This window comes from Arvicola amphibius, chromosome 5 (assembly GCF_903992535.2).
Source record: "Arvicola amphibius chromosome 5, mArvAmp1.2, whole genome shotgun sequence".
NCBI classification, from domain to species: Eukaryota; Metazoa; Chordata; class Mammalia; order Rodentia; family Cricetidae; genus Arvicola; species Arvicola amphibius.
The window spans coordinates 87,322,613-87,450,775 of NC_052051.1; the positions used below are offsets into that span (position 1 = coordinate 87,322,613).

The window sequence follows — 128,163 nt, forward strand, 5'->3', positions numbered from 1 at the left end:
TTATTTTATATAAACAACAGAAATCTTTTTGTATTAGTTGGAATTTTATTTTAATTTAAAAGATAGAAAAATACATTTAAATTGGCTTAACTAAAAGGGCATATCCATTGAATAATCTAACTAAAATAATCCCTTGGAAATTCTGATGAATGTGTGTTGATTTAAGAGTGCAGGCAACATCACTAGGACCCAGGTCCTTGGGTCTTCCTCCTTCCTTTCCTATGCTTCCTTTGCAGATGCTAGTGGCCTCAAGTTCCTGACTTCACCCATCCTTACCAGTAGAAGCTTTCTAAGATATGTGTTGACCTGTATCAAATACAGTAATAGCAGAAGCAGAGAAATCTTCAGAAAATTCTAGGAGTGTCTGATTGAAGCAGTCAGTCTTAGGGCTGGGAATATAACTCATTTGGGAAATTGCTAGACTGGTGTCTTAGCTTCTCTTCCTGTTGCTGTGATGAAACACTCTGACAGAAGAGACTTAAAGGAGGAAAGTTTCTGTGATTCACAGCTCAACGGTGCAGGCCATCAGCTCAAGGGAGTCAGGGCAGCAGGAGCATGAAGCAGCTAGGCATATCATATTTACAATCAAGAACCAGTGAGCAAATGAAAGCCTATGCTATTCAGTTCCTTGCACTACATAGTTCACTACTGAACTACTCAGCCAATAGAAATGGGGCTACTCATTATCAGCAGATCTTCCCGTCTCAATTACTGTAACCAAGATTAGTCTCCACAGGCATCCCCCAGATGACTTTAGAAGTCAACACTACTACTCATTACACCTCACATGCAGAAAGACCTGAGACCCATCCCTAACACACAAAAACCAGGCACATAGCTCACTCCTATAACCTCAGTGTAGTAGTAGATTTATTTGTATTTTTGTTCTGAGACCACCAATGGAATTAAACCTTGATTCAGAGGGTGGAGTCCATGGTCAGCTAGCCAGAATGAACTATAGAATTTTCTGGCCAACTCAGAGGAAGCTAAAGAGACTCAGAGAGGAATAAGGAGGGGGCTAGAAAGCTTCAGGCTTTTCCATCTGAGAAGGTAGAAAGAAGGGCGGGGATCTTTTTCTCCATTGCTTTGTGGATATATCAGCTTATTAATATCTGACCACCAAACTTTGTTATAAAACAGTAAAAGAATCTGCACTATCTGGCATCCAATGCATTGGCCAAAGTGGCTGCAGTGTTGCCACCAGCTTTCCCCCATCACTCCAGACCCTCCTCTGGCCATGCTCTCTGCTCAGGTGCAGTGACAGCTAGTCATGGTTTCCTTATACTCCCTGGGCAGCCGTCCTCCACTGCTCACAGTAAGTATCTTGGTCCCCTCCTACTCTATCGCAGCCAAGGGCTTTTCCTACCCATTTCCCTACATCCACTTTTTATGCAGTCCACGCCCCCTCCAAGCATGGCATGTGAGCAGCTACAATGGCCCCCAACCTGGGCATGCAATTAGCTTGGCTTGAGCACCTTGCCATGCCCATCCTCCCCACCTGTACAACCAAATATCATCTCTGGTCACTCGCCTAAACAACTGCCCATCATTACTACAGCTGACTTACACCCCCACACATGTAGCTCCACCTATGCTGTCATCAATAGAGTTGGTGAGACACCTGGGAATTCTTTTTTATGGTTTATTTTTTTATATTTTAAACTTTCCATCTCATCCCCTCCTCCTCCCTCTTCCCTCCCCTCCCCTTCACCCATACCCCCCCTCCCTCCCTCTCCAGGCCAAGGAGCTATCGGGGTTCCCTACTCTATGTTAAGACCAAGGTCCTCCCAACTCCCCCCAGGTCCAGGAAGGTGATCATCCAAGCTGAGAAGGCTTCCACAGAGCCCGTCCATGCAGAAGAATCAAAGCCCAGCGCCTTTGTACTTGGCTTCTCAGTCAGCCTCCACCGTTGGCCACATTCAGAGAGTCCGGTTTGGTCTCATGTTCCCTCAGTCCCATTCCAACTGGAGTTGGTGATCTCCCGTTAGTTCTGTCCCACTGTCTCCATGGGTGAACGCACCCCTCACGGTCCTGACTTTCTCATGTTCTCTCTCCTTCTGCTCCTCATCAGGACCTTGGGAGCTCAGTCCGGTGCTCCAATGTGGGGCTCAGTCATTTTCTTCATCTATCGCCAGGTGGAGGTTCTATGGTGATATGCAAGAAATTCATCAGTATGGCTATAGGAACTGGCCTTTTCAGGCTCCCTCTCCTCAGCTGCCCAAGAAACTAGCTGGGGGCATCTCCCTGGAAACCCGGGAACCCCTCTAGAGTCAAGTCTCTTGACAACCCTCAGATGGCTCCCTAAATTAAGATATATGCTTCCCTGCTCCCATATCCACCCTTCCTGTATCCCAAGCATCCCATTCCTCCGAGCTCCCCCCATTCTCCCCTTCACACTTTTCTCTCCCCATCTTCCCTTGGCCCTGTCTCGCCCCACTCTCAAGTTCCCAATTTTTGCCCGGCAATCGTGTCTACTTCCAATATCCAGGAGGATTACTATGTTTTTCTTTGGGTTCACCTTCTTATTATCTTCTCAAGGATCCCGAATTATAGGCTCGATGTCCTTTAATTTAAAGGCTAGAAACCGATTATGAGTGAGTACATCCCATGTTCATCTTTTTGGGTCTGGGTTACCTCACTCAGAATAGTGTTTTCTATTTCCATCCATTTGCATGCAAAATTCAAGATGGCATTGTTTTTTACCGCTGAGTAGTATTCTAACATGTATATATTCCACAGTTTCTTCATCCATTCTTCCACTGAAGGGCATCTAGGTTGTTTTCATGACCTGGCTATTACAAATAATGCTGCTATGAACATAGTTGAGCAAATGCTTTTGTAGTAGGATTGGGCATCTCTTGGGTAGATTCCCAAGAGAGGAATTGCTGGGTCCTGGGGTAGGTTGATCCCGAATTTCCTGAGAAACCGCCACACTGCTTTCCATAGTGGTTGCACAAGTGTGCATTCCCACCAGCAATGGATGAGTGTACCCCTTACCCCACAACCTCTCCAGCAAAGGTTATCATTGGTGTTTTGGATTTTAGCCAATGGGACAGGTGTAAGATGGTATCTCAAAGTTGTTTTGATTTGCATTTCCCTGATAGCTAAAGAGGTTGAGCATGACCTTAAGTGTCTTTTGGCCATTTGAACTTCTTCTGTTGAGAATTCTCTGTTCAGTTCAGCGCCCCATTTTTTTAATTGGGCTAATTAGCATTTTAAAGTCTAGTCTCTTGAGTTCCTTATATATTTTAGAGATCAGACCTTTGTCAGTTGCAGGGTTGGTGAAGATCTTTTCCCAGTCAGTAGGCTGCCTTTGTGTCTTAGTGACAGTGTCCTTTGCTTTACAGAAGCTGCTCAGCTTCAGGAGGTCCCATTTATTCAATGTTGCCCTTAATGTCTGTGCAGCTGGGGTTATACGTAGGAAACGGTCTCCTGTGCCCATTTGTTGTAGAGTACTTCCCACTTTCTCCTCTATCAAGCTCAGTGTGTTCAGATTAATATTGAGGTCTTTAATCAATTTGGACTTGAGTTTTGTGCATGGTGATAGGTATGGATCTACTTTCATTCTTCTACAGGTTGACATCCAGTTATGCCAGCACCATTTGTTGAAGATGCCCTCTTTCTTCCATTGTGTACTTTTGGCTCCTTTATCAAAAATCAGGTGTTCATAGGTTTGTGGTTTAAGATCCGGGTCTTCTATACGATTCCATTGGTCGACTTCTCTGTTTTTATGCCAATACCAAGCTGTTTTCAATACTGTAGCTCTGTAATAGAGTTTGAAGTCAGGGATGGTAATGCCTCCAGAAGTACCTTTATTGTATAAGATTGTTTTGGCTATCCTGGGTTTCTTGTTTTTCCATATAAAGTTGATTGTTGTCCTTTCAATATCTGTGAAGAATTTTGATGGGACCTTGATTGGGATTGCATTGAATCTATAGATTGCTTTTGGTAGAATTGCCATTTTTACTATGTTGATACTCCCAATCCACAAGCAAGGGAGATCCTTCCATTTTCTGGTATCCTCTTCAATTTCTTTCTTCAAAGACTTAAAGTTCTTGTCAAATAAATCCTTCACTTCCTTGGTTAGAGATACTCCCAGATATCTTATGCTATTTGTGGCTATTGTGAAAGGTGATACTTCTCTGATTTCCCTCTCTGCTTCCTTATCCTTTGTGTATAGGAGGGCGACTGATTTTTTTGGAGTTGATCTTGTAACCTGCCACGTTACTGAAGGAGTTTATCAGCTGTAGGAGTTCTTTGGTGGAGTTTTTGGGGTCGCTTATGTATACTATCATATCATCTGCAAATAATGAAAGTTTAACTTCTTCCTTTCCAAATCGAATCCCCTTGATTCCCTTATGTTGTCTTATTGCTATTGCTAGAACTTCAAGCACTATATTGAAGAGATAAGGAGAGAGTGGACAGCCTTGTCGTGTTCCTGAATTTAGTGGGATGGCCTTGAGTTTCTCTCCGTTTAATTTGATGTTAGCTGTCGGCTTGCTGTAAATAGCCTTTATTATATTTAGGAATGACCCTTGTATCCCTAATCTCTCCAAGACCTTTATCATAAAGGGGTGCTGAATTTTGTCAAATGCTTTTTCAGCATCTAATGAGATGACCATATGGTTTTTTTTTCCTTCAGTTTATTTATATGATGGATTACATTGATAGATTTTCGTATGTTGAACGAGCCCTGCATCTCTGGGATGAAGCCTACTTGATCGTAGAGGATAATTTTTCTAATGTGTTCTTGGATTCGGTTTGCCAGTATTTTATTGAGAATTTTTGCGTCAATGTTCATGAGTGAGATTGGCCTGTAATTCTCTTTCTTGGTTGAGTCTTTGTGTGGTTTAGGTATCAGGGTAACTGTAGCTTCATAGAAGGAATTTGGCAGTGACTCTTGTGTTTCTATATTATGAAATACCTTAAGGAGTATAGGTATTAGGTCTTCTTGGAAGTTCTGGTAGAATTCCGCATTGAACCATCTGGTCTTGGGCTCTTTTTGGTAGGGAGGTTTCTGATAACAGTTTCCAATTCTTTCGCGACTAACAGGACTATTTAGAGCATTTACCTGGTCCTGGTTTAACTTTGGTATATGGTATTTATCTAAAAAACTGTCCATTTCTTTTACATTTTCCAATTTTGTGGCATACAGGCTTTTGTAGTAAGATCTAATGATTCTCTGAATTTCCTCTGTGTCTGTGGTTTATATCCCCCTTTTCTTTTCATTTCTGATCTTATTAATTTGCGTTTTTTCTCCCTCTGCCGTTTGATTAGTTTGGCTAAGGGTTTGTCAATCTTGTTGATTTTCTCCAAGAACCAGCTTTTTGTTTCATTGATTCTTTGGATTGTTTTCTGTGTTTCTATTTTGTTGATTTTTGCCCTCAGTTTGATTATTTCCAGTCTTCTACTCCTCCTAGGTGAGTCTGCTTCTTTTTTTTCCAGAGCTTTCAGGTGTGCTGTTCAGTCACCAATGAGTGCTTTCTCCATTTTCTTTAAGTGGCACTTAGTGCTATGAACTTTCCTCTTAGCACTGCTTTCATTGTGTCCCATAGGTTTGAGTATGTTGTGTCTTTGTTTCATTAAATTCAAGAAAGACTTTAATTTCTTTCTTTATTTCTTCCTTGATCCAGGTGTGGTTCAGTAGTTGACTGTTCAGTTTCCATGAGTTTGTGGGCTTTCTGGGGGTACCTGGGAATTCTTAATGGAGAAATTAGGTTTTAAAAAAAGTCTTCTCCATGTTAAAATGAGGAACAATATTATATTACAGGGTTTAGAAGAGATGTCTCAGTGTTAAGAGCACTGGCTGCTCTTCCACAGGACCCAGGTTCAATTCTCACCACCCACATGGCAGCTCACAACTGTAACTTTCAATTTACAGGGGATCCAACAGCCTCACACAAATATACATGTAGCCCAAAACACCAATGTACATAAATAACAATATTATAGTACAGGAAGTTAGGTCTCTTTATGGGTTCTACAATGGGTGCTTTGGAAATGGAAAAATTAAATGAAGGGATAACCAACTTGGCTGGGATTGACTATCAATCATTATCAGCTTGGTAATTCATATTTTATCCTTAAAAAAGTGGTTTGATAACTGTACCAATATGAAAATTTAATAATATACAAACTTCGGAAAGACTTACTACTGATAAGATACAAGCATTAGCATGACTTACTACTGATAAGATACAAGCCTTAGAAAGACTTACTAATAAAAACAAGTACTCAGACATAGAGGAATTTAGACAAGAATTTACTATAGCACTGCTTGATGAAATTGAAGAGGGGTGGCCCAAGGGTATTAGACAAACAACCTTAGTTTATCCAGTTCCTATGCAAGAACAATCACCAGATGATAGACAACACCAAATGTTATGGAAGTAGTGAAATGGAATCCTATAGAAATATAAGATTTGATTAGATTTAGAAAGTAGTCATTTCATATGGTATACATTCACCCTATGTGAAGGAGTTGTTAAATTTATGGGCAAATCAGAACAGAATATCGCTCAAGACTGGAAAGATATAGAGATATTGAAAGCTGATCTTCAGTTACAATGGAGAACAGAATGGAACAAGGAAACTGGATTAGGGTCATGGAACAATTAAATTAGAACTAGAGGTATTCAGTTCTAATATTCAGCTTCTTGGAAATTCCCCAAGATCAACATCTCAGTAAAGGCTAATATGCTGAGTTGCAAAGACAGTTTGGATTTGATGATCACACCTTGGCCCAATGCCATCTAACAGCTTTGAATGCTTGGGACAAGGTTGAAATATCAGGAAACAGATTTGAGTCATTTATCAAAATTATGCAAGGCCCCAAAGAAGCCTTCGTTGACTTCAGTTGTAAATAGCACAGTATTAGATGCAGGAGTCCGATAAATATTAATTGAATCTTTAGCTTTTTAAAATGATAATTCAGAATGCAAAAGGGTGATTAAGCCTTTAAAGGCAAGATCAGCACCAATAGTTGAATGAGTTAAAAATATGGTGGATATTGGACCACACACTTATGATGCTGCTTTGACAAGAGACATAATTTCTAACAATTTCAAAAAAAAACCCTAAAGGTCAGATGATTTAATTGTGATAAACCAGGTCATCTGAAAATGGATTGTAGGCAAGGCATTTTTAGGAGCAATACTTTTTCTAGATATTATCCAAAACACAAGCCCCCTAGCCTTCTGGACTATGCAGAAGATATGGCAAAGGCCAGCATTGAAGTAATGAATACAGATCAAAAAGGGTCAGGCAAGGCAACCCTTTGCCATCAGGAAATGCCTTGGACCCAATATTGATGGAGGAGAGTTATCTGTCTGTGTTCCTTTCATTGGTTAATTAATAAAGAAAACTGCCTTGGCCTTTAAGAGACAGAAAATTAGGTAGGTGGAGTAGACAGAACAGAATTGTGGGAACAAGGAAGTAGAGTTGGGGAGATTGCTTCAGGGCAGTCGCCATAGTGAGGTCTCCATGCTTCTCCTCTCCGAGATGGACACAGGTTTAAGATCTCTCCTGGTAAGCCACACCTCGTGGTGCTACACAGATTACTAAATATGGGTTAAAGAAAGATGTCAGAATTAACCAATAAGAGGCTACAGATAATGGGCCAGGCAGTGTTTTAAAAGAATACAGTTTCCGTGTAATTATTTCGGGTGTAAAGTTAGCCGGCGGCCGGGTGGCGGGACACAGCCCCGCCGCTTCACACTACACAATATCAAATTTTGTTCAATCATACCTTGAAAAAAACCCACAAAATTTTCAGAAGAGATCATAAAACAATTATTTTGGCAAAACTTCTATAAATGATCAAGACTAAAGTTAAACATACCAAAAAATGGCGTTATAATTGAAGTATGGATAGACATAGGCACAGATATAACAATAATTTTACCAAGATCTTGCCATCCAGATAGACCTCTTCAAGAGGTAAATATTCAGCTTCTAGGAATTGGAACTTTATCTCAAGTAAAACAAAGTTCGACAAGTGTTGACTGTATAGGGCCAGAAGGACAGGTAGAGAAATTAAAGGTATTATGTGGCTACCATGGTAATAAATTTATGGGGACATGATTTGTTACAGTAATGGAAACCGCAGATTAACATTCCTCCAATCTCAGAAACAAACCATTAAATAAAGAATGCTTCTGAGAGAAGTATTAAAAGGAATCATCAAGAATAGTCACCAATTATCCAGGTTTTACATAAGCAGGGCACAAAAACTGGTGATCTTTCAGTTACTAACAGCCCTACCTTTGAAATGGTCAACTAAAAAAACCTGTCTGGGTGGAACAATGGCCTTTGACATCAGAAAAATTATAAGATGGTACTGGAACAGCTAAATGCTCAACATATTGAAGAATTGACCAGTCTCTGGAATTCTCCAATTTGTCATTAAAAAGAAATCTGGAAAATAAAATCATGGTAACAGATCTAAGCTATTAACAAGGTCATTCAGCCAATGGCCTCTTTACAACCCAGAATTCCCTTGCCTTCTTTATTACCACAGTGAAGGTCTATTATAATGAAAATGTATGATATTTATGCTGTGGAAATGCTGAAGCATGCATAAGCAGCACGTATATGGCGATTCTGTTGAACTTATCCATATTGGGTTTTATGGTCTAAGTTGATGAGAACCAGGTCTCTTCCTCAAGAGGGCACCAGATCTCATTACAGATGGTTGTGAGCCTAAACTTCCTGCTTGGCTATTGGCCAATCAGCATTTGATTAAACCAATACAAGTGACAAATGTTTACAGTGTACAAGAGATTTATCCTACAGTATTCCTCCTAGCTTCTTCTCTTTTTCTTTTTTTTCCCTAGTCTGAAAACTTTCTTTCAGGAGCCTTAAAGCAATGAAAAAGAAACATACAAGTATTATCTATCATTGATCAAAAACACATTCTTAGGGTAAATGATAAGGAGCTGAGCCATTGTCATGGAAACACAAGGTTCCAAGGCTACAAAAGTAAGACCATGACCAGACAGGAAGCTCTGTGTTCAGTGACAAACTTTGAGACATGTCTATTGTCATCACACTGTCATATTGGCTGAGGCTGCTTGTTCATTCCTGGATGACCAGACCCCCGAAATAACCACACAGAAAACTGTATTTTTAATCAATTACTTGACCAATCACTTAAGTGTATTGCTAGCTAGCTCTTACATCTAGAATTAACCCATTTCCAGTATTTTATATTATACCATGAGGTTCATGGCCTACTGGCAAGGTTCCAGCTGGCAGCGCATGTCTTTCCCCTCTGGTGGCTACATGACATCTCTCTGACTCCACCTTCTTTCTCCCAACATTCAGTTTAGTTTTCCCCGCCTAGCTCTGTTCTGTCCTGCACAGGCCTAAAACAGCTTCTTTATTAGCAGCACATATACAGAAGGACCTCTCCCACCATTTCCCCATTTCTGTTTAAATAAAAAGGAAGGTTTTAACTTTAACATAGTAAAATTACATATAATAAAACAGGTATCAAGCAAGAATTACAGTTACAATATTTATATCTATTTTTATCATAACAAAGAAAAACTGTAATTATAAATATAATCTATTCTTCAACTCATCAAAGACTCCAGAAGGATATAATATTACCTAAGTACACAGAAAGGGCATTGTAAGCTAACTTCCAAACTCTAGAATTGACAGAGACATCTTGCTACCTAGACAGCCACCCCAAAGTTCTGTGACATTTAGCATCTATCTTCAGCCTACAGGCCCATAGTATCTGGCAGACATTTCCATGAAGCAGGAAATTTCAAAGACAGTTCTGACTATATTGGCAGTTCGTCAGTCGCTTTTTTTTCTGTGTCCTGCAGAAAGACTCTTTCATGAAGCAGGAACTTCAAAGAACCATCTCACCTTTAGGCAAGTTCAGCAGTCATTTTTCTGTGGGTCCTACATGTCCAGTTAATACAGCATACCATCAAACAGTCCAAGCAAGAGGGATTTCTTGCCCAAATAACTAACAAACTCCATAGGGAGCTTCTTCAATACCCATCTTCCTCTTGAAGTAATTGGTGTTGCTAGGGGCAAATATGTCTCATTGTCATGAAAAGTCCTTAGTTCTTAAAACATTTTAAATGCCATATTCTGAAAGATTTGATGAATACCTATCTAACTGGAATATATATTTATATATCTAGGAAACCTAACTCACATATCTACAAGCTTGACTATTATAGATGATTATCTATTAACCAATTATTTCTTAATTATACATTATATTTTTAAATGAGCTGCACAAACACAATACCTTAGTCAAGAGCAGAAATATATATATACAAAATTGACCTTAAATTTGTATCCATAAACCAAGATTTATACCAATGCAAATCTCTATTGCATATCCCCCTTTAAATGTAAATAAACATTTATAAACAATATTTGGGAATATGGGTGTAGTTCTCTCCAAACTGCTTCTTGCTTTTTGTTGAGCGAAGAAATTTTTTGTGGGGTGGGGGTTCACAGTGACCTTTCAGGAGGCCTTGGTCTATCAAACCACATTAGTCTGAAAGGATTCCATGGTTTCTCATCCTCTGCGAAACAAAAGAAAAACCTCTTTTCCCAAAGCACATATCCTTAGACCTAAATTTTGAAGTCAAGAAACCTTTAAAACATTTATGTTGGTTTAGCTTAGCAGTCCCTAAAATCAAATGTCTCTCTGCAGTCAAAAAATTCAAAAAACACACAATAATAGACACAATCCAGACTCTGTGTATATTCCATCTATATGTAGCTTATTTGTTTTTACTCTATTACTTCTTAATATTTATTTTATTATCTACTCTCTAATCTATGACTGTCCATACTCTGTCTCTTTAAAGACTTGTTTTTTATGAACTGTTTACTTTTTTTATAACTCTATACTCTTTTTCTTCTGTCTCCCAAGCCTACATACATTTATGCAATACTGTGATTCATTTAGAGGTCATTTTCATCTGCATCTGTCTTTATTGCATATCTGTAATCCTTTTCTGACCAGGACTGCTTTTTTTAAATGCTAAGCAGGCCTGGCTAGGGCCAACACAGCCCTGCCTGCTTGCTCCTCCAAGTACTGCATGGTAGAGGCATGTTCAATGCCTCTGCATGCCATGCATACTGCCCTAGTTCCAAGTATGCAGTGGATCTATGTTGAGCAGTTTGTAACATGCTGCTCACAGACCCCATTTAAATGCACCATAGCCAGACCTCCTAAAAGAGTCAGAGCCGTTTGTGCTGGTGAACCAGGAAGCTGCCATTTTGAAACCACATGGTTCTTTTTTTTCTGCTACTGCTGAATCAGGAAGACCTCTCTTAAAGGAGCTGTGGCACACTGCCCAGAAACAGAGCATGAAGCTGTATTAAACTGTTTTCTTTTTTTGTGACTAGAATTCCTTTCCAAGCTTTCTCAGGTTTTACATTGATTTAGTTAGCACATGTTGGAGCCAATCTGTTGTAGGGGCTACTTGTTTGTAGCTCAGCCCCAAAATAACCAAACAGAAACTATTTTATTAACTATTAATGTCAACTTGTTGTAGGATTGGCATTCTCTTCTTAGGGTGCTTTGTGTTGCAACCTTGGACATCTGCACCTCTGACCTTGTATATAGCCATAGGGTTTTAAACTTATGATCTATTTACAAAAAGCCTTTAGCCTAGTTTGAAGTTTCTCTGAGGTAAAAGTGAGCTAATTGTGTGCAGTTAGTGATCAGACGAAACAAAGCAGACTTTTAACTGTCTACAGTCATCATTGGACAAATAGATCTAGTTATGAAGCATGTCCTAGTATATTTTCTATATATCAAAATTATATAGCTAAATGAAAAGTCATCTTCCTGACCACCCACCAATATGTGCCCATAATATTGTGATGTAATCATGAGATTATATATACACATCACATGGGATTACACACTACAATTCGGGTATTGGGGAGACACCAAGCTGGCTTTAGCAAATGTGACCAACAGATTCCAGAGTCAATGGTCCTGCAGGCATTGCCTAGACAGGATTAACCTCCATCAGAATCACTTGGTGGCTTGACATCTGAATTATCAATTGCCGTATGCTGTGTATTTCCATGGCCTCTAATACTTCATAAAAAGAAAGAGGTAATAACAACCCCCAGAGATGGATTGTCCATGCTCTGTTAACAACATTTTTAATGTTAATGAGAAAGGAACAACAACTGTGGAGAGACATTGGATAGTAGAAAAAGTGAATTAAATCAGTATGTATACTTCAAAGATGTGTTGACCTCAGAATGTAAACTAAGATATGTGTTACATTTGGAAAGAAGTTTGCTTTTGTTCCACGGGGGAAGAAAAACTATGTAAACAACAAGATTGATAAAGATTAGATTCTTATAGAATTAGGAGAGTTGATCAAACAGCATGGCATTCAGTCCAAATTAACTCATAAGGCTAGAAAGTATCTTTCATTTGGTCAGATATAACCTGCCAAAAAGGGAAACTCCCAATGTTAGGGTTGGGGCAGGGTTTTGTTTTTGTCTTTCTAGGAGAAAAGAAGCATCCAACTAAAGAATCTGAAAATCCTTGGACATAAAAGACATCTAAAGAAGAAGGATAAAACATTCACAGAAAATGTTTCAAAAGAGTAAATTTGCTTAATGGTATAGCACATTTCCAACAGAAAAAAATTATGAATCTTCCCAAATGTTTGTTTCTGCTATTCTCAATAGGTATATAAGGTAAATGGTCTTTCTGTAATCCTAACTCAATAAAAAATTAAAACTATCTTTGCATTTGGGGCATGACTCTCTCCTTCTCTAAACCCAAGCACATTTGTTAAAGTAAAACCCTGATGTGGGAGAGTCTTCTGTTTGAGTTGATTTCATTGGCTAATAAAGAAACTGCCTGGCCCATTTGATAGACCGCCCCTTAGGTGGGTGGAGTAGACAGAACAGGAAGAGGAAGTGAGGTAGAAGGCTCAGATGCCACACCTCTCCTAAGTTAGTCAGACTGCCATGCCTCTCCAGAGAGAGAAGCCAGACGCGATGAAGCTCCAGCCCAAGATGGACGTACGCTAGAATCTACCTGGTAAGGCACCACTTTGTGGTGCTATACAGATTATTAGATATGGGTTAGTCAAGATGTGAGTAAGAGGCTGGAAGTAATGGGCCAGGCAGTATTTAAAAGAATACAATTTGTGTGTTGTTATTTTGAGGCATAAGCTAGCCGGGCGGCCAGGAGCTGGGCGGCAGGAACGCAGCCCGCAGTTCCAATCACTACAGAATGGCGCCCAGACGTGGATAACTGAATCCACAGAAAGCCTGAGAAAGCTTGGGAAAGACTAGAGTAAAGCATGTTTTCTTGATAACAGCAATTTCTCGGGTCTGAGCAAGCGCTCTCATCTAAGAGAGGCTTCCTGACTCAGCTTCAGCTGCAAAACCCTGCAGCTCATTAAGAGGTCCTGCCACAAAACACTTAAATGGTGTTGATGAAAGCTTTTCAGTTTTTCAGCCATAGCAGGAAAAAAGCTGTGCTGTTTTAAAATGCCGGCTTTCTGGGTCATCCTACCAGGGCAAACTCTGACTCTTTCAGCAGGGCGGTCCTGACTATGGAGCTTTTGAGTGTTGTTTAACACTGTTCCAGCTTGCTTGCTGGCAGGGGACCTTGAACCGCCAAAGAGTTGTGGTACCTCTGCCATGAGTCTGGAAAGCTAGGGAATGGGCTGGATCTAGCCGCCAAAGTCCCGGCTTTCGTCCTACTGATATTGTTTGATAAAGTAAAGACTCATGTAGTCAGAAAAGAGATATACAGTAAAGAAAAATTCAAAGTCGAAGAAAATGTCTAAGTGGTTTACACTGTGTTAAAAATATATGCAGGCTAAAGGTTAAAGTTCTTAAAAGTAAAAAACAAAAAAAAAAAAAAGAAAAAGAGGAAGTAGTTTGTTGTTGGTGGTACACACCTTTAATCCCAACACTTGGGAGGCAGAGGTAGATTGACCTCTGTGACTTCAAGGTGTGGCAGCACACACCTTTAATCCCAATGCCTGGGAGGCAGAGACAGACAGATCTCTGTGAGTTCTAGGTGTGGTTAGCATACGCCTTTAATCCCAGCACTTGGGATTGCAAAGGCCAGTGGATTTCTGAGAGTTCAAGGACAGCCTGGTCTACAGAGTTATTCCAGGACAAAGATATACAGAGAACTTGTTAAAAAATAAAAGTAAAAATAAATGAAATAGAGGTTAAAATAAAGCCGTACAAAGATGGAAAATATACAAAGAATCTTGATGCTGTATACTATTATGCTCTCTTTGAATTGTTTGAATGCTGAGGAAGGAGCAACAGCTGCTAAAAGATATTTGTTTACAAATGCTGCTAAACTATTCCAGAATAGATATTTTGAAAATACCTTGACTTTACAATTTGGATCTAAGGACATGATGCTTTGGAAAGGAGTTTCTTTTATTTTTACAGAAAATGAGACCCGTTGGATTGCTTCTATCCCAATATGGTATGATAGACCACGCCCTCCTGAAAGGTTGCTGTGAACACCTTCAGAAATTACTTCAACCCAACTGATGACTGAGATGGAACCTGGCACACAGGTTACACCATGAAAGATCTGATTAACAGCGTCCCCATTCAGCAGGAAGCAGTTTGGAGAGAAATAACTACGTCCATATTCCCAAATATTGTTTATAAATGTTCTTTTACATTTAAAGGGGGAGATGATATAGATATGAATAATTTACATTGGTATAAATTTTGCCTTATTGATAGAAATTTAAGGTCTATTTTGTTATATGTATATGTATTTCTAATAACGATTAAGGTATTGTGATTGTGTAGTTCATTTAAAAATGTAATGTATAATTAGGAAATATATGTTGCTAATGAATAATCATTGATAATAGTTAAGCTTGTAGTCATGTTAGTTAGATTTTCTAGATATATAGAGATATATTTCAGTTAGATAGGCATACTTCATATCTTCCAAAGACTACAGAATATTGCATTTTAAATGTCTTAATAACTTAGGGTTTTTCATGACAATGAGACATGTCTGCTCCTGGCAGCACCAATCTACTTCAAGAGGAAGATGGGCATCGAAGAGGCTCCTTATTGAGTTTGATAGCCATTTGGGCAAGAAACTGCTCTTGCCTGGACTATTGCATAAACTGGACACAGAGAACCCTCAGAGAGAGGACTGCTGAACTTGCCTAGAGGTGAGATGATCTCTTTGGGTTCCTGATTCATGAAAGAGTCTGCGAGACATTCTGCAGGACACAGCAGATAGTGACTGAACTGTCTTTGAAATTTCCTGCTTCATGGGAAACTCTGCTGGATACTGTGGGCCTATAGGCCGAAGATAGATGCCCCAACAATACAAAAGAACTTTGGGTGACTGTCCAGGCAGCGAGATGTCTCTGTCATTTCTAGAGTTTTGTAAGTTGCTTAGTTCTTATTTACTTAGGTAATATTATATCCTTCTGGAGTCTTTGATGGAGTTGAAGAATGGATAGATAGTTAAAGTTTTCCTTTGTTATGATAAAAGATAAAATGGATATAATATTGTAACTAATTCTTACTTGATAACTATTTTGTTATATGTAGTTTTACTATGTTAAAGTTAAAGCCTTTCTTTTATTGTTTAAACAGAAAAAGGGGAAATGATGTGGGAGAGTCTTCTGTTTGAGTTGATTTCATTGGCTAATAAAGAAACTGCCTGGCCCATTTGATAGACCGCCCCTTAGGTGGGTGGAGTAGACAGAACAGGAAGAGGAAGTGAGGTAGAAGGCTCAGATGCCACACCTCTCCTAAGTTAGTCAGACTGCCATGCCTCTCCAGAGAGAGAAGCCAGACGCAATGAAGCTCCAGCCCAAGATGGACGTACGCTAGAATCTACCTGGTAAGGCACCACTTTGTGGTGCTATACAGATTATTAGATATGGGTTAGTCAAGATGTGAGTAAGAGGCTGGAAGTAATGGGCCAGGCAGTATTTAAAAGAATACAATTTGTGTGTTGTTATTTTGAGGCATAAGCTAGCCGGGCGGCCAGGAGCTGGGCGGCAGGAACGCAGCCCGCAGTTCCAATCACTACAAAACCCAAAGTCTCTGTCTCATGTCAGAAGAGCCACCTGATATGGGCCAAAAGAAAACCAAAATTAAAGGACTATTCTATTGTCAGTAATCTCATAATTCCCTGGTTTTATTTTGACTCTTTAAAACTTTTCTTAAGTTATAAATATTATCTCAAAATTTATAAGATATATATATATATATATATATATATAAACTTTCTATCATGATATTAATGGTCACATAGAGTACTAATTCTAGAAATCAACTTTGAAAGACCCCTCTATGCCTAAAAGACCCCTGTGCCCACATACTATGTTAAACTCTGCTGAAATTTAGCTGAGCCATAGAAAGAAAGTCCTCCCGGCTCAGCCAATGCTAAAACAGGATATCTATGGTTGCAGACTTGCTGACTAGGCTGAGCAGAGGGAATACTCCACCCCCAAGACATTCCATTGAAACTGTCAACTTGCTGCAGGATATATATGGGTTGCAGACTCGCTGACTAGGCTGAGGAGAGGGAATACCCCCCCCCCCCCCCCAAGACATTCTATTGAAACTGTCAACTTGCTGCAGGATGCTTTATCTAGCTTTGTGGTTTTTCGAGGAAATTCAAGAACAGATATGGGATCGTCCCCAGGATAAGCTAAGCCCGCCAATTTAAGAGCCAATGAAATGTTTGTGCTTTACTGCCCCCCTTATGTAATCATTTTTCCCTATAAATATGGCTGTTTGAATCTGCCCAGGGTGCTCAGTTGGTGAAAGCCTGCTGATTACCCACAGGCACCTGTGTGATTAAGAGCATTGCCTGCTCTTCCAAAGGTCCTGAGTTCAATTTCCAGCAACCACATGGTAGCTCACAACCATCTGTAATGGGGTCTGGGTGACCTCTTGGCCTGCAGGGCATACACACAGACAGAATACTGTATACATAATAAATAAATAAATATTAAAAAAAAAAGGGAACCTCTTGCTGATTGCAATCTATTGGGCCTAGATTATTAAGTCTGGGGGAAATCTCTCACTCCACCCTTGAAATCAAGGGTCTTTCAACTTCATCTTGCTTCCTATAGGTAATTTCAATTGCAAAAAAATACCGCACTGTGTACACCACTGCAGGTTTTCCCCACTATAACCTTGACATGTTAACTGATGCAGGACAGTATGCTGGCTTAGCAGCACAGATTGTTTATGACCCTGCTGTTTATGCTCAGATAGCTACTGTGGTCATTAAAGCTTGGAAAGCTTTACCTAATAAAGGAGCAGGGGAACAGCTTTCTAAGGTCCTTCAAGGATCCTCAGAACCTTATCCTGAGTTTATTGACCACCTGCTACATCTGGGAAGTCGCATTTTTGGAGATATGGACTCAGCTATGCCTGTCATAAAGCAATTGGCCTATGAAAATGCTAACAAATACTGTCAAGAGGCTATACACCTCCATAGAAAGAGGAGTTTAAATGACTATGTCCAGTTATGCAGGGACATTGATGGCACTTACATGATGGGACAGGTTTCTGCCCTTAGGGAGAGTCAAGGTGAAGCTAGGTCAAGGAATTGTTTTCAATGCAGACTATCAGGACACACCAAAAGGAACTGCCCTCCAGGTAAAGCAAACATTAATCAGTCCAGGGGAAATCCAGGTGTTTGCCCAAAATGTCAAAAGGGGGCTCATTGAGCTAATGACTGTCACTCTAAAACTGACATTCAAGAAATCTCATCCCCATGTCAGGAAACATAAGGAGGGGCCTGCCCCAGGCCCCCAAAACACAAGTGTACGGGGCCATGAGTGGACCAGCTGTTCCCATCAGATTCATTCCTCAAAGAAATGCCTCACTGTCTATGACCTTGTCCAAGGAGCCCAGGAAGTGCAGGACTGGACCTCTGTACCTCCGCCCAGGCAGTATTGACCCTACTAATGGTGTGCAGGCCTTGGGGACTGGAGTATATGGACCTATTCCAGAGGGTTCAGTAGGTATAGTCTTGAGTAGAAGTAGTTTAGCACTTAAAGGAATTAAAATTTTACCAGGAATTATAGACTGTGATTATACTGAAGAAATTAAACTCATGATTGAAGCTAGGGTAGGAGTCCTTGTCATTCCTCAAGGCTCGACTAGTGTTTTTGCCCATGTTTTGTTCTACTAATCCTTTCTTTAAACAAGAACGAGGGTACAAGGGGTTTGGCTCCACGGGATTCCCTGGCACTTTTTGGGTTTCTAGTTGAGAACAGCCCCACACTTACCTTAACAATTAATGAGAAAAGGTTCCAAGGCCTATACAGGGGCTAATAGTTCTGTGATTGCTTTAAAAAAAAAAGAGTGGACCACATTACAGGAGGTAGGGATGGCCAGTTCTCCAGAGTGCAGTACCCAATATTTAGATTGGAAGGATGAAGAAGGCCATAAGGGCATTTAAAACCATTTGTCCTGGAACACCTTCCTCTCAATTTGTGGGGAAGAGATGTTTTGAAAGCTATGGGAGCAGTTCTGACCATTGAACCTGTGCTGCACATGTTAACAAACCAGGGCTTTGTTCCTGGTCAGGGGTTGGGAAAAGATCTGCAAGGAGATATGCAAATTTTAGCAGACAATAAAATAATACAACAGTTACCTGAACAGCGTGAAGGATTAGGAAATTTTTCTTAGGGGTCATTACAGAGCAGCCAGAAAGCATTCTCATAAAATGGAAAACTGAAAAACCTGTATGGATAGAGCAATGGCCCCTAAGTAAAGAAAATTACAGGCTGCTCATACCCTGGTCCAGGAACAGCTAGAAGCAGGACACATAGTACCATCCACTTCTCTCTGAAATACTCTTATCTTTGTTATTAAGAAAATGTCTGGTAAGTGGAGGCTGCTGCAAGATCTTAGAGCAGTAAATGAGTGTATGAAATAATGGGGGCAACTCAACCTGGGCTGCCTCAGTACTGTGGGTATTCCTGCAGGATACCATCTTTAGTTATTGACCTGAAGGATTGGTTTTTACCATTCCTTACATCCAAAAGATTCTGGATGATTTTCAAAAATTGCTTGGAGACCTCAATTGGGTCCGACCCAGTTTGGGAATTCCTATGGGAGTCTTAAAACCACTTTTTGACATTCTGCATGGGAATCCAGATCCAACCTCCTTCTGTAAGGCAAGGCAAGGCAATGTATTACTTTATTGAAGAAAAGCTTGCATCTGCTCATCATATTCATTATATTGACTATAGTCAGCCTCTGCTGTTGATAATTTTTCCCTCTCAGCATAGTCCTACTGGAGTTTTTTGGCAGCAAGGACCCATCCTATAGGTACATGAACATGTGTCACCTGTAAAAATTATCTCATATCCATCAGCTGTGCTACATGTTATTCAGAAAGGGTATAAATTTAGTTTGCAACCTTGGAATGTTACCTGATAAGGTTATTACACCATATACCCAGGCAGAAATAACTTGGCTGCAAAACTTTGCTGAAGATTGGACCTTGTTTTTATGTACTAATCCCTGCAAGTTTGATAATCATTATCCTTCTGATAAGTTGGTCACCTTTTTCAAAAATCATCCAGTATGCTTCCCTAAAGTTATTTCTTTGCAGCCTCTGGCAGGGGCATTGAATGTGTTTACTGATGGGTCTTCCACCAGGAGAGCTGTACTGGCCTCCCCTCCTGATTTTGGTATTCAGCCTGTTGTTGCTAAATCTGCTCAGGTGCCTGAATTGATCACTGTACAAATGGCCCTAGAGAAATATGTTGATATTCCATTTATCAAGGAAGGACAAGCTATAATGGATCATGCACATGTGCACTCAAAGCCTATTTGCATAAAACAAAAAGGGGAAAATATGGTTCCACCCCCAGAAACCATTTATCTTGTATTATATACATTTTAAATTTTTTGACTGTTGATGCTCAATCTCATACTGCTGCTGACCAGCATGGCAAGCCAGTTTTCTTCCGGGATGCCTCATGTCAAATGGAAGAATCTAGCAGACTGCACTTGGTGTGGTCCAAATCCCGTACTGGTGTGGGGAAGAGGGGCTGTTTGTGTTTTCCTGAAGGATGCTGACAGTCCAGTGTGGGGTACCTGAGCGCCTGTTGCATGCTGTAGATTTTTCTGTCCAGAAGCCTGAAGACAAGACAAAGCCAAGAGAAAAGTTGCTGGGATCCTGAGGAGCTGGCTGTGGTGGTCTGAGTGCCAAGGATTGTTCCTCTACCTATCAACCCATCCCATGATAATGGCGGCCATTGCTGTGGCTGCCAGAGCAGCTATGACTGCTGATTTTCCATTAAAGTCAGTTGCTTCTGCTAGCACAATGGATCCCTTAGCAGGGCAGGTTGCAAATGCCTTGGCCACTCAAATTAAGCTAAATATTTACAAATGAATGTTTGCAGTTGGTTTTGGTTATAGGCCACGACTAGGTTATATACTTATAGGCTTAATGTTGTAATTCATGGACCCTGGAATGCTGCACAATTTACAAAATTGGCTCTTGAGATTATTCTAGGTTAATATACCAGGGTTCCTCCCACCAGCACTGAGACCTTACTTAATGGCCTCCAATTTTCTGGCAGATTTATTAAAGATTGAGTAGGCACAGCCTCCTTAAGGAGTGCCTATATGTGCTGGAGCATCATCTTCATGTTTTCATGGTGCCAGAGCCAAAGAAAAGCTCAGATCAATGTCACCACGTGGCGAGTCCTCTTAGCTATTGCCCCAGAGAATCTTTCAGCACAAACTGTCTGAACTCAGTGATGGGTGACTAGTGAGCCAATGATGGGAAAGGTCTTTGGGGGGCTGCCCCAACCTAAGACAGGAAATGTGTTTTGACCTGGACATTTTCCCATGATGGGTAAGGGGTATTGCCTGACATCCAATGCCACCTAGACAAGTCCAGTCATATAATTTATATAAAAGGGGGACCTGTAGGGCCCATGGGTCTACCCCTGCTCCCGGGTTTCATCTTGAGGACAGTTTCTGACCATCCAGCTAAACATCCTGTTTGTTCCTGTGCTCTCTCTGACTCACCAGGTGGTTAGCTATAGGCCATTGTTTACTCTATCTTGAGCGTGGTAATTTCCCACCTGCCTGGGGGGAATTCCATTGTGCAGTGCTAGGTATATAAGGTTTTTTCTAAGCTTGAATAAAGGTATTTGGCTCATCTCCTTTAGAATGACCCAGGTCTCTTGTGTGTTCTTTCAATCTCCAGGCCATTGCCCAGCTTGCAAACAGTACAGTGGCACATGAACTGTACCGAGAGTAACGCAGGAGTTCCAACAGACATTAATGTACACTCTGGCTATGTGTCCCTGGAGTTTTCCTATCTTAAATTTAACGCCAGTGTAATAACTGAAAAGTTAATTTAGAAAAAAGTAGAGAAAGCAAAGATTTCCAGGAAATGGTTAGGTTAGGGGGGTTTATTTAACCCTCACAAATTGAATCAGGTCCTTACAGAATTAGCTTGAGCCAGGTGTGGGTACAGACACTTTTGATTTCCTGCTCTGTGAAGGCAGAGAGACAGATGTTCTGAGTTCAAGATCAGCCTGGATAGCAGATTCCAGGCCAGTCTGAGTAAACTAGACAATGGGCAGGAGTGCTGGGAAATGCTGTCTCCTGGACACAATTCAGCCACTTCATTCCTGATCTTACCACAGTTGTAATGACATGATCAAGATAAAGCCAGGCATGCCCTAACCTCCCGCCACATCATTGGGACCCTGTAAGGTAAAGTCCCATTCTGCCCCCAAGCCCACCCAACCGCTGAGACCTCAGACGCTCCCTGTGGCATAGACTGGGAATGCACAGAGCAGACAAAGAGTGGCTCCGTAAGACACACACAGCAACTACAGTAATCAGTGCAAGAGAGGATCCCTTAGACACAGACACCATCTGCAAGGATTGGAAGAGACAAAGTCACTGACAGCACCAATTAGAGGAAGAGATAAGTAGGTGCCAATGCAAAAATTCATTCAATAACCTAAAAAGCAAACATCACAACACCAGAACCCAGTGGTCATACAACAGGAAGACCTGATCATCATAACCCAGAAGCAGAAGAAAATGGTCCTAAATATACCTTTCTGAAGATGATAGACACACTTAAAGTGGAAATGAAAAATTCCCTTAAAGAAATGGAGGAAAAGACAATCATAAAATTGGAAGAAATTAACAAATCATTTAAAGAACCCCAAGAAAACTAAGAACAAACAATCAAACAGATGAAGCAAACAGCTGAAACAGTTTCAAGACTTGAAACTTAACTAGAGGCAAAAAAAGACAAACTAAGGGAATTATGGAAATGGAAAATCTGGGTAAATGAACAAGAACTACTGGTGCAAGCATAACCAACAGAATATAAAAGATGGAAGAGAGAATCTCAGGTGTTGAAGATAAAGAGGAAATAGATTCATAAGTCAAAGAAAATGTTAACTCCAACAAATCCTTAACACAAAACATCCAGGAAATCTATGAAAAGACCAAACCTAAGAATAATAGGTGGTTGTGGGAGAATGATCTGTATTCTGTCAATTATATTTTAAATAAACGCTGATTGGCCAGTAGCAGGCAGGAAGTATAGGCGGAGGAACAACCAGACAGAAAGTAGAGGTGGGTCAATGAGAACAGGAGAATTCTGGAAAGGAGGAAACCCATTCCTCAGCAGTCGTTTCCCAGCCACAGAAGAAGCAAGATGTGACTACCTTATTAATGGGCTAATATAAGTTATAAGAGTTAATAAGAAGCCTGAGTTAATGGGCCAATCAGTTTATAACTAATGTAGACCTCTGTGTGATTTTCTTTGGGACTTAATGATTGCAGGAACTGGGCAGGACAGAAACCCCAACAACATTTACGTAGGCACTTAGTGCTACGAACTTTCTTCTTAGCACTGCTTTCATAGTGTCTTACAGGTTTGGGTATGTTGTGCATTCATTTTCATTGAAATCTAGGAAGTTTTAAATTTCTTTATTTCTTCATTGGCCCAGGGGTCAATTGAGTTCTGTTCAAATTGCCATGAGTTTGTAGGCTTTCTTTAATAATATTGTTGTTGGCCTCATCCTCCCGTCTTTGGGGCCACAAAATCCCACAGCTCAGCCAGTTTGGGCGCTGGGGACCTGGAATTGAGTGCACCCAGGCCGGTGGGAGGTCCCCTCCTTCATTAGACTGCCTGCAGCAAGGTAGGCCCTTTGTCAGTGAGCTGTTTGGCCTGCAAGGAGACCCGAGAGTCTGCCAGAGGATCCATCATTCATTGGAGTGAGTGAATTTAATTCATTGGGGTGAATTGAACTTCTAAAAGAAGACCCAAAGGGGATTATTCAGAGGAACAAATGGGCAGGCGCCAATGCAAGAATTCCTCCAACAATTTGAAAAACAACATGAAAGCACCAAAGCCCAGAGAACTTATAACAAGAGGACTTGAACACACTAATCAAGAAGAAGTAGAAAAAATTGACTTTATGAAAGTAATAGAGTCCCTTAAACAGGAGGTGAAAAACTCCCTTAAGGAAATGGACGAGAAGAATAACAAAAAGTTTGAGGAATTGAGTAAATCCGTAAACGATATCCTAGGAAACCAAGAAAAAACAATCAAACAGATAATGGAAACAGTGCAAGACTTGGAAAAACTGAAATGGAAGCAAGGAAGAAAACAAAACCCGAGGGCCAGCTGGATTTGGAAAATCTGTGTAAACGAACAGAGACTACAGAAACAAGCATAACCAACAGAATACAAGAGATAGAAGAAAGAATCTCAGATTCTGAAGATACCATAGAGAAAATAAATGCACTGATCAAAGAAAACAGCAAATCCAACAAATCCTCATCACAAAACATTCAGGAAATCTGGGACACAATAAAAAGACCAAACCTAAGAATAATAGGCGTAGAAGAAGAAGAATACAGCTCAATGGTTCAGAAAATATATTTAATAAATATATAGAAGAAAACTTCCCAAACCTAAAAAAGATATTCCTATTAAGGTTCAAGAAGCTTACAGAACACCAAATAGACTGGATCAAAAAAAAAAACAATCCCCCGCGCCATATATAATCAAAACACAAAACATACAGAATGAAGAAAGAATATTAAGAGCTGCAAAGGAAAAAGGTCAAGTAACATATAAAGGTAAACCTATCAGACTAAGACCTGACTTCTCTATGGAAACCATGAAAGCCAGAAGGTCCTGGATAGATGTTTTGCAGAAACTAAGAGACCATGATGCAAGCCCAGATTATTATACCCAGCCAAGCTTTCATTCACTATAAATGGAGAAAACAAAATATTCCAGGATAAAAAAAAATTTAAACAATACATAGCCACAAATCCAGCCTTACAGAAAGTAATAGAAGGAAATTCACAAACAAAGGAGTCCAGCATTGCCCAAAATAACTCAGACATCTAGCGACCCTTCACCAGCACATCGCAAAGAAAGGAAACACAATCTCTACTACCAAATAAAAAATGACAACTGGAGTTAACATTCACTGGTCATTAATGTCACTTAATATCAATGGACTCAATTCACCTATAAAAAGGCACAGGCTAAGAGATTGGATACGAAAACAGGATCCAACATTCTGCTGTTTACAAGAAACACACCTCAACCACAAAGACAGGACATCTACTCAGAGTAAAGGGTTGGGGAAAAGGTTTATCAAGCCAAATGACCCTAAGAAACAAGCCGGGTGTGGCCAATACTAATTTCTAACAAAGTTGACTTTCAAACTAAAATCAATCAGAAGAGATGGAAAGGGGACACTTTATACTCATTACAGGAAAAATCTATCAGAATGAAGTCTCAATCCTGAATATCTATGCCCCTAATACAAAAGCGCCCACTTATATAAAAGAAACATTACTAGAACTCAAGACAGCCATCAAACCAAAACACACTGATAGTGGGAGACTTCAACACTCCTCTTTCACCAATGGACAGGTCAATTCGACAGAAACCTAACAGAGAATTAAGAAACTTAATAGAGGTAATGAACCAAATGGACTTAACAGACATCTATAGAACATTCCACCCAAACAGGAAAGAATATACCTTCTTCTCTGCGGCTCATGGAACCTTTTCGAAAATTGACCACATACTCGGTAACAAAGCAAACTTCCACAGTTACAAAAACATATTAGTAACCACCTGCATCTTATCGGATCACCATGGATTAAAATTAGAATTCAACAACAATGCTACCCCCAGAAAGCCTACAAACTCATGGAAACTGAACAGTCAACTACTGAACCACACCTGGGTCAAGGAAGAAATAAAGAAAGAAATTAAAGTCTTTCTTGAATTTAATGAAAATAAAGACACAACATACTCAAACTTATGGGACACTATGAAAGCAGTGCTAAGAAGAAAATTCATAGCACTAAGTGCCCACTTAAAAAAAAAACGGAGAAAGCACACATTGGAGACTTAACAGCACACCTGAAAGCTTTAGAAAAGAAAGAAGCAGACTCACCTAGGAGGAGTAGAAGACTGGAAATTATCGAACTGAGGGCAGAAATCAACAAAATAGAAACACAGAAAACAATCCAAAGAATGAATGAAACAAAAAGCTTGTTCTTGGAGAAAATCAACAAGATTGACAAACCCCTAGCCAAACTAATCAAAGGGCAGAGAGAGAACACACAAATTAATAAGATCAGAAATGAAAAAGGGGACATAACCACAGACACAGAGGAAATTCAAAGAATCATTAGATCTTACTACAAAAGCCTGTATGCCACAAAATTGGAAAATGTAAAAGAAATGGACACCTTTTTAGATAAGTACCATGTACCAAAGTTAAGCCAGGACCAGGTAAATGCTCTAAATCGTCCTGTTAGTCGCGAAGAATTGGAAACTGTTATCAGAAACCTCCCTACCAAAAGGAGCCCAGGAACCTGATGGTTTCAATGCGGAATTCTACCAGAACTTCCAAGAAGACCTAATACCTATACTCCTGAAGGTATTTCATAATATAGAAACAGAACACTCATTGCCAAATTCCTTTTATGAAGCTACAATTACCCTGATACCTAAACCACACAAAGACTTAACCAAGAAAGAGAATTACAGGCCAATCTCACTCATGAACATCGATGCAAAAATTCTCAATAAAATACTGGCAAACAGAATCCAAGAACACATTAGAAAAATTATCCACTATGATCAAGTAGGCTTCATCCCAGAGATGCAGGGCTGGTTCAACATACGAAAATCTATCAATGTAATCCATCATATAAATAAACTGAAGGATAAAAACCATATGGTCATCTCATTAGATGCAGAAAAAGTATTTGACAAAATTCAGCACCCCTTTATGATAAAGGTCTTGGAGAGATTAGGGATACAGGGGTCATTCCTAAATATAATAAAGGCTATTTACAGCAAGCCGACAGCTAACATCAAATTAAATGGAGAGAAACTCAAGGCCATCCCACTAAATTCAGGAACACGACAAGGCTGTCCACTCTCTCCTTATCTCTTCAATATAGTGCTTGAAGTTCTAGCAATAGCAATAAGACAAAGCAAGGGGATCAAGGGGATTCGAATTGGAAAGGAAGAAGTTAAACTTTCATTATTTGCAGATGATATGATAGTGTACATAAGCGACCCGAAAAAACTCCACCAAAGAACTCCTACAGCTGATAAACTCCTTTAGTATCGTGGCAGGTTTACAAGAACAACTCCAAAAATCAGTTGCCCTCCTATATACAAAGGATAAGGAAGTAGAGAAAGAAATCAGAGAAGCTTCACCTTTCACGATAGCCACAAATAGCATAAAATATCTTGGGGTAACTCTAACCAAGGAAGTGAAAGGACCTATTTGACAAGAACTTTAAGTCTTTGAAGAAAGAAATTGAAGAGGATACCAGAAAAATGGAAGGATCTCCCTTGCTCTTGGATTGGGAGGAATCAACATAGTAAAAATGGCAATACTACCAAAGGCAATCTATAGATTTAATGCAATCCCCTTAAAGATCTCATCAAAATACTTCACAGATCTTGAGAGGACAATAATCAACTTTATATGGAAGAACAAGAAACCCAGGATAGCCAAAAAAAATCTTATACAATAAAGGAACTTCTGGAGGCATTACCATCCCTGACTTCAAACTCTATTACAGAGCTACAGTATTGAAAACAGCTTGGTATTGGCATAAAAATAGAGAAGTCGACCAATGGAATCGAATAGAAGACCCAGATCTTAAACCACAAACCTATGAACACCTGATTTTTGATAAAGGAGCTAAAAGCACACAATGGAAGAAAGAAAGCATCTTCAACAAATGGTGCTGGCATAACTGGATGTCAACCTGTAGAAGAATGAAAGTAGATCCGTGTCTATCACCATGCACAAAACTCAAGTCCAAATGGATTAAAGACCTCAATATCAATCTGAACACACTGAACCTGTTAGAGGAGAAAGTGGGAAGTACTCTACAACATTTGGGCACAGGAGACCGCTTCCTACGTATAGCCCCAGCAGCACAGACATTAAGGGTAACATTGAATAAATGGGACCTCCTGAAGCTGAGCAGCTTCTGTAAAGCAAAGGACACTGTCACTAAGACACAAAGGCAGCCTACTGACTGGGAAAAGATCTTCACCAACCCCACAACAGACAAAGGTCTGATCTCCAAAATATATAAGGAACTCAAGAGACTAGACTTTAAAATGCTAATGAACCCAATTAAAAAATGGGGCACTGAACTGAACAGAGAATTCGCAACAGAAGAAGTTGGAATGGCCAAAAGACACTTAAGGGCATGCTCAACCTCCTTAGCAATCAGGGAAATGCAAATCAAAACAACGTTAAGATACCATCTTACACCTGTCAGAATGGCTAAAATCAAAAACACCAATGATAGCCTTTGCTGGAGAGGATGTGGAGTAAGGGGTACACTCATCCATTGCTGGTGGGAATGCAAACTTGTGCAACCGCTTTGGAAAGCAGTGTGGAGGTTTCTCATGAAATTTGGGATCCACCTACCCCAGGACCCAGCAATCCCACTCTTGGGAGTTTACCCAAGAGATGCCCAATCATATTACAAAAGCATTTGTTCAACTATGTTTATAGCAGCATTATTTGTAATAGCCAGAACCTGGAAACAACCTAGATGCCCTTCAGTGGAAGAATGGATGAAGAAACTGTGGAATATATACATATTAGAGTACTACTTGGCGGTAAAAAACAATGACATCTTGAATTTTGCATGCAAATGGATGGAAATAGAAAATACCATCCTGAGTGAGGTAACCCAGGCCCAAAAAGATGAACATGGGATGTACTCACTCATAATTGGGTTCTAGCCATAAATAAAGGACAACAAGCCTAAAAAAAATAATATTGTTGTTGAATTCTAACTTTAAACCATGGTGATCTGATAAGATACAGAGGGTTATTCCATCTTTTTTTTTTTGGTATCTGTTGAGGTTTGATTTGTTACTGAGTATGTGATCAATTTTAGTGAAGGTTCCATGAGGTTTTTCTTTTGTGTTTGGGTAAAATGTTTTATTAAAATGTTTGTTAAGTCCATTTGAGTCATTACATCTGCTAGTTCTCTTATTTCTCTGTTAAGTTTCTGTTTGGTTGACTTGTCTATTGGGGAGAGTGGGGTGTTGAAGTCTCCTACCATTAGTGTGTGGGGTTTGATGTGAGATTTAAGCTTTAGTAATGTTTCTTTTACATATGTGGGTGCTCTTGTATTTAGGGCATAGATGTTCAGGATTGAGATTCATCTTGATGGATTATTCCTACGATGAGTAAAAAGTGTCCTTCTCCATCTCTAATTGAAGTTAAAAGGTATGTTACTTTGGAGAAGAGATTTTGCTTTTGTTTCCACGGGAAATGAGAGGTTGTGGATTCATTCTGGGTTAAGAAAAATCAGGTTTGATCAAGGAAGACCACCTGAGAAATCTCTGGTAGGAACAAATGTCCCAGATATCTGAGTTCTACATCCAGAACAGATTTAAGATGCTGCCTGAGATGATCAAGCCTCACAGGATACTTGATCATAACTCTAAATTTTCTTTAGGTCCCCATAAGATTATCAGCGTCCCCAAACAGCCAGAAGTAGCCTGGAATACTATGCCCACAGTCCCAAAAAATGGACTATGGATATTTTCCTTTGTTTAAAAAAAAGAGGGGGAAGTAGTGCAGGAGAATTGTCTGTATTCTTTCAATCATATTTTGAATAAATGCTGATTGGCCAGGCAGGAAGTATAGGCGGGTCAACCAGACAGGAAATAGAGGCAGGGCTATGAGACTAGGAGGATTCTGGGAAGAAGGAAGCTGTTTCCTGAATCCTGCCCAGACCACTGAAGTAGCAGGATGTGATCTGTTCCACTGAAAAAGGAACCAAGCCATGTGGCTAACATAGATAAGAATAATGGGTTAATATAAGATACAAGAGTTAGCAAGAAGCCTGAGCTAATGGGCCAATCAGTTTTATAACTTATGAAGATCTCTGTGTGATTTTCTCTGGGACTAAACGGCTGGGGGACTGGGTGGGACAGAAACCCCCAGCGAGCCCAGCCCTACATGTTACAATCTCTTCTGATTTGATTGGAAAATTTTTTCCCAACCCCTTACTCTGAGGTAATGTTTGTCTTTGAGATTGAATTGTGTTTCTTTTATGCAGCAGAAGGATGGATCCTGCTTTTATATACATTCTGTTAGCCTGTGTGTTTTTATAGGTGATATAAGTCCATTGATATGAAAAGATATTAATGACCAGTGATTGTTAATTCCTCTTATTTTTTTGGTGGTAGTGTTTGTGTTTCCTTTTTTTGGGTTGTTGGTGTAAGGTACTTTCTGGAAGGCTGGGTTTGTGAATAGGATTATGTAAATTTGTTTTTTTTTCATGGAATATCTTGTTTTCTCCATAGATGGTGATTGAAAGCTTTGCTGGGTAGAGTAGTCTGGGCTTGCATCCTTGGTCTTTTAGTGTCTGTAGCACATCTATTCAGGACCCTCTGGCTTTCATGGTTTCCACTGAGAATTCAGGTATAATTGACATTTTCCTTTGCAGTTCTTAATATTCTTTCTTTATTCTGTATGTTTTGTATTTTGATTATTATATGATCCAATCTATTTGGTGTTCTGTTAGCTTCTTGTACCTTTATAGGCATGCCCTTCTTTAGGTTGGAAAAGTTCTCTTCTATGATTTTGTTGAATTCATTTTCTTTACATTTGAGTGAGAGTTCTTCTCATTCTCCTAACCCTATTTATTGTCAGGGTTTCTGTACTGCCCAGTTCCTGCAATCATTAAGTCCCAAAGAAAATCACACAAAGGTCTACATTAGTTATAAACTGATTGGCCCATTAGCTCAGGCTTCTTGTTAACTCTTATAACTTATATTAGCCCATTATTCTAGTACATGTTAGCCACATGGCTCGGTACCTTTTTTAGTGAGGCAGTCATATCTTGCTTCTTCTGTGGCTAGGAAATGATTGCTGAGGAATGTGCTTCCTCCTTCCCAGCATTCTCCTGTTCTCATTGACCCACCTCTACTTCCTGTCTGGTTGTTCCGCCTATACTTCCTGCCTGGCTACTGGCCAATCAGCATTTATTTAAAATATAATTGACAAAATACAGGCCATTCTCCCACACCACATAAAGAAAGTGGAGAAATCTCACACTAGCAACTTAACAGCACATCTAGAAGCTCTAGAATAAAAAGAAGCAAACTCATCCAGGAGGAGTAGAAGACAGGAAATAAATTAAGGGCTGTAATCAATAAAATAGAAATAAAGAAAACCACACAAAGAATCAATAAAACCAAGAGGTGGTTCTTTGAGGAAATCAACAAGATAGACAAGCCCTTACCCAAACTAATCAAAAGGCAGATAAAGAACATGCAAATTAACAAATTTAGTAATGAAAAGGGTGACATAAAAACAGACACTGAGGAAATCCAGAGAATTATTAGCTCATACATAAAATTGGAAAATATAAAAGAAATGGACAGTTTTCTGGATAGGTAACACATACATACCAAAATCAAATCAAGACCAGATGAACAATTTAAATAAACCTGTAAGGAAATAAAAGCAGGCATCAATAGCCTCACAACCAAAACAAGCCCAGGACCAGGTGGTTTCAGTGCAGAATTCTACCAGAACTTCAAAGAAGAACTAATACCTATAGTCCTCAAATTGTTCCACACAAAAGAAACAGAAAGAACATTGCCAAGTTCTTTTTATAAGGCTACCATTACACTGATACCCAAACCATACAAAGACTCAACACAGGAAAGGGAATTACAGACCAATCTTACTCATGGACACTGAAGCAAAAATACTCAATAAAATACCAGCAAACCAAATCCAAGAACACATCAGAAAAATCATCCACCATGATCAAGTTGACTTCATTCTAGAGACACAGGGACAGTTCAACATATGAAAATCTATCAATGTAATCCACCATGTAAATAAACTAAAAAAAACAAAACACACGATCATCTCATTAGATGCTGAAAAAGCCTTTGACAAAATCCAACCCCCTTTCATGATAAAGGTTTTTGAGAGATCAGGGATACAAGGAACATACTTAAACATAATAAATGCAATATACAGCAAGCTGACAACCAACATCAAATTAGATGGAGAGAAACTCAAAGCAATTCTGTTAAAATCAGGAACAAGACAAGGCTGTCCACTGTCTCCATATCTATTCAATACAGTTCTTGAAGTTCTAGCTAGAGCAATAAGACAACAAAAGAAGATCAAGGTGATACATATTGGAAAGGAAGAAGTAAAACTTTTGCTATTTGTAGATGATATGAAAGTATATATAAGTGGCCTTAAAATTTGATGAGAGAGCTCCTACAACTGATAAACACCTTCAGTAATGTAGCAGAATACAAGATCATCTCAAAAAAAAAACCCAGTAGCCCTCCTATAGACAAATGATAAAAAGTCTGAGAAAGAAATCAGAGAAATACCACCATTTATAATAGCCACAAATAACATAAAATATCTTGGAGTAACACTAACCAAAGAAGTGAAAGACCTGTACAACAAGAACTTGAAGTCTTTGAAGAAAGAAACTGAAGAAGACCCAAAAAAATGGAAAGATCTCCCATGCTCTTGGATAGGTAAGATCAACAAAATAAAAATGGCAATCCAACCAAAAGCAATCTACAGATTCAATGCAATCCCCATCAAAGTCCCAATACAATTCTTCACAGACCTCGAAAAAAATAATACTCAATTTCATATGGAAAAACAAAAAATCCAGAACAGTCAAAACAATCCTGTGCACTAAAGAAACTTTCATAGGCACTGCCATCCCTGATATCAAGCTATATTATAGAGCTACAATAATGAAAATAGCCTGGTATTGGCACAAAAACAGACAGGTAGACAAATGGAATCAAATTGAAGACCTGGATATTAATCCACACACCTATGAACACCTGATTCTTGACAAAGAAGCTAAAATTATACAGTGGAATAAAGAATCTTCAGCAAATGATGCTGGCATAACTGGATGTCAGTATGTAGAAGATGCAAATAGATCCATATCTATCTCCATGCACAAAACTCAAGTCCAATTGGATCAAGGACCTCAATATAAATCCAGTCACACTGAACCTCACAGAAGAGAAAGTGGGAAGTACCTTTCAACACATGGGCACAGGAGACTACTTCCTAAATATAACACCAGTAACATAGACACTGAGATCAGCACTAAATAAATGGGATCTTCTGAAACTAAGAATCTTCTGTAAAGCAAAGAACACAGCCAATAATACAAAAAAGGCAGCCTATTGAATGGAAAAGATCTTCATCAACCCCACATCTGGCAGAGGCCTGATCTCCAAAATATATAAAGACATCAATAAACTAGACATCAAAATACCAAATAATCCAACTTAAAAATGGGATACAGAACTAAACAGCATTCTCAACAGAAGAATCTCAAATACCTGAAAGACACTTAAGGAAATGTTCAAAATCCTCGGCCATCAGGGAAATGCAAATCAAAACAACTCTGATATACCATTTTACACCAGTCAGAATGGCTAACTAAGATCAAAAACACCAATGATAGCTTATGCTGGAGAGGATCAGGAGAGATTGCTGGTGGGAGTGCAGTCTTATCCATGAGTATGGTGGTTTCTCAGAAAACTGGGAGTCAGTGTACCTCAAGACCCAGAAATACTACTCTTGGATATGTACTCAAAGGATGCTCAATCATACTATAAAGATGTTTGCTCAACTATTATCATAATAGAATTACTAATAATAGGCAGAACCTGAACCACCTAGATGCCCCTCAACTGAAAAATGGATAAAGAAAATGTGATACATTTACACAATGGAGTACTACTCAGCAGTTAAAATAAATGACATCTTGAAATTTGCACTCAAATGGATAGAACTAGAAAAAAAACATCCTGAGTGAGATAACCCCGACCCAGAAAGACAAGCATGGTATGTGCTCATTCATACGTGTATGTTAGACATAAAGCAAAGGATAACAAACCTATAGTTCACAATTCCAGAGAAACTATGTAGCAAGGAGAATCCTAAGAGAAACATACGTGGATCCTCTTGGGAGCTGAAATAGACAAGATCTCCTGAGAAAATTGGGAGCCTGGGAGTGGGGGGGCAGAGAAAGGAGGGCAAAAGGGGAGGGGGCATAAGGAGCGGGAGAGGAGAACTTGAGGGAACAAGATGAAGGAAGGACAGAGAGGGAGAGCAAGGAAAGAGATACCTTGATTGAGGGAGCCATTATGGGTCTAGCAAGAAACCTGGCACTAGAGAAATTCCCAGGAATCCACAGGATGACTCCACTAAGACCCTAAGCAATTGTGGAGAGGGTGCCTGAACTGGCCTTGACCTGTAGTCAGATTGATGATCCTTAAATGTCATCAAAGAACCTTCATCCAGCAACTAATGGAAGCAGATGCAGAGATCCACGGCAGAACACTGGGCTGAGCTCTCAAAGTTCAGTAATAGAGAGGGAGGAACGATAATATGAGCAAAGGGGTCAAGACCATGGTGGGGTTACCCACTTAAACAGCTTACCTGACTCCAGCCTGACAGCCAGGGACCAACAAAGGACCAAGTCAGGCCCTCTGTGGTGACTGGCGTATGGCCGGGGCCGACTGTGGAGCCACTGGCAGTGAGACCAGGATTTATCCCTACTGCTTGTACCAGCTTTTTGGAACTCGTACGCTTTGGAGGGATACCTTGCTCAGCCTAGATATAGTCAGGAGGGCTTTGGTCCTACCTCAAAGCAATGTGCTAGACTTTGCTGGAAAACTTACCCTCTCTGAGGAGTGGATGGGAGTAGAGTAGGGGGAAAGTTCGAGGGGATGGGAGGAGGAGAGGGAGTAGGATTGGTATGTAAAATGAGAAAAGATAGTTTTGTTTTAAAAATTAATTAATTTAAAAAAAAAGATGAAGGCCGGGCAGTGGTGGCACACGCCTTTAATCCCAGCACTCGGGAGGCAGAGGCAGGCGGATCTCCGTGAGTTCGAGGCCAGCCTGGTCTACAAGAGCTAGTTTCAGGACAGGCTTTAAAGCCACAGAGAAACCCTGTCTCGAAAAACCAAAAAAAAAAAAAAAAAAAATGAAGTCAGGCACATTCCAGCATGGACATGGAGGAGCTCATGAGGCCCCTTGCCTCACTGAGCCTCTACTGGCAGTTATTGGAGGGACAGGAATCATTCTTCCCCAGTGAAGAAACCACTGGTAAATAGCCCATGCTTCAGTCATTGACCCCACACCCATGCTCGGGCAAGCACCTATAATTAAACTCAGTGGGTAATAGCAATAATAGTAATATGACATGAAAGTTGAAGAGAGATTTGGAAGATAAGAGAAACTAATTGGGGCTGAATATAATAAAAATACATTAGATATATGTGTGAAATTGTTAAAGAATAAATTTTTCTTTCTTTTTTTGTTCTGTTTTGTTTTGTTTTTTTTTTCCTTTTTTTTTCTTTCTCATGGTTTATTTTTTTTTTATATTTAAAAATTTCCATCTCCTTCCCTCCTCCTCCCCCTCCCTCCGCTCCACCTCCCCCTTCCCGCCCCTCCTTCTCCCCCTTCCCTCCCCTTCCCTCCACCCATACCTCCCCTCCCTCCCTCTCAAGGCCAAGGAGCCATCAGGGTTCCCCACTCTATGCTAAGTCCAAGGTCCTCCCAACTCCCCCCAGGTCCAGGAAGGTGATCGACCAAGCTGAGAAGGCTCCCACAGAGCCCGTCCATGCAGAAGAATCAGAGCCCAGCGCCAATGTCCTTTGCTTCTCAGTCAGCCCCCGCTGTTGGCCACATTCAGAGAGACGGGTTTGGTCGCATGATCCATCAGTCCCATTCCAACTGGAGTTGGTGATCTCCCTTTAGTTCTGTCCCACCGTCTCCATGAGTGAACGCACCCCTCACGTTCCTGACTTTCTCCCTCATGTTCTCGCTCCTTCTGCTCCTCATCAGGACCTTGGGAGCTCAGTCCAGTGCTCCAATGTGGGGCTCAGTCACCTTCCCCATCTGTCGCCAGCTGGAGGTTCCCTCACGGTCCTGACTTTCTCATGTTCTCCCTCCTTCTGCTCCTCATCAGGACCTTGGGAGCTCAGTCCGGTGCTCCAATGTGGGGCTCTGTCATTTTCTTCATCTATCGTCAGGTGGAGGTTCTTCTTATTATCTTCTCAAGGATCCCAAATTTATAGGCTCAATGTCCTTTAATTATGGCTAGAACCGATTATGAGTGAGTATATCCCATGTTCATCTTTTTGGGCCTGGGTTACCTCACTCAGAATAGTGTTTTCTATTTCCATCCATTTGCATGCAAAATTCAAGATGTCATTGTTTTTTTACCGCTGAGTAGTATTCTAGCATGTATATATTCCACAGTTTCTTCATCCATTCTTCCACTGAAGGGCATCTAGGTTGTTTCCAGGATCTGGCTATTACAAATAATGCTGCTATGAACATAGATGAGCATATGCTTTTGTTGTATGATTGGGCATCTCTTGGGTAGATTCCCAATAGTGGAATTGCTGGGTCCTGGGGTAGGTTGATCCCGAATTTCCTGAGAAACCGCCACACTGCTTTCCAAAGTGGTTGCACAAGTGTGCATTCCCACCAGCAATGGATGAGTGTACCCCTTACCCCACAACCTCTCCAGCAAAGGTTATTATTGGTGTTTTGGATTTTAGCCAATCTGACAGGTGTAAGATGATATCTCAAAGTTGTTTTGATTTGCATTTCCCTGATAGCTAAAGAGGTTGAGCATGACCTTAAGTGTCTTTTGGCCATTCGAACTTCTTCTGTTGAGAATTCTCTGTTCAGTTCAGCGCCCCAATTTTTAATTGGGTTAATTGGCATTTTACCGTCTAGTCTCTTGAGTTCCTTATATATTTTAGAGATCAGACCTTTGTCAGTTGCAGGGTTGGTGAAGATCTTTTCCCAGTCAGTAGGCTGCCTTTGTGTCTTAGTGACAATGTTCTTTGCTTTACAGAAGCTGCTCAACTTCAGGAGGTCCCATTTATTCAATGTTGCCCTTAATGTCTGTACAGCTGGGGTTATACGCAGGAAACGGTTCCCTGTGCCCATTTGTTGTAGAGTACTTCCCACTTTCTCCTCTATCAAGCTCAATGTGTTCAGATTAATATTGAGGTCTTTAATCCATTTGGACTTGAGTTTTGTGCATGGTGATAGACACGGATCTACTTTCATTCTTCTACAGGTTGACATCCAGTTATGCCAGCACCATTTGTTGAAGATGCTTTCTTTCTTCCATTGTGTGCTTTTGGCTCCTTTATCAAAAATCAGGTGTTCATAGGTTTGTGGTTTAAGATCCGGGTCTTCTATACGATTCCATTGGTCAACTTCTCTGTTTTTATGCCAATACCAAGCTGTTTTCAATACTGTAGCTTTGTAATAGAGTTTGAAGTCAGGGATGGTAATGCCTCCAGAAGTACCTTTATTGTATAAGATTGTTTTGGCTATCCTGGGTTTCTTGTTTTTCCATATAAAGTTAATTATTGTCCTCTCAATCTCTGTGAAGAATTTTGATGGGACCTTGATTGGGATTGCATTGAATCTATAGATTGCTTTTGGTAGAATTGCCATTTTTACTATGTTGATCCTCCCAATCCACGAGCAGGGGAGATCCTTCCATTTTCTGGTATCCTCTTCAATTTCTTTCTTCAAAGACTTAAAGTTCTTGTCAAATAAATCCTTCACTTCCTTGGTTAGAGATACTCCCAGATATCTTATGCTATTTGTGGCTATTGTGAAAGGTGATACTTCTCTGATTTCCCTCTCTGCTTCCTTATCCTTTGTGTATAGGAGGGCGACTGATTTTTTTGGAGTTGATCTTGTAACCTGCCACGTTACTGAAGGAGTTTATCAGCTGTAGGAGTTCTTTGGTGGAGTTTTTGGGGTCGCTTATGTATACTATCATATCATCTGCAAATAATGAAAGTTTAACTTCTTCCTTTCCAAATTGAATCCCCTTAATTCCCTTATGTTGTCTTATTGCTATTGCTAGAACTTCAAGCACTATATTGAAGAGATAAGGAGAGAGTGGACAGCCTTGTCGTGTTCCTGAATTTAGTGGGATGGCCTTGAGTTTCTCTCCGTTTAATTTGATGTTAGCTGTCGGCTTGCTGTAAATAGCTTTTCTTATATTTAGGAATGACCCTTGTATCCCTAATCTCTCCAAAACTTTTATCATAAAAGGGTGCTGAATTTTGTCAAATGCTTTTTCAGCATCTAATGAGATGACCATATGGTTTTTTCCTTCAGTTTATTTATATGATGGATTACATTGATAGATTTTCATATGTTGAACCAGCCCTGCATCTCTGGGATGAAGCCTACTTGATCGTAGAGGATAATTTTTTCTAATGTGTTCTTGGATTCGGTTTGCCAGTATTTTATTGAGAATTTTTGCGTCAATGTTCATGAGTGAGATTGGCCTGTAATTCTCTTTCTTGGTTGAGTCTTTGTGTGGTTTAGGTATCAGGGTAACTGTAGCTTCATAGAAGGAATTTGGCAGTGACTCTTGTGTTTCTATATTATGAAATACCTTCAGGAGTATAGGTATTAGGTCTTCTTGGAAGTTCTGGTAGAATTCCGCATTGAAACCATCTGGTCCTGGGCTCTTTTTGGTAGGGAGGTTTCTGATAACAGTTTCTAATTCTTCGCGACTAACAGGACGATTTAGAGCATTTACCTGTTCCTGGTTTAACTTTGGTATATGGTATTTATCTAAAAAAAACTGTCCATTTCTTTTACATTTTCCAATTTTGTGGCATACAGGCTTTTGTAGTAAGATCTAATGATTCTCTGAATTTCCTCTGTGTCTGTGGTTATGTCCCCCTTTTCATTTCTGATCTTAATAATTTGCGTGTTCTCCCTCTGCCGTTTGATTAGTTTGGCTAAGGGTTTGTCAATCTTGTTGATTTTCTCTAAGAACCAGCTTCTTGTTTCATTCATTCTTTGGATTGTTTTCTGTGTTTCTGTTTTGTTGATTTCTGCCCTCAGTTTGATTATTTCCAGTCTTCTACTTCTCCTAGGTGAGTCTGCTTCTTTCTTTTCCAGAGCTTTCAGGTGTTGCTGTTAAGTCACCAATGAGTGCTTTTCTCCGTTTTCTTTAAGTGGGCACTTAGTGCTATGAACTTTCCTCTTAGCACTGCTTTCATTGTGTCCCATAGGTTTGAGTATGTTGTGTCTTTGTTTTCATTAAATTCAAGAAAGACTTTAATTTCTTTCTTTATTTCTTCCTTGACCCAGGTGTGGGTCAGTAGTTGACTGTTCCGTTTCCATGAGTTTGTGGGCTTTCTGGGGGTAGCATTGTTGTTGAATTCTAATTTTAATCCATGGTGATCCGATAAGACACAGGTGGTTACTAATATTTTTTTGTAACTGTGGAAGTTTGCTTTGTTACCAAGTATATGGTCAATTTTCGAAAAGGTTCCATGAGCCGCAGAGAAGAAGGTATATTCTTTCCTATTTGGGTGGAATGTTCTATAGATGTCTGTTAAGTCCATTTGGTTCATTACCTCCATTAAGTCTTTCAATTCTCTGTTAGGTTTCTGTCTGATTGACCTGTCCATTGGTGAGAGAGGAGTGTTGAAGTCTCCAACTATTAGTGTGTGTGGTTTGATGGCTGCCTTGAGTTCTAGAAGTGTTTCTTTTACATAAGTGGGAGCTTTTGTATTAGGGGCATAGATATTCAGGATTGAGACTTCATTCTGATGGATTTTTCCTGTTATGAGTATAAAGTGTCCCTTTCCATCTCTTCTGATTGATTTTAGTTTGAAGTCAACTTTGTTGGAAATTAGTATGGCCACACCCACTTGTTTCTTAGGGCCATTTGCTTGATAAACCTTTTCCCAACCCTTTACTCTGAGTAGGTGTCTGTCTTTGTGGTTGAGGTATGTTTCTTGTAAACAGCAGAATGTTGGATTCTGTTTTCGTATCCAGTCTCTTAGCCTGTGCCTTTTTATAGGTGAATTGAGTCCATTGATATTAAGTGATATTAATGACCAGTGGTTGTTAACTTCAGTCATTTTTAGTAGTAGAGTTTGTGTGTTTCCCTTCTTCTAGTTGTGCTGGTGAAGGGTCGCTAGATGCCTGAGTTATTGTGGGCGTTGTTGGACTCCTTGGTTTGTGATTTTCCTTCTATTACTTTCTGCAAGGCTGGATTTGTGGCTGCGTATTGTTTAAATCTGTTTTTGTCCTGGAATATCTTGTTTTCTCCTTCAATGGTGAATGCAAGCTTTGCTGGGTATAGTAGTCTAGGCTTGCATCCATGTTCCCTTAGTGTCTGTAGCACATCTATCCAAGCTCTTCTGGCTTTCATGGTTTTCATTGAGAAATCAGGTGTAATTCTGATAGGTTTCCCTTTATATGTTATTTGACCTTTTTCCTTTGTAGCTCTTAATATCTGTTCTTTATTCTGTATGTTTTGTGTTTTGATTATTATATGGCGTGGGGATGCTTTCTTTTGATCCAGTCTATTTGGTGTTCTGTAGGCTTCTTGTACCTTCATAGGAACCTCCTTCTTTAGGTTGGGGAAGTTTTCTTCTATAATTTTGTTGAATATGTTTTCTGGGCCTTTGAGGTGTAATTCTTCTCCTTCTTCTACCCCAATTATTCTTAGGTTTGGTCTTTTCATGGTGTCCCAGATTTCCTGAATGTTTTGTGTTAAGAATTTGTTAGATTTGTTTAGTTCTTTAATCTGTGAGTTTATTTCCTCTATAGTATCTTCAGAGTCCGAGATTCTTTCTTCCATCTCTTGTATTCGGTTGGAAATACTTGTCTCTGAAGTTTCTGTTCGTTTACTCAGAGTTTCCATTTCCAGTCGTCCCTCAGATTGTGTTTTCTTCAATACCTCCATTTCATTTATCAGGTCTTGTACTGTTTCCCTTACCTGTTTGATTGCTTTTTCTTGTTTTTCTTGTTTTTCTTGGGTATCTTTGAGAGATTTATTTATTTTGTCTACCTTTTTGTTTGTCAACTCCATTTCTTTATGACAGTTTTTTACCTCCTGTTTAAGGTCCTCTATTATTTTCATAAAGTACTGTTTAAGGTCGGATTCTTCTATATCTTCTGGGGTAGGGTGTTCAATTCTTGTTGTTTCGGGATGTCTGGATTGTGGTGATGTTATGTCGCCTTTCATGTTGTTGGAGGAGCTCCTGCATTGGCGCCTGCCCATCTCTTCCTTCAAAAGGAGCCCGGAGGCGTTTGGTGTCCTAGACCAATCTTTGCTGTGACTGAAACTGGTTGGATCTCCCCTGTGTCAGAGGAGGACCTATTCCTTGCGTCACAATCTGAAGAAGCCCGCACTCCCTTGCAGGAATCCCCAGACCTGCCTGGAGGCCAGAGTCTGATTCCTCTGGGTGGATGGCCTTAGAACAGGAGCAGGACACCAGTTCAGGTGGAACTGAACTGGTGGAATACCACACAGCGAACCTGGCAGCACAATCTGAAGGAGCCCGCACCCCTCTGCAGGAATCCTCAGACCTGCCTGGTGGCCAGAGTCTGACCCCTTTGGGTGGATGGCCTTAGAACTGGAGCAGGACACCTGAGAACAACTAAGAAAATATCACTGGTGCTACTGTGTTGAGAGGTCAGCGAGGTATGAAAGTGCATCTCCAGAAGTCGTCATCAGGACTGCAGTGTCCCAAAGAATGATGGATCCTCTGGCAGACTGTCAGGTCCCCTTGCAGGCCAAGCAGCTCTCAGACAAAGGCCTACCCTGCCCCAGGCAGGCCAATGTAGGAGGGGACCTCCCACGGGCCTGGGTGCACTCAATTCCAGGTCCCCAGAGCCCAAACAGGCTGAGCTGTGGGATTTTGTGGCCCCAAAGACGGGAGGATGAGGCAGGGGGAGGGGGGGGAGGATTCTGGGTGCAAGCTGGGAAGGGACAGGAAGAGAGAGGCAGTATCCGGGGATAATAACCCCTGCAGGAAGAGCAGGAAGTGTGCTGGTGGCAGGGGGAGTTGTGGAATGTCGGTGTTCCCTCTCCGGGCAGCTGCCGCGGTTTGGGCACTCACTCCTCACTCACCCCAAAGAATGATGGATCCTCTGGCAGACTGTCAGGTCCCCTTGCAGGCCAAGCAGCTCTCAGACAAAGGCCTACCTTGCCCCGGGCAGTCAAATGAAGGAGGGGGCCTCCCACCGGCCTGGTGCACTCAATTCCAGGTCCCCAGAGCCCAAACAGGCTGAGCTGTGGGATTTTGTGGCCCCAAAGACGGGAGGATGAGGCAGGGGGAGGGGGGGAGGATTCTGGGTGCAAGCTGGGAAGGGACAGGAAGAGAGAGGCAGTATCCGGGGAGAATAACCCCTGCAGGGAGAGCAGGAAGTCTGTTTTGTTTTTTGAGACAGGGTTTCTCTACATAATCCTGGCTGTCTTGGAACTCATTCTGTAAACCAGGCTGACCTCAAACTCAGAGCTCTGCCAGCCTCCCAAGTGCTGTGTTGGGATTAAAAGTATGCGACACCACTGCCCAGTAAGAATAAGTTATTTTAAAAAGAAACCTAAGGGAGCCTTTTTGCCCCTTCTGCCACAACAAATACAGCAAGAGATCCTAATCATACACTGAATCCGTTAGCATCCTTCTAAAGCTTGTTGCTTGTTTGCATGTTTGTTTACTTTTGGAGATCCCATCTTACTTTTTATCCTTGTGTAATGGTTATTGCTTACTGTTTTTATCCAGTTCTGCTGTGAGAAGCAGAAAATAGATCAGAAGATTAGGGAAAGTGTGCAGGGGGTGAGAGAAAGGGTCACAAGGAAGGAGAAGGAGCAGTTGTATTAAAGAGATGAATACCATAAAAAATGCCCGCTCTGCACTGAGACAAGAGGACAGAATCCTGAGGAAAGCCCCATCCAGACATTTGAAACTAGGAACCTAAACTGAGAATGATGCTAAAATGGTCCCATTTGAAAGTGCCTAAGAATGTGTTTTCTCAAGCTCAGCTGCCAAGGCCCACAGAGACTACAGCTATGTTAGAAGAGGCACTGTCCACATGGGACTCTGTATTTGAATGAGATGTCCTTCACAGTCTCAGGCATCTGAATACTTAGTCCCCATTTGATGGTGTTGTTTGAGGAGGGTTTTTTCGGAGGGGGGGTCCTTACTAGAGGAAGTGCATCTCTGTGGGGTGGAGTTTAAGAATTTAAGACTCAGCAGCAGTGGTGGCACACACTTTTAATCCAGTACTTGGGAGGCAAAGGCAGGTGGATCTCTGTGAGCTTGAGGCCACCCTGTTCTACAGAGCAAGTTCCAGGACAGGCAGAGCTACACAGAGAAACCCTGTGTCAAAAAACAACAAACAAAAGTGTTAAGGCTCATACCATTCCCAGTTCTCTCTCTGCTTCCTGTTCCATCCACCACTCTGCCACAATGGACTCTTATCCACCTGGAACTGTGAACACAATAAACCTTCCCATCTACAGGCTGCCTTGGTCAAGATGTTTTACCATAACAACAGAGAAGTGGCTCACACGGTGCTGGTTGTATAGGCTTGTAAGAATGCAAGTGTCACAGGGCCACAGAGGCTGGCACCGAGGTTCTACAAAGTCACTAAGGTCAAGCAGTATTTGTGAGGGTAAGAGTTCCTGTGCAGAGACTCTGAGCAGACATCTGATAAAGCGAGGAAGATGAACACCAAGTGGCCATAGAGACCCCATGGGCATGGGATGGAGTTAGCTCAAGATAGAGGCTATATGTGCTGTGGGCAGCAGAATTTACAGGTAGATTCTCCAAGCCCATTGCATCCTAGATGATGCTCCTATAAACTCCAGATGCCGGATGTAAAGCACTTGGTGTTTTCCTGCTGTATTTCAGCATGGCTTCGGTCCAGTCTTTCTTTGCTGTACCTTTCTTTTCTTCTCCCCTTGCAATGGGAACATTTCCCCATTGCCATTCCACATCAGATGTAACTTTTATAGGGCTTCTCACTTGAATTTGTCTATGTCTCAAGAGAGAGACTACTTTTTTTGAGACAGGATTTCTCTGTGTAACAGCCCTGGTTGTCCTGGAACTTATAGACCTTGAGTTCAGAGATCCACCCACTTCTGCCTCCAGAGTGCTGGGATTAAAGGCCTGCACCACCACACCCAGGCTGAAACACTACTTTTATGCTTTTAAAAGCTGTTAGAACTGTCTAGATTGGGGGAACTTTTAAAGATGGACTATATAAATGATGCATTATGAAATTAACATGCGTCTTTAGGGTCCATGAGTGAGATGTTATACTCTTTGGATGTTTGGATGTCAGGTTGACAAGGGGAGAATTTGATCATCAACCTTGATTGCTGACTTTACAAAATTTATAACTACCTAATAGATAAATGTCTGGGAGTACCTGTAAGAATGTTTCCAGGCCGGACGGTGGTGGCACATGCCTTTAATCCCAGCACTCGGGAGGCAGAGGCAGGCGGATCTCTGTGAGTTCGAGGCCAGCCTGGTCTACAAGAGCTAGTTCCAGGACAGGCTCTAAAAAAGCTGCAGAGAAACCCTGTCTCGAAAAACCAAAAAAAAAAAAAAAAAAAAAAAAAGAATGTTTCCAGGTCCCCTCAGAAATTTGTCTCTTAGGTAGTTCTAAATTTTGTAAAGTCTGTATGATGGTTTTCAGGAGTTGGGTGGTAGTGGCAGCTTTAATCCCAGCACTCGGGAGGCAGAGTTTGAGGCCAGCCTGTTCTACAAGAGCTAGTTCCAGGACAGCCAGGTATACACAGAGAAAACCTGTATCAAAACAAACAAAAACAACCCAGAATGTTTCCAGAAAGGTAGGGAGGATATACCTAAATATGGGCAGCACCATTCCATGGGTTGGACCAGGTCCTGCCCTGAATAAAGTAATCTAAATACCAGTCCCTCCCTCTCTCTCCTCTCAATCTCTTCCTTTCCCCTCGCCTCTCCTTTCTCTGAATCCTGACTCTAGAAGCCAGCTAACGCCCATGCCTGCCACCATGTCTTTCCCACCATGGTGAACTGCACTCTCAAACTGTGAGCTAGAAGAGATTCTTTTTACTTATGTTACCTTCCCAGCTATTTTGTCACAGCAATAAGAAAAATAACTAGCCAGGGAGTGGTGGCACACAACTTTAATTCCAGCACTTGGGAGGCAGAGGCAGATGAATCTCTGTGAAATATAAGACAGCCTGGTCCACAGAGTGAGTCCCAGGACAGCTAGGGCTACACAGAGAACCCTGTCTCAGAAAACAAACAACAAAAACAAACAAACAAACAAATAAAAAACCAAAACCTTACACACCTTAACTATTCTGGAACTTGCTATGTAAACCAGGCTGGCCCAAACTTGTAGCTCTCCACTTGCTTCTGCCTCCCAAATTGGAATTACAGAACTGCACCACTATACCTGGCCTCTGCTGGTATCTTGCATGATGTTTACTCTTTTAGCTCCTTTAGGGGCCTATCACCCAAATCCCAGATAAATCACATACAGATGCTTATTCTTAGTTATGAATGCCTGGCCTTATCTTGGCTTGTTTCTTTCCAGCTTTTCTTAAATTAACCTGACTGGATTTTATCTTACTTATTTCTGTATATCTTACTTTACTTCTTTCTCCGTGGCTTGGTGTGTGGCTAAGTGGCTAGACCCTGACGTCCTTCTCTCCTTGTTCTCTCTTGCTCCTCCTTTTCGCTCCTCCCAGATTTCTCCTATTTATACTCTCTCCCTGCTAGCCCCGCCTATCCTTGCTACAGCATCTCTACTGAGCAATCAGTTCTTTATTAGGACCATCAGGTGTTTAAGACAAAGAACCACAGCTTTTCAAAGGTAAACAAATGCAGCATAAACAAAAGTCACACACATGAAAACAATATTCCCCAACATTTCTTTTTCTTTCTAAACAAAAATGAAAAGTTTTAACTTTAACATAATAAAACTGCATGCAATAAAAACAATTATCAAGTAAAGATTACATTTACAATGTACTGAATTCCAATTTGTGTCTGGTAAATTTTTAAAAAATACTCCATAATCTATCCTATCTTAGTAAATACAAAATTTTATACCAACCTTACTTTCTATCATATTTAAGAAAAATTGCAATTATCACTATCTAGTCTTCAACTCCATCAAAGACACCAGAAGAATTATAATATTTAAATAAACAAAAAGTGCATTGCAAATGACTTCTGAAAACTCTAGAATTGACAGAGTCATCTGACTGCCTGGACAGTCACCCAAAGTTCCTTTGCAACATTGGGGCATCCATCTTCAGCCTACAGGCCCATAGTATCTGGCAGACTTTTCTATAAAGCAGGAAATTTGAAAGGTTGTCCTGCCTATATTGGCAGTTTATCACTCTTCTCTGTGTCCTGCAGAATGTGTGGCAGTTTCTTCTGTGGAGCAGGAACCCTGAATGACCACCCCGCCTTGTTTTGGCAAAGTTCACTGGTCCCTCTCCTATGGGGCTCCCTGTCCAGTTTACACAACACACTGCCAAGCCGTCCAAGCAAGAGCGTTTTATGTGCCCGGTGGCTGACCTAGCCACAGTGAAAGCACACCCCATAAGTTGTTTCTTCAGTGCCCATCATCTCTGAAGAAAATTGGTGCTGCCAGGATTAGATGTGTCTCGCTATCATTAAAAGCCCTAAATTAACAAAACATTTTAAATGACATATTCTGTGGTCTTTGACGTGTTTGAAGATCATTTATCTGTCTAAACTATATCTCTGTATGATTTAGAAAAAATACCTAGCATATCTAAAATTTTTATTTTTTATTTTATTTATTTATTGGTTTTTCAAGACAGGGTTTCTCAGTAGCTTTAGAGCCTGTCCTGGAACTCACTCTGTAGACCAGGCTGGCCACAAATTCACAAGTGCTTGGGGTTTAATGCCAAGGGCTGGGATTAAAGGCATGCACCACCACTGCCCAGCTATTTCTTTCTTTCTATACCCATTTTTTTTTCTTTACCCATTTTCTTTCTTTCTTAAGCCTATGCACATTGTAAAACACATTGGAACCTATTTAGAGGGTTTTTTTCCCCATCTGGACCTCTTTTGCTGCATACATTTAGCCATCTTTGACCGCAGAAGCGAATTTCAGACTGTTAAACTACACCTGGATCCTCCGCGCACTCCAGCAGCTGGCTCTGCCCATTGTCAGGTTGGATCACGAAAACAAGCCCAAAGTTTGTGCCATCAGAGGAGGTGTGTGACAGAGAACTGCATTAAACCTCCCGAACTGTGGAAGCCACAGGGGTTTTACTTAGCTTGCCTTTCTAGTTTCTTAGCACTGCCGGCTAAACAGGAGCAGTTCTTAAAAGAGCCATGTCCTTTTTTGTTTCTTTTTCATTTTTCTTTTTTTCAGCTTTCTCAGGTTCTAGATGGATATTCAAGCCCCAAGGTGGTACACCAAAATCTTGTGCAATATTAACTCTTTTGGTTATTTAGGAATTCATCACTCAGATCCTAGATAAGTTTGCTTATTCTTCGTTCTGAATGCCCGGCCTTAGCTTGGCTTCTTGCTTGCAAGTTTTTCTTATGTTAAATTAACCTGACTACCTTTTGCCTCTAGACTTTTATCTTTTTTACTTCTGTATATCTTACTTTACTTCTTTCTCTGTGGCTTGCTGTGTAGCTGGGTAGCTGGGTGGCTGTGTGGCTGTGTGGCTGACCCCTGACGCCCTCCTCTCCTCCCAGATTTCTCCTTCTGCCTGCCAGCCCCACCTATCCTTTGCTCCTGCCTTGCTATTGGGCATTCAGCTCTTTATGAGGCCTGTCAGGTGTTTCAGACAGGCACAGTAACACAGCTTCACAGAGTTAAACAAATGCAGTGTAAACAAAAAGGAACACACCTGAAAATAATATTCTCCAACTGTAGTGATGAGGCGAGTAGGCCTGTTTTTCATCCCGCCTGGATCCCACACGGCTAGCTTTGCCCCAAAAATAATTACATGGAAACTGTATTCATTTAAATACTGCTTGGCCCATTAGCTCTAGCCTCTTACTGGCTAATTCTTACATCTTGGTTAACCCATTTCTAATAATCTGTGTAGCACCCCGAGGTGGTAGCTTACTGGGAAGATTCTAGCATACATCCATCTTGGGCCAGAGCTCCATCACGTCTGCCTAACTTCCCTTCATCCCAGCATTCTGTTCTGTCTACTCCACCTATCTAAATCCTGCCCTATCAAAAAGCCAAGGCAGTTTCTTTATTAACCAATGAGAGTCCTCCATCATCCAACAATCTAGTTCTTGGACTTCACAGCTTCTAGTACTTAAGAAATAAGTTTCCGTTGATTATGAATTGCATAACATAGCTTGGTGGTGGTGGTGCATGCCTTAATCCCAGCACTCAGGAGGCAGAGGCAGGTGATTCTAAGTTTAAGGCCAGCTTGGTTCACAAACTAAAAAAAAAAAGAAAAACAACTAAAATTACATAACAAAGTATTTTTTCATAGCAACACAAGTAGACTAAGGTACCATCTCCTTCACAAATGAAGCCCCAATTTTGTTGAAGGAAACCATGTGCCCAACTAAAGACTGACATTTCCAAAATCTCATAAAGGTAGCATGGCCATGTGGCCCAGTTCTAGAGAGGGAAATATAAGCAGGTCATTGAGTGAGGCATCTGAAATCACTCCTTAAAGAGATGACAGTCCCTTCTATTACTTGTGTTGGACCCTAGAGTCTAATCACCAAGGAGGAGTTTCCCCAAGAGACCATCTCTCACACCACAGCTGATGTAAAAGCATGAGGATTTTATTTAATTCTGTCATGACAGGGTCTTTCAGCATTGGGAAAAGGCAGAAAGACCCCGAATGGCTGTTATAGCCTATTTTTTAAAGGAAAAAGCCACAGAAGGAGGGGTGGTGTCTGGGGGTTGTTCTTTAACTATTATGATTGGCTTATTCAAAAAAGTTATTACCAATAAATGGCTGGAGATCAGTTGCCAGATCAGATGAGGTAAGGGGGAACATCTGAGGGTCACTTTGCCCCTTTCCCAGGGCCTGTGTCAAAACACCAGGAACTGAGTCAACACCTAAGGGTTATCTTGCCCCTATTCAGTAACTGAGTTCTATTTGGAGAACATTCACAAGGACTCAGGGAAATGATGGAATGTTCCCAATATTTCAGTATGTGTGTGGGCAATTGTTAGGTCCTTGGTTCCCAGCGGGGGAGTATTACTGCCGAGAGGCCTCAGAGTTGTCAGAAATGGCTTTAGAGTTCTACACTTGCTCTTTCTACCTACCTGTAATACCTAAAAGGGCTGGGAGAATCATAAAAGCAACCACAAGACTACACATTAAGCAATGAAAAACAGCATCTTGGGACACTGAAGACATCTTCAAGTTGCTGCCAACACCTATATTATCCACTTTCATGTGAAAGAAAAAAAAAGCCTATCTTGTTCAGCCCCCTTTGTAAGTTGTATCTGATGCTACACTATTTCTAGGTGTCGGGCTATTGTTTGGAAGGTGATAGCTACATGGAGACATGTGATTAGGAAGAGATTTATAAGATTGGGAAGACTTGAACATGTTTAATTGATGATGAGAAACAACCAGGGGAACAAGAGACAACATACAAAATGGATGAAAGTACCAGAGAATGGGTATGACTGATAAGACTTACTAATTTTCCATTGCTGCTTTATAAGCCACAGATACAGTGATTTCACACTTGTGTACTGTCTCTCGGTCTCTGTGAGTCAAGACTCCAGATACAGTTAGCTGGGTCCTCTGCCCAGAGTCACATGAGGTCTGGTCTAGTCTGAAGTCTGAGGTCATCTTCCAAACTCACAGATGCATTGCAGTACAGAGCTCTTGGCAGCTGCTTCAAGGCCAGCAATCAAGCCTCTGATCTCAGGACTCTCTTTGAAAGGACTCAACCATTTAGATCAGGTCTGCCCAAGATAATCTTCCTTTTGATAACTCAAAGTCAACTGACTAGAGACCTCAATTACACCTGCAAAATCCTTTACCTTTGTCATATGAAGCAATGGTCACCAGAGTGATACTCTGTCACACATTCACATATCCTGACCCCTCACCTAGGGGAGGGGATGAAACACAACTGTATGTATCAGGGGGATATATATCTGTGGTGATGTGAATGAGAATGGCCCTGGTGGGGGCTCATGTGTTTGAATACAGTTCCCCAATTGGTGGAACTGTTTGGGAAGGATTGTAGGAAATATGGCCTTGTTGGAGGAGATATGTCCTTGAGGGGGGTGAGCACTGAGGTTTCCAAATCCCATGCCATTATCAGTGTGCGTCTTTCTGCCCACTGTGTAATATCAGGATATAAGCTCAGATATTCCTGTCACCATGCTTTTGCTCCATCATCAAAGACTAACCCTCTGAACCAGTGATCACATATCAGATATCCTATATATCAGATATTTACATTACAATTCATAATAGTATCAAAATTACAGTTATGAAGTAGCAATGAAATTATTTTATGACCAGGATCACGACAACATGAGACATGAAAGGGCCACAGCATTAGGAAGCTTGAGAACTAGTGCTCTAACCATAAGGCCAATTATAATTTGCCTTGATTATGCCATCTTCTCACAGCAATGGAAAAGTAACTACGACACCTTGTGAGAGTAGGACTTAGAATTCTGCTCAGTGCAGTGATTTTTTAAAAATATTTATTTATTTATTATGTATACAATATTCTTTCTGCGTGTATGCCTGAAGGCCAGAAGAGGGCACCAGATCTATTACAGATGGTTGTGAGCCACCATGTGGTTGCTGGGAATTGAACTCAGGACCTTTAGAAGAGCAGGCAATGCTCTTAACCGCTGAGCCATCTCTCCAGTCCATGTGCAGTGATTTTTGAGGCAGAAAAGGAAACTGCCTCTACCTGGGTTGCAGTTTCTGTTCACTCCCCCTCAGGAGTGGATCTTCCCAGGCACACAGTGTGTGTGCAGCTAACCCTGCAGAGATCCAACTTAAAATGGTATGGCAGTGCTTGCCAATTATTCCTCAAGTCAGGAGGCAAAGACAAAAGTATTGCTACAAGTTCAAGGCCAGACTGATTTATTTGTAGATTCTAGGCTAGTCAGGGCTACATAGCAAGACCCAGTGTCAAAACACCAAGAAAAGGCAGGAAGAAAGGAAGGAGAGAAGGGAGAGATAGGGGAGGAGGGAATAGTTTTAGCAATTTTTACAGCATTTAACAAGACCACTCTATATTCGTCTTTGGAGATATTTTAAGTATTAACAGGACAGAGTGTTTTCCCAGATGTCAAAACTGCCAAAACCATTTCTCTTTCCAACTCCATACAATCAGAAAATTGCCTCTTGGGCAACAAGATGGTTCAGTATGAAAAGGGGCTGACTGCCAAAGCCAGATGACCTGAGTTCAATCCCTAAAACTGCTTCATGATGGAAGAAGAGAAATGATTGTTGTCTTCTTACCTCTACACTCAGGCTGTTGCATTCTCTCTCTCTCTCTCTCTCTCTCTCTCTCTCTCTCTCTCTCTCTCTCTCGCTCTCGCTCTCGCTCTCGCTCTCTCTCTCCCTCCCTCCCTCCCTCCCTCTCTCTCTCTCTCCCTCCCCCTCCCTCCCCCTCCCCCTCCCCCCTCTCTCTCTCTCCTCTCTCTCTCCCTCCCCTCTCTCTCTCTCTCTCTCTCTCTCTCTCACACACACACACACACACACGAGAGAGAACAGTCATCCATACACATACACATCCATACAAGTTGCTTCTTGGTGAGGTGGCCCAGCAGATAAAGAAGGGCACTTACGCAGTGACTCAGGTTCCAGCCCCCAAACCCATTACCAGGTGAACTGAGAGAAGTGACTCCACGGTGTCCTCAGACCTCCACATGCATGTACATACACACACACAGTAATACCACCAATAATTCATATACACACAATAATAGTCATTTTTAAAGGAAAACTGCTTCTTTGCATGAAGTGAAGACAGAGGAACTAAGCTACAGTTCTGATAAGATTTAGTCTTGGCCATTGCATTTATAACCCTGGTCTGTCTGTCTATCTTCCTTTCCCCATTCCTTCCTTCTTTCCTTGCTTGCTTGCTTCCTTCCTTCCTTTCCTGTCTAATAAAAATTATGATCCTGGCTTTTTCCTAGGGAAGGAACACCATTCTGTGCCTCTTTTTTTGTCTGTCTCTCCTCCTCTCCCCTGTTGGATAATTAGTAAATTAATCCTCTCCACACAAAGGTATTCCCAAATGATAGTCACCTTGGAGGAAGCAGGGATAATTTTTCTCTCTATTATGGATACAGCATGGCTCCCACTCTCTGAATCTAATAAACACAAATTAATGTTGGAGGAAGTCATGCACACATTTGTACTCACGACTCCAGAGATGAGTATGAATAATACAGACTGGAGGTCTAAAGCCACAGACTCATCTGACCCTTGGCTGCTCTGAGTGTCTTCCAGAACTAAGCCTCCTAGCCAAAGAGACATTCTTTCCAATCCAACTTGCTTTGGCTTTCTATATCTTAACTGCTCTAATCTGGGGGATTTTTCATCGTCGGTTCTCAACTAGAATAAGCCTATAAAAGATAACTGTTAGGTTGGTCTTGGTATTGTATGTCTATGATGTATAGTCTCTAATATATGTTTAAAGCTAGAGAAGCTGAGGCAGGGGAATTGCTATGAGTTTGAAGTCAGTCAGGGCTTCACAGTAAGACTGTTGAAATCAGTTAGTGCTCAAGTTAGGGCTGTGATTATAACAATAAGATACAGAGCTAAGGGTGGGAGAGATGGCTCAGAGGTTAAGAGCACTGACTGCTCTTCCAGAAGTTTTGAGTTCAATTCCCAGCAATTACATGGTAGCTTACAACCATCTGTAATGAGATCTGGTACCAAGACATACATGCAGATAGAACACTGTATACATAATAAATAAATAAATCTTTAAAAAAGGATACACAGCTAAGATTGGGAAGTCACAATAACAAACAAATAACTAACAAATAAACTAACAAATAGCTTATTAATTTAATGACACTTGTCATTTCTCAAAATAATCTGCATAAGACTACAGTATATTTTAAATTGAATAAACCAGGAAATTGTTTTCATTGTCTGCTTTTCTACGTCTAGATTTCTCTGTAAATACAAATAAAGAGCTCTTCTGTCTGTCTTCTGTTGCTGCTGCTGCCAATTTGTCACAGGCTTGAGGAGTGCAGGGACACAGGATATACCTGTTGCATATAGAATTTTTGTTTCATCCAACAGTGTAAAAAGAAAACCAAGAACATTGCTAAGAGATGTATCTCTTCCTCATAAACTTTCAGGGAACTCATGAGAGTTTCAAAATTCATCTTTACCTACAAGATATACTCAGATGGATGCAGACGAAAACAATTACAAATACGCAAATATACATTGATAGTATAGTTATGAAACACCATTGGCACTGGTCATACTATCCTTGACTTTAAAAAAGAAAGAAAGAACCATGGCTCTTTATAGAATTAGCTAGCATCAGACTTTGGGCAGAGGAATGGCCAAATAAGCCTGTAACAGTACTAGAAATAATCCTTTGTGGGACTTGACCATAAGAGAAGCACTCAAACAACTGAGGAGGGCTGCCCAAGAGAGTTTATTGCCAAAATTAAAGAGCTTCAGTGGCCAAAGCCTCAAGAAGTTTAAAGATAAAGCAAGGGTTGATGTGGGATTCCCCTCGGTATACTGTGATTACCATAAATGCATAAAGAGACTGCCTTGGCCTGTTGATAGGGCAGAATTTAGGTAGGCAGGGAAACTAAGCTGAATGCTTGGAGGAAGAAGGCAGAGTAGGGAGAGAAGTCATGTAGCCCCGCTGGATACAGACACCAGAACTTTACCCAGTAAGCCACAGCCTCAAGGTGATACATAGATTAATGGAAATGGGTTAAATTGAGATGTAAGAGGTAGCCAACAAGAAGCTAGAGCTAATTGACCAAGTAGTGGTTTTATTAATATAGTTTGTGTGATTATTTCAGGAGTCTGGGCAGCTGGGAAACAAAGAAGCAGCCTTCTTAGAACAAATTGGCATGACAATGTGGCCAACTAAATCCATTTAAAAACCTGAGAGAGCTTGAAAAGGAATTCTAGACACAAAAATACAGACTTTAAAATGGCTTCTTGCTGTTTGCTGGCAACATGCGGTAGCTCCTTTAAGAGAGGTTTTCCTGACTCAGTGGTAGAAGAAAAAAAGCCACACACCTTTAAAATGCCAGCTTTCTGGGCCGTGCTGCCAGTGCAACCTCTGGCTCTTTCAGGAGACCAAGCATTTAAATGCAGTTTGTAAGCAGTGTATTACAAACTGCTTAATGGCTCGACATAGACGTGCTGCATACTTGGATCGGGGCAGTGTACATGGCTCAGAGGTAGTAAACAGACCTCCTCTACCATGTTGGACTGGACGGGCAAGCTGGCAGGGCCGTATTTGCTCTAGCAATGATGCAACTTAGGTTTTTAAGAAGCTCTTAGTATTTTAAGAAGCAGTCCTGGTCAGAAAATAATTATAAATAAACAATAAAGACAAATCTAGATTTTTTTTTTTAAAAAAAAAAACCTCTAACTGGGTCACAGTGTTGGATAAATGTACTAGGCTTGGGAGAGAGAAGAAAAATATAGACAGTTATAAAAAGAAGTAAATGGTTTTTTAATAAAAAAAAAGGTAAAATCTTTAAAGAGACAGAGTACAGGCAGTCATAGATTAAAAGGAGTAAAGAAAAATAAGCCATGTAAAGATGGAAAATTCACAGAGAGTCTGGATTATGTATATTATTGTGTTTTCTTTGAATTATTTGTGAGCAAGCTAAGTACAGAGAGACATTTCATTGTATGGGCTGCTAAGCTAAACCAGCATGTATATTATAAAGGTATCTTGACTTCAGAATTTGGGTCTAAGGATATGTCGCTTTGGAAAAGAGGTTTATCTTTTGTTTCCACAGAGGATGAGAACCTGTGGATTACTTCCAGACTAATGTGGTTTGATGAAACACGACCTCCTGAAATGTCGCCATGAATACCCCCAAAAATACTTCACCCAACAAAAAGCAGGAAGCAATTTGGAGAGAACTATGCCCATATTCTCAAATATTGTTTATAAATATTTCTTTACATTTAAAGGGGGATATGCTATAGAAATTTACATTGGTATGGATCTTGATCTATTAATACAAATTTCAGGTCAATTTTGTTATATGTATATTTCTGCTCTTAAGGTATTGTGTTTGTGCAGCTCATTTAAAAATGTTATCTATAATTAAGAAATATAAATTAATTGATAATCATCTATAATAGTCAAGCTTGTAGTCATGTTAGTTAGATTTTCTAGATGGACAGGTATGTATTTCAGATGGATAGGCATTCTTCAAACCTTTCAAAGACTACACAATATGTCATTTAAAATGTTTTAAGAGCTTAAGACTTTTCATGACAATGAGACACATCTGCTCCTGACAGCACCAATGTATTTCAAGATGATGGGCATCAAAGAGGCTCCTCATGGAGTTTGTTAGCCATTTGGGCAAGAAACTGTTCTTTCCCAAACTGCTTGATGGTATGCTGGGTAAACTGGACATTCAAGACCCGCAGAAAAAAGACTGCTGAACTTGCCTAAAGGTGAGATGATTCTTTGGGGCTCCTGCTTCCTGAAAGAGTCTGCTAGACATTCTGTAGGACACAGAAAAATGTGACTGACAAACTCCCAATATAGGCAGAACTGTCTTTGAAATTTCATGCTTCATGGAAAAGTCTATTGGATACTATGGGCCTGTAGGCTGAAGATGGATGCCCCAACAGTACAGAAGAACTTTGGGTGACTGTCTAGACAGTGAGATGTCTCTATCAATTCTAGAGTTTTGGAAGTTTATAAAATGCACTTCTTGTTTACTTAGGTAACATATCCTTCTGGAGTTTTTGTTGGAGTTGAATAATAGTTATAATATAGTTTTCCTTAGTTATGATAAAAGATAAAGTAGGTATAAATATTGTAACTATAATTCTTACTTGATACCAGTAATATGTAACATGTAATTTTACTATGTTAAAGTTAAAACATTCTTTTTTATTTAAACAGGAACAGGGAGGTGATGTGGGATTACCCTCTGTATGCTGTTATTAACATTAATGAATAAAAAAACTGCCTTGGCCTGATAGGGTAGAGTAGAGCTAGGAGGGGAAAAATAAACTTTAATGCTGGGAAAAGGAAGGCAAAATAGGGAGAAACCATGTAGCCCCGCCAGAGACAGACACCAGAACTTTACCTGGTAAGCCACAGCCTTATGTGAGATACACAGATTAATGGAAATGGGTTAAATTAAGATGTAAGAGGTAGCCAATAAGAAGCTAGAGCTAATGGGCCAAGCGGTGATTTCATTAATACAGTTTCTGTGTGGTTATTTCAGGTTGTTTCAGCCGGGAAACAAACAAGTGGCCTTACAACAAAGGGTGGAGAGATACCAAGTCTGACAACCTGTGTCCAATCCCAAGGCACACATGATAGACTTAGAGTCGACTCCTGCAAGTTGTCCACTGACCCCATCCTGTACCCTTGCCTGGAAGCAACCATATACATACATACAATCAATCAATCAATGTAATAAAACTTAAAAAAATAAAATATTATGTTTGGGTCCTATAATCCAACTATAAGTAAGTAAATATACTTGAGACTGTAGTAATATAAACTAAAAGGCTAGTGAGTAGGGAAATATGACAAATATTATATATAGAAGGATTCCAAATGATACATTTAGCACTCCCTTTTTCAAAGGGTGAAACTTAATTTCCACTACCACACTCCCCTCTTTTATTTTCAACACTGAAAGTTGTGCCCAGGGTCCCACACATCCTTGGCAAGCACTCTACTGCCCTTTGTTACCTCCCTCTGGACCACAGGCCACCACAGACCACGGACTGGTCTGCTGGGTTTTCCAGCTGGAAACACTATCCCATAACACACATGTCAAAATGTTGTCCCTAAGGTAACAATGCTGAGAAGTAGTGAGGCCTTAAGGAGGTAATGAGGTGCTCAAGAGGGTTACCCCTTTTCTGGAAGGACTACATTAATCCTCATAGTTGGAGCTGGGTTTTGTAAAGCAGACTGTTTTAAGGCCCCTATTTGTCCCCTCTGCACAACCTGCTGTCTTTGTGATGTCTACCACATATGAGACCCTTGTCAGATGAGGTCACCCCGGACTTCCAGTCTCCAGGAACCCATGCTAAACTTCTTTCCTGTAGAGATCACTCTCCCCCTCCTAGTTGAACTAAGATGCTGAGTCTTTGATCACACCTTTTCTCTAGTCTCCTTCTGACTACAGACTGGAGCTTAGATTTAGAGCTGAGATATAACTTAGTGGTGGGGCATTTCTGAACATTTCATGAGGCTGTAGGTTCAATCCCTAGCACTGAACACAGGAAAAACAGCCAAAGCCAGGTGGTTGTTTTCCTACCTCCATAGAAAAACTGAGATGTAACCTAGACTGAATTTTCTGCTCTACTTAGAACAGCCGACTTAGGAAGCAGAGGGATGGAGACGACAGTAACTTGTTTCCAAAGGCAGAAGTGCCAATGGCCCAAAGCAGAGCTTGGCACCCAGTGTGAGAAGTATGGACGCCCAACACCATGGAGGAAGGCTTCAAAATGGCAGGAGTGCTGCCATCCTGGGACCAGTGTTGCAGCATTTGGAGGGGGGCAGAGTCTGGCACAGCCCATGCTGGTCTTCAACTCATTATGTAGAAGGGGATGACCTGGAACTCCTGGTTCTTTCCTGCTTCTACCCCGCAACTGCTGAGATTCCAGGAATGCGCCACCATGCCAAATATATGAAATGCCAGAGATTAAAGCCAGGTCCTCGTCTATGCTGGGTTAGCACTCTGCCCTAGCAGTAATGCCAGCTCTTCATCTTTCTAAGGCATTGTTTCTAAATCCCAAGCCTAGTTGTTTGGCCTATGGAAAGATTTCACCCACTGCTTACTGGTATAGGAGTTCCTTTTGTTTGTGTGCCGTTTTCATTGGTTAATAAAGAAACTGCCTTGGCCTAGTTGATAGGGTGGAACTTAGGTAGGCAGAGAAGACAGAACTGAACGCTGGGAAGAAGGGCAGAGAGAGAGAAGCCATAGATCTTTGGCCTGAGACGGACAGACACTGGCTAGAATCTTGCCGGTAAACCACAGTCACATGGCGGTACACAGATTAATAGAAATGGGTTAAATTAAGATGTAAGAATTAGCCAATAAGAAAATAGAGCTAATGGGCCAAGTAGTGTTTTAATGAATACAGTTTCTGTGTGGTTATTTTGGGTGTAAGCTAGCCAGGTGGCCAGGACAAACAAAGGACCCTCTCCTTGTAACAGCCAAAAGCTATTACAATACATTTCTATGTACAATAAACTCAAAGTGGCTTTTCCTCTTACTCTAAGAACCCCGTGTTGCCACAACTGGTACAACCCTTCCCTTTAGCATATTTTCTGCAACTTAAGTGTTTTCTCCTCTGTTACCTCTAATTTTGAAGTCTTTGGCATCTTGATCATCAAAGAAGTTAGTTGAAAGTGAATAAAATTCAGAACTCTCATTTTCTCACCTATAAATTGAGAGTCACCATCCTTGTGTTAAGGAAGACTGTAAATGTTCTAACGAGAAAGAGGCTTAGGCATCAAGGTACAGTGGGGGAGACATATGCCAGGAATGCAGGTCAGTGGTAGAGCACTTTTCTAGCCTGCATGAAGCCCTGGGCTCAATTCCCAGCACCACACACAGAAGCAACAACACACCTTGCCGGGCACAGGGGCACAGGCCTGTAATCTGCAGCACCTGAAAGATTCAGACATGATTGCCACCAGTTTAGCCCAGTCTGAACCATAGAGTTCCCCAATCATCCTGCACAGCAAGACCTTGTTGTCACACATGAAACCTTCATGCTGCTGTGGTGGCACACACTTCTACGTCCAGCACTTGGGAGACTGAGGCAGGCACAGTGAGCTGCAGGTCAATCTTGTTATAGGGTAGGGCCTTGTGGCTCAGTGGTAGAGTGCTTTGGATCCCCAGCAACCCACAAAACTGGACATGGTACCAGTACAGTCTTTGGGAGATGGAAGCAAGAGAATCAGAAGTTCACGGTCTTTCTCAGCTCCGTGGTGAGCTGGAGGACAGCCTGAAATACTTTAAGACTGTCCAGATCTGGAAGTAGACACAATCGCCAGGCAAAAATTGGGAACTTGAGAGTGGGGCGAGAAGGGGCCAAGGGAAGATGAGGAGAGAAAAGCGTGAAGGGGAGAATGGGGGGAGCTCGGAGGAATGGGATGCTTGGGATACAGGAAGGGTGGATATGGGAACAGGGAAGCATATATCTTAATTAAGGGAGCCATCTGAGGGTTGTCAAGAGACTTGACTCTAGAGGGGTTCCCGGGTTTCCAGGGAGACGCCCTCAGCTAGTTCCTTGGGCAGCTGAGGAGAGGGAGCCTGAAAAGGCCAGTTCCTATAGCCATACTGATGAATTTCTTGCATATCACCATAGAACTTCCACCTGGCGATAGATGAAGAAAATGACTGAGCCCCACATTGGAGCACCGGACTGAGCTCCCAAGGTCCTGATGAGGAGCAGAAGGAGAGAGAACATGAGAAAGAAAGTCAGGACAGTGAGGGGTGCATTCACCCATGGAGACAGTGGGACAGAGCTAACGGGAGATCACCAACTCCAGTTGGAATGGGACTGATGGAACATGAGACCAAACTGGACTCTCTGAATGTGGCCTACGGTGGAGGCTGACTGAGAAGCCAAGGACAATGGCCCTGGGCTTTGATTCTTCTGCATGGACGGGCTCTGTGGGAGCCTTCTCAGCTTGGTTGATCACCTTCCTGGACCTGGGGGGAGTTGGGAGGACCTTGGTCTTAACATAGAGTAGGGAACCCCGATAGCTCCTTGGCCTAGAGAGGGAGGGAGGGGGGTATGGGTGGAAGGGAGGGGAGGGAAGGGGGAGGAGGAGGGGAGGAGATGGAAATTTTTAAATATAAAAAAAAAGCTATATAAAAAAAAAAAGACTGTCCAGATCTCAACCTTCCTAATGCTGAGACCCTTTAATGCAGCTCATGTTATGGTGACCCCAACCATGAAATTACTTCATTGATACTTATAACTGTAATTTTCTGTTACAAATCATAATGTAAATATCTGATATGCAGGATATCTGATATGCCACCCCTATGAAAGGGTCAATCAACCGGGGTGTCACAACCCACAGGTTGAGAAATGCTCCTCTAAAAAAAAAAAAAAGTGAAGAGTGGGGAGATCCAGAGAATCTTGTTCAGTGAAAGTAACTGGATTATTCTCATCACCAACCCCAATAATCTTCAATGGCCAAGTCAAAGCCAAATAAATTGCTCACTTCCAATCCATCTTATTTCCCTCAAGTGAGAGATCATTGACGTATTATCCTAACTGATTGAACACTTTATTATTTCAAAATTACAATGCTCCCAACACAAAGAAGTGATGAATGTCTGCAGGAACAGACATGCAAGTTACCGTGATCTGATTATTATAGATTAGACATGGATTGCCATCTCACACTCTAATCCATAAAAATACAACTACCAGATGCTGATGTAAAAATAAGCAATGGTTGGCTGGGGGATGTAGCTCAGCTGTAGAGTGCCTACCAGGCACAAAGCCCTGAGCGGGATCCCTTGCACTGTATAAACTTGATTTCAGCCCTTATCTTCACTGTTTCCCTGCTTACGTCTAGTCATCCTTGTTTCAAATGTCTTTAACTATCCTCAGACTTCTGTCACGTTGCCACAAACAAGCCTGAGAGAGCCTCCTTCATAAACACTTTCCTGAGTAATCAGCCCGAACTGCTATATGGATACCTGCGAGTTCACAGAATTCATCAACCACAAGATTGAATCCTATTTCCGGTTCCTGACCTCATCAAGACCCAGTTCTCATCTAATAGCCCTTAGCTGTTTAAAAGATTCACCGGGAGACTGAAAGTTGAGCATGTGCCTGTAATTGATGGGATGTTTTTTCTTTGGATAGTTTTCCTAGGGACGCAAGCCCCGGTTGAATGGAGGATTCTCTCTCTACTTAGCACAAGCTCGCCTTCTGCGTCTACTCTGGAATACGAAACTAGTGCCCGCTTCTCTCCAAACCGCTGCCTCCCGAGCTCCGCCAAGTCTACTTGTTCAAGGTCACGGCGGTAGGTGGCGGCTGGCCGTTTTCTTCAGCAAAAGCTCAATTGCTCCCTCCCGTCTCTCCAGGGACAGGGCAGGTCCGCCGCCACGGGGCGATCCAGCGCGAGTCTGGAAGGTTCGTGGGTGGGGCGGGGCGGGACGGGCCCCGCCTCCCGGGCCGCCGTTGGCTGCTGCCGCGCTCCGCCCCGCAGGCGCCGCTCCGCAACATCGCGGATCCCGGCGCTCAGGCAGGCTGGCCTCCGCTGCAGCTGCGCCGCACTCGCGCCATGCAAAGCCTGGCCATGGACCTGCGGGTGCTGTCCCGGGAGCTGGCGCTCTACCTGGAGCACCAGGTTCGCGTCGGCTTCTTCGGCTCGGGCATGGGCTTGTCGCTGATCCTGGGCTTCAGCGTCGCCTACGCCTGCTACTACCTGAGCAGCATTGCCAAGGTGAGCCGGGGGCGGCGGCGGCGGAGCGTGGCTGGCTCCGGGGCCCCGAGGGCGCGCGGAGACACTAGCAGCCTGCTGAGGTCCAGGGTCCTTCCACCAGGTTCTCCCGGCGTCCCCTTCCCCGGACCGGCCAGCACAACTGCGGTATTTCGGGGAAGACACCGGCGCTCAGTTCGCGTTCCCACCCCTCCTCCCGGGATGCGATTGAGTGCATCTTGGGACTGTTGTGATTGTGGCTTCTGTGCGTCATTCTCCGGGGAGACTGAATCAGAGGGCTCGTGCGCGGCCTGCGGGTGGGAGCACTATAAATCCGCTGGTTGCTGGTTGCTGGTTTATGGCCGCCGTAAACTTTGTTCTGGACCCCTCACCGATGTTGCTTCTCCCCGCAGAAACCCCAGTTAGTGACTGGAGGGGAGAGTTTCAGCCGCTTCCTCCAGGACCACTGTCCGGTGGTGACAGAAACCTATTACCCGACGGTTTGGTGCTGGGAGAGCCGAGGACAGACACTGCTGAGACCTTTCATCACTGCCAAGCCCCTGGTGCAGTACAGGAAGTAAGTGAATGTGTATTTGACCTGTTATCTTCCAAATCACAGGTTTTAATTCCCGCTTCCACTTCTAAGTTAATACATCTGTGGTTAACAAAATAAACTGAAAGTAAAGAAAATAGGAGAATGTGCGCCCACCCACCTACCTCCAGCTGCAGAAAAATACGCCTATGTTGCTCCCGCCTTTTTTCTTTTCTTTTCTTTTTTCCTAATGGGCAGAATGGAAGTCCTAGCTTATTTCTGGGATGTGAGAAGCTCATTGGTTTGGGGGGAGTACTGTTTTCCAATTTGTACTTTCCAATTTGTCCTTGAGGCTCTACAATCGCTTCAGGTTCTGTGTCTCCCCACGAAAGAACTCATAGTAACAAATGCATGGGTTTCTGAAGATAATGTTCTGATGTTGCAGGTGTGGGTGGGGACATATCTAACCAGAGATTTAAATGGTGTCTATTACTAATTTCCCTGAGTCATCTGGTCTTTCTGGAGTTCCTTTTCTCCCTGCCAGCTCAACTATTGGGCCCACAATGCTGTGGGAAATCATTCAAAAAGTAAATTTTGTAGTATTCAGTGAGGGAGGGCCTGCTTAGTTGAGTCAGAGTTGTAGATAGAACAGAGTTGGCTTACCCAGAATGCCCTGTTGGTCTCTGTATTACCTCAATTAATAGGGGTTAAATGTTATGCACTTGAGAGTAATAAAGAAATGAATAATATACTATATGAAAGGCTGTGTGTGTGATACCAAGGATAAATCCAAAGCCTTGTGCATACTAGGCAGGGACTTTCCACACTCCCTTCCAAATATTTGAAGTTCTTTGACATTTATTCTTCTTTAAGTTCATTTAAAAAATAATTTATTGGTTTTTGGACAATTTTGTGCATATATATAATGTATTTTGACCACGTTTATACATATTCACCCTAATTACCCTAATTTATTCCCTTCTGAAGTTCATTTTTTACCTATTACTTTTTATTGGAACTGCTGGAAATATGGTATTAATTTTGGTAATATTTTTGTAATGAAAGAAAGTGACTCATAGATATGTATATGTGGATGTGGTAAGTTATTTTGAGATGACCAGATAATGTCTTATTTATAGAATGAAAACAACAAAATGCAACTTAAAGCACTCCTCAGTAATGCCTTTGAATGGTCATTTTCAGTGAACTCATTAAGACAGCGGATGGAGGCCAGATCTCCCTGGACTGGTCTGATAACAATAACAGCTCATGTTATACGGATGCCAACACCAGACCCACCATCCTGCTGTTGCCTGGCCTCACTGGAACAAGCAAGGAATCCTACATCCTGCACATGATCCAACTCAGTGAAGAATTAGGGTACAGGTACCTATGAAGGATTATTTCCCATTTTTCACTTAATTCTTACTGACATAAATTTTTCAGGCTCAGTGAGCATGGTGGCATAAGCCGTTAATCCCAGCACTAGAAAACAGAGGCAGGGAGATCTCTGTGAGTGCAAGACCAGCTTAATCTTTGTAGAAAGTTCCAGGCCATTAAGGTACATAGAGAGAAACATGCCCTCCCCCACCAAAAAAATTTCCCCAGGTGATGTTGCACACCTTTATTCTTAGCACTCGGGAGGCAGAGGCAGGCGGATCTCTGAGTTTGAGGCCAGCCTGGTCTACAGAGCTAGTTCCAGGACAGTCAAAGCTTCAGAGAAACCCTACCTTAAAAAAAACATACAAACAAAAAAAAAGATTCTTTTCCTTAGATGTATGTTTCAAATATACACACACTCACCCTCCTTCATGCATAAATTAAGCAATCTCCTAAATTATTACTTCACTCTGATTTCTCTTTTGTCTCCATTTCCCATCTGATCACCTACAGGAAATGACTCTTAGCCATACAACAACTTAGGGTAAATGAACAAATGATATTAGAACCACTTGGGCATTGATAGTGTCATTCCCCTCCCCACACTCACCCACACCCAAGAAGTAGTAGACCCCTTAAGAGTGTTCTGCAGAGTAGCCATTCCAAGCTCCTGAGACAGGATACAGAGCGGGCTCTTGGTCACACTTTGAATTCGGGCCTTACCTTTGATGATCTTATTTGCCTGGCTCTGAGCCCAATGTGGAAAATGAGCATTAGCTTGTAGGTCACCCATCCCCTTCCACAGGCCATTGGTTCCTTTTTTTGTCCACCTGAATTTGCAGGTGCACATGGCTGATTGCCAGATGATACCACAGCATGTTTAAACAACCATTATTCAACTTGACCACCAGGTGTAATTTAATTTTTCCAAGTGACTTGGCAGCCTTCCATTTCAGACTCTGCTCTAGAGGCTTAAAGCAAGGCTGCTCTGAAAGGCACTGGTTTTGTGTGTGTGTGTGTGTGTGTGTGTGTGTGTGTGTGTGTGTGCGCGCTGGTCTTCTTTAGCTGATGGTATGACACACTCTGTGACTTGGGTTTAGAGTCGACTCCTTTTTTCTAAACTGAAAATGCTCATTTCTGTGACACTTCAGTATATAGAGGGAAATATCATAACAGAAAATTCTGTTTTAACAAGTTAACTCTGATCTTTTACAGACAAAGCCTATTATGTCCAGAAAATAACATTCTCTCAAAAGCTCAAAGTATTCTTGACTTGGGATTGGCGTAGCAGGAACCCACGGTTATTCCATTTTAAAGACGTCCACTTAGATTGAATTTATTTATTTATTTATTTCTAATTTATATCTAAAGCTTGGTCATGCTAAAAAGGTAGGGGTCCAGAAAGCCACCCCCCAGTTCCAGTTTTGAGACAGGATCTCATGTAGGGCACGCTAATCTCAACATCACTATGTAGCCAAAATGTAGGGAAGGCTTGTCCTGAGAATTATGAGGAGACACAAAGAATCTGAACTTGTACTTTCCTGGGGACCTTGTAAGGAGAAAGCTGTGCCAGTTCATTGTCAGCAGCTTCAAGAGCTGGTCAAGGATGGCCTTGAACTGCTGGTTCTCCTGCTCAACTTCACAGGGTTGTGATCACACAGTTATCAGTACTCTGGGTTCATGAAGTTATGGAGACTTAACACAGGGTCTTATGCACACTAGATTTTGGTGTATTTCAGCCTGAGTGTGATGTGTTCTAGGCTGGATCAGGCTGGCCTTGGCAGGAAGGAAGAGAAAAGAACAAGCTATTGTAAGTAAACTCTTTGGTGACCTTGGGACTTAGTCCCATTTATTTTTAGCTGCCAAGAGTCTCTGGTCTGGCCGAAGAAATGGTTCAGTCATACAGTGCCTGATCAGTAACCATGAGAACCTGAATCTGGATCCTCAGAATTCACATAAAACACTGAGCACAGGACCTGGAGATACGGGTCAGCAGTTCAGAGCACACGCTGCTCTTGCAAAGGATCAGATTGAGTTCCTAGTACTCACGTGGTATCTCACCACTGTCTAGTTCCAGATTCTGTTCTGACTTCATGGACACCAGGCATGCAACGTGATATATGCAAACAAACACTCACACATGTAAAATAAAAATAAATATTTTTTTCTGAAGAAAGCTGGATAGTGTGATATGTGTATCCCCAACACTGGTGATAATGGAGGAGGTCAAGTCCTGAAACGCATAGGCCGCCAGTCCACCCAGATGGTCTACTTAGAGACCCTTCTTTGAAAAACTGAAGCAGACAGTAATTGAGGAAAGACCCTCTACATCCACCTCTTTCTTGTATATACATGCACCCACATGTACCCACCCATACTAACAAGTGCATGTGACACATAAACACACAAACAGAAAGAAATTCTGAGTTTTACAAATAGAGCCTTGAGAGAAACAATTTCAAGTCTTTGACCTAAGTTGGAGAGGCTGTATCCGTTCACTGAACAAACCCTCCAAAGGTCAGCGGTTTAAAACAACCATTCTGCTCAGTCCCAGGGGCTGACAGTTGGGCTAAGGTTGCTAAGTGCATATGTGATTAACTGTCAAGACAGCCACATGCTCGGGGACTCTGGGACCACTCAGCTCTGCTGTCATCATGTATCATCTACCCTCAGACTCACACTGGGCTGCTCTTTCGGTGGAATAAGGTTTACTGAAAGTAAAAATCAAAGTCCTCCAGTGTTACTTCTGTCGTCTACTCCAGGGCAGATGAGATAGTCATCCCAGAGTCCTGAGCAGGGATTGCAGACTCCTACAGAAAGGATGGGTAGTTTCAAGACCACTGAAGTAAAATGTAAACCTGAAAACTTGACTTCTAGAAGGCTGTTCTGAGTCCTGAGGGGTGTGGCTGGAATCTAGCAGGTGACAGGGCTTGAGGAAGGCTCTGGGCTTCAGGGTTCAACATGGACGCTCATGTTGGGACTTAGAGTGATCCCAGAAGTTAACTGAATTGCCCCACCGAACTTCCCTCTCTGACATCAGAGAATTTAGTTGGGGTGTATTTAACTTAACTGCACACACTGGGTCTTTCGAAAATGTTTTTCTTCTTTCAGTTGTGTTCCAGTCTGACAAGAGTAGTAACTGTTTTATAATTTAGAAGCACAAGGCACATCTTACTTGGGGAACATGTGGACATCGTCTTTTACAGCATTTTGTCGACAGAGATGAACATTCCTACGATGCAAAGGAGGCAGCTCCGCTCATTACTTTGTATAACAGAGAGGACTTGGGAGAGGGCCTGAGTTCTGTCAGGGCAGCAGGGAGCTGATGCTGTCTGCTAAGATACTGAGTCTTGAGAGCGATTCTAACTGCAGCCTATAGATGAATGAAAAGGATTTATGTATGGCCAGTGTAAACACAGTATTTTCCACTCACTCAAAATCAATGATTGATGGGAAGGAAACTAGGCCAAAGTTTATGTAAGGTAATTATGTGCAAAGGTATTCTAACTAGGTCAAAGGTAAATAGACTTGGATTGAGAATATTTGACCTGCTTATAGTGACCAGCTTCACAGCACTATGGTTGTAAAATGTCCTCTTGGAGGAGACTGCTGATGAGCCAGATAAATTCTTTCCAATTTTATCAATCTGTTGAGACAAACGTTTCCTAGATATAAGAAAGGTCTCAAGGTTTACAGAAAAACATCCCATGAACACAGGAAAAGGATAGTTCCCTCCAATAACAAAAAGTTCTTTTTTCCTTGAGCCAGGGTCTCACTTTGTAGCCTAGGCTAGCCTAGCACTCAGTATGTTGTCGAGGCTGCCTCAGTTGTCCAAGTGCTACAAGTGATTGATAGGTATTATCACCATGTGCTGCTGCTGCTTCTTCCTCTTCCTCTTCTTCTAAAATTTACTTCTATTTCATGTGAATTTATGTTTTACCTGATGTATGTCTGTGTGAGGGTGTCAGATTCCTAGAAACTGGAGTAATAGATGGTTGTGAGTCACCATGTGGGTTCTGGAAGTCAAATCTGGGTCCTCTGGAAGAGCAGCCAGTGCTGGTAACTGCTGAGCCATCTCTCCAGGTCCCTTGCTGGCTTCTTTAAAAATCTCAATTTAGTCGTTGGCTCAGATGATAAAGATCATTTACCATGCAAGTAATGAGGACCTGAGCTAGAAACCCTCAGGACCATGTTAAAAGCAAACAAAAAGCCAGATGCCACAGGCGTAGCACAGGTATCTGTGGTCCTGTGACTCCTCCCAGGATATGGGAATAGAGACAGGAGAACCCCAGAACAGGAGAGCATGGTCCAGCTAGCCTGGCATGCAAAACAGAAAGAAATGACAGAGAGACCCTGTTTCAAACAGAGTAGGATTTTTGTAGACTGACCTCGAGGCTGCCCTTTGGCATCCACGTGCACACTGTGACACACACAGACTCATGCTCATGCAAACACTTAAAATCTCTGTGACATTTATCCTGGTAGTCTGCTCAAGGGACTGAGACAAGAGGATCACTTGAGTCTAGGAGTTTGGGGCCATTCCTGAGCAACATAATGAAACACTCATCAGGAAAATGAAGTCTTTAATAATAAAAGAAACCTACATGTAGTAGCATAGCCTAATAGGTAGTATTTTATACCTGAATATATAATATCCTAATTTCTTAATTTTTTTCCTTTCTTTGAATTGATTTCTTGGGCTGAAACACCAACAAGGGGGAACAGCGATCCTGACTAGATCTGGACCAGCTTTCTACCTTGGCCTTTTCAGTCATTTGTCATTATGCTCCCCCCAGCTAATATCAAAGAGTGACTTGTCCAGAATTACATAATAACAAGCTTGTTGGAATCTAGGTCAGTCATTAAGTATTTTGTGCTGTGCAGTATCAGAACCTATATTCCCTAGGAAGCTGTGGTCTAGTTGGAGTGACAGCATGTGCAGAAACAGGGAAGTGTGCAGTCTGCAGGCCCAGAATTGGCTGCAAGTGACAGAAAACCCAAACTAACAATGGCCTCAACAAAATTCAAGTTGGCCTAATGGGTATCTTAGTGTTAGAGCACTTGGCTTAGCATATGAGAGGCCCTGGGATGTATCCCCAGCACCAAAGGAAGATAAAATTAAGGCGCAGATGTCTTTGTCGTGAAAGTCCAGGAGACAGTCACAGCTTGTCTGGTGTATATCAGTACCCAGAGCCCCGGCACTGTGCGTGCATGCGTGTATGTGGGTGTGGGTGTGTGTGTATGTGTGTGTGTGTGTCCTGGTTGTTGTTTCTCAGGCACCATCCATGGTTTTTAGTTTAGTTTTGTTGTTTGCTTAGAGCTTGGTAAATAGGCAAGCCTGGCTGACCAGTGACCCCAAGAAGCTGCCTGTCTCTCTCTGTCATACTCCCATACACGAGGGTCACAGGTGTTCTCTACTATGCCTGTCTTTATATGGGACTCTGAACTCCTGCTTGCACAGCCAAGACTTTACCCTCTGAGCCACCTCTCCGGCCTGTCACTGTAGCTCTGAACTCATGCTTGCACAGAGAAGACTTTATCCTTTGAGCCTCCTCTCCGGCCCCATTACTGAAGCTCTAGTACCCACGAAAATAAATGGAGAGTAGAAGACACACTGCCATGCTTTAAGGGTGCACGGCTGAGGACTGAGGGCTCAGTTAGCACTAGTGTGCTCACCTCACCTACGTGAGGCCCTGGATCTGATCCCCAGAAACTTCCCCAACATGATGTCATTTCATCCAATGTCCTCAGAGGAGGCCAGCACAGAAGCTGGGCATACACTTGATAAGTCTGCCCAGAAAGGGGTGGAGGGAAGCTGAGTCAGAAGAAAGGGGGCAGTCTTTTTAATTTTGTTGGGAAATTTTCAGCATTAAGACTTCTGTTTTGAAACATATTTCACTGCTTTTTTTCCTACTTAGAGAAAGCAGTGTTTTTGTGGTTTGGTCTGACAGGACAATGGCCTTTTATTCACTGCAGAACCCACTTGTTGGCTGCAAAGAGAGAGACTCATTTGGGAAATGGTTTAAATAAGGTTAGAATTTGACTGCTTTCAATTGTATCTTTACTTTCTGTTTGGATTTTTTTAGGGGTGTAGTGACCTGTATCACAGGTTTCAATAATATGTCACGTTTCCAGCATCATTAGACATACCTTGGGGCAATCTGTAGATTCCTCCAAAGGAGGAAGAATGAGAAAAACCAAATTAAGAAAGATGGAGCTGTTGAAACAACCGTTTGTTCTGACTGCCTCCTCCATTTTAGATTAGAAACTATTTTAAGTTAGCATCAGAAACTTTTTATCTTGATAATTCACTTTTTGTATAAATAACATTTTTAAGTGTGAAAAATAAGGTAATTTTAACTTATTGTTCTTGAGACTAGCTAGGTTAAACATATTAGAAAACACTGATGAAAAGTTTGGATTGTGTAATGATAGATTAGAAGAATAATTATGGTAGACCCTGACAAGTGGTCCCATTGTTAGATAGTCCGCTGTCAAATACACCTCAGAGATAAAGGTGCATCTTAGTGGCCAACCACCTGCCTAGCATGCCCAAGGTTTTGCTTCCATCTCCAACACACATACACACACAGAGGCTAAAACAAAAGTAACCACAGCCCTCTCAGAGTCAGAGCTCTGTTATGAGAGTTGGCAGCCTGTGTGTAACTAGCTTAGATAAGAAGGGAACAGTGAGCTGGCTCCGGAGGGGCGGGCTCTTTGAGTTGGCTCTGTGGAGTTCAGATCCCAGCTGGGTCACACGCTGCGTGTGCTTCCGGGAACATCTTGTCCTGGTCCCCTTGCTCTTCCACTTCTCTTGCAGAGGTACCTTCCACCTCTTAGAATCGTGAGGCTCATGCCAAGAATAAACATCTAGAAAGTATTGGTCTTGGAGTCTATGGGAGTGAATGAGGGTCATTATCTTGCTTCTGGAAGAGCCTAGTCATTCTAGAAGGACAAGATAGAAGTAAGGTGCATTGGGCAGTCTATTGCCCAAAGAAACCATTCCAAGAAAACCTAGAGTCGTGTGCCTGGCAGGGCAGTGCATAAGCCAAAGGATGTGCCTGGAACTCACAGAGATCAGCCTGCCTCTGCCTCCCGAGTGGGATTAAAAGCGTGCGCCGCCGCCACCACTTGATGTGTTAGAGGGTTCGCTTTCCTCACATGTAGGAAGTGTTTGATACGTTCATCCGTGCAGCCACTGGTTTTAAAAACATTACGTCTAAAAACTAAGCTGTATTCTCCAAGTAGTAACTGACTGTTCTGGTTTTTAAAGCCATGGGCCACTAAGACTTTAACTCCATCAAAGATCACCAGAATTGCTATTTTGTGGCTATTAGTTTTTAGCCTTTAAGGGGAGGGGACAGAGAAGTAGTGAGTCGAATAAAGAGTTCCAAACACAGAAAAAAAATCACCTGCTGTTCTATAGCTAGGGGTGGGGGATGAGTAGTGCAGTTTACAGCAATAGCTTCCATGTCTTATAAAGAACCAGATGTTCCCTGGAAAGGCTGCAACACAAATAAATGGTGAAAGCCAGGAGATGATTACACATTGGATACATATATTGAATTATCATGCAGTATCATCTGCTAATTTGTACAATCATGTCAATTGGAAATGAAAATTTCAAATTAGCTTTGTTGATTGATTGCCAGCAATAGATTCCCCACTATGTACTATACATAATCTTATTTTATATATACCTAATTCCAAGACATGCTTTGTTTAAGCCACGGTCTCATTATGTAGTCCATGCTGTCTTAAGATTCGTCTTACAGCTTACGATGGCCTTGAATTCACCAAGCTACTTTAATGACTTGGTGATAGTTTAATCAAAATTTTACAATTAGTATGTCACAAGATCAAGATTGAACTTCACAAGTTTGCTACAGATAATTGTATGGTTTCTTTTAGGCTGTTTCGCATCTTATTAGTTCTTGAAAAACCCGAACAACTTTTTGATACAAGGTGTTGTGTAGCCCAGGCTGACCTTGACTTCCTCTTTGTAGCTGTTATTGGCCTTGGATTTCTGATACCCCTCACTTTCACCTTCCACATTCTGGCATTATCAGTATGTACCCACCACTCAAACCTCCTTTGATAACTTTTCATACCCTTGATGTGCTCAGTTTATGGCAAGTAACTCTTCAAATGTCTAACAGTTTCTACTTTTTAATTGGAATTTTTAGTCCTTTTATAAATAATGTAATTAATGATATGGTAGATTTAAGGTATACCATTTATAATTCAGTTTCTATTTTTAAAATTCCTATTACTTCCCCTTTCTCTAATATATAAATTTACTTATTATCAAAATTGGAAAGTTTTGGGATGTTAGTTCTTCAATTTTTCTTCATTCTTCCTGTCTTCTCTTTCTTGGAATCTCAATTCCATGTATAGCAGGTTTTTTGGTACTGAGTTTTTTGTTTGTAGACAAGATGTCACTGTGGAGCTCTGACTGGCCTGGAAATTGCTGTGTTGACCAGGATAACCTCACCTTGAACTCCCAGAGATGTGCTGGCAGCCTCTGCCTCCTGAGTCTAGGGAATGTACAGGCACTCCTGCCTTTTTTTATATTAACCAACTACTGATGTCCCGTTTGTTATGATCGAGGGAAATGAACTTGGCTTTGTGCTTGCTAAACTTAGCTATATCCTTAGCCTCTTGGAATTTTCATTTTTAAAATATTTATTCATCTTTGTTTTGTATGAATGTCCATGCACAGTGTGTGTGCCTAATACCTGAGGAGGCCAGAAGATGGCTTCAGATATCCCAGTACAGACCGCTGTATATCTTCTGAAAGAGTAGCCAGGGCTGTTGACTGCTGAGCCATTTCTCCAGCCTCAGGAACTTCCGTTTTTGTAGGTGCTGTTCCTTTGCTGGGATTTTCTTTTTCAATTCCTCTCTCTCTCTCTCTCTCTCTCTCTCTCTCTCTCACACACACACACACACACACACACTCCCAAGTCTTCTATGTTTGCTTTAATTCTACCATCTGGACCACACGAGAACTGTTGTCTTATTTCTTGAGTGTGGGTTATTTTTTTTCTCATTTTTTCATGGTTCACTAATTTTGAGTTGTGTTGTAGATGGTCCATTTTAAAAATTCTGGGTGCTGAGCTGTGCAGTAGTGGCACAGACCTTTAATACCAGCACTTGGGAGACAGAGACAGGCAGTTCTCTGTGAGTTTGAGACCAGCCTGCTCTATAGAGTGAGTTCCAGGACAGCTAGGGCTACATAGAGAAACCCTGTCTAAGAAAAAGAAAATTAAAAGGCTGGATTCTGTTATATTTTCCTGGATAATACTGATTTTCTTTATTAGCAAGCAGGTTGGCTAAACTCAGAGTTCAACTCTGTATCATCTATGATGAACAGCCACTAATATGTCTAGTTGACAGCCTTGAAGTTGCTGCTTAGAACCTGCCAGGCAGTGGGCAGGAACAGGGGAGTAATGTGGAGATTGAGGCCCAGTTTTCATCTAGAATTTAGAGCTCTTTTCTATTTCCAGCCATAATAGTTGTTTCAGACTTTATACCCTTCATGATCATAAGATGAAGTATTTCTGCTGGATTTTTGACTGTACTAAAAATACCAACTACTGCTACTCATCACAAAACTAAACAGGGAGCTCCCACCCCCCAAGTGCTGATTTATTCTCTCTATGTCAACTTGGATTTCAATTTCTGCCTACTCTGCTGCTGTTCTCTACCTGCTTCCTAGTTGTGAAAGTTTACAGCCCCTATTCTATGGCAGGGTTAGCCTGATAAGCTCCGCCCTGACGGTGCTGGAACCAGAGCCCTTGTCATTGTCTCTAACCTTGGAGCTCAGTACCTAGAGAGATGGCTCAGCAGTTAAGAACACTTGCTGCCTTTGCAGACGACCTGAGTTCAGTTCCCATACCTGTGTCAACAGCTTACAATGGCTTATAGCTCCAGATCTATGAGATCTGATTCCCATTTCCTGGCCTCCTTAGGTACCAGCACACACAGAGAGACACCCACATGCCCATTTATTACCCTTTAGATCACTGTGTTAGTCACTTTTCAGTTGCTGTGAGGAGACACAAATGACCAAGCAACTTGGAAAGAAAGCATTTAATTGGTGGCCTGCCTTCAGTTTCTGAGAGTTAGTTCATGATCATGGTATAAAGCATGGCAGTTGGCAGGTAGGCGTGGTGCTGGAGCAGTGGCTGAGAGCTCACATCTGATCCACAAGCTCATGCCTCCTAATCCTTTCCAACAGTTCCAGCAACTGGGGCCCAAACATTTAAAACATATGCACACATAGGACCATTCTCATCCCAACCACCACAGTAGCCTTGTTTCAGCCAAGAGCAGCTTCCTTCTCTGAGCCTTAGGACAGCGTATGTCGTCCTCTTGCCTTGTGTCTATTCCACTTGTCCTGTTAGTTCGGCCCATGCTGAACCCATAGAGCTTTCCTTTCTGTGCCACTCACCGGGCATTGAACCCTCTTGTGCTGTGTCATCAGCTGAAAATACAGCTCCTGGCCTTTAATGGAACTGAAGGTATTCCCTGGAGGATGTTTGTGTGTTGTTGTTTTGTTTCTCTCTTAGCTCTTACAGGCTTTGATTTGCTTTTTAGTTCAGTAGGTTCTGTTTGATGAGGATTCTGAATGAATGGGTCTTTCTAATATTAGTAGTAGTGCAAAGTGTGCAGACATGCCCGTCAGGGTGGTGAGCAGTCACAGTGCCTGCTTATCGGTGGCCCTGAAAGACCAGCTCTCAAGGCTACTCCAAGGGTTTGAAGAAAAGCTCCACAGCATAGCGAAACTGAACTTGAGATTTTTCTGAGAAGTACAGAATAAATTCAAACACGTGCTGTTAGGGTCATGGTCTTTATTTTTCTGTCTATTTTTTGTCTTCTAATTTTCTTCTAAGCTCTAATTCTTTTGAGTTTTCCTTTGTTTCAATTCTCTTTTCCAATTCTCTCTTACTTCTTTGTTCACCTGCCTTAAAATACATGTTTGACAGGAGGCTTGAGGCAATGAGAAAAAAGTTAAAAGAGTTGCAGCTCATTGGTCATAGCACATTCCTTGGGTAAACAGTAAGGACAGAGCCACTTACCATGGCAATGCAAGGTTTCAAGGTTCCTGGTATCTGCGACAAGAAGCTGGGGGCACAGTGCCTGGTGAGACAAGCTGCAAGACAGGTCTTTATCAGCTAGACTTGGTAAATGAAGAATTGGCATGATTTTTTAGGTTGCTTTGTTCTAATAACCTTGGTTTAACGTCTGTAACCCTGACCTTGTGCATGTCTGCAAAGTTTTTAACTTATGATCCATATACAGAAACATTCCGTCCAGTTTGAACTTGCTCTGAGGTAAAAGTGAGCTAATTGTGTGTAGTTTGAGTAAAGGAACAAAGCAGGCTGTTAAGTGTCTTACAGTCCTTGTGGGACAGTAGATCTAGCTAGGAAGCATATCCTAGTATATTTTCTATATTTCAAAATTACACAGCTTAATGAGAAGTCATCTTCCTGACCACCCATGGATATATGTGCCCATAAGATTGAGATGCAATCATGAGATTACATATACACATCACCTGAGATTACACACTGCAATGCAGATGCTGGGGAGACACCGTAGTTGCTTTTGCACATGTGTAATTACAGACAGGAGCAACAGTTTCCAGAGCCTTGGCTGAACAGAGAACCATTGCTCTGTAGGGCGAGCACTAGTAGTCAGCTGCGTCAGCTCCAGGGCAGTGGCAGTGGCAGCTGATTCTGAAGGTTGCTCTCACTCGACCCCTTTCTAATTGCTGTTTCTACTTTTATATTTTATCATTATATTTTAGTTTTTTGTTTTGTGAGGAAAGGGGCAAATGTTCATCAGGTGTGCATGGAGGTCAGAGGACAGTCTGTGGATATTGATTCTCTCCTTCTACCACATGGTTCCTAGGGGTCAAATTCAGGATTATCAGACCTGGCAGCACACACTGAAGCCTTCTGTGTTCCTCTTTCTCAACTGTGAGTCTGCAGTCATCAATACCAGGGGAAAGTAGCTTCCTTCCTTATCCTTTACAGTCAGCAGGATCATACACACAGTTTCAGTCTCAGCACTCAGGAGGCAGAGGCAGGCAGATCTCAAGTTCAAGGCCAGCCTGGTCTACTGAGGGAGTTCCACTACGTCCAAGGCTACACAGAGAAACCCTGTATATTTGCAAGTCATGTGAAATTTTGGTTAATGTGTTCTCTTTTTGCAGAACATTCTTCCTACCAGATTTCTTTTTAAGGTTCATTTTTTTTCAATTATGCATCTGTATACATGGAGGCCAAAGACCATCATGTCCACTGAGCTGGAGTTGCAGGCTGTTGTGACCTGCCTGACGTGGGTGCCAGGGGCTAAGCTCAAGTCCTCTGCACAGGCACCGTGAGCTCTTCACAGTTAACCACTGAGGTTAACTTCTGAATTAGCTATATTTCCATTGCTGTAATAAAACATTTTGACCAAGATAATTTATAAAAGAAAGCTTTCAATTTAAAGAGTTTCAGAAGATTAGAGTCCATGGTGGTGGAGCAAAGGCATGGCAGCAAGAACAGCTGAGAGCTCACAGCTTAAAACCACAGACAGGAGGCAGAGAGCACACTGGGAATTGTTGCAGAACATTTGTTTATATTGCAAAGATGTGTCTGCCTAAGGCGCTTTCTGATTGGATTAATAAAGAGCTAAATGTCCAATAGCTAGACAGGAGAGACAAGGCAGGACTTTCTGGCACAGAGAGAACTGAGAGGAAGAATCTAGGTGCCGAGTTTCACCAGCAGACTCAGAGCAAATTGAATGTACTGTGCTAAGAAGTAACCAAGCCACATGGCAGAAAGTAGATTTTTAAAAAATGAGTTAATTAAGTTATAAGAGCTAACTGAGAAAAAGCCTAAGCTAGTGCCAAGTTTTTATATTTAATAATAGTCTCTGGCTTATTATTTGTGGGCTGTTGGTCCAAAGACAGTCTGACAAGAAAGCTTGCTACAGAGAATAGCATGAGTCTTCTAAAACCTCAGTCTCACCCACAGTGACATGCCTCTTCTGACAAGGTCACACCTCCTGATCCTTCCCAAAGATTTCTACCAACTAGGGATCAAATATTCAAACGTATGAAGCTATGGGGGTCTTTCTCCTTCAGACAGAGAGATACCACCCGTCTGCCCTCTTCATACCATATGTGTTCATTTGTTATGTCTTCTCGTTGTTTCTGTTCTCACTGAGAATAAAAAGTTCAGCAGTTAAAGATGAAGGAAGACCATTTAGCAGTCCCATTTTTATGTATACACCATTTAAAGTCATTTGGAGAAATGGAAAAAATTGTTTGGAGAATGCTAATTTAGCTGGTGGCTTGTCTCCACCTCTCACCAGCTGGTGGAAGAGACGGCAACTTGACTGGGTAGTTTCCTCGTTCCTTCTTACCCTTCTGCCCACATCCAAACTAGAAGGAGACATCTGTGACAGAGACGTAGAGGTCGAATCAGGAGCCCCGAGCTGTGATCCACTTTCTGTGGTGCCCTGGGGAAAAGCACACAAACCCAGTCTGCAGCTCGGAGGACAGTCCCAGGTGGATAGGCTGCTTTTGCATGCATTTGCAAACCATCTCTTTCTCCCCCCTCTCCAGCTTTGTGGCCTTCTCACACTGCAGTCATATGACCTCTTACTTCAGAAGCCCTTCCACTCTGTCCTTAAAGTTTCCTCCCTAAAGCGATTCTTACTTAACTAGGAGCTTCAGGTGCCTGGTTACACGCGCAGCTTAGGTACTTGTAAAAGTGAGTCTTAGTGGCCGACTTACATTTCATTTATATCGAATCTGTCTTACTATTCTTTTTGGTGGGAGAGGGAGGCAGAAGAAAGCCAGGTATAGTGGAATGTTCTCTCAGTCCAACTAGTCAGGAAGCTGAGGCGAAGGGTGACTTCCAGCCGAGTTTAGGACAAGCCTGGGAAAGGTATCCCATCTCTCTTATTTTTAAGATTTATTTATTTATTATGTATACAGTGTTCTGTCTGAATGTATACCTGCACTACAGGCCAGAAGAGGGTACCAGATCTCATTACAGATAGTTGTGAGCCGCCTTGTGGGTGCTGGGAATTACAGCAGCCAGTGCTCTTAAACTCTGAGCCATCTCTCCAGTCCGGAGATCCTATCTTTTTAAACAAAAGGACGGCAATCAGTGGAGAAAGTCTTACTGTGTAGCCTAGTTGGCTGGCCTGGAACTCTGTGTAACCAGGCTGGCCTCTGCTGTCCAAGTGCTAGGATTAATGCCTTGTGCCACCACATTTAGCTGTGATGTAATATTTCTGTGTTTTCTAGTGGATGCACATGTGCATGTGGTGCATGAACACATTTGTGCACATGTGTATGGAGGCTCGGTTACTATTCACCTTGTTCTTTGAGACAAGAGTTTCCCGCTTACCTGAGCCTCAGGCCAGCAGACCCTGAGAACTCCTGTCTGTGCCTTCATAGTGCTGGGCTTACAAGTGCTTCATTCACTGATTGTCTGCTTGGCATGGGTTTTACTAGACTAAGCCATCTCCTTAGCCTGATTTCTAAGATTTTTAAGTTGTTTATTTCCTTTTAGCTAGATCTAAAAATTCTATAGATGGCACTTCAGACACCAAAACCAATGACAGAATGAACAAGTTAATAAGCAGATCTAGTCCACTGCCTACAATGGAGGTGGTATGCCTTGAACCTTAGCACCCTTAAAGGCAAGTCAGAATTGAGCATGCCCTATAGGGCTAACAGCTCACCTTTGCTCTGAACCCGCACAATGATCACAGAACCCCAAAAGAAGAAACTGGGAATTTACACGGGCTTGATTGCATAGGTAAATGGACAAAAACAAAATGAATTTTAATTGGCATTTTATATACACTCACTAACTCCATAAGAACCTATATAGGTATGAGTCAAAATTTTGTCCAATAATTGTAGTACATATTATATATGTGTATATTAATTAGCACATAATATATGTAAATAATTGTCAACTGAAAGTTAAATGAGAGTTAAATATTTTAACACTAAATAGTAGTATATTGGTGTCCATTCTACCATACCAGGTGTTTGTAGCACTACCAGGGGGAATGTTTTTCCCACTTATAAAATTCTGGTCTTGAGAGTAGTAAGACGGCTAAGTGGGTAAATGTGCTTGATACCAAGCCTGATGATGCGATATCCATTCCCAGGACCCATGGCAGAAGAAAAGAACAGATTTGTCCTTTAATGCCCATACTTATACCATGGTAACTGCACACCCACATTTTTTTTTGTGTGTGTGTGTGTGTGTGTGTGTGTGTGTGTGTGTGTGTAAACAAATAAGATGTTTAAAAAAAATTAAAGACCTAGAGAGATGACTCAGCAGTTAAGAGTACTTGTTGCTCTGGCCGGGGACCAGAGTTCCGTTCCCAGCACCCACATGGTGGTTCACACCACTGACCCAGGGAATCTGATTCCCTTTCCTCGCCTCCAAAGGCGCCCACACTCATATGTACATTCCCACACAGATAAGTAGCGTCTTAGGGCTTCTTTGCTGTGAAGAAACACCATGACCACCGCAACTTTTATAAAGGAAAACATTTAACTGGGATGGGTTTAGTCCATTATCATCATGGTGGGAAGCAAGGCAACAAACATGTAGGCAGACATGACACTAGAGAAGGATCTGAGAGTTCTCACGTCTTGACTCACAGGCAGCCATAAGTAGACTGTCTCACAGGGCATGGCCTGAGCATGCATGAGACCTCAAAGCCCACCCCCACAGGGACACACTTCCTCCAACAAGACCACACCCATTCCAACAAGGCCGTACCTCCTAATAGTGCCACACCCTTTGGGGGCCATTTTTCTTCAAACCACCACAAATAGTCATACAAATAATTAAAAATGAAGTAAATATTTGTTTAAGACAGGATCTCACTATGTAGCTCTGGCTGTCCTCGAATTCATAACGTCCTGCCTCCCAAATACTAGGATTAAAGGCGTGCACCACCATACTCTGCTAAAATAAATTTTTTTCTTTAATTCTGGTTTCTGTGTTTGCTGAACCCTGAGGAATAAGAGTTGCTCTCTAATGTTTGGAGAGACTCAATGTAAATAAGACATTTGAAGCAAAAACATAAGTTTGACTGAAAATTTTTCTGAAAATGCTTATCAGAGACATATATATGTATAGAAAATGTTGAAAAGTGCACACTTTTTAGCAGGAAAAAGTAAAAACTTTCTAATTGAGCTCACATACAGAATTTTTTAACTCTTTAGGACAGTTGATTATTGCTCAGTGGTTAGAGTGTTTGCTAGCATACATCTGACCCTAGGTTTAGAGACAACTGTTAAACATTTTTGGACTACTAATATGCTACTGCTTGGTGTTAAAATATTAAATTATTACAGGCATTTTTAATTGCATTTAGTGTGTGTGTGTGCTCAGAGGACAACTTGCAAGAGGCAGTTCGCTTTTTAAAACTTTTGGGTCATGTGACTGAACTCAAGTCAGGCGTGGCAACAAGTGCCTTTACCAGCCAAGCTATCTCAAAGTCCCTAAAAACAGATTTTTTTTTTTTTTCAGTTCATTGGTTTGGCAGATATTTGAAACAGGGTCTCCATCTCTCCCAGGCTGGTTTTTTTTTTTTTAAATATTTATTTATTTATTATGTATACAATATTCTGTCAGTGTGTGTGCCTGCAGGCCAGAAGAGGGCACCAGACCTCATTACAGATGGATGTGAGCCACCATGTGGTTGCCGGGAATTGAACTCAGGACCTTTGGAAGAGCAGGCAGTGCTCTTAACCGCTGAGCCATTTCTCCAGCCCCTCCCAGGCTGGTTTTGAGATGAGGTTTCCATCTCTCCCAAGCCAGTCTCAAGTTTTGTACTGCTACATAGATAAAAATGGCCTTGCGCTTCTGATCCTCCTGCCTCTACTTCCCCAGGTGCTGGCATTGTAGGCTTGCAGCACCCTAATCATCATATGCAGTGCTAGAGTTTGAACCCAGGGTTCCATGTGTGCGAGGCAAGCACTCTACCTACTGAGCTACTCCCTGGTCCCGCTTTTTTTACTCTTTGACAGCTGTAGGACAGTGCCAATAAGATGATCTCAGCAGCGCATCACTAGGAAGGACTGTGTGGACAAATAACAAAATTGCTTTCCTCATTTTTAGGTGTGTGGTTTTTAATAACAGAGGAGTGGCAGGAGAGAATCTCCTGGTAAGTAAATTTAAAAAGACAAATCACAATTTGAAAAAGAATAATTTCCTGTTTTATAATGAAAAGCACATTATATTTTATTGAAACTAATTTAGCAGTTAACATAAGATCATAGTAGGAAAAGCTTTCCAGCTCAAATTAGTATACTTTATAGTTCTTTTATTTGCTTGTATATGTATGTGTTGGTATGTGTACAGATACCTTGGAGCTAGAGTTATATGCACTTGTGAGTCATTTCATGTATGTGTTAGTATGTGTATAGATACCCTGGAGCTGGAGTTATATGCACTTGTGAGTCGTTTCATGTATGTGTTAGTATGTGTATAGATACCCTGGAGCTGGAGTTATATGCACTTGTGAGTCGTTTCATGTATGTGTTAGTATGTGTATAGATACCCTGGAGCTGGAGTTATATGCACTTGTGAGTCGTTTCATGTATGTGTTAGTATGTGTATAGATACCCTGGAGCTGGAGTTATATGCACTTGTGAGTCATTTCGTGAGCTCTGGGAACTGAACTGGGGCTTTCCAGGAGAGCAGGATGTTCTCTCAACCGCTGAGCTGTCTCCCAGTCACCAACACTCTTATTTCATAATGATGTTCATATTGACTATATGCTAACACCAGGAGATATTAATGTATAGCTTTTATGCCTTTGTTTGTTTGATTTTGATTTTTTGAGATGGTTTCTCTGCAGTGTCCTGGCTGCCCTAGAACTCACTCTGTAGATGAGGCTGGCTTCAAACTTAGAGATCTATCTGCCTCTCCCTCACGAGCACTAGGATTAAAGGTGTGCACCACTACCACCCAGCTATGCCTATCATTTTAATGCAAAATACATTTTCTTTAAAAATTAACCAGTATAGTCTATAGATAAAGCTAAGTGGTTAGAGTTCTCGCCAAGCATGTGTGAAGTAGACTCAGTCCCAGTGCCATGTGGTCAGGGAGGATTTTAGTTACTGTTCTATTGCTGTGAAGGGAAGCCATGGCCAGGACAACTTATAAAAGAAAGCATTGAATTGGAACTATGCTAACTGTTTCATAGGGTGAGTACATGGCCATCATGGTAAAAAGCATGGCAGCACGCAGACATCAGTAGCTCTGAGAACTTACTTCTGATCCATAGGCAACAGGCAAAGAAACGAAGTCTGCACCTGGTGTGAAGCCCACCCCTGGAGATACACCTCTTCAGATAAGGGCACACCTTCAAATCCTTCCCAGAACAGTTCCACCTACTAGGGTCCAAGCGTTCAAATATATGAGTCAGTGGAGGCCATTCTTAGACAAACCACCTCAAACAACAAAAATAGTGTGGTAATACGTGTTTTTCTGTTATAAAAAAAAGATTTAGGCAGGCAGTGGTAGTGCACAGCTTTAATCTCAGCACCAGGGAGGCAGAGGCAGGTGGATCTCTGTGAGTTTGAGGCCAGCCTGATCTACATGGTGAGTTCCAGGACAGCCAGGGCTACACAGGTGAAACCCTGTCTCGAAAAACAAAACAAAAAACTGTTGCAAGAGGAGACCACTTGTTTTCCGGCCACCTGGCAGCTCAGACCCAAAAATAATCACACAGAAACTGAATTAATTAAATCACTGCTTGGCCCATAAGCTCTAACTCCTATTGGCTGACTCTTACATATTAATTTAACCCATTTCTAGTAATCTGTGTATCACCACATGGCTGTGGCTTACGGGGTAAAGTTCCAGTATCTGTCTCCAGCGGGGCTACATGGATTCTCCTGACTCTGCCTCCTTTCTCCCAGCATTCAGCTTAGTTTTCCCCAGCTACCTAAGTTCTGCCCTATCAATAGGCCAAGGCAGTTTATTCACTAATGATAATCACAGCATACAGAGGAAAATCCCACATTGATGGAGGAGAGTTATCTGTCTATGTTACTTTCATTGGTTAATTAATAAAGAAAACTGCCTTGGCCCTTTAAGCGACAGAAAATTAGGTAGGCGGAGTAGACAGAACAGAATTGTGGGAACAAGGAAGCAGAGTTGGGGAGACACTTCAGGCAGTCGCCATAGTGAGTCTCCATGCTTCTCCTCTCCGAGATGGACGCAGGTTAAGATCTCTCCTGGTAAGCCACACCTCGTGGTGCTACACAGATTACTAAATATGGGTTAAAGGAAGATGTGAGAATTAACCAATAAGAGGCTACAGATAATGGGCCAGGCAGTATTTAAAAGAATACAGTTTCCGTGTAATTATTTTGGGCAAAGCTAGCCGGGTGGCGGGCGGGACACAGCCCCGCCGCTCGCTTCCTTCTACACCACATCACCTCCCTTTTCCTGTTTAAATAAAAAGAAAGGTTTTAACTTTAGCATAGTAAAATTTTATATAACAAAACAGTTATCAAGCAATAATTACAGTTACAATATTTATATCTACTTTATCTTTTATCATAACTAAGGAAAGCTCTATAACTGTTTATGCTTCAGCTTCATCAAGACCCCAGAAGGATATAATATTACCTAAGTAAACAAGAAGTGCATTGTAAGCAACTTCATAAACTCTAGAAATGACAGAGACATCTCACTGCCTGAACAGTCACCCAAAGTTCTTCTGTATCATTGGGGCATCCATCATCAGCCTACAGGCCCGTAGTATCCAGCAGACTTTTCCATGAAGCACGAAATTTCAAAGACAGTTCCATCTATATTGGCAGTTTGTCAGACACTTTTTTCTGTGTCCTGCAGAATGTCTGGCAGTCTCTTTCATGAAGCAGGAATCCCGAAGGATCATCTCACCTTTAAGCAAGTTCAGCAGTCATTTCTCTGTGGGTCCTGCATACCTAGTTCATGAAGCAGTCCAGGAAAGAGCAGTTTCTTGCCCAGATGGCTAACAAACTCCATAAAGAGCCACTTTGATGCCCATCATCCTCTTGAAGTAATTGGTACTGCCAGGAGCAGATGTGTCTCACTGTCATGAAAAGTCTTAAGCTCTTAAAACATTTTAAATGCCCTATTCTGAAGTGAAAGATTTGAAGAATACCTGTCTAACTGATATATATCTGTGTACATCTAGAAAATCTAACTAACATGACTACAGACTTGACTATTATAGATGATTATCTATTAACCTATATTTCTTAATTATACATTACATTTTTAAATGAACTGCACAATCACAATACCTTAATCAAGAGCAGAAATATTATATATATACATACATATACACACACAGTATAACAAAATTGACCTTAAATTTGTATCAGTAAATTCAGATCCATACTCATGCAAATCTCTATAGCATATCCCTCTTTAAATGTAAACAAACATTTATAGACAATATTTGGGAATATGGGCATAGTTCTGTCTAACCTTTTTCCTGCTGTTTATTGGGCAAAGTAATTTTTGGGGGTGTTCATGGAGTCTTGGTCCATCAAACCACATTAGTCTAAAGGATCCAACAGGTTCTCATCCTCTGTGGGAACAAAAGAAGAACCTCTTTTCCAAAACAACAATTCCTTAGACCCAAATTCTGAAGTCAAGATACCTTTATAATATACATGCTGGTTTAGATTAGCAGCACATACAATGAAATATCTCATGTACTTAGCTTTTTCACAGTTTAAAAAATTTCAAAGAAAACACAGTAATATACATAATCCAGACTCTCTGTGAACTTTCCAGCTTTACGTGGCTTGTTTTTACTCTATTACTTTTGAATATTCATTTTATTATCTTTACTCCTTTAATTTATTACTCTCTGTACTCTCTTTAAAGAATTTATTTTTTAAAAAAATCATTTACATCTTTTTATATCTCTCTGTACTCTTTTTCTTCTCTCTCCCAAGCCTACATACATTTATCCAACATTGTGACCCATTTAGAGGTCTTTTATGTCTGAATCTGTCCTATTGTGTATCTGTAATTCTTTACTGTCCAGGAGTTCTTCTTAAAATGGTAAGCGCTTCATAAAAATTTAAGCAGCGGCCGGGCGGTGGTGGCGCACGCCTTTAATCCCAGCACTTTAATCCCAGGAGGCAGAGGCAAGTGGATCTCTGTGAGTTCAAGGCCAGCCTGGTCTACAAGAGCTAGTTCCAGGACAGGCTCTAGAAACTACAGGGAAACCCTGTCTCAAAAAAAAACAAACAAACAAACAAAAAAAAAATTTAAGCAGCGCTATTGCTAGGGGTAATGCAGCACTGCCTGCTTGCCCCGCCCAGCCCAGCATGGTGGAGCTGTTTGCTGCCTCTGAGAGCAATGCTCCTAGCCCTACCTTTAGGCACACAGCCAGTCTATGTTGCCATTAAGCAAGTTGTGGCAGTCTGCTCTCAAAATCCATTTAAATGCTCCATAGCCAGACCTCCTGACAAAGAGTTAGAGTTTGTGCTGGCAGCATGGCCCAGGAAGCCAGCATTTCAAAACCATGCAGCTTTTTTTTTTTTTTCTGCTACCGCTGAATCAGGAAAACTTCTCTTAAAGGAGCTGTGGCACACAACCAGCAAACAGCAAGAAGCTGTGTTATTCTTATTGACTAACTCTTAACATCTTGATTTAACCCATCTTCATTAATCTGTGCATCACCATGAGGTTGTGGCCTACCAGCAAAGTTTCAGCATGTCTGTCTCCGGTGGCAGCTCCACAGCTTCTCCTGTCTCTGCCTCCTTTCTCCCAGCATTCAGCTTAGTTTTCCCCACCTACCTAAGTTCTGCCTTATCAACAGGCAAAGACAGTTTCTTTATTCACCAATGGTAATCACAGCATACAGAGGGAAATCCCACATCAAAAAAGCAGAAAAGAGATTTAGTCTTGTCATGATATACACTGGCTGTGTGTTGTATTCATATTTACAGGCAGGTTTTACAAAGAAGTAATATTATTATATCATTTTAAATTAAATCATGTTTTTCTCCTCTGACTCCTAGTTAGTTCTTTCACATTGCTGCCGCATTTGATAAGTAAACCTGTAGGATGAGTCAGGCATAGTGGCTGTGTCTTTGTTCTCGGCTGTCTGGGAAGCTAAAGTAGGAGGATTGCTTGAGCTCAGGAATTCAAGGCCAACTTGGGCAACACAGTGAGATCTGAAGGGAACAGCATGCTGCAAGCCATGGTCCCGCAGAGTGAGAGACAAGGATCTGCTGTGATGAAGCAATAGAGTGGATTGTACAAATTAATGGGGCCTGCCTGCCCTTCTCAGAAGGTTCACTTGCAATGAAGTAAACATGTAGTTCATTGCCAAGTGTGACTTCGGCAAGTTCTGCTAAGCTAGAAAAGACAGCAAATGGGTAACCAGTTTTCCTGGAAGGCGTGGGAAGTCTCATGATAGTCACCTTCTTAGTTGCATATTTAAGGCTGTGACATTGAACCCACAAGAGGTTGTCACAGTAGATCAAGAAAGCTATTAGTTGTGGCTGGATAATGATGGTGGTAATTCTGAATAATATTTTTGAGTCCTTAGGATGTACCACTTATGTCTTTTATTTATCTTCGGGAGTAGAGTCAACCCAGTGATCTAGGGAAATTGAGCTGTGGTCATTCCCATCTTCCACATGAAGAAAGTGAGACATGGGGAGAATAGGACCCAGAGACGGGGCTCTGGCATGTACCTATGTTGGGGAGGACCGATAGGATAAGTTCCCCTTACTCTTCATAAAGTAGCAGAGATTCTTCTAGAAGCATGGGCTCGGTTTTAACAAACTGTGTGATAATCCTAAGAAGCTTAGTACTGCATTATCACTCTTTGGAAGCAGGAGTATGATTTGATCATGGTCCTGGTGCAGAGCCATGGAGGTGATAGAAATGGAGCTCAGGCAGAAGCTGGAGCTCAGGCGGAAGCCTGAGGCCGTACCAAAGACGCGCGCAGAGTTTGAAGTTTGAAAACATGCGGGTTAGATAGAGAGGGGAAATGGGGATGAGTAGCTTCATGGGCTGGAAAATTATTAGTGTGTTTTATTATTGGGGGGTCGTGTGGGGGTCAGAGGACAGCTTCCAGAAGTAGTGTGTTTTATTATTGGGAGGTTGTGTGGGGGTCAGAGGCAGCTTCCAGGAGTAGTGTTTTATTATTGGGGGTCAGAGGACAGCTTCCAGGAATAGTGTGTTTTATTATTGGAGGTTATGTGGGGGTCAGAGGACAGCTTCCAAGAGTAGTGTGTTTTATTATTGGGGGTTGTGTGGGGGTCAGAGGACAGCTTCCAGGAGTAGTGTGTTTATTATTGGGGGTCATGTGGGGGTCAGAGGACAGCTTCCAGGAGTAGTGTGTTTTATTATTGGGGGGTCATGTGGGGGTCAGAGGACAGCTTCCAGGAGTAGCTTTTCTCCCTTCCTCATGGGTTTGGGAGGCTGAACACGGGTTATCAGGCTTGCACAGTGGCGCTTCTAACCATTCAGCCATCTCACCAACCCCAGAAAAATACTAATTATATTGTGGGACATGAAGAAGGGAGAGCTAACCCCAGTTTTAGGTTGTCTTACTGGTAGATGCTAATGTTTGTTAAAATGGAAGATCTCAGGGAATTGACAAGACTGGGGGCCAGTGTGGCTCAAACCTACAATCCCAGCACTAGGGAAGTAGCAGGAGAAAGACCACGGTTAAAGGGCTGTCTGGACTGCCTAAGTCCCTGCTACAGAAATGCATGCCGATGGTAAAATGCAAGTGATGGTAAACACTTGGAGTCAGAGCACTCAGGAGATTGACACAGGGAGCTCACTTAGTGCAAAGCCACCCTGCACTACATAATAAAAACTATATCAAAGAGAGAAACAAAAATAGAAAACTACATTGGAAATTGACTTTGAAAGAATGCTGTAACATTCATCCCCAGACCTTTAGGGTGGTTAGTTCTTACAGTGAGGTTATATAGATGAACACTGGTTTTGGCTTTTTAAAAAAAAATTCACTGACTTCTAAGCAAGAGAATAATAATAAGTAACTTGTTCTCTGGGTTTTGTATGTGTTTGGTTTATCCAGATAAATACCTCCCGGAAGTTCTGTTATTAAAGCTGTAGTCTGACAAAGACTACTATAATAAGTCTCAATAATAATAAGTTACATATTCAAGTTTTCTCCTCATCAGTAACAGCTAAGTGACAGGTCAGTTCACCATTTCTGTTTAGCAAAAGACAGTTTTTAAAAAATACTCCTTCACAAGGACATTTGATGTTCACATGGAATTATGAATACAAAAATTTCTTCTAAAATTAAAGATTTTACCATCCCAGGTATAACTGCTACTGTGTTAACTCATTACGTCATTGGGGAACAAGAAGTGCGTATCCAGTCAGTTAATCAGTGTGTGTCCTAGTCAGGGTTTCTGTTGCTGCTACAAAACACCGGGACTAAAAGCAGCTTGGGGAAGAAAGGGTTTGTCTTACACTTCCACTGTGCTGTTCACCACTGAAGGCAGTCAGGACAGGAACTCAAGCAGGGCAGGAACTGGAGGCAGGAGCTGATGCAGAGGCCATGGAGGGGAGCTACTTACTGGCTTCCTCAGCCTGCTCTTTTATAGAACCCAGGACACCAGCCCAGGGATGGCACCACCCACCATCGATCACTAAGAAAATGCCCTGCAGCCCCATCTTATGGAGGTGTTTTCTTAAGTTAGGTTCCCTCCTATCAGATAACTTTAGCTTGTGTCAAGCTGACATAAAACTATCCAGCATGATCGACCCCCTGACAATTTAACACAGAGGCAGGCAGATCTCTGTGAGTTCAAGCCCCGCCTAGAATACAGAGAGATTTCCTGGACAGCCAAGGCTACACAGTGAAACCAGTCTCAAAAAAAAAAAAAAAATCCAACGGTCTTTACAAATTCAAACCATTAAAAATTCAGTCCCTTTAACACAGTCTCTTTTTAAAAATCTCTTTAAAATTTCAAAATCTCTCAGTTGTGGGCTCCAGTTTTTAAAAATTAAAATTAAGTTAAATATTCCTTACTTCAAGAGGGAAGAAACAGGGCACAGTCTGAACAAAGCAAAAGCAAACTCCAGCTGTATATAACCCAATCTCCAAAGTCCAGGAATCACTTACACAGTCTTCTGGGCTCCTCCAAAGGGCTTGGGTCCCATCTCTACAGCATATACAGCTTGTCTTCTAGTACAGCCTTGGCTGCATCTGGAACACAGCTTCTCTGTGCTCTCACTAAACCCTTCCCAGAATCTCGTTGCAGTCATGCTGGTCCCTTCTTAATCACCTCTACTTCCCCACCTCCAGCCGACCGGCAGCGAGTACCCCGAAAAAGAAAAGGTCTCACTCTGGTAGTCCTGGGATCAAGTCAAACACAGCTGATGCTTCAGCCCCAACCAACCAGAACCACAGAATGTTAACTCAAAATAACAGATGCCTAACTTCACCAGCCAGGTCTCCGTCTGCCCTCAACATCCTTATCTCCCATGCTTCTACAGAACAGCTCACTAAGCATTGAACACTCAATGGCGTTTTGCACTAAGTTCCAAAGTTCTTTCACAATCCTCCCCGAAACAATATGGTCAGGTCTGTCACAGCAACACTCCACAATGTGTTAACATGTCAATTATAATACGTTTTGGGTATTAATAAAAGGATATAAGTATAACTATATTTTGGACATTCAGTAAAATAGCTTGTGTTCCAAAAGGACATGATTCTGTGCAGTTTAGCCCAACATCGTGATGCCTAATTGGTGATTAGGTCTAACTTTGGCATTTAGAGCCTTTCTGGTCCTTCTTTCCATCTTAGAGCCATGAATGGTTTCTGTTTCAAGTGTGGAGGAAGTTTTGTGTGTATTTATACTTCTTTTTTTTTTTAAATCAGAACCCAAGGCGAGGCACAGCCTAGAAGTCTTTTTTTTTTAAGATTTATTTATTATGTACACAGTGTTCAGCCTCCATGTATGCCTGCACGCCAGAAGAGGGCGCCAGATCTCATTACAGATGGTTGTGAGCCACCATGTGGGTTGCTGGGAATTGAACTCAGGACCTCCGGAAGAGCAGTCAGTGTTCTTAACCTCTGAGCCATCTCTCCAGCCCCGTATTTATACTTCTTGCTTCAGAAAGGGTTTTAGTGTGCTGAACCCCAGAGGAAGAAAGACCTTAGGTAGGCAGAAAGAAAAGAAGAAAAGAGGAGTCAGCAAAGTCAAACAGGAAGGAACTGTCTCTAGCTGAAATGACCCTAGAAGAACTGGCAACGGTGAAGTCATTTTTAGGGAAGCAGTTTCCCTAGGACAGGAAAGACTGTGGAGGACTAGTGCACACTGGGAATGCACAGGGGCAGTTATGGCCCTGCAGAGGGCCCGGAGGTGGATGTTTCTACCATATTGTCTTCCTTCCTTCTTAGTCTTGCAGGGATGAGGGAAAGCCATGGGACTTCCTCTGAGGAAGTGAGAGCCAGCACCTATTCAGACAAACCAGCCTCAGCGGGCGCAACCTCAGATGTCACTGCAGGGAACTCGGAGTCCTCTGTCCCTACAGATTGGTCTTTAAAGCTAGGGATCCAAGAGGCCAAGCTGTTCACAAACGCTGTGTTATTGCTGCCTACTTCCTAAATTAACCTCAGAACGCAGGGCAGCTGGTCTTGATCGGGTTGTGCCACCTGCTCCTTAGGCACATCCCCGCTCACTCACACTGTTCTGCTCGGTCCAGGAATCTGGCTGCCTTATCAAGTTGGCCTGAAGGCAAAGCTATGGAGCATTTTCTTGATTTCTTTCCTTTTTTTTCTTTTATTTTTTTTGTAATTTTTTTTTTACGGAAAATAGATTCTCCTGTCATACAATACAGGTTCCCCTCCGTCCACTCCTCCCAGTTACCCCTAACACCTCCCCTCCCCCAAAGCCAACCCATTCCCTTTTCAGAAAAGAACAGACCTCCAAAGACAGCAACCAATGAGACAAAACTCCTCACTCAAACCAAGGCTAGACAAGGCAGCCTACGAGAAAGAAAGGAGCGCCAGGAGCAAGCCAGAGAGCAGAGACACACCCACCCCCATTGTTAGGAGTACTGCAAAAACACCAAGCTAACAGCTATATTATACACAGAAGGCTGGTTCAGACCCACGCAAGCCCATGTGAACCCTGCTTTGTTGACTCCACAGGCCATGTTCTCCGAATGTCTTCCATTCCCTCAGACTCTTACAATTTTTCCTTGCCCTCTTCCAAGTGATTCTGCCACCTCCAAGGGAAAGGACCCAATGGCCAATGGAAACCTCCAATTTAGACTCTGTCTGCATAATGTCTAGTTGTGGGTCTCTGTATTTGTTCCCATCTGCTACTAGAGGAAGCCTCTTTGGTAGTGACTAAACAAGGCACTGATCTATGAAAATAATCGAATCTCATTAGGAATTATGGGATTATTTGTAGGAGAGTCTTACTGGCTGATACCATCCCTAGGCTAGTAAGCCTGAGCTGTATAAGAAAGGCAGCTGAATGAGCCAGGGAGCAGCATTCTTTCACGGGTTTTGCTTCAGTTCTTGAGTTAATGTCCTGATTTCCTTCAGTGGTGGACTGTAATCTGGAAGTATAAGTTGAAATCAACCCATTCCTACTCAGAAAGAAAGAGAAATAAATACTTAAATAATTAAGAGGTTTTAGAAATAATACTAGCTTAGCTCTTGTTTGATGAGTGCTTAGCATGAACCCAGGAGCCTTTAAGGTCTGAGATGCTTAATACAGCCCTCAGACGACCGGGAATCCAGGCATGGACATACCACCAGACTACCGGGAATCCAGACATGGACACACCACCAGACTACAGGGAATCCAGACATAGACACACCACCAGACGACCGGGAATCCGGACATGGACACCCCACCAGACTACAGGGAATCCAGACATAGACACACCACCAGACAACCAGAAATCCAGACATGGACACCCCACCAGATGACCAGGAATCCAGACATGGACACACCACCAGACAACCAGGAATCCAGACATGGACACACCACCAGACAACAGGGAATCCAGACATGGACACCCCACCAGACTACGGGGAATCCAGACATGGACACACCACCAGACAACCGGGAATCCAGACATGGACACACTCCACCAGACGATCGGGAATCCAGACATGGACACCCCACCAGATGACCAGGAATCCAGACATGGACACACCATCAGACCCATGTGCTTTTGACACTCAGCAGAGACCTTCTCATTCTTGTCACTGCAGGGTCCTTCCATTCCTGGTCCAGCTCTCGAGAACTCAGCTTCTCATCTTAGACTAGTAACCCTTAACCCTGGCTGCATACCTGGGACCCTCTGGGAAGGACAAGATGCCCTGACCATGAACTCCATCCTTCCCCCTGCAGAGATCCAGTCTCTTTTGGTCTGAGATGCAGTTGGGTGTCTGTATATTTTATTTTTTAAAAAACCAGTCTTTCATTGAGTATCACGTATTCTGCATGCATCAGTCTTCCCGGCCCAGGATCATTTGTGTAGTCCAAAGCCTCTCAGGACTCTGCACTGAAAAGGTCTGAATCACTGGTGCGCTGGTGTGCCTTACATGGACAACTATAGGAGCATGGACTATTCCCATCTGGGACTGTGGCAAGAGGGCACACAGTCACCCCGGTCTCAAAGTTGGTAGGGCTATATCCTGAGACTCTTTATTTCATGGTTAGTTATTTTTTAAAAAGTAATATGCTCTCAGGCAAATTTTGATACTTGGTCATTCTTATACATCCATCTATATCTATAACAAGAGGAACAACTGTATGTTGAAATGCTGATTTTATTCATGGGACATGCTTTTTCTTTACTGACTCCTTGATAAATTCATATTCCAAAACTAAAATCAGTTTTCTTATGAACAGTGTGGGCAGTTCAGCAGGAACTGGACAGGGGACAGGTATAGTTTTAAGGCATCACATTGTGGAGATGGATTGAAGAACAGGGTTAGTCCTGTTAGAAGAAACACTCCTTTTGGTGGGCAAATTCACATAAGAATCACAGAGTTGTGATGTGGGATTCCCCTCTGCATGCTGTGAATATCATTGGTCAATAAAGAAACCACCTTGGCCTGTTGATAGGGTAGGCAGGGAAAACTAAACTGAATGCTGGGAGAAAGGAGGCAGAGTCAGAGAGAGAAGCCATGTAGTCCCGCCAGAGACAAATGCCAGACAGAACTTTACCCAGTAAGCCACAGCCACGTGGCGATACACAAATTACTAGAAATGGGTTAAATTAATATGTAAGAGTTACCTAATAAGAAGCTAGAACTAATGGGCCAAGCAGTGATTTAATTAATACAGTTTCTGTGTGATTATTTCGGGCCTAAGCGACCAGGATCTAACTAGTGGCCTCCTTACAACAGAGTTGCTTTAAATAGAATCATTAAATAATTGCATACAGATCATAGACCTTGAGTGAGTTCTGTAAAATTCAATATTCTAAGTTCCAGGCAGAAAACTAAAAATCCCAGGTACCCTGATTCAATATTAGAAGTGTATCTGAGCAGTGGTGGCACATGCCTTTAATTCCTTGAGGCAGAACTGGTGGATCTCTGTGAGTTCAAAGCCAGCCTGGTCTACAGAGTGAGTTTCAGGACAGCCAGGGCTGGTACACAGAGAAGTCCTGTCTTGAAAACCAAACAAAAAGTGTGCTATGTCCAGCTCAGAGAGAAAAAGTTTCTGAGTCGTGGGTTGGTTCTTCTGCAGATGAGCACACCTGTTCCTCCCTGAGTAACTGTGCACCCTCTGGAATCTCAGTGCTTGACATGTAGTCTACTTTCTGCCATTTTGTTCCCTGTGGAAAATTACTCAACTTTTCTGAGCCTCCTTTTCTTCATGTGTAAATGAGGAACTAGGTGACATCTATGGTACTTTTTGATGCTAAGATTCTGAGTCTAGAATTTTCCATGGGGCATTTTTTTTATCTTTTTAACTATGTGTATATGTGTGTACGCCTGTGTCCCCACAGGTGCATACATACTTCACTCAAAGTCTGGGAAACGGGAGTGAAAAAACCCCAAATTCATGGCTATATGGTAAGAGTAGATTCACGTATAATACAAATGTCAAGTAGGAATGATTTTGTCGCATAAATTCTCCTAACAAACTTTGTAGTTATCACAAATGAACGTGGTAAACGTTCTTTTTTTGACACCGTTGGGTTTTTCACTCTACAAGTGCATTTAAAATGTTATCAGAGCTGTCAATCTTTCCATTCCATTTCCTCACATACAAAGAGATATAAAATGGCCTCCCTCAGGCTTCAGTGGGCACACGAACCCTTTTCCAGTATAAATTCTGTGAGGGTGGCATTTGTCTTTAAAGTATTTCATACTCATGCTTTTCAAAAAGATGATAGTAGTTAAAAAGCAGTGATTTGGGGATGAACTTAATTAGGTGGATCATAAAAACTGTAATTTCCTACAGCTGCTCATTAATGCTTGAATGGGAGGTGAGATATAAGCTTCCTAGTGTGGTTGTGGCTTATCAGAATATTAAAATCAGGTAGTGTGGGTAACGAGTTCCAGTGTTTGTATCATTGCTTCACTATGTATTATTGTATTATTACTATTGAGTCACTATATAGTTGAGTGTCAACTTGTTTGACCTCACAGTGTGGACTCAGTATATTCTTTAGAGGCCTGGTCCCTCTTCCCAGGTCCCAAATGAAGCATCCATTACCTGCCATAAACAATGCCCCTACTGATGAATTTCACATGGAGACCATAATAAGCTTAACATAATTTAAGATTTTAAGTGTATTACTGAAGCACGTCTGGGACTGAATGGATACAGTATCTTAATAGAAAACATTTAATAAGTCAGATTTTATATTGCATTGTCTAGACAGAGGTGGCTTTTTTATTGTTTTTATTGAGCTGTACATTTTTCTCTGCTCCCCTCCCCTTCTACCCTCTCCCATGGTCCCCATGCTCCCAATTTACTCAGGAGATCTTGTCTCTTTCTACTTCCCATGTAGATTAGATCCATGTATGTCTCTCTTAGGGTCCTCATTGTTGTCTAGGTTCTCTGGAATTGTGATTTGTAGGCTGGTTTTCTTTGCTTTATGACTAAAAACCACTTATAAGTGAGTACATATCATATTTGTCTTTCTGGGTCTGGGTTACCTCACTCAATATGATGTTTTCTAGATTCATCCATTTGCCTGCCAATTTCAAGATGTTGTTATTTTTTCTGCTGTGTGTTATTTTTTCTCCATGGTGTAAATGTAACAACTTTACACAAAGGTGGCATTTGGAAACCTCTCTTCTTCATTTTGGGGCAGACAGCACCCAAGGTGGAGGAAACAGTTCCCTGATAAGAAACTAGCCATGGTTTTAGCTCCCTGCCCAGCTCTGCCAGGGTCTCACTGTGTAGCTCATGCTAGCCTGGAACTCACCAAAGATCCACCAAATATGCCTTTTACATGCTAGGATTAAAAATATACACCATCATGCCCAGAATGCCCTAGATTTAACCTTTTTATAGCATTATTTAAAAAATCTTTTTTGCTTGCTTTTTTTAATAAAAAAATTATTTTTTCCTTTTAAGAAACATACATTATTTTTTCTATACAGTGTAATTCTCTGCATTTTTTTCTCACAAATGTACATGTTTGCATCTGTTTTAATTGCAGGCATTTGTACAAAGCTAGTCCCATTCATATCAAGTTTGCCTTGCACGTTCGAAGTCTTTTTTTTTTTTTTTTTGCGGGTTGGGGGTCATTGAGACAGGGTTTCTCTGTAGCTTTGGAGCCTGTCCTGGAACTCTTGTAGACCCGGCTGGCCTCGAACTCACAGAGATCCACCTGCCTCTGCCTCCCAAGTGCTGGGATTAAAGGCGTGTTCCATTACACTGCGAGCCCCAGAGCAAGATTATTTTTTATATTTGTGACTTGTTGCTTGTTTTTTTTAACTAAATATTTCTACTCTCTACAAATTATGCCCCTCATATTTTAACAATAATGCCCTCTTGTTCAGACACCACGGACTTACTGTTGTGCCAACACTGAAGACCTGGAGACAGTCATCCACCATGTCCACAGCCTCTACCCTGTGGCCCCATTGCTGGCAGCAGGCGTGTCAATGGGAGGGTAAGGACTTCTCTAAAATTCTGGAGAGTGGAGCAGTCCTCAGGACTGGCTCTCTCTCTCTCTCTCTCTCTCTCTCTCTCTCTCTCTCTCTCTCTCTCTCTCTCTCTCTCTCTCTCCTACAAGCAAAGGGAGCAGTCCTCACAGCTCTCTCAACACTGAACCATGACTGTCTGAGTCATGTGTGGCAGAAGGAATCAACTCAGGCCGACTTTAACATTTTCCTGGGTTCTGTGAGTCCTCCATGGGAAGCAGTCAGGTGAACTTGATTTTGTTATTCCCTACTCCAGGTGCTATTAAGCTAAGATGGTTGGTTTATGCACTTGCCCCTAAATTGGAGTTTATTTGGGACTTTTTGAAGTGTATGTATGTTTGTCTGTGCATGTATATGCTATGCTGGGGGTGGATGCCTGAGAAGACCAGGCGATGGCATTGGATCCCTTGGAGCGTGTTGTAATTTGAAAAAAGCTGCACGTGAGAGAAAGATGCCATGCGACAGAGCTCAGGTCTCAAGGTAGGGTTTTTATTGGGAGAAAGTGAATGGGAAAAGGAGGGGAGGGGAAGGGAAGACCAGCCTCTGGGGACGGAAGAAGAAGAGAGGGAGAGAAAGAGAGGGAGAGAGGAGAGAGAGAGAGAGAGAGAGAGAGAGAGAGAGAGAGAGAGAGAGAGAGAGAGAGAGAGAGAGGAAGTGGACAGGGAACCTAGTGATTGTGCACATGAGGAGCTCTTAGTGGCAGCAGCTGAGGACTTATCCTGTCCCCAAGGTCAGGCCAGTGCAGATGCCTGGATACTAAGGGAGCTGGAGTTGCAAGTGTTTTTGGGCAGCCTGCTGTGAGTGCTGGGAACTGAGCTCTGGTCCTGATGGAGCATCGCCAGCCCCTTTCTGGAACTCTCTCTTGCCACACTTATATTTGAGTGATGTCTGACACTAAAAACTGTTTGTTGAGTGTGGGGGTGTGTGTGGCTGTGTATATATAGAGAGAGCTCACTTAAAGAAATTTAAAGGTTATTATCTAGTATTTTCCTATACTTTAGATCCCCTCACCATTGTTCATGCTTACTTTTATTTTGTTTTTCATGACAGAGTTTCTCTGTGTAACAGTTCTGGCTGTCCTGGAACTTGTTCTGTAGACCAGACTGCTCCCGAACTCACTGAGATCCTCCTGCCTCTGCCTCCCAAGTGCTGTATTAAAGGAGTGTGCCTCCACCACTGGGCCTTACTTTTTTTTGTTATTATGTATACAGTAGTCTGCCTGCATTTGTGCCTGCAGACCAGAAGAGGGCACCAGATTTCATTGTAGATGGTTGCAAGCTGTCATGTGGTGCTGGGAACTGAACTCATAACCTCTGGAAAAGCAGTCAGTGCGTTAACTGCTGAGCCGTCTCTCCAGCCCCTCATGCTTACTTTTTTAAAAATTTATTTATTCATTTTTTACATACCAATCCCAATCCCCCCTCCTTCCTTTCCTCCCGTTTCCCCCACTTCTCCCACCCCACCTCCCATCAACTCCTCAGAGAGGTTAAGGCCTACCCTGGGAAGTCAACTAGTACTGTCCTGTGCCCCCTTTGGGGCAGGACCAAGGTGTCATCACCCTTCCTCCACCACAGCCCCCCCCCCCCGTGTCTAGGCTAAGCAAGGTATCTCTACATAGAGAATGGGTTCATGCATAAGAGTTCGATCCTGGCCTCACTGCCAGTGGCCCCATATACTGCCCAAGCTACACCTTTGTCACCTGTATCCAGGGGGCTTAATTCAGTCCTATGCAGGTTCCCCAGTTGTGAGTCAGAGTCCGTGCCAAGCTTACCTTTTTTTAAAAGATTTATTTATTTATTTATTTATTCATTTATTTATTATACAATGTTACTCCTGCATGAATACCTCCATGCAAGAAGAGGGCACCCGATCTTACTACAGATGGTTATGAGCCACCACATGGTTGCTGGGAATTGAAGTCAGGACCTCTGGAAGAGCAGCCAGTGCTCTTAACCTCTGAACCATCTCTCCAGCCCCCAAGCTTACTTTTTAACTTAATTATTTAATTCATTTTTTATAGTGCTGGGGCTTGAATCTACTAGGATCAATGCATGTTAGGCAAACACTTTACCACTGAGCCAAACTATTTTATTTCATTTCTCTTAAGTTTTATCTACTGAAAGATTCTCTTTTGCAAATCTTGGTTTTTCTTATCTGCAGAATAAATTATCAAAAAAGTAGAAATCTGTATGTTGTTGGATTTTCCTTTACTCTTGCCACACATTGGAATACCAATTTTTTTTTTTTTTTTTTTGCTTTCTTTGGCTTTGGGGGCTCCACCCAGCTCTCAATGGATCACACGTGGAGGCTTATTCTCTCCTAAGCCAGGCCTTAACTTGGCTTGTTTCTAGCCAGTTTTTCTTAAATTAGCCTTTTGCCTCTGGGCTTTCTCCTTTTCTTACTTCTGCATATCTTACTTTCCCTTTTCCTAGCTGGCTGCTGACTGATCCTTAATGTCCTCTCTCCTTGTTCTCTTGCTCCTTTCTTCTGTTTGTCCTCTCTGCCTGCCAGCCCCGTCTAGCCTTGCTCCTGCCTTGCTGTTGGCCATTCAGTTCTTTATTAGACCATCAGGTGTTTTACACAGGCAAAGAATCACAGCTGCACAAAAACAAATGCAGCATAAACAAAGTAACACACCTTAAAATAATTTTCTGCAATATATATATATTGCATATATATTATTGCATATATATAACTATATATATACATATATATATATATATATAACTATAGACATTTTCCCCCACCAAACCTTACAAGATAAATGCTATTTATCTCCTTTTCATTAGAATATTTTACCATACATATATTTTATTCCACATGATTGGTACTCAGGCACACTAAATGACCATTCACCTTTATTTGAAAAGCTGATTATGAGAGACTAGAGAGATGTATCAGCAATTAAGAACACTTGCTATTCTTTTTTTTTTCCTTTTTTTTTATTTTTTTTATATTTAAAAATTTCCATCTCCTTCCCTCCTCCTCCCCCCTCCCTCCCCTCCTCCTCCCCCTTCCCTCCCCTCCTTCTCCCCCTTCCCTCCCCTCCCCTCCACCCATACCTCCCCTCCCTCCCTCTCAAGGCCAAGGAGCCATCAGGGTTCCCCACTCTATGCTAAGACCAAGGTCTTCCCAACTCCCCCCAGGTCCAGGAAGGTGATCGACCAAGCTGAGAAGGCTCCCACAGAGCCCGTCCATGAATAACAATCAGAGCCCAGAGCCATTGTCCTTTGCTTCTCAGTCAGCCCGCTCTGTTGGCCACACTCAGAGAGACGGGTTTGGTCGCATGATCCATCAGTCCCATTCCAACTGGAGTTGGTGATCTCCCATTAGTTCTGTCCCACCGTTTCCATGAGTGAACGCACCCCTCTCGTTCCTGACTTTCTCCCTCATGTTCTCGCTCCTTCTTCTCCTCATCGGGACTTTGGGAGCTCAGTCCAGTGCTCCAATGTGGGGCTCAGTCACCTTCCCCATCTGTCGCCAGCTGGAGGTTCCCTCACGGTCCTGACTTTCTTTCTCATGTTCTCTCTCCTTCTACTCCTCATCAGGACCTTGGGAGCTCAGTCCGGTGCTCCAATGTGGGGCTCTGTCATTTTCTTCATCTATCGTCAGGTGGAGGTTCTATGGTGATATGCAAAAAATTCATCAGTATGGCTATAGGAACTGGCCTTTTCAGGCTCCCTCTCCTCAGCTGCCCAAGGAACTAACTGGGGGCGTCTCCCTGGAAACCTGGGAACCCCTCTAGGGTCAAGTCTCTTGACAACCCTCAGGTAGCTCCTTAAATTAAGATATATGCTTCCCTGCTCTCATATCCACCCTTCCTATATCCCAAGCACCCCATTCCTCCGAGCTCCCCCCGCTCTCCCCTTCAAACTTTTCTCTCCCCATCTTCCCTTGGCCCAGTCTTGCCCAACCCTCAAGTTCCCAATTTTGCCTGGCGATCGTGTCTACTTCCAATATCCAGGAGGATTACTATATCTCTTTTTGGGAGTTCACCTTCTTATTATCTTCTCAAGGATCCCAAATTTATAGGCTCGATGTCCTTTAATTATGGCTAGAAACCGATAATGAGTGAGTACATCCCATGTTCATCTTTATGGGTCTGGGTTACCTCACTCAGAATAGTGTTTTCTATTTCCATCCATTTGCCTGCAAAATTCAAGATGTCATTGTTTTTTACCGCTGAGTAGTATTCTAGCATGTATATATTCCACAGTTTCTTCATCCATTCTTCCACTGAAGGGCGTCTAGGCTGTCTCCAGGATCTGGCTATTACAAATAATGCTGCTATGAACATAGATGAGCATATGCTTTTGTTGTATGATTGGGCATCTCTTGGGTAGATTCACAATAGTGGAATTGCTGGGTCCTGGGGTACGTTGATCCCAAATTTCCTGAGAAACCGCCACACTGCTTTCCAAAGTGGTTGCACAAGTTTGCATTCCCACCAGCAATGGATGAGTGTGCCCCTTACCCCACAACCTCTCCAGCAAAGGTTATTATTGGTGTTTTGGATTTTAGCCAATCTGACAGGTGTAAGATGATATCTCAAAGTTGTTTTGATTTGCATTTCCCTGATAGCTAGGGAGGTTGAGCATGACCTTAAGTGTCTTTTGGCCATTCGAACTTCTTCTGTTGAGAATTCTCTGTTCAGTTCAGCGCCCCATTTTTTAATTGGGTTAATTGGCATTTTACCGTCTAGTCTCTTGAGTTCCTTATATATTTTAGAGATCAGACCTTTGTCAGTTGCAGGGTTGGTGAAGATCTTTTCCCAGTCAGTAGGCTGCCTTTGTGTCTTAGTGACAATGTCCTTTGCTTTAACAGAAGCTGCTCAACTTCAGGAGGTCCCATTTATTCAATGTTGCCCTTAAAGTCTGTGCAGCTGGGGTTATGCATAGGAAACGGTTCCCTGTGCCCATTTGTTGTAGAGTACTTCCCACTTTCTCCTCTATCAAGCTCAATGTGTTCAAATTAATATTGAGGTCTTTAATCAATTTGGACTTGAGTTTTGTGCATGGTGATAGATAAGGATCTACTTTCATTCTTCTACAGGTTGACATCCAGTTATGCCAGCACCATTTGTTGAAGATGCCCTCTTTCTTCCATTGTGTACTTTTGGCTCCTTTATCAAAAATCAGGTGTTCATAGGTTTGTGGTTTAAGATCCGGGTCTTCTATACGCTTCCATTGGTCAACTTCTCTGTTTTTATGCCAATACCAAGCCGTTTTCAATACTGTAGCTTTGTAATAGAGTTTGAAGTCAGGGGTGGTAATGCCTCCAGAAGAACCTTTATTGTATAAGATTTTTTTGGGCTATCCTGGGTTTCTTGTTTTTCCATATAAAGTTGATTATTGTCCTCTCAATCTCTGTGAAGAATTTTAATGGGAGCTTGATTGGGATTGCATTGAATCTATAGATTGCTTTTGGTAGAATTGCCATTTTTACTATGTTGATCCTCCCAATCCACGAGCAGGGGAGATCCTTCCATTTTCTGGTATCCTCTTCAATTTCTTTCTTCAAAGACTTAAAGTTCTTGTCAAATAAATCCTTCACTTCCTTGGTTAGCGATACTCCCAGATATCTTATGCTATTTGTGGCTATTGTGAGAGGTGATACTTCTCTGATTACCCTCTCTGCTTCCTTATCCTTTGTGTATAAAAAGGCGACTGATTTTTTGGAGTTGATCTTGTATCCTGCCACGTTACTGAAGGAGTTTATCAGCTGTAGGAGTTCTTTGGTGGAGTTTTTGGGGTCGCTTATGTATACTATCATATCATCTGCAAATAATGAAAGTTTAACTTCTTCCTTTCCAAATTGAATCCCCTTGATTCCCTTATGTTGTCTTATTGCTATTGCTAGAACTTCAAGCACTATATTGAAGAGATAAGGAGAGAGTGGACAGCCTTGTCGTGTTCCTGAATTTAGTGGGATAGCCTTGAGTTTCTCTCCGTTTAATTTGATGTTAGCTGTCGGCTTGCTGTAAATAGCTTTTATTATATTTAGGAATGACCCTTGTATCCCTAATCTCTCCAAGACCTTTATCATAAAAGGGTGCTGAATTTTGTCAAATGCTTTTTCAGCATCTAATGAGATGACCATATGGTTTTTTTCCTTCAGTTTGTTTATATGATGGATTACATTAATAGATTTTCGTATGTTGAACCAGCCCTGCATCTCTGGGATGAAGCCTACTTGATCGTAATGGATAATTTTTCTAATGTGTTCTTGGATTCGGTTTGCCAGTATTTTATTGAGAATTTTTGCGTCAATGTTCATGAGTGAGATTGGCCTGTAATTCTCTTTCTTGGTTGAGTCTTTGTGTGGTTTAGGTATCAGGGTAACTGTAGCTTCATAGAAGGAATTTGGCAGTGACTCTTGTGTTTCTATATTATGAAATACCTTAAGGAGTATAGGTATTAGGTCTTCTTGGAAGTTCTGGTAGAATTCCGCATTGAAACCATCTGGTCCTGGGCTCTTTTTGGTAGGGAGGTTTCTGATAACAGTTTCTAATTCTTCGCGACTAACAGGACGATTTAGAGCATTTACCTGGTCCTGGTTTAACTTTGGTATATGGTATTTATCTAAAAAACTGTCCATTTCTTTTACATTTTCCAATTTTGTGGCATACAGGCTTTTGTAGTAAGATCTAATGATTTTCTGAATTTCCTCTGTGTCTGTGGTTATGTCCCCCTTTTCATTTCTGATCTTGTTAATTTGCGTGTTCTCCCTCTGCCGTTTGATTAGTTTGGCTAAGGGTTTGTCAATCTTGTTGATTTTCTCCAGGAACCAGCTTCTTGTTTCATTGATTCTTTGGATTGTTTTCTGTGTTTTTATTTTGTTGATTTCTGCCCTCAATTTGATTATTTCCAGTCTTCTACTTCTCCTAGGTGAGTCTGCTTCTTTTTTTTCCAGAGCTTTCAGGTGTGCTGTTAAGTCACCAATGAGCGCTTTCTCCGTTTTCTTTAAGTGGGCACCTAGTGCTATGAACTTTCCTCTTAGCACTGCTTTCATTGTGTCCCATAGGTTTGAGTATGTTGTGTCTTTGTTTTCATTAAATTCAAGAAAGACTTTAATTTCTTTCTTTATTTCTTCCTTGACCCAGGTGTGGGTCAGTAGTTGACTGTTCAGTTTCCATGAGTTTGTGGGTTTTCTGGGGGTAGCATTGTTGTTGAATTCTAATTTTAATCCATGGTGATCCGATAAGACACAGGTGGTTACTAATATTTTTTTGTAACTGTGGAAGTTTGCTTTGTTACCAAGTATATGGTCAATTTTCGAAAAGGTTCCATGAGCCGCAGAGAAGAAGGTATATTCTTTCCTATTTGGGTGGAATGTTCTATAGATGTCTGTTAAGTCCATTTGGTTCATTACCTCCATTAAGTCTTTCAATTCTCTGTTAGGTTTCTGTCTGATTGACCTGTCCATTGGTGAGAGAGGAGTGTTGAAGTCTCCAACTATTAGTGTGTGTGGTTTGATGGCTGCCTTGAGTTCTAGAAGTGTTTCTTTTACATAAGTGGGAGCTTTTATATTAGGGGCATAGATATTCAGGATTGAGACTTCATTCTGATGGATTTTTCCTGTTATGAGTATAAAGTGTCCCTTTCCATCTCTTCTGATTGATTTTAGTTTGAAGTCAACTTTGTTGGAAATTAGTATGGCCACACCCGCTTGTTTCTTAGGGCCATTTGCTTGATAAACCTTTTCCCAACCCTTTACTCTGAGTAGATGTCTGTCTTTGTGGTTGAGGTGTGTTTCTTGTAAACAGCAAAATGTTGGATTCTGTTTTCGTATCCAGTCTCTTAGCCTGTGCCTTTTTATTGGTGAATTGAGTCCATTGATATTAAGTGATATTAATGACCAGTGGTTGTTAACTTCAGTCATTTTTAGTAGTAGAGTTTGTGTGTTTCCCTTCTTCTAGTTGTGCTGGTGAAGGGTCGCTAGATGCCTGAGTTATTGTCGGCGTTGTTGGACTCCTTGGTTTGTGATTTTCCTTCTATTACTTTCTGCAAGGCTGGATTTGTGGCTGCGTATTGTTTAAATCTGTTTTTGTCCTGGAATATCTTGTTTTCTCCATCAATGGTGAATGCAAGCTTTGCTGGGTATAATAGTCTAGGCTTGCATCCATGTTCCCTAAGTGTCTGTAGCACATCTATCCAAGCTCTTCTGGCTTTCATGGTTTCCATTGAGAAATCAGGTGTAATTCTGATAGGTTTCCCTTTATATGTTACTTGACCTTTTTCCTTTGCAGCTCTTAATATCTGTTCTTTATTCTGTATGTTTTGTGTTTTGATTATTATATGGCAGTGGGGATGCTTTCTTTTGATCCAGTCTATTTGGTGTTCTGTAGGCTTCTTGTACCTTCATAGGAACATCCTTCTTTAGGTTGGGGAAGTTTTCTTCTATAATTTTGTTGAATATGTTTTCTGGGCCTTTGAGTTGTAATTCTTCTCCTTCTTCTACCCCAATTATTCTTAGGTTTGGTCTTTTCATGGTGTCCCAGATTTCCTGAATGTTTTGTGTTAAGAATTTGTTAGATTTGTTTAGTTCTTTAATCTGTGAGTTTATTTCCTCTATAGTATCTTCAGAGTCCGAGATTCTTTCTTCCATCTCTTGTATTCGGTTGGAAATACTTGTCTCTGAAGTTTCTGTTCGTTTACTCAGAGTTTCCATTTCCAGTCGTCCCTCAGATTGTGTTTTCTTCAATACCTCCATTTCATTTATCAGGTCTTGTACTGTTTCCCTTACCTGTTTGATTGCTTTTTCTTGTTTTTCTTGTTTTTCTTGGGTATCTTTGAGAGATTTATTTATTTCGTCTACCTTTTTGTTTGTCAACTCCATTTCTTTATGACAGTTTTTTACCTCCTGTTTAAGGTCCTCTATTATTTTCATAAAGTACTGTTTAAGGTCGGATTCTTCTATATCTTCTGGGGTAGGGTGTTCAATTCTTGTTGTTTCGGGATGTCTGGCTTGTGGTGATGTCATGTTGCCTTTCATGTTGTTGGAGGAGCTCCTGCATTGGCGCCTGCCCATCTCTTCCTTCAAAAGGAGCGCGGAGGTGTTTGGTGTCCTGGAGGCCAGGGTCTGACTCCTCTGGGTGGATGGTCAGAGAACAGGAGCAGGACACCTGAGAACACTAGGGAAAGCTTGGGAGACACACAGGGAAGGGAGAAACCGACACAAGCCTGCAGAGGGAAGTGGGGGTAGGGGGTCTGTGTTCTCTTCCAGGGCAGGTTGCCCCAGGGTCCGCATTCACTCACCAGTTCAGATGGAATGTCAGGGCACAGGATCAGGGATTCCAGGCAGCCCAGGGTCGCAGCCCAGACAAAAGGGCCAAGGTGGGGGCAGGGCGGGATGGAATACCACACAGCGAACCTGGCAGCACAATCTAAAGGAGCCCACACCCCTCCACAGGAATCCTCAGACCTGCCTGGAGGCCAGAGTCTGACCCCTTTGGGTGGATGGCCTTAGAACTGGAGCAGGACACCCCAAAGAATGATGGATCCTCTGGCAGACTGTCAGGTCCCCTTGCAGGCCAAGCAGCTCTCAGACAAAGGCCTACCTTGCCCTGGGCAGTCAAATGAAGGAGGGGACCTCCCACCGGCCTGGGTGCACTCACTTCCAGGTCCCCAGAGCCCAAACAGGCTGAGCTGTTGGATTTTGTGGCCCCAAAGACGGGAGGATGAGGCAGGGGGAGGGGGATATTCTGGGTGCAAGCTGGGAAGGGACAGGGAGAAAGAGGCGGTATCCGGGGAGAATAACCCCTGCAGGAAGAGCAGGAAGTGTGCTGGTGGCAGGGGGAGTTGTGGAGAGTCGGTGGTCCCTCTCCGGGCAGCTGCCACGGTTCGGGGACTCACTCCTCACTCACCCCAAAGAATGATGGATCCTCCTGCCGACTGTCAGGTCCCCTTGCAGGCCAAGCAGCTCTCAGACAAAGGCCTACCTTGCTCCGGGCAGTCAAATGAAGGAGGGGACCTCCCACCGGCCTGGGTGCACTCAATTCCAGGTCCCCAGAGCCCAAACAGGCTGAGCTGTGGGATTTTGTGGCCCCAAAGACGGGAGGATGAGGCAGGGGGAGGGGGGGAGGATTCTGGGTGCAAGCTGGGAAGGGACAGGGAGAGAGAGGCGGTATCCGGGGAGAATAACCCCTGCAGGAAGAGCAGGAAGTGTGCTGGTGGCAGGGGGAGTTGTGGAGAGTCGGTGGTCCCTCTCCGGGCAGCTGCCGCAGTTCGGGCACTCACTCCTCACTCACCCCAAAGAATGATGGATCCTCCTGCCGACTGTCAGATCCCCTTGCAGGCCAAGCAGCTCTCAGACAAAGGCCTACCTTGCTCCGGGCAGTCAAATGAAGGAGGGGACCTCCCACCGGCCTGGGTGCACTCACTTCCAGGTCCCCAGAGCCCAAACAGGCTGAGCTGTGGGATTTTGTGGCCCCAAAGACGGGAGGATGAGGCAGGGGGAGGGGGGGAGGATTCTGGGTGCAAGCTGGGAAGGGACAGGAAGAGAGAGGCAGTATCTGGGGAGAATAACCCCCCAAAGAATGATGGATCCTCCTGCCGACTGTCAGGTCCCCTTGCAGGCCAAGCAGCTCTCAGACAAAGGCCTACCTTGCTCCGGGCAGTCAAATGAAGGAGGGGACCTCCCACCGGCCTGGGTGCACTCAATTCCAGGTCCCCAGAGCCCAAACAGGCTGAGCTGTGGGATTTTGTGGCCCCAAAGACGGGAGGATGAGGCAGGGGGAGGGGGGAGGATTCTGGGTGCAAGCTGGGAAGGGACAGGAAGCTTGCTATTCTTAATTAAGAACCCAGGTTCGGTTCCCAGCACCCACATGGCAGTTCTTAATGTAGAATCCAGGTTTGGCCAGGCGGTGGTGGTGCAAGCCTTTAATCCCAGCACATGAGAGGCAGAGGCAGGTGGATCTCTGTGAGTTCAAGGCCACCCTGGTCTACAATAGCTAGTTCTAGGACAGGCTCCAAAGCTACAGAGAAACCCTGTCTCAAAAAAAAAAAAAATTTAAAAATTAAAAATAAAAAAAAAAGAACCCAGGTTCAGTTCCCAGCACCCACATGGCAACTCACAACCATCTGTAACCCCAGTTCCAGGGGACCCTAAGTGAGCTCTTGTGGCCTCCACGGGCACTGCATGTACATGGTTCACAGACATATATGCAAGCAAACACATACATAAAATAGAAGTAAATTGTTCTTTTTTTTTTACCTTTAAAAGCCAGTTAACATTTAAAATAGAAACTACTTTTTAAACTTTATTCTGGCTGTATCTGCCATCTCTGTTTTTAGAATATCTTCAGAGTGTATGTACAGGAAAGTAAAAGGGCTCATGAGCAGGAGGCTCTGCCCAGAGCTTTTAGATTCTGATAAAGAATTCATTCCTTACATTAGCATGGAAGGTCTGACTTGACCCAGTAAAGGCAGAGCCCTGAGTCAGCGCAGAAATGAGCAGAGTCAGGTTGTGCTTAGCGGACAGATTCTAGCATCTACTTCCTTCAGCCCACAGTGTGAACCTGAAAAGACAGAATGAGGGCTGAACTTTTCCCCCTTAATCATATAAATTCATGGCTTTTTTTTCAGGGCTAGCCTTTAAATAAAGAGGTTCCAATTGTCTATTCAGAAACTCTTGGGAAAGGCCTATTCATCCAGCGTTGAAGCCTTGGTGCCCAAAGGCCACTCTGACCGTTAGATTAGCTTTTCCAGCTGGCTGAATATTAATGTCTTGTAAATTATTTGAAGGAATCACACCTTCTAGTTGCCTAGCACTGTGACACATTGACACGTTCCCAAGTGAGTGCACTTTTCTTTTTTTCTTTTTTCTTTTTCTTTTTCCTTTGAGATGCAGCTGACAAAAGCATAGTCTAAGCAAGAGTTTCATGCCCAGTGAAGCCACAGACTGGGGTCATCCCAGTGCCTGCGATGTTGGGGCCAAGTATGGGCTTTGAGCCAGAATTGAGTTAAGTCAAGAAACTCTGAAGCTCTAGACCCAGATTCTACTCTCCCAGTGAGTTGGTAAATACTTTTTAAATAAATGGAAAATTCCAAACACATAAAATGGAAAATTAAGAGTCATTCCTCAGGTTCAGTAATTATCAGCTCGTGGATAATCTTGTTCCATCAGAATCACCCACTTCTCCAGTTCATTCCCAGCTCTATTATTATTAACTGAACCTCATAACCACTTTATTATTGCTTCAGGTGGTACAGAGTAGAGCACATGCTTAAAATGTGGGAGGCCCTGGCTTGAGTTCCTAGCTCCTCAAAATAATAAATTAATCGGTTGAGTCACTTCTTGGCCTTTTTGTGTGGTATCTTCTCAGTGTCTAATAAAGCCCCTATCTTGGGACACTAGATGAAGTGGATTTTGGAGCACGGAGACAGGACAGGATCTTGCTTTGTCTACACAGCATGCCTTGGAGTGGAGCACACAGCAGAAAGTTGGAAGGCCAATAAATTAATATTCCAGTTGGTAGCTCTAAATGGAAGACCTGTTTCTTTTTTTAAAAAAAAAAAAAAAGTCCTAATACTCTTCCCCCCCCCCCCCCCCCCCCCGCCCCCGGACATGCTTTCTCTGTGTAACAGTCTAGCTGTCCTGGAACTAGCTCTTGTAGACCATGCTGGCCTTGAATCCACAGAGATCCACCTTCTAAAGTAAATAATATAAAATAACCTTTTGAGGTAGCATCTTGACATTATTTTACTCCTGAATTGCCTCTAAAGATTTGGTTTGCCTATTTCGGGGTCTTTCTGCTTTAGATCCTTTCCTGCTATTGTGGTTTATGTAATTTACCGGCCTCTGGCCATTATCTGACCTCTAGCTGAAAAGTAAAGTTATTATATAAGAATCCTAGGGTGAACTCTTCACAGTACAGAAAGCATTGTATGCAAATCATATAGTTACTACAGAGGGTCATTTTCAAATCCTGTGTGATGGAGTACATCCATAAGTCTAGCGTTCCTGGAGGTTGAGACAGGAGAATTACAAGTTCTAAACCAGCCTGAGTTAAAAATAGTGAAGTGCTGTCTCAAAAAAAATTTTCTTTTCCGAACTGGCAAGACAGCTCAGGCAAGGTCACATGCTACCATGCAGGACAACCTGAGTTTTATCCTGGGATCTATGCAGAAGGAGAGAACTGACTTCCTCAAATTGTTCTCTGACCTCCACAATCTTGCTATAGAATATACATTCATGTACACATACATACACACACAATAAATAATTTTAAAATTTTTTGAAAAAATATTTTCAAAAGCTAAATATTCACTTTTCATAAAAACTTCCTGCCCTAAAGCCATCGGTGATGGCTCGTGCCTTTATTTATTTTTTTTCCATGATATTTATTGAGCTCTACATTTTTCTCTGCTCCCTTCCCTGCCTTTCCCCTCCCCTCCTCAGTCCTCCCCCAAGGTCCCCATGCTCCCAATTTACTCGGGATATCTTGTCTTTTTATACTTTCTACTTCGCATGTAGATTAGATCTATGTAAATCTCTTTTAGTGTCCGTATTGTTGTCTAAGTTCTCTGGGATTGTGGTTTGTAGGCTGGCTTTCTTTGCTTTATGTTTGAAAACCACCTATGAGTGAGTACATGTGATAATTGTCTTTCTGTGTCTGGGTTACCTCACTTAAAATAATGTTTTCTAGTTCTATCTATTTTCCTGCAAAATTCAAGCTGTCATTTTTTTCTGCTGTGTAGTAATCCATTGTGTAAATGTACCACATTTTTTTTATCCATTCTTCAATCGAGGGGCATTTAGGTTGCTTCCAGGTTCTGGCTATGACAAACAATGCTGCTATGAACATAGTTGAGCACATGTCCTTGTGGCATGATTGAGTATCCTTTGGATATATACCTAAAAGTGGTATTATTGGGTCTTGAAGAAGGTTGTTTCCTAATTTTCTGAGAAATTGCCACACTGACATCCAAAGGGGTTGTACCAGCTTGCATTCCCCCCAGCAATACAGGAGTGTTCCATTTCCCCCACAACCTCCCCAGCATAAATTATCACCAGTGTTTTTGATCTTGGCCATTCTTACAGGAGTAAGATGGAATCTCAGAGTTGTTTTGATTTGCATTTCTCTGATGACTAAGGATGTTGAACATTTCCTTAAGTGTCTTTCAGCCATTTTAGATTCCTCTGTTGAGAGTTCTCTGTTTAGGTCTGTCCATTTATTTTTATTGGATTATGTGATCTTTTGGTGTCCAATTTCTTGAGTTCTTTGTATATTTTTGAGATCAGACCTCTGTCTGATGTGGGGTTAGTGAAGATCTTTTCCCATTCTGCAGGCTGTCATTTATTCTTGTTGACCGTGTCCTTTGCTTTATAGAAGCTTTTCAGTTTCAGGAGGTCCCATTTATTAATTGTTTCTCTCAGTGTCTGTGCTGCTAGGGTTCTATTTAGGAAGTGGTTCCCTGTGCCAATGCGTTCAAGTGTACTTCCCACTTTCTCTTCTATAAGGTTCAGTGTGGCTGGCTTTATGTTGAGGTCTTTGATCCATTTGGACTTGAGTTTTGTGCATGGTGATAGATATGGGTCTATTTTCATTCTTTGACATGTTGATACCCAGTTATGCCAGTACCACTTGTTAAATAAGCTTTCTTTTTTTCCATTTGATGTTTTTTGCTTCTTTATCAAAGATCAGGTGTTCGAAGATATGTGGATTGATATCTGGGTCTTCTATTCGGTTCTATTTGTCCTCTTGTCTGTTCTTATGCCAGTACCAGGCAGTTTTCAGTACTGTATCTCTGTAGTAGAGTTTAAAGTAGTAAGTACTTACCAAAGCCCCTGGCGATCCTGGTGCGCAGTCGCGCGTAAGAGCCACTCAGGGTAACTGTGTTTCATGTTGATGTTTTACTTCACTAAAGGAAACATGTAGTAATAAATTGTCTTACAGTTTGGTCAAGTGCAATTTAAGTTAGTATGTGGGTCAGGCATATGGGTACACACTTGTCCTCCAAAGACTCAAGAGGCAGAGATGGGAGAGTGCATGACCTGTTTCAGGAAGGAAACAAATATTTTAAATACAAATATGAGCACGGATGATGAAATGTCTCAGTGGATAAAGGTGCCTGCCACCAAGCCTGGTGACCCACATGGTGACGATGAGAACTGACGCTGACCTCCCTACACTGTGGCGTGTGCACATGCACAAATACATGTAAAGAGTTCTGGATATGAATATGAGGAAAGAACAAAGACAGCCTTTCCAGTGTGCAGGACTTAAACAGCAGTCACGGGTGACGGCGCAGCCCAGCTCTTGGGAAGCTAAGGTAGAAGGGTTGAGTATTCAAGCTTAATTCACAGAGTTGAATGTACAAGGTCAACTGGGCTGCAAGAGACCTTATCTCAAAAAAAAAAAAAAAAAGAGAAAGAAAGACTAAGCAGTGCGTCCTTGCTGACTCCTGCCTGACCTTGTGAAGCGCCCTTAGAAAGGGACTCTTGAGAGACCTCACAGTCTTGTTTCTCACCTTTTTAGAATGCTGCTTCTAAATTACCTGGGCAAAATTGGGTCCAAAACTCCTCTGATGGCAGCTGCAACATTCTCAGTTGGCTGGAATACTTTCGCTTGCTCAGAGTCACTGGAGAAGCCACTAAACTGGCTGCTTTTTAATTACTACTTGACAACTTGCCTCCAGTCTTCAGTTAAGAAGTAAGTCATATTTAAAACTTTTTGTTGCCAAACAATTTAGATTACACAATCCAGCAGTATGAAATTTTACATTTTAACACTACCAGTATGTGTATTTATTTATACACATATTTATTACAGTACTAAAATATTCTTTATATTATGGATGCATACCAAAAATTATAAGGTAAAAATATAGATAAAATGCAGCTGGGCGGTGGTGGCGCACACCTTTAACCCCAGCACTCCCAAGTGGGAGGCAGAGACAGGCATGTCTTTGTGAGTTTGAGGCTTGTGTGTTCTGCAAAGTAAGTTCCAGGACAGCCAGGACTGTTAGACAGAGAAACTCAGGTTATCAGGTTTGGTGGCAGGCACCTTTACCCACTGAGCCATCTTAGACCCTATCTTGGAAAACCAAAAGAAAAAAGGCATAATGCATTCTTTGTGTGTTTGTGTCCCTCTGTTTGTTTTGCTATTCTAAATTATTCTGAAAACTACATTAATGTGGAGTATATTTGGTGATATGTTTGGGCTGTTTCCTTAGATTTTCTGGTTGTCAGTCTTTTCTAAACCTAATTCTTTCTTAGGTAGAATGTTAAGAATGTCCTGTGTAGCTAGGTGTGGTGGTAAACCCTTTTGATCCCAGTACTCAAGAGGCAGAGGCAGGCAGATCTCTGTGAGTTCAAGGCCAGCCTGGTCTAAATTGTAAGCTTGGGCTACATAGAGACCTTGTCGCAAAAAAACAAACTAACAAAAGAGTGTCCCATGTTGAATAATCCAGCTCCTTAAGCATGTTCTTACAAGAATAGTGTGTTTTAGAAATGGGAGCATGTGAGCTGGCAAGATGTGGTAGTGTAGTCTGTATGTGGTGGTGTAGTCTGTATGTGGTAGTGTGAGTCTGTATGTGGTAGTGTGAGTCTGTATGTGGTGGTGTAGTCTGTATGTGGTGGTGTGAGTCTGTATGTGGTAGTGTGAGTCTGTATGTGGTGGTGTAGTCTGTATGTGGTGGTGTAGCCTGTATGTGGTGGTGTAGCCTGTATGTGGTGGTGTAGCCTGTATGTGGTGGTGTAGCCAGTATGTGGTGGTGTAGCCTGTATGTGGTGGTGTAGCCTGTATGTGGTGGTGTAGTCTGTACGTGGTGGTGTAGCCTGTACGTGGTGGTGTAGCCTGTACGTGGTAGTGTAGCCTGTACGTGGTAGTGTAGCCTGTACGTGGTAGTGTGAGTCTGTACGTGGTGGTGTAGTCTGTATGTGGTGGTGTAGTCTGTATGTGGTGGTGTAGTCTGTATGTGGTGGTGTCCGTCTGTAGCCCCAGCCCTCATGAGAGGATGGGAGGCAGAGGTGGGGCTAGCCTGGTAAAAGCGGCAACCTAAGCCGGGCGGTGGTGGCACACGCCTTTAATCCCAGCACTCGGGAGGCAGAGGCAGGCGGATCTCTGAGTTCGAGGCCAGCCTGGTCTACAAGAGCTAATTCCAGGACAGGCTCTAGAAACTACAGGGAAACCCTTTCTCGAAAAACCAAAAAAAAAAAAAAAGCGGCAACCTGTACCAAAGCTGTCTTCTAACCTCAACATGTGCACACATGTGTGTATGTACACACACCACAGACATTAAGCAAACTTAAAATTGTTTTCATTATACTTTTATTAACTTTGTGTGGGCAGTATGCTGAGTAGGTCAAAGAACTGTCTGTGAAGAAATTCTTTCTATCATGTGGGTCCAGGACAACAGGCTTGGCAGCATGTCTTTACTCACTGAGCCCAGCAAATGCTATTTTGATACCAGCATTGTGCCCTGTGCTAGTTAGTCTGTTTATGTATTTTAGGTATGACTGAGGTAGAGATTATCTTAATTTTTAGTTTGGAATTTCTTTTGTTCTAGGCACCAGCATATGTTTGTCAAACAAATCGACATGGACCAGGTCATGAAGGTAAGGTTAGCTTTTCCTAATATTTTTATTTCCTCTTATGACTCCAAGGGTAGATTCAGCCTGGATCTGTTTTTTAGGCTAAGTCTATTAGAGAGTTTGATAAACGATTCACCTCAGTCATGTTTGGATACCGAACAATTGATGATTATTACACCGACGCCAGTCCAAACCGCAGACTAAAGTCTGTGGGAATCCCAGTGTTGTGCCTGAATGCCGTGGATGATGTCTTCTCACCCAGCCACGGTAAGAATCTGTCTGTCTACACACTTAGTGTGAATTAACTGTTCTTTCAAAGACATCTTTTAGTTTGATTTCTGTGTGTGTCTGTGTGCGTGTATGCCATGTGTGTGTGTGCCATGTGCGTGTATGCCATGTGTGTGTGTGCTATGTGCGTGTATGCCATGTGTGTGTGCCATGAGCGTGTATGCCACGTGTGTGCCATGTGCGTGTATGCCGTGTGTGTGCCATGTGCATGTATGCCATGTGTGTGTGCCATGTGCGTGTATGCCATGTGTGTGTGCCATGTGCGTGTATGCCATGTGTGCATGCCATGTGTGTGTGCCATGTGCACGTGTGCCTGTGTGTGTATGCCATGTGTGTGTATGATGTGTGTGTGCCATGTGCATGTATGCCATGTGTGTGTCTGTGCGTGTATGCCATGTGTGTGTGCCATGTGCGTGTATGCCATGTGTGTGTCTGTGTGTATGCCATGTGTGTGTGCCATGTGCATATGCCATGTGTGTGTGCCATGTGCGTGTGTGCCGTGTGTGTATGCCGTGTGCGTGTATGCTGTGTGCGTGTGTGCCGTGTGTGTCTGTGTGCGTGTATGCCATGTGTGTGTGTGCCATGTGCGTGTGTGCCGTATGCGTGTTTGCCGTGTGCTTGTATGCCATGTGCATGTATGCCATGTGCATGTATGCTGTGTGCGTGTGTGCCGTGTGCATGTGTGCCGTGTGCATGTATGCCATGTGTGTGTATGCCATGTGTGTGTATGCTGTGTGCGTATGCTGTGTGCGTGTGTGCCGTGTGCTTGTATGCCGTGTGTGTATGCGTGTGCTTGTATGCCGTGTGCGTGTATGCCATGTGCATGTATGCTGTGTGCGTGTCAGTGGCCATAGAGGCCAGAAGAGGGCAACAGATTCCTGGAACTGGAGCCACCAGACATCAGTGCTGGGAACTGAGCCACAACTGCTGAGCTGTCTCCCCAGTTCCTAGTTTAGCTTTGAAAATGTTCTTTTTAAGGAAGTACAGCAGTCATATAATGTCTTCTATTATGATTTTTACTAAAACGCTGCCTGCATGGAGCTCCATGCCTGTAATCCCAGCACTTGGGACACTGATGCGAGAAAAAGAAATGACCTTGAGGCCTGAACTTTAATAACTTTAATAACTTCCAACCTGGGCCAGGAAGACATTGTCTTGAAGCATAAAAACAAGCAAATAAAAGTTAGCGTTTATAACTTAGTATCAAAGTCCTTCAGGCCACATGACCACTGTTTTCAGGGTTCCCTTCTGCTGTCAGAGACTCAGGCCCAGTGAGAGCTGAGTGTGAGTTCTCGTGTTTATGATCTTTGGTTTTAGAAGGCGGTGCCTTTGGGCATCTTTGCCTGAGGAGAGCACTGGCATTGTTTGCCTCATTTTCCTGGAGTTCCAAAAAGAAAAAAGAAAAAAAGGGTTGAAATTTTTCTTCTTCCCCTTTAACCTGAAAGAGGACTTGAGACTTTAGAAACAATGTCCTTGAGTATTTCATGCTGGAAGCAAATAGGGGCCAAAAGTTTATTTCTAAATGAAAATAGTTTATAGTTTTTTTCTCCTGGAAACAGTAAGGAAGAAAATTATTCCAAAATTAACTTCCATACTCACTTAATTTAAGAATAGCAATTGGGCCGGGCGGTGGTGGCGCACGCCTTTAATCCCAGCACTCGGGAGGCAGAGGCAGACGGATCTCTGTGAGTTCGAGGCCAGCCTGGTCTACAAGAGCTAGTTCCAGGACAGGTTCCAAAAGCCACAGAGAAACTCTGTCTCGAAAAAAAAAAAAAAAAAAAAAAAAAAAAAAAAAAGAATAGCAATTGGGCAGGAAAGATGGCTCAGTGGTTGGAAACATGTATTGCTCTAGCCAAAGTCCCAAGTTCAGTTCCCAGCACCTACATCAGGCAACAGGAAATCACCAGTAATGCCAGACCTATCGCCACCTGCTGGCCTGCACAGGCAATTCACTCATATACGCTGTCCTACACATGCATAATTTAAAATAACAAAAATAAATCTTAAAAAGAGGTCTCCTAATTTAAAAAATAAATTTAAAAACCAGCAATAAGCATACAGATTTGTTTATCAAACATGTATGTCATCTTACTAACTTACAAAGTAATCTTACAAACTTCAGTATCAAAAGGCTTGCCCTCTAACCGTTGTATAAAGATGATTATTATTTTGTTGTTGTCAACACAAGATGTTATTCTGTAACCCAGGCTTCCCTGGACCTCTTGATCCTCCTGCCTCCACCCCCCATGTTGTGGAGTGTCAAGTGTGAGCCATCATGCCTGGCTCCAAAAAAAAATCTTTTTAAATCAATTTTAAGCTGTAATGTGTTGGGTGTTTTGCGTTCATGTGTGTCTGGACCTGGTGCCCACAGATGGCAGAAGGGGAAATGGCAGCTCCTGGAGTTAGAGTTAGAGATGGTTGGGAGCTGCCACGTGGGAGCTGGGAATCAAACCTGGGTCCTCTGGAAGATCTTCAGTGCTCCTAACCACTGAGTCAACTCTCCAGGACCTCAAGAAAAGAATCTTTTATTTTCTCCAAATACCTAATTAAAAGCATTTGTTTTGGGTTGGGCTGGAGCTCAGTGGTAGGGTGCTTGCCTGGTTCATTTGAGGCCCTGAGTTCAGCCATCACTAAACAGAATTGATTACCCAGATTCCAACCCTAGCAATTGTGTTGTAAAGTTTTAGAACATCCCAACATACACAGATACCTTAAATCACCCACGGCTTCTCTGGAGGTCACGTTTATCCAGAGGTGATTTCTAATAACTGGCGTTTTGGGCCTTTGCTTGTACATAAGAAAATGAAAGCCGGGCGGTGGTGGCCCACGCCTTTAATTCCAGCACTCGGGAGGCAGAGGCAGGCGGATCTCTGTGAGTTAGAGGCCAGCCTGATCTATAAGAGCTAGTTCCGGGACAGGCTCCAAAGCTACAGAGAAACCCTGTCTCGAAAAACCAAAAAAAGAAAAGAAAAGAAAGAAAGAAAAGCACTGAAACTGAATCTATTAAATTACACCGTGCTTGCTTCACATCATTTCACTGGGTCGGATCTGATGTTTCTGCATCTGTTTTTATCCTTGGCTGCCTGTGCTACAAACAAGTTTCCCAGCATTCAACCAGGCCCTTAAAACGGTCTTAACACATAGTGGACAATTGTCTGCAGCCTGCGGGAACAGGCAGCCGACACCCTTCACAAGGCTGCCTGTCTGCAGTCAGGCTTAGATTCTGAGTGCTGGGGCGGAGCCCAGGGGGAGAACTTAGATTGAGCATTCACGAGGTCCCCAGTTGGCCTTTGGGGCATGTGCCCTGCACCTGTGGGCACACACTCATATTTTATTTTTCAAGTCTGAACACTAACACCTCGGAGAAAAAGAAAACAACTTTAATTCATGACCTTGAAGTCTCTGTTTAAAGTTAACGTGATAGGGATGCACAGACACTGCTGTTCCTGGTGAGTTGTTTGTATGTCACTGCTGAGCTGTTTTCCAGTAGTTTCTGTTTGCTGTTTGAGAAACAGGAAATCAAAAAAACAGGAAAATATATATATATTCCCACATCTGGGATTTTAAGTCCTTTGTACAGTTATCAATCATGTTTAGAAATCTAAATTCACATATGATCAAAATTATACCGAATGGATTTACAACTCTCACAAAGGTTAGCTTAGTTTTAATTTCAGAAAACAAGAATCAGCCTGTATTTTTATTTTGCTTTGTCTGGTCTTTCTAGATGTGTTTGTGCCCTAGTATCCGCGCACTCTCACGAGTGCCGCAGAGCATGAGGAAGGCCTCAGGCACTTGTGTCAGCAAACCAGGGGTCAGGCAGGGAACAAGCGCCTGGTAGCTGTGCTGTCTCACAGCCAATAAACAGCCTGCACGTTAGGTTATGTAAAACCTTGGATTGATTCCTTTAGAAATAAGAATCTAGTAGAAATATGTATTGTTATAAGAATATAGATGATTGTATAAATTAGTCAAACTCATTCCATTTAGCCACGCTCATTACAAATATTTGTTTAATGATTAGAATGTTTTTACTGATTAGAAATGATAAAGTGTGCTTTACCTAACAAAAAATGTTAATGCCCTCTCTCCTCCCCTCTCTCCCCATCCTTCCCGCTCCCACCTTTTTACCACCAACACCCCCATCCTACTGCTTTGATTCCTCAAGCTATCCCAATAGAAACTGCTAAGCAAAACCCTAATGTCGCTTTGGTTCTTACTTCTTATGGAGGCCATATTGGTTTTCTGGAGGGAATCTGGCCTAGGCAATGCACTTACATGGATCGAGTCTTCAAGCAATTTGTGCAAGCCATGGTCGAGCATGGACATGAACTCAACAACATGTAGTTCCTTGGGTACATTGAGTCTGAGCCACCATTGTTGGATCACCTCAGCTCAGTGCAATGTCAACTCCTGAGTGTAAAGCTGGTGAGCCAGCAGATGGTGAGGAGGTCCAGTGCTGGGGAAACAAAACAGCTTTGTAGCGAGAACTAAAGCTAGTGTAGATTGTTGCTGCCGTAGATCTTACTTTTACTCTGCCTTACCAAGTATGACCTTAAATTAAGTAGTTCTTATAAACATGAATTGCACCTAACCAAAACTATTGTGTAAAAGATTTTAATCCTCAGGGTTTTCGTTTAGACTGGTGTTGTTAGATCACCCAGTCCAGTGACGTAATGACTGTTAAGAGATTGTGATGATTTGAATGTAAGCTCTAAGCGGGCATTCCTGAAAGCTCAGCACTGACCGGGGACACAGCGCTGCACCGCGTGTGTTCTGACCTGAGAGGGCGAATGCAGCCCTTAGACTGACTTCTGTACCTGCTCTTTTATCCTGGTAATATTCAATTAGGGCTGACCTGTGTTTTATAATTATCATTTACATGCTTATTTTTAAAATAGTACATGTGCATACATATATCATTATAATAAAATAAATTCTATCATTTTAAGTTGTTTCTTTGTGAATTTTTATCTATAGAAGTAGAGCCCTGTTGGGTGTGGCAACACACAGGTTTAATCTCAGCACTCAAGAGCCACAGTCAGGTGGATTACAGTGAGTTTGAGGCCAGCCTGGATTGTAGTGAGCTCCAGTCAGCCAGGGCTACAGAGTCTCAAAGAAAAAAGGCCCAGAGTAAAATATCTAAAAAGTATACTATTGATAATTTCATGAATGTATTACCAAGAAAACTTCTTACTTCACTGTTTTCAGGATATAGGCTGATGTCATATGCCACCGAAGAACACTTCAGGCTGGGGCACTTGCCTGGCATGCAGAGAGCCTCGGTTTAATCCCCAGAACTACATAAAATTGAGCACGCGGCTGAGCGTGTAGCCTGTAATTGCAGCACTGTGGAGGTTGTTCAAGGGCCAAGAGTGTAGAGGGGACACTTTGGGCTACAGGATATTTAATTGGGTTTAAAGGTATCACAAGCTCGCCCCCCCCCCACACACACCCACTATGTGTAATAATTTTTAAAATTAAGTTTAAAAATAAAAAATAATTTAAGCATCGGGTTAGTTAGCTCAGCTGAAGAGTGTCTGCCCATGTCCAAGGCCCTGACTTCAATCTCCCAGTACTACGGGAAAAAAACAATAATAATTTGGTAGTTATTGGCAAATTCCTTTTATAGAAGTTTTACCATCTCTGTGGTCCTGATTGCAGTACTGCCATCGTTACCAAAACTGTCTTGTTTAGTCCTGGCTGACCTGGGATTTGCTATGTAAATCAGGATAGCCTCTAACTTACAAAGATCACCTGGCCTCTTCTTTCCAAGACTGAGACTAATGGTGTGTGCCATCAAGTCTGGCTCTCAAACTGTTCGAATTTTGAGTTTGTTTTTTTTTGTTTTTGATACATGTCTCATTGTGTAGCCTATGCTGATTCCAAACTCTCAGTCCTCCAGCTTTAGTTTTCTGAATATCTAGGATACAAAGTTGTAACCATGCCCAACTCCAAAACTGTTTGTTTGTTGTGATAATTTCATAAGTGAATATATTTTGATCAAATCTGCCCCCCTTTTTCCCCTCCAACTCTTTCTGTAGCCACTCCAGCCTTTTGTATGTGCATTGGTGTTTGACCTGCATGCATATATGTGTGAGGGTGTCATATCCCCTAGAACTGGAGTTACAGAGGATTGTGAGCTGCCGTGTGGGTGCTGAGAATTAACCCGGGTCCTCTTAACGACTGAGTATCTCTCCACCCTCATGTGTTCTTTTTTTTTTTTTTTTTTTTTTTTTTTAATGAAAGTGAACTCACTTAATGCCAGGTCATCCACTGCAACATGAGCAGCCTAGCAGGGTCTGCATCCAAAGAGAAGGAGCTCCCGCCCAGTAGGCATTCGCTGCCAATAATGCCCCCTGTCCTCAAGGTTCAGGAACCGTCATGTGGGGAAGACAGAACCATGGGGTCATGGAGAACTGTGCAGCCCCCTGTCCTCAAGGCTCAGGAACCGTCATGTGGGGAAGACCAAGAACCAGGGGTCAGGAGCCGTCATGTGGGGAGGACTGAGAACCAGGGGTCGTGGAGAACTGTGGAGAACGGTGCAGCAGCTGTGCACAGTCAAGGCGCTCGGCCTGGCGAGGAGCATGGGAGAAATGAAGAACAGACTGACAGAGACAGAGAAACTGGGATCAGGGGAACTGCAGTCTCTGATGGGGAAGCTGCAGTGCCCCAGAAAAGCAACATTTTATCATACAGCTGAATAGTGAGATGAGGGCTGTTACAGATAGAGACAGGGTCTGTGCTATACGGCTGGATCAAGGAATCGGATTTAGCTCATCTAGATAGGAGTGGTCTCTGCAGAGGAGCAGTCTTTAGGCTGTAAACATGGGGTGGGGAGAGCTACGGTGAACGTTGTTTGAACATGCTGTCACCTTTCACACTTAGGACCCCAAGGAAGGCTTTGCCATGTCCCTCTAGGTGTGAAGCAGGATCCTGGACATAGCACATATTCACTCCGGACCTCACACGCTCCCCACAGTAGTGTTTGCCAGACATGACCAGGTCATTGCACACAGCAGCTCAAAGTGGCTGTGACTGCATGCACAAGACTACAGAAGGTCGAGCCTGTCAGAATTCCACTGTGGATAAGGGAGGGGCTTACAAAGTCACACTCCTAGCTGATGGAACTTTAATTTTTATTTTATTTTACTTAATATTTGGGGAGAGAGAGTGTGTGTGCACGCGCGCGCGCGCGTGTGTGAGTGTGTGTGTGTGTGTGTGTGTGTGTGTGTGTGTGCACGCATGTGTGTGTGAGTGGGCTATAATCTCAAATCTAAAACATTCCCAAACCAAAGCAGGATATACTATTTTAATATCTTTCTTTCTTTCTTTCTTTCTTTTTGTTTTTTCTTTTTGTTGTTGTTGGTTTTTGGTTTTTCAAGACCAGCTTTCTCTGTAGCTTTGGAGCCTGTCCTGGAACTAGCTCTTGTAGACCAGGCTGGCCTCTAACTCACAGAGATCCGCAGTCTCTGCCTCCCGAGTGCTGGGATTAAAGGCGTGCGCCACCACCGCCACCCTTCCTTTCACTATAACATCTCATTACAACAGACAGAAGAACAGTGGGTATTGAATGAGATAAACAATGCAAAGTTGGAACAGCAAAATGGCTCAGCATGTTAAGGCATCTACCATCGAGTCTAATAACCTAAATCCAACCCCTGGGCCCTACAGGGTGGGTAGAGATAACCAATTCCCCAAAATTATTCTCTGACGTTCACATGCACACTGTGGTGTGTGTGAGAGATGGTGGTGGTGATGATATAAATTTGCCCACACTGGCATGTGTGACATACGCGTAATGAAATAGTAATAATAATAATAATAATAATAATAATAATACAACTTTACCAAAAGATATAAAACCAGGAACATGGTGCCTGACCAATTTTAGCAGTACTTAAGGTAGAAAACCAGAATATGCCATAATTCTACCCAGTTCTCCTAGACATTAGTATTATATATTCACTTGGGTAGATTGAGAAGAGGATGGATTTCTTCAGCTTCTGAATGAGAGCATCTGGTGATGCAGTCTGTCCCCATGCAGACATCAGAGCATCTGGTGACACAGTCTGTCTCCCCTGCAGACATCAGAGCATCAGATGATGCAGTCTGTCTCCCCTGCAGACATCAGAGCATCCGGTGACGTAATCTGCCTCCATGCAGACATCAGAGCATCTGGTGACACAGTCTGTACTCATGCAGACATCAGAGCATCTGGTGACGCAGTCTGTCTCCCCTGAAGACATCTGAGTAAAGTGATAATTTAAAAAAAATCACAGTTCTTCTGAGCCTATTATAGCACTTGTCACAAGGAGAGCTCTCAGCATTGAGAACTTAATTTGAAATAGATGAGGACAATCTGCCAGGTCAGGTGATAATGAATCCCTAAGAAGTGTTCTGTTTTAGCTCCTGTTCTCACTAAATGATAGCACTTTGGCCCCCACTTTTTCTAAGACTAAGGAAAATTAAAAAATAAGCACTAAACTCATTTTCCTATGTTATAATATTTGCATTGGCTAATACAGGAATAGTTACCATGTATAGTTTCTTTTGTTGTTTTGATTTCTAAAATATATTTATTTCTGGTAGTAATCTGGTTTTTTGAAATGCTTTCTGTGGACTAGTACAATAAAGTAGTCCCACACCAGCTCAGAATGGAGTTTAATAAAGGGTTGTTTATTTTGGGGTCAACTCACAGATCAACAGTCCTCTGCACAAGTAGGGAACAGAAACAGAACCCAGCAGCCAAGAGGCTGCACACATTTCTACATCTCTTTATACAGTACCTGTGGCCACACCCAGAGTATGCCAGTATCTTAAAGGTTAATGGCTGAAAGTTCCCACAGTACCTTCCCCTTTTGTCTAAATAAAAGAGTTCTAAGCTAATAGAAAACCATATATAATAAGAACAAATATCAAATATAAAAGTTAGAATTACAGCGATCATAAACAACATCAAGCAAGAAACATATGCTAAATGTTTTAATAGTTATCCTATTCTAAGAAGTCTAAGTCTAGTATTAGAAATGGCTTGGCAGCTGGGCAGTCATGGTGCACACCTTTAATCCCAGCACTCAGGAGGCAGAGGCAGGTGGATCTCTGTAAATTCGAGGCCAGCCTGGTCTACAAGAGCTAGTTTCAAGACAGGCTCCAAAGCTACAGAGAAACCCTGTCTCGAAAAACAAAAACAAAAAGAAAAAAGAAATGGCTTGGCTAAGTAATAAGAGGAAAATAATTATGACTTTCCAGACTTTAACCCCATCGAAGACCTGAGAAGAGAAATATTATTACTTGAGTAAATAGGAAGTGCAATCAAGCAACTTCTAAAATGTGCAATAGCTGACAGAAACAACTGGCTACCTGGGCAATCATCAAAGTCTCATTTGCAACATTGGAGCAACCAACTTTGGCTAAGGCCTAGAGTAACTGACAGACCATTTTCAGAGGCAGGAAAATTTTCAAAACCTTCTTACCCTGTTATTTTTTTCTTGTATCCTGCTTGTCCAGTCCAGACACTGTGCATTTTGTCAGTGGCATGGGCAGTTCTTTGCCCAAAGACCAGTTTTGCCAAGAAGAAAACAAGCTTCAAGTGGAGTATCTTTGGCACCCAACATTCTCTAGGGAATAGATTGGTGCTGCCAAGAGCAATCCTGTCTCATGTCAAGAGAACCCTAAGTTATTTAAATGCCATATTCTACAGTTCTTTGAAGTGGTTGAAGATTACCTATCTATGCAGAATACCATCTCTATGTATCTAAAGAACCTGATTGGTCTAACTATAAGTATGACAAACATGGGTGGCTATTGACCTATTAATACGTAATACCTATATAACTTAAAGAATAAGACTTCATATTAGAATATTAGACAATCTTTAAACAACTGTGCAACAATGAGGACAATGACCTCAAAATGTAAAAAATGTATAATATCTTGATCAGAGGTAGAAATGTTTAATGCAATATTATAAATATGTCCTAAAATCGTATCAATGTACAAAATGTCTCAAGCAGAGGTAGAAGCATGCATGCATCCAATATGAGAAAATAACTTTGCATAGGTATACAAATATTGTAAACAGAAATAGGAGCATTTTTTTTGGTTTTTCAAGACAGTGTTTCTCTATATCTTTGGAGCCTGTCCTGGAACTAGCTCTTGTAGACCAGGCTGGCCTTGAACTCGGAGCATATTCAATATAACAAAGATAATTAGAATTTGTATCAATATACAAGAATATATACCAATGTAAATTGTCTATAAATAATAGCTCACAGGCATTCACTCTATTACTCACTATTATTATTAGTGTAAGCTCACACTAATCTACCTATTATCCCATCAAATTTTCCCTTTTTTTTCCAAAGAAATCCTTGAGCCTACATAATTTCCACTTCAACTCACAACCCTATCCAGTTATAATCAACCCCAAATTGATGTCCCTAACCCTGAGGACAAATTTTGTTGGGAGAGGGGATGTCATCTTCTAGAATTACTTCCAGCTGTCATGGGGCTGATGTTCTTTTTATGGGATTCTGTAAAACTAAAATGAGTTTCAAGATTACTGTCTGGTATAACCACGAATAGTCTCTGAGTAGTTGGTAGAGTTTTTCTAAAGTTCTCATTTGAAGTTCTAGCCAGAATGTTGTAAGAAGGTGCACCATTTTAGCTAACCAAGTTGGAATCATCTTGAGCAGCTGGTACCCAAAACTGACCTTAAAGTAGCGCTATCAGCATCGTGATATCATATCAACCAGGTGGAATTGTTGTTGTGGGGCCCCATCATCTTCTTCCTGGAAACTTCAAAGATTACTTCAGGAAAATTTAAGGTTCTTTGTGGAAAACTTAAACATTATTCATATAGACATATATTCAAAGAAAGATATGATAGAGACAAAAATATTTATGGGGAAAAAGTAAAATCTTTCCTAAATTCTGTCTTCTTTCTGTCCCATACCATATGACTCCTGATATGAGACAGAAACTGAATTTTTCTTTTAACAACATGCTTGGATTTAGAGAAGGATAGTCACTGTCTAACCCCAAAGCCAGGTTTAATGTGTGTGTGTGTGTGTGTGTGTGTGTGTGTGTGTGTGTGTGTTTTCAGGTAAAGAAATTTTACCCCACAGATGATATGTCACCATAAGTCAGATTTCTTTTGCTTGGTGATTCTTTCTGGATAGTTATCTTTTCTTCTTTAGGTATCTAGTTGTCCAAGGTCTCTCAATTTTTTGAAGACAGGTATTTTTCTACAAAGACAAGAACAAAACCCTGCCCCAACCCTTATGAAGTTTTCTTACCACCTGTATGATTGTCACCTCTGTGGATGAGCTGACATTTCTCTTTCTCAAGAGGTTTCTCTTTTTTTAAATTGAATCTTTATTAGTTTTGATGGTATCCATAGCTTTTCTTCTTCTGTAGAAACAAGAGTGAAACCCTTTCCCCAATGTAGCACATCTCCTGGTTTCCATTCTGAGGTCAACACATCCTTGAAATACACTAGCTGATTTAATTCAGACATTTCTTCTATTATCCAATGACTCTCTGCTGTCATTGTTTCTTTCTCATTAGCATTAAGAATATTCAACATTAATAAAGCATTATACAATTTATTTCTGGGGGTATTTTCCATCCCTTTCTGTTTGTTTAACATATCCCTTATAGTTTGATTTGTTTTTTTCTATAATTGCCTGACCTGTATGATTGTTTGGTATACCTGTAATATGCTTTATATTATAATAAGCAAAACCCTGTTTCATTATCTGTCTTTATTTGTGCAAATGTAACCATGATGGGCATAACTTCTAATAAATGTGTTATTACTGAATCAGCCTTTTCTGAGCTTAAAGCAATTGCTCATTGAATATCTGAATAGGTGTCAGTGTTGTGGTGTACGTATTTTAATTTCCTGATTTATTTGCATCAGTATAGAATGTATGGACTCCAGTTATTGGTGTGTCACATACAATGAAGGAAAGGATCCAAGTAGTTCTCTATCACTAATTAATCAATTCTATTGCTTTGGGGATAATTGCTATTAAATCTCCTTAAAAATTAGCACAAGCTCTTTGCCGGGGTTCATTGTCCATAATTTTTAAATTTCATCAGCAGTAAAAGGCACTATATCTCTGCTGGGTCTATTTCTGCTAATTAACAAAGTCTCAATTTTCCTTTTATAATTAATTCAGAGACCTTTTCAACATAAGTTTTTAAATTTTTTACTCGGTTTATGTGGTAAAATGATCCATTCTAAGACAATATCTTCCTTCTGCATTAAAATTCCTGTAGGGGAAATTCTGGAGGGCAATATGAGTAGAATATAGTTAAGATTTGGATTGACCGCCGGGCGGTGGTGGCGCACGCCTTTAATCCCAGCACTCGGGAGGCAGATGCAGGCGGATCTCTGTGAGTTCGAGGCCAGCCTGGTCTACAAGAGCTAGGTCCAGGACAGGCTCTAAAAAAGCTGCAGAGAAACCCTGTCTCGAAAAACCAAAAAAAAAAAAAAAAAAAAAAAAGGTTTGGATTGACCTGATCCACATGTGCCTTCTGTAATTTCTCTTCAATCAAAGTTAATTCTTTCTCAGCTTCAACTGTTAATTTCATGGACTATTTAAGTCTTTGTCACCATTTAAGGTTTTGTTTAAATGAATTATTAGATCAGGTGTTATCCCAACAGCAGGTCATAGATTGGAAATGTCTCCTAACAATCTTTGAAAGTCATTAAGAGTCTGCAATTGGTATCTCCTAATTTGTGCCTTTTGTGTTCTAGTTTTCTACAAATCTATTTTATAACCTAAGTAATTGATAGAATTTCTTCTTTGTATTGTTTTAGGAGAAATTTATAATCCCTGTTTTGGCAAAACTTTTTTTTACTTCTTCAAACATTCTTTCTGATGTATCTATGTTTGAATCAGATAGCAAAATGTCATCCATATATTATAGACTTAGGAATTGCTTACATATTATTTCCAAAGGCTGACTTGCAAAATATTGGCACAGGGTGGGGCTATTGAGCATTCACTGTGGGAAGATAGTCCATTGATATCTCATAGTAGGCTGAGAATTATTATAAGTAGGCATTGTGAAGGCAGATTTTTCTCTGTCCTTTTCTTGTAAAGGTATAGTGAAGAAACAATCTTTAAAATCCTTAGGCAATAAGGAAGGCAAAGGAATTCCAAGATTCGCTGCTATATTAGCCACATATGGCCTCAGTGTTCCTCTTTGTCCTTCTGTCCCTATGCATTCAACCTGAAGGGGAAGCTTAGACCGTCGTGAGACATGTTAGTTTTACCCTACTGATGATGTGTTGTTGCCATGGTAATCCTGCTCAGTACGAGAGGAACCACAGGTTCAGACATTTGGTGTATGTGCTTGGCTGAAGAGCCAATGGGGCGAAGCTACCATCTGTGGGATTATGACTGAACGCCTCTAAGTCAGAATCCCGCCCAGGCGGAACGATAAGGGAACGTGAGCTGGGTTTAGCTAATCACCTTGTTTGTATGGCGTGTCCCCCTTAGGCTAATATTTACTTATAAAATCTTGCGGTCCTGCGGCCCGCCTGCTCTTTGTTTTCCTGCGCTCCTCGCTGGAACCTTGGATTTGTAAGTTCCCTTTTCTTTCCTTTATTAAAACAGAATTATATATATTAAAGCTAGTCTGGTGAATCATAACTGCCGATCAACCATGCCCCTTCATCAACCCATCTCATACTTTGTTTTACTTGGGATAGGATTCTAATTCCTAGGCATTGAACATCTAGCTCTTGAGGAGGCCAATTCAGATGCCAAGATTCTGGAGTAATTATAGTTACATCTATACCCATGTCCAGTAATTCTTCAATTACAGTGTTATTCGTTTGCACTGTCAACTTTGGCCTTTGATCATTTATAGAAGTCTGGCAAAATATGTTTCCTATTTCCTACTGGAATTTTTGATTCATTCTCCATGTTTATTCCATTATTTAGAACAGCATGGTCTTTTACAGCAGGCAATGGATTTTTAAATTTTCCTAGGAAGACATGTGCTCCACAGTGACTGGGAATGACTGGACTGAGTTTTTCCTGGGGCCCTGCGAGAGGCCCTCCAAGAAGTTTCCCAGTGGTAATGGGTTGTCTTGTTTGTCTTTTATTGATCTACATTTATGGGTCCAATGTCAGCCTTTGCCACATCTTCTTCATAATCCAAGAGATTGAGACGTCCTATATTTGTCATTCCTAGAGGAGACATTATTTCTAGAAATGCCTTGTCTACAATCCCTTCTCAGAAGTCCTATTCTACCACAATTAAACATTTGGCATTTTGATATCTCCTCATACCTTCTCTGTATTATAGTCAAATGTCTCAACATTCATTGTATGCAGGATACATTTATCCATTGGTGCTGATCTAACATTTATAGGCCCAAGTATCTTTTTGCATTCTAAGCTGGCATTTTCAAAAGCCAGAGATTCAATAAGCACTTGTCTAGCTTCTGGGTCTGTTACTTCTATTTGTACAGCCTTAGTTTATCTTTGTAAAAAGTCACTAAAGGTTCATGTTGGCCTTATTTAACCCTAATATATGATTCAATTCTTTTTCCTAGTTCTTAAATCTTGTCCCAAGCACTAAGGCTACTGTATAGCATAGGAACAACATGTGTTCATCATAAAGACTTTGATCTGTAGATCAGCATAACAGCCCTCACCAAGAATTTGATCTTGGGAAGCCTCAAATCCTTTTGTTTTTCCCTGTTGTTCTTATATTTTAGCCACCTCTTGCTAGAAGCACTTCCATTGTAATTGCAGTCCATCTTCATTGATCGCTGAGAATAATTGTAGCCAATCATGTGTGGTTCCCTTATTTCTGGAAGCCCATGTCTTTACCATCTCCCTAACAAGTGGTGAATGCAAGCCATAAGATACTACTGCTTGCTTAATTTTTTTAGTTAATTCATACATATAGGTTTCCATTTACATCCTTTGAATCTTTTTGGATATTTAGTATTTGATAGTTTGTCAGAGGTTTTTACAGAGTAAGTAGCTAAAAACTCTTGGTACATCATCTCTGACTTTGACAAGTACTGTCAAAGTACAGAGATTTCATTGTATGGGCTGCTAAGCTAAACCAACATATATTTTAAAGGTATCTTGACTTCAAAATTTGGTTTAAGGATATGTTGCTTTGGAAAAGAGATTCT

At 41.9% G+C, this 128,163-nt stretch overlaps 1 protein-coding gene across 4 annotated transcripts; it reads left to right on the forward strand.

Moving 5' to 3' along the window:
- The first annotated feature begins 60,832 nt into the window (after positions 1 to 60,832).
- On the forward strand, positions 60,833 to 121,530 carry Abhd3 (abhydrolase domain containing 3, phospholipase). 4 transcript variants are annotated; one of them, XM_038330743.1, is made up of 9 exons: positions 60,833 to 61,072; positions 61,462 to 61,625; positions 62,784 to 62,966; positions 80,120 to 80,165; positions 95,019 to 95,131; positions 110,644 to 110,817; positions 112,676 to 112,724; positions 112,802 to 112,967; positions 121,076 to 121,530. In XM_038330743.1, the coding sequence occupies exons 1-9, from the start codon at positions 60,911 to 60,913 to the stop codon at positions 121,132 to 121,134; spliced, it is 1,116 nt and encodes a 371-aa protein (XP_038186671.1). In that variant the 5' UTR covers positions 60,833 to 60,910; the 3' UTR covers positions 121,135 to 121,530. The 4 variants fall into 4 exon arrangements, with proteins under 4 accessions (XP_038186671.1, XP_038186670.1, XP_038186669.1 ...); XM_038330742.1 differs by lacking the exon at positions 121,076 to 121,530 and adding an exon at positions 117,169 to 117,939; XM_038330741.2 differs by lacking the exon at positions 121,076 to 121,530 and adding an exon at positions 117,157 to 117,939 and having other exon boundaries at positions 60,834 to 61,072.
- Positions 121,531 to 128,163: the final 6,633 nt, after the last annotated feature.

What these genes read in the sequence shown, in the direction of transcription:
- Abhd3 (XM_038330741.2), top strand. Translation starts at nt 60,911, where the DNA reads ATGCAAAGCCTGGCCATGGACCTGCGGGTGCTGTCCCGGGAGCTGGCG. An exon ending in ACCTGAGCAGCATTGCCAAG is followed by an intron (nt 61,073 to 61,461) that starts GTGAGCCGGGGG and finishes TTCTCCCCGCAG; the next exon opens with AAACCCCAGTTAGTGACTGG. An exon ending in CCCCTGGTGCAGTACAGGAA is followed by an intron (nt 61,626 to 62,783) that starts GTAAGTGAATGT and finishes GGTCATTTTCAG; the next exon opens with TGAACTCATTAAGACAGCGG.